Genomic DNA, 144179 nt, shown 5'->3' with positions numbered 1-144179 from the left:
GGTCTCAGTGAACCATCCTTCTTGGCTACAAAAAAGAACCCTGCTCCTAATGGCGACGATGATGGGCGAATATGCCCCTTCTCCAAGGACTCCTTCACATAACTCCACATATTAATATGTAACACACAGTACCAATGGATATCTAAAAAATCGTATAAATATATATAAATATATGTGTCTAAAGATATCAATAGAACCCAATGGTGTCTGTGAGAAAAAAGAAGTGATTGAACACAAAGAGGTAGAAAACTAAACCACAACAAAAACCTGGATAGCCAGAAATTAGTATCCACACAGAGAGCTATTAAATATAAGCCTTTATTTAAATTGGCAAATAGGCACAAAATTTAATTCCTTTCTTTTAGAATTGCATAGTACGCGAATATAACAGGACAAAAAAATAAAAAAATATATATAAAAAAACAATTTTTAGGATATAAGCGGGCGACCTTGGTAAAAATATCAAATATAATAAGTATATATATTTCATATGATGATAGCTAAAAAAATTATTAAAAACATTACATAGAAAAAATAAAAATATATAATATATATGGTGAGTGCACTAAAAAAAGTTGTAATGAATAATAAATCCCTCAATGTATACCAAAATTTGGGAATGTGCTGCCACAAAAAAATAAATAAAAATAAACTTAATGGAGTGAGAATATAAAATACAAAAGTACCAACAGGGCACAATCCACACCACTAAAAAGTGCAAAGTGCAATGTAAAATACCAGATAACAAAATGTGCTACAATTAAGTCAATCAGCAATATCACAAAAAAGTGCAATGTGCTATGTGCAAAACGCAATCTCAATGCACAAAATGTATCTTATGTTCCACAAATAAGTAGATAAACCACGCAGCCAAAGTGCAATGTGTACTGTGCAAAGTAATGCTTCCAACCAATTTTACAAGGGGTAAAATAATTCAATCATATACCTTATACCAAGGGTCCCAGTGTCCCGAGATCGCGCACCCCGACGCGCGTTTCGGAACTCGTCCTTCGTCAGGGGGTGACGCTAAATGTGTTACTGGGGCTTTTTATATCCTAACGGCATCCATTGCGGTGACCCCGGCAAGTACGGCGCATGCATGCAGTGTGTGGACATTTGGATCATATTATACAACTTTATAATATTTTTTCACTATATTTTGTTATTATTTATTATTATTTTTGCATGTTATGGTATTATTATTATTTGGTAAATTAATATTATTATTTTTATAATTTTTTTGATATATTTTGTCATGTTGGTTGTTTCTTTATTTATTTTTATTTATATTTTGGTTATATTTTTGTGGTCTTATTTTTTGTTATACTATTACTTCATTTATATTTTCTATGGTGACCTATTTGTGATTATGTGCACTTTTACACATTGTACTTATTGCTGCCAGAGATTAGTATGTGTGTACATTTATAGCAGCACTGGTGTATTCAGCACTGCTCAATACTAGTTATATGTATACATTTTCTGGGGGTTCAATTTATTTAATTAGGGATTTATTTACGTGCTGAGATCCCATTATTATTATAGCACTACGTGTTACAATTTATTCCCCCGTTTTTTGCCTCCTGGTAGCATTAGTGCCCAAACACCATCATAGCCACTTTTTAGTTACCGTCTACCATATTGTTGTTTCTCTGCCACACATTAGTTTTTGTCCCTTTTATACATTTCTTGTCTATTTTATCTCACATTTTTTCCGTTCCCTTGCGATGCCCTGTGCGGTGCGCATGCGTTGTCCGATGTCCGGAGCCCTGGCGTCCGCGTCACGGTGTCCTAGCAACGCCGGGTACTCCGTTCCCGTGCGTGCGGTCACGTGGCGACGGCGCTTGGACTTCCGGGCCGCTCGGGCGGCGCATGCGCCGTACTTGCCGGGGTCACCGCAATGGATGCCGTTAGGATATAAAAAGCCCCAGTAACACATTTAGCGTCACCCCCTGACGAAGGACGAGTTCCGAAACGCGCATCGGGGTGCGCGATCTCGGGACACTGGGACCCTTGGTATAAGGTATATGATTGAATTATTTTACCCCTTGTAAAATTGGTTGGAAGCATTACTTTGCACAGTACACATTGCACTTTGGCTGCGTGGTTTATCTACTTATTTGTGGAACATAAGATACATTTTGTGCATTGAGATTGCGTTTTGCACATAGCACATTGCACTTTTTTGTGATATTGCTGATTGACTTAATTGTAGCACATTTTGTTATCTGGTATTTTACATTGCACTTTGCACTTTTTAGTGGTGTGGATTGTGCCCTGTTGGTACTTTTGTATTTTATATTCTCACTCCATTAAGTTTATTTTTATTTATTTTTTTGTGGCAGCACATTCCCAAATTTTGGTATACATTGAGGGATTTATTATTCATTACAACTTTTTTTAGTGCACTCACCATATATATTATATATTTTTATTTTTTCTATGTAATGTTTTTAATAATTTTTTTAGCTATCATCATATGAAATATATATACTTATTATATTTGATATTTTTACCAAGGTCGCCCGCTTATATCCTAAAAATTGTTTTTTTTATATATATTTTTTTATTTTTTTGTCCTGTTATATTCGCGTACTATGCAATTCTAAAAGAAAGGAATTAAATTTTGTGCCTATTTGCCAATTTAAATAAAGGCTTATATTTAATAGCTCTCTGTGTGGATACTAATTTCTGGCTATCCAGGTTTTTGTTGTGGTTTAGTTTTCTACCTCTTTGTGTTCAATCACTTCTTTTTTCTCACAGACACCATTGGGTTCTATTGATATCTTTAGACACATATATTTATATATATTTATACGATTTTTTAGATATCCATTGGTACTGTGTGTTACATATTAATATTATTACTGTGTTCTGCACAGGCATCCATTTCCACAACCGAACATGGATTTTAAGTCCAGAGAGGTGTCCTGGCAGGGACAAATTAATGCCGTATTTTCTAATGGTGATGTGGCGACTACTACTAACGGTGGTATTCAATTTGAGGATATGTATAAGACCATAAAGAATCTTACTTATAAAAGAACCCGTTCCTGGTGGAATAGAGCCTTCCTCGAGAACTATATTCAGCGACAACTGATCCCCAGGGGTTTAAGAATACAACTGGCTCCGTCATTTCCCATCAATGATGAGGAATTTATTAGGGACTGGGAAAAAGTGTGTAATATAGCTTCAGGACAACTCATGGAACTTTTGGTCAAATATAACTCTAAGACACTAATAGAAATTGATAAATCCTTGGATGAACTATTTGTGAAGGCTAAAGCATGTCTAACCCCCGAATTACTTGGATCCATTGATAGTCAGTTGGAGAAACAAATTGAACAATGGATTAAAGACATTAGGGCTAACCAGACTAAGAAACTCGTGAGAGACCAGAGGGATCTTGCTAGTGGTAGGGTATACAGATGGCGCAAATATAATCCTACTGAGAACACCAGGGATAGGACTGATTCTATTTCATCCAATGTTGGTACGGGAGATGTGTCTGGTGCCTCCTCCTCCGCCTCTGCCTCAATTTCCATTGCATCTACACCCAAGCGGAAACGTGAACCACGTTATGCACCAGTTAAACGCAATTTTGGGAACTTTTCTGGAGAATCCAGCTATAACTTGAAGGTGATTAATTTAAGTACACATGTTTTATCAGATATTGAGATTGACGTTTTGAGAAGAGGTCTTATGTTTTGTCCGACAGCTCAATTTGATAAATTTGAAGCTATAAAGGACTTACACCTTTTTGCAAGGAAATTATTATTTAAACGTCACTTTCATAATGAAGATATGTTGCAATTGTTTCCCACAGAGGCGGAGCAGGAGGCACTAGGTATATTGGATGAATTGGCCCAGGAACATAATGAACTGGAGGGAGGTAAGATCCCTGCCTGTATCCGACCTAAATCCTGTAAATTTCCCCCCCTGTCAATCTGTGCGACCATTGATGTGTTTGTGAAAACGGTGAGTAAGGAATTTGATAGGATCCCCCGTTTTCCTGATAATGAAAATTTAAATGTGCAAGAAAAATTGGCTCTAAATAAACTCAAAAATATGACTGACGTGGTATTCAAACCGGCTGACAAGGGGGGAAACGTGGTCGTTTGGCCCAAACATCTTTATGAGAGCGAGGTGTTCCGCCAACTTAAGAATGAGGTCTATTATAGAAAAATGACGTTCAACCCTCTGGACAAATATAGAATAGAATTACTGAGTATCCTTAGGGAAGCCCTAGATGCAGGTATCATTAATAAAGAAATGTTTACAGCCCTTCAGGTACCTGAACCAACAGTTTCTACTTTATATTTATTACCTAAAGTCCATAAAAATCAGACTATCCCACCAGGGAGACCAATCATCTCTGGGTGTGGAAACCTTTTAGAAAATGTCAATAAATTCGTGGATTCTAAATTAAAATCATTGGTTGAGGAGCTCCCCTCGTATATAAAAGATACAAATGAGTTTCTTAGAAAGATTGATGGGCTATACATTGGTGAAGACACCTATTTAGTAACATGCGATGTAGAGAGCCTATATACGAATATTCGACACAGTGATGGGGTTCAGGCAACGACATATTTTTTGGGGTCTTCTATTATGTCCAGTAATATGAGGCAATTTGTTTTACGTCTCCTTGAATTTTCATTGACACACAATTTTTTTCTATTCAAGGGGTCCCTCTACCTACAGCTCCAGGGCACTGCTATGGGTGCTTCTTTTGCGCCGGCGTACGCAAATCTATTCCTGGGGCTGTGGGAGAGGGACCTTCTGATGTCGGAGACATGGATGGAGTGTATCCCGATATGGGTACGATTCATAGACGACATATTTTTTATTTGGCAGGGGTCAGAAGAATCCTTGGTATCTTTCATGACGTCTCTTAATTGTAATTCTCTAAATATACATCTGACATATAGATTTGACTCCAACTCACTTGATTTCTTAGATGTGAATGTGTATAGAGGTGAGGATAATTGCCTAGGTACGAACATTTTTAGGAAATCCACAGCAGTAAATTCCCTCTTGCACGCCACCTCAGCACATCCCCCTGCTATGGTACATTCTATCCCAATTGGACAATTTTTATGTCTCAGAAGGATTTGCTCTGCAGATATTGATTTCGAGACACAAGCGAAAGATCTTAGGGAGAGATTTCTCGAACGGGGATACAGTAAACGTTCAATTAAAAAGGGATACAATCGTGCCAAAAATATTACGAGACATCAAGCTTTGTATGGTCAACAAACACCCAAACCTAACCAGATAGTCAGATATATCACTAGATATCACGGACAGAATGAACTTATGAGATCATGTCTAGCTAAATCCTGGGGAATCCTCAAAGCTGACCCAATTTTGGCCAGATATATTAGCGACAAACCAACCATCACGTATAGGAGATCCCAAAATTTAAAAGACCATTTGGTAAAGAGTCATTATAACCATAGTTCAGTTATGCCCTCTTTTCTAATGAATTCCAAACAAGTAGTAGGCTGTAGACCTTGCGGTAAATGTGTAGCGTGTCCCAATATTGACAGAGCACAGATCTTTCGTAATTCTAAGGGGACTATGACATATAATATTAAACAAGCCATCACTTGTACTACTAAGGCCGTCATTTATTATGCTACGTGCCCATGTTCATTGGTTTACGTGGGCATGACGACCCGTCAATTTAAAGTTAGGGTTCGTGAACATGTGTTGGGGATTATAGCTGCGAAGGAAATCGATGATATATCCCTACTTAAAACGATCCCTAAGCACTTTAAAATCAAACACAACTGTGATGCCTCGCTGTTACGAGTGATAGGTATTGATGGCATCAAAACAAATGAGAGAGGAGGTAAAATAAATAGTAGACTGGCACAAATGGAGACCAAATGGATCTGGACATTAAATACTGTGTCTCCTGAGGGGCTGAATGAAAATCTGAGCTTTGCCCCTTTTTTATAATATCACCGTTTTTAGTCCTTTTAGCTGATTTTATTTTTTAATTATTTTATATACTGTGGCTTGTGTACTAACATTTCGTATTTTCTTTTAGCACATTTTACTTACATTCAACTTACTGGATTACGTGAGGATGTTTCGTCGGTCATTCGGAGTGTGCGGCTGCATATTCTGGTCCGGACGTTTGGAGCGTGATTGGTCGCGTTGTCTTTGGGAGTCTGGACTGCTGCACACCTATAAAGAAAATCAATTAGTGTGTGGACATTTGGATCATATTATACAACTTTATAATATTTTTTCACTATATTTTGTTATTATTTATTATTATTTTTGCATGTTATGGTATTATTATTATTTGGTAAATTAATATTATTATTTTTATAATTTTTTTGATATATTTTGTCATGTTGGTTGTTTCTTTATTTATTTTTATTTATATTTTGGTTATATTTTTGTGGTCTTATTTTTTGTTATACTATTACTTCATTTATATTTTCTATGGTGACCTATTTGTGATTATGTGCACTTTTACACATTGTACTTATTGCTGCCAGAGATTAGTATGTGTGTACATTTATAGCAGCACTGGTGTATTCAGCACTGCTCAATACTAGTTATATGTATACATTTTCTGGGGGTTCAATTTATTTAATTAGGGATTTATTTACGTGCTGAGATCCCATTATTATTATAGCACTACGTGTTACAATTTATTCCCCCGTTTTTTGCCTCCTGGTAGCATTAGTGCCCAAACACCATCATAGCCACTTTTTAGTTACCGTCTACCATATTGTTGTTTCTCTGCCACACATTAGTTTTTGTCCCTTTTATACATTTCTTGTCTATTTTATCTCACATTTTTTCCGTTCCCTTGCGATGCCCTGTGCGGTGCGCATGCGTTGTCCGATGTCCGGAGCCCTGGCGTCCGCGTCACGGTGTCCTAGCAACGCCGGGTACTCCGTTCCCGTGCGTGCGGTCACGTGGCGACGGCGCTTGGACTTCCGGGCCGCTCGGGCGGCGCATGCGCCGTACTTGCCGGGGTCACCGCAATGGATGCCGTTAGGATATAAAAAGCCCCAGTAACACATTTAGCGTCACCCCCTGACGAAGGACGAGTTCCGAAACGCGCGTCGGGGTGCGCGATCTCGGGACACTGGGACCCTTGGTATAAGGTATATGATTGAATTATTTTACCCCTTGTAAAATTGGTTGGAAGCATTACTTTGCACAGTACACATTGCACTTTGGCTGCGTGGTTTATCTACTTATTTGTGGAACATAAGATACATTTTGTGCATTGAGATTGCGTTTTGCACATAGCACATTGCACTTTTTTGTGATATTGCTGATTGACTTAATTGTAGCACATTTTGTTATCTGGTATTTTACATTGCACTTTGCACTTTTTAGTGGTGTGGATTGTGCCCTGTTGGTACTTTTGTATTTTATATTCTCACTCCATTAAGTTTATTTTTATTTATTTTTTTGTGGCAGCACATTCCCAAATTTTGGTATACATTGAGGGATTTATTATTCATTACAACTTTTTTTAGTGCACTCACCATATATATTATATATTTTTATTTTTTCTATGTAATGTTTTTAATAATTTTTTTAGCTATCATCATATGAAATATATATACTTATTATATTTGATATTTTTACCAAGGTCGCCCGCTTATATCCTAAAAATTGTTTTTTTATATATATTTTTTTATTTTTTTGTCCTGTTATATTCGCGTACTATGCAATTCTAAAAGAAAGGAATTAAATTTTGTGCCTATTTGCCAATTTAAATAAAGGCTTATATTTAATAGCTCTCTGTGTGGATACTAATTTCTGGCTATCCAGGTTTTTGTTGTGGTTTAGTTTTATAACTCCACATAGCGGCGTGCTCAGGCACAGATAAATTAAACAGTCGACCTTTTGGGAATTTACTACCAGGAATCAAATCGATAGCACAATCACAATCCCTATGCGGAGGTAGGGTATCGGACTTGGGCTCATCAAATAAATCCCGGTAATCAGACAAGAACTCAGGAACCTCAGAAGGGGTGGATGACGAAATAGTCAGAAATGGGACATCACCATGTACCCCCTGACAACCCCAGCTGGACACAGACATGGCTTTCCAATCTAATACTGGATTATGGACTTGTAGCCATGGCAACCCCAACACGACCACATCATGCAGATTATGCAACACCAGAAAGCGAATAACCTCCTGATGTGCAGGAGCCATGCACATGGTCAGCTGGGTCCAGTACTGAGGCTTATTCTTGGCCAAAGGCGTAGCATCAATTCCTCTCAATGGAATAGGACACTGCAAGGGCTCCAAGAAAAACCCACAATGCCTAGCATACTCCAAGTCCATCAAATTCAGAGCAGCACCTGAGTCCACAAATGCCATGACAGAATACGATGACAAAGAGCAGATCAAGGTAACAGACAAAAGAAATTTTGACTGTACCGTACCAATGGTGGCAGACCTAGCGAACCGCTTAGTGCGCTTAGGACAATCAGAGATAGCATGAGTGGAATCACCACAGTAGAAACACAGCCCATTGAGACGTCTGTGTTCTTGCCGTTCAACTCTGGTCAAAGTCCTATCGCACTGCATAGGCTCAGGTTTAAGCTCAGGTAATACCGCCAAATGATGCACAGATTTACGCTCGCGCAAGCGTCGACCGATCTGAATGGCCAAAGACATAGACTCATTCAGACCAGCAGGCATAGGAAATCCCACCATGACATCCTTAAGGGCTTCAGAGAGACCTTTTCTGAAAATAGCTGCGAGCGCACCTTCATTCCACTGAGTGAGTACGGACCACTTTCTAAATTTCTGACAATATACCTCTATTTCATCCTGACCCTGACACAGAGCCAGCAAATTCTTCTCTGCCTGATCCACAGAATTAGGCTCATCGTACAGCAATCTGAGCGCCAGGAAAAATGCATCGATATTACTTAATGCAGGATCTCCTGACGCAAGAGAAAATGCCCAGTCCTGAGGGTCGCCACGCAAAAAAGAAATAACGATCCTAACTTGTTGAACTGGGTCACCAGAGGAGCGAGGTTTCAAAGCCAGAAATAGTTTACAATTATTTTTGAAACTCAGAAATTTAGTTCTATCTCCAAAAAACAAATCAGGAATAGGAATTCTCAGTTCCAACATAAAATTCTGAACCACAAAGTCTTGAATACTTTGTACTCTTGCCGTGAGCTGATCCACACATGAAGACAGACCTTTAATGTCCATTGCTACACCTGTGTCCTGAACCACCCAAATGTCTAGGGGAAAAAAAAGGCAAAACACAGTGCAAAGAAAAAAAAATGGTCTCAGAACTTCTTTTTTCCCTCTATTGGGAATCATTAGTACTTTAGGCCTCCAGTACTGTTGTGAAAGGTAATTCAGTACCACAATGGACATAGAGGTCAGCGCACATACAGTGACCTGGCAATAACCCAAAAAACAAGAACGAGCTCTGAGACGTGGGAACTCTGTTGACCGCAATCCCTAATCCTCTAAAACCACACTAAAGGCAGCCGTGGATTGCGCCTAACGCTCCCTATGCAACTCGGCACGGCCTGAGAAACTAGCTAGCCTGAAGATAGAAAATAAGCCTACCTTGCCTCAGAGAAATACCCCAAAGGAAAAGGCAGCCCCCACATATAATGACTGTGAGTTAAGATGAAAAGACAAACGTAGAGATGAAATAGATTTAGCAAAGTGAGGCCCAACTTTCTGAACAGAGCGAGGATAGGAAAGGTAACTTTGCGGTCAAAACAAAACCCTACAAACACCACGCAAAGGGGGCAAAAAGACCCTCCGTACCGAACTAACGGCACGGAGGTACACCCTCTGCGTCCCAGAGCTTCCAGCAAGCAGTAAAAAACAAATTGACAAGCTGGACAGAAAAAAACAGCAAACAAATAGCAAAGAGGAACTTAGCTATGCAGAGCAGCAGGCCACAGGAACGATCCAGGAGGAAACAGGTCCAATACTAGAACATTGACTGGAGGCCAGGATCAAAGCACTAGGTGGAGTTAAATAGAGCAGCACCCAACGACTTCACCACATCACCTGAGGAAGGAAACTCAGAAGCCGCAGTACCACTTTCCTCCACCAACGGAAGCTCACAGAGAGAACCAGCCGAAGTACCACTTGTGACCACAGGAGGGAGCTCTGCCACAGAATTCACAACAGGTGATATGCGGCTTGTGATGTATAGGTGTTAAATACTCCCTCATAGGAGTGACTTATTCCCCTATAGAGACTGACATAGTTGTGTGGTCCAGAAAGTCTTAGGGATTTGATTATTGGGTTCATTTCCCTTGTATGGGAATTTTTTCTTGTGAGTCTTTCATGTTCTTATATAATTGGTTATACCAATTTTTTAGCTAAAATCTATTAAAGGTTAATCTTTATTCTTATTGGTCACACCCTGCTTTAAACATTGTTTCGGACTGGTGGATATCACGTTTGTATGTTTACCCTCCCAATATCTCTCCTCAAGACCAAACCCCTTCCAATCCACAAGAGAAAAGTTATTACCTCTTACCCTCTTAGTGGGCAGAATGTTCTCTACCTCAGAAACATCTTCAGTGCTGACTGGAGCAGGAGTGATACAAGGATCTTTAAAAATGTTCTAGGGACAACAGCCTTGGGGAGAGATATTAAACATTTTACCTATTTTCACCCTTTAGCCTCATCACCCAGTTATATATAGTTTAATCAAGGCTGCTGTGTGATGGTGCCACATCTTATCATTTGGGGCTTTTAATTTTGCCCATGACTCCACTTTGTCTAAAATCAACTCTCCTTGTAATGCCACATCTTGAACTTAGGATCCAGTTTTTAAAAAGGATACAGGAAGCTTAAAGACAACACAAAGGTAGAAACTAGGTTATTATATGTGATGGGAGCCTTTTCTGTAATAAAAAAATTAGAACATTTAGACTTGTTTATCTTTGAAAAAGACACATCAGAGGCAAGCTCACTTACTGTACTTGTAAATATACATGTGTGGCCAATAAAAAGTTTGGGCATATGATTCATTCATTACTTGTTGAGGACAAGTGTGACCCCCAAGGTCCTGGGTGTCACACTGGCATTGCTTTCCTCATGGGGAGAGTGATGTCACGCTTGGAAGCGATGGAAGCTCTCTATTATCATGTAATCACAAACACACAACATGTTCACACTCCAGTCAAGAAGGGGGAGCTCTAAACCTGGTTTAGGGAGAACTCCACTATAAATACATTCTGGTCTGGAGGGAAAGAGAGTTTTCAGATTGTTAGTGCTGGACAGCAGACTGGAGCAGTCTGAGGCAGAGAGACGTGTTTGTGGCCGTGCAGCCAGAGTTGCTGCAGCTCCAGGATTGAGATCAGTGTTAGTGAGCATGCAGGAGAGTGGAGCACAGGAGATAGACACCAGGGGAACAGAGCAGCGTTTTGGGCTACCTCCCTGGCCGAGCGCAGATTCCGGTAGCCAGAAGACTGAGGTTGTTTCGGACTATAGGAGGCACAGCAGAAACAGGCAGGACAGCTGGATTATATATCACCTGTCTGCCCTAACACCCAGGAGGCACAGTGGCACATAGAGCCCGGGTCGTGATAGAGATAGAGATAGAGGTGGCTCAAGCCACCTGTCATATGTAGTGATGAGCGAACGTGCTACTCGTTACTCGCTGAGTATCACTATGCTTCGTGTATGCGGTGAGCACCAAGCATTTCTGGGAGTATTCGGTGGTAACTGGTGTCTCCAACCAGCGTTTTTGGCGGACTTTAGAGACCCAATCACGGTGCAGGGATTGTCTGCCAGGCCATGAAAAGCTACAGCCATCTTTGTTGTGGTTGTGCAGTGATTGACTTGGCCACACAGCATCATCCGGAGTATAAGAGACCTGGCGCCGCCCTGCTCGCCGCTTTCATCTCCGGATTCAGCGAGAGTAGGGAGAGCTGCTACAGAGATAGGATCAGAATCGTGGTTTTTAGAGTTAGTGTAGGTCTGCAACTCTTAAATCCACAACTCTTCAGTCATTTTTAGGGCTAATTTGTGGGTCCCGATATTGCAGCACTAGGTAGACAGGGCACAGCATATCCACACCAGTGCATGGCCTGCAGGCACTGTATGTGCGTCCATTGCTCCCACTGCATCCCTCCCAAAGCTCCATAACTGTCTGCTGCTGCTGCAGCTTCTTTACTATATACCTAGTTGTATTTTTTTTTCCAAAAAATTCACCCCAAAAAAACAAAAATATACAGTCTGTTCTGTCAGACTGAGGCATGTTGAAAAATCATAGTTTGTCAGGCATACGTAACATAGTTGTGTGTGCTAGCCTTGTGCCACTTTTTTTGTGTGTTTTAAATTCACCGAAAAAGGCCTCATATATCTGCATGAACCAACTTTGGGCATTGTAGGTCAGCAGACCACTTTTTTTTGCTGTCTGATACTCTAATTCTATACAGCACTATTTTGCATTTTAAAAAGAAACAGGCCACATTTTTGCCAGTGTGGTATTTCCGTGACAGCCTTCATATATCTGCATGCTTCAAGTTTGGGCATTGTAGGCCCGTGGACCCCTTTTTTTACTGTCTAATTCTCTAATTTAATACAGCACTATTTAGCTTCCAAAATTATACAAAGGCCACATATTTGCCAGTGTGGTATTTCCATGACAGCCCTCGTATGTCTGCGTGCTCCAAGTTTGGTCATTGTAGGCCGGTGGACCACTTTTTTTTTGCTGTCTGTTACTCTATTTATATACAGCACTATTTAGCTTAAAAAAATAAAGGCCACATATTTGCCAGCGTGGTATTTCCGTGACAGCCCTCATATATCTGCGTGCTCCAAGTTTGGTCATTGCAGTGCGGTGGACCACTTTTTTTGCTGTCTGATACTCTAATTCTATACAGCACTATTTAGCTTCCAAAATTATAAAAAGGCCACATATTTGCCAGTGTGGCATTTCTGTGACAGCCCTCATATATGTGCGTGGTCCAAGTTTAGTCATTGTCGGTTGGTGTACCACTTTTTTTGCTGTCTGTTACTCAAATTATATACAGCACTATTTAGCATAAAAAAATATAAAAAGGCCACATATTTGCCAGTGTGGTATTTCCGTGACAGCTCTCATATATCTGCATGCTCCAAGTTGGGGCATTGTAGGCCATTTTGCCAGTTTTTTCTGTCTATTACTGTAATTATACTTAGCACTATTTGGCATTTCTGAAAAAAAGGCCACATATTTGCCAGTGTGGTATTTCTGTGGGAGACCTCATACACCTGCGTGCTTCAAGTTTGTTCATTGTAGGCCAGAGTACCACTTTTTTGCTGTCTGTTACTCTAATTATATACAGAACTATTTAGTATTTAAAAATATAAAAAGGCACATATTTGCCAGTGTGGTATTTCCGTGAGAGCCCTCATATACCTGCGTGCTCCAAGTTGGGGCATTGTAGGCCATTTTGCCAGTTTTTTCTGTCTATTACTGTAATTATACTTAGCACTATTTGGCATTTCTGAAAAAAAGGCCACATATTTGCCAGTGTGGTATTTCTGTGGGAGACCTCATACACCTGCGTGCTTCAAGTTTGGTCATTGTAGGCCGAAGGACCATTTTTTTGTTGTCTGTTACTCTGCTTATATACAGCACTATTTTGCATAAATTAACTTCATAAAAAAGCCCCCAAAATTTAATACAGTCTGTAATGTCAGGCTGAGGCTTGCCTGGTGTTTGGGTTTGAAAAATCATAGATTTGCAGGCATACTGATAAGATATTATTTCGCTACTAATAAATATATTTGTGTTGAGCATTTGAAATAGTGCAGTAGTCCATTTAAAATGGGCAAGGCAAGGGGTAAGGGACAGGGAAGTGGATGTGATGATGATGGTGCATGCAGAGGACGAGGCCGTGGCCAAGGTGAAAGTGGGCAACAACAAAGACCCACATCTTCTCGCTCGAACTTCCTGTCCCAGTTTCTAGGGGACTGTAGCACACCACTATTGAAGCCAGAGCAGTGTGAAATGGTTGTTGATTGGATAGCAGATAATGATTCCAGTCACTTAGCCACCACCACCACCACGTCTTCCATACTGTCAAGTCTGAGTAGCCGTGAGTGTGACCTGGATATTTCTCACCCTGATCCTCCTTCCTCCCACCATGCAGAGTTCCCTGAGACAACTGCTCCCACACTTGGACACTCTGAAGAGCTGTTCAATTTTCCAATTAAGATTCAGAACTATCGGCTGGTCAACTTGAAGTGGGGACAGATGAGATCGCATGTAGAGATGCCCAATGCTTTGACCAGCCCCGGTCACGTGAAGTCAATAGTGGGAAAGTGTCAGAAGAGGTGGACGATGATGAGACACAATTGACAGAAAATCAGGAGGAGGAGCAGGGTGTGGATGTGGAAGACAAGGTGGTGGATGACTATGTGACTGACCCAACCTGGCAGGAAGACATGCAGAGTGAGGGCAGCAGCACACATTGGGAAGGAGGCATATCACCACAACAGGCAGGAAGAAGCAGTGTGGTGGCCACAGACAAAAGGCGTGCATCTGTTCCCCATAACACCAACATGAGGGAAGTTGCCATTCCAACTGTTAGATCTACCCGAGTCTGATTATTTTTTAAAGACTCTACCGATAACCCCAAAAAGACCATTTGCAGCACCTGCGATGCCCACATCAGCAGGGGTAGCAAAACAACCAGCCTAACCACCACCAGCATGATCAGGCACATGGCAGCAAAGCACCAGACTTTGTGGGCCGAACCCCAGGCTACTGAACCACACCCTGCAGGTGACACCACTGCTTCTTCCACTGTTTTGCATAGAAGCCAATCCTCAGTACACCATGCATGTGAAGATGCCTCTAGCCCTGCACATGTTGTGGCCCACAGTCAAGCAGCACCATCATCAAGCCCGTCCACATCCTTGTCCCATCACAGCCTTCAGTTGTCTATAACCCAGTCTTTGGAATGCAAGCGGAAATAACCAGCCACCGCCCAACAGGCCACAGTCCTAAATTCTAATATTTCTCTTCTGCTTGCACTAGAAATGCTGCCTTTTAGGCTTGTAGAGATGGAAGCTTTCGGCAACCTGATGGTGGTGGCCGTCCCAAGGTATTCGGGACGGCCACTACTTCTCCCGGTGTGCCATACCGACATTATACCAGCATGTATCCCACAATATTACCTATGCCCTCAACAATGCTGTTACAGGGAATGTCCACCTAACCACGGATGCATGGACAAGTGCTTGTGGGCAGGGATGGTACATCTCACTGATGGCACACTGGGTTAACATAGTGGAAGCCGGAACCCAGTCGGAGCTTGGGATGGAACACATCCACCCCACGCCGATGATTGCTGGCCTTACGTCAATCAGGGTTGCCCCAGAGCCTACAGCTCCTGAACCTCCTCCTCCTCTTCATCCTCCATCTCTGAAATCAACACATCAGTCTGAAGCTGGAAGCACTGCAGCACTGCCTCAGCCAAGCAGCAACAGGCTGTGCTGAAGCTAATCTGCATAGGTGACAAACCGCACAATGCAGACGAGTTGTGGACAGCCCTGAAAGAGCAGTCAGATGGTTGGATGACACCGCTGAACCTACAACCAGGCATGGTCATGTGTGACAATGGCTGTAACCTAGTGGCGGCTCTGAGGCAAGGTGAGCTCACACACATTCCTTGCTTGGCCCATATGCTTAACCTCGTGGTTCAACATTTTCTGAAAAGCTACCCGAAGCTGCTGGATCTGCTAGTGAAAGTGCGTCATCTGTCTGTTCCCATTTTAGGAAGTCAGCTACAGCTTCAGCCACCCTTGCCGTTCTTCAGCAGCGTTTGTAGCTTTCAGCTCACCAGCTGATGTGTGATGTCCCCACGCCCTGGAACTCTACACTGCATATGTTGGAAAGGATTTGTGAGCAGGAGAGGGCAGTTGTTGACTACCAAGATCAACAAGGCCATCGGTATTCACTTCAGACTCCACTCATAAGACCTCAGGCGTGGACATGGATGTCTGACATATTTAACATCCTACAAAACTTTGAGGACTGCACCAAGATGGTGAGCGGCGATGACGCCATATTTAGCATCACCATCCCTCTTGTCAGCATTCTGAAAACCTCTCTGCTCACAATTAAAGAGGATGCATTGCAGGCAGAGCCCAAGGACATGAAGCAAGGACCACACAGGGGGATTACACTCAGCCCAGCCTCATGTCTTCTCAACATGGATTGGTAGTCAATGAGGAGGAGGAAGAGCGGGAGCTACTTTCATGTGCTATAGACGGTACTACAAACACATCTGTCATACCATCTGTTCATCGGGGATGGCCTGAGGACAGGGAGGAGGAGGATGAGGAGGAGGAGGAGGACAGTGTGGTCAGTCATCCTGTTGGTGAGGACAAACCACCTCCGTGATTCCTCTGTGCCTTTTAATTATTGAGTATCCAAGCTGGACACGTGGCATGAACTGGCTCTCTATGCCTTGGAGGTCCTGGCCTGCCCTTCTGCTAGCATTCTGTCAGAGTGGGTTTTTAGTGCCGCTGGTGGAATTATAACAGATAAGCGCATCCGCCTGTCAACTGAAAATGCTGACAGCCTGACTCTTATTAAAACGAACAAGGGCTAGATTGGGAAAGACTTCTGTACACCACCAAGTGAAAACAGCGAAACATATCCTCAAATACATTCTCTCTTTTGGGGAGGTGTATTCTCAGGCACTTCTTCATAACCACACATGGGTATACGCTTCCAAATTTGGTCTCTTTGCTGTTATCCTCCTCCTCATCCTCATCATCCAGAACCACTAGATGACCAGGGTGAACGTGCTCTGTACTATTATAGGCCGGTGCATTTTGGGCAAGGGGGCTGTTATAGCACTATTTTAATTTGGAAAAAAGGAACCCGCATTGGGGAATTGGGCATTGTATTTCAATTTTGCCTACTTCTTAATTCTGTTTCCTGCAATGTGTCCTTTAACTGCCACTAGATCACCAGAGTGAGCGTGCTCTGTACGGTGCATTTTGGGCAAGGGGGCTGTAATGGCACTCCTGTAGTTTGTACAAAAAAGGACCCCACATTGGGGAATTGGGCATGACATTACATTGGGCCTACTTTTTAATTCTGTCTCTTGCAATGTGTCCTTTAACTGCCATTAGATCACCAGGGTGAACGTGCTCTGTACAGTGCATTTTGGGCAAGGGGGCTGTAATGGCACTCTTTAAGTTTGTACAAAAAAGGACCCCACATTGGGGAATTGGGCATGACATTACATTGGGCCTACTTTTAATTCTGTCTCCTGCAATGTGTCCTTTTACTGCCACTAGATCACCAGGGTGAACGTTCTCTCTACGGTGCATTTTGGGCAAGGGGGCTGTGATGACACTCTTATTTTGTAAAAAAAGGAACCCACATTGGCGAATTGGGCATGAATTGGGAATTGGGCACACATCACATGGCCAGCTAGGGTTGTTAAATTTTACAATGACATTTCCTAGTGAACGCATTTGTAGTGGTTGAAAGCAATGCTAAAGTTGAAAAACGCTTCAAAAACGCTGCGTCTGAACTAAGCCAAAGTGGGGGAGAAAATTTTCATTCTGGGGTTAATAATTTAGCCTTTCAGACAAGTCATTAACCTGCAAAGGATGAACCTTATCATATTTCCCAGCAAAATCCATTTTGGTTTCATTTTAGTGTTTTTGGTGGCACCAGGAAAAATGGCATGAATCTCGGAAAAAAATGGTATAAAGCTGTGAACTAGGAGTCAGGAATGCTTCCAAAGGCGATCCCCATGATGTTCCTGTGTCATGTGAGCAGTGTTTCCATCACTTTCAAACGTTTTTAGACCTTAAAAGAACCCCCGGGGGAAATCGCGGTAAAAATACTCGGGTCTCCCATAGACTTACATTGGGCTTGTTTTTCTGGCCGAGTATCCGAGTATTCCAATCTGCTCGACCCGAGCAACGAGCACCCGAGTATTTTAGTGCTCACTCATCACTAACTGTGATCACACTTCACCTCCTGCTTGTAGTTATTTGTAGCCCCATGCTACATCCTATAACAGGAAATTACATTCGAAGCTTAATTACACTGTCCCCTAAGTAAAAAATTCCCATTCTGTGAACTCTGTATTAACATTGCATATGTATCCATTAAAAATTGAATTCAAAACATGATAAGATTTAGTCTTTCATTTAAAGTAGTTTTCCATCATTTAGGAAACTCCCGGTATAAGCTAACAGTAGGTTAGTAACCTTTTACTTCCCTTGCTTATCCGATGTCAGCAGTTCCATTCCCGTCCATCAGTCTTGGTTATAATGATAAAATGTTTTACATGACACATGACATCAGCAGGCCATGAGGCCATCACCATCGCAACTAAAGATTGCCACAGTTATATCTGATGTACAGCTCATCATTTCTGTAGAGAAACAATGTGTCTTGTCAGAACATGGATCTACCAAAGAAGGAAAGTGGTGACCAGTTAAAATATTAAGATGCGTTGTTAGGTATTTTTTACCCATACACAGTAAAGTTAAATTTACATTATTACAACTGGAGGAATGATTCCTTTTTTATGTCAAGAACTGCTGGGGAGCCCTAATATAGGGCATCATGAAAAGTATAGCGTAGCGGTGTCCACACTGTGCAGTGATGAGGCAGGAACTTTGGAAAATTCTAAGTAAATGAAGGTTAAATGTCTAACTCACAAACAAAAGAAACAATGTCCTCTGTTTCGCAGCCGGGAAAACAGAAGATAGACCACGGCTGTTGCCGTGGGCCACTACACCACCGTGTATAGTGAGGGTGCCAGGTCTTTTGACTTTGCTTGCCCGTGTTGCCTTCTCCACTACGCTATAGTTTTTCTTGGCTGGGGTGAGTTTCCTACCTAGGTAGGTGACCGGATGCTTCTCTTCTTCCACCTCCAGCGACAGGACCACTACTAGGCCCATGTTAGAGGCTTCTGTCTGCACAATGAAGCGTTTCTGAAAGTTGGGGCTAATGAGGACTGGCTGTCTGCACAGTGCCATCTTCATGGATTGGTACGTTTCCTCTGCCTGGGGGTTCCACCGAACCATGACCGACTTCTGTCCCTTGAGGAGGTTGGTAAGAGGGGTTGTTATCCCAGAAAAATTGGGTATAAACCTCTGGTAAGACCCGACGATTCCAAGAAATGTTCCCACCTGTTTGGTGGTGACAGGTCGGGGCCAGTCCTGAATGGCCTCTATTTTATTTATCTGGGGTTTGTGTTGTGAATTCCGCTCTTGGGCTCCCTCCGGTGGTTGTAAGTGGCACTTTTGTGAGTTCTGCTCTTGGGCTCCCTCCGGTGGTTTTAAGTGGAATGGCTGCTCCTTGGATTTAGCTGTCAGCAGCTGCTTCCACTGATTGTCTATTCTGCTCGGCTATTTAGCCTGGCTCTTTCCTTCAGCTTGTGCCACTTTGTCAATGGTTCCTGGTTGGATTCACATCTCTTTGGATTTCCCTGTTATCCTGACCAGTTCAGCAAAGCTAAGTCCTTGCTTGCTCTCTTCTGTCCACAGGTTGTGGACTTATCCATTCTGTGCTTTCTATGTTTGTCCAGCTTGTCAGTATGAATTAATTCAGTTAAGCTGGAAGCTCTGGGAAGCAGATTTACCCTCCACACCTTTAGTCAGGTGTGGAGATTTTTGTAAACTCTGTGTGGATATTTTGTAGTGTTTTATACTGACCACACAGTATTCCATCCTGTCCTATCTATCTAGCTAGACTGGCTTCCTGTGCTCATTCTGGTTTCATTCTGTGTATGTCTTTTCCCTCTCCACTCACAGTCATTACTTGTGGGGGGCTATCTATCCTTTGGGGATTTTCTCTGAGGCAAGATAATTTTCCTGTTTCTATCTTTAGGGGTAGTTAGTTCTCAGGCTGTGACGAGGTGCCTAGGGAGTGTCAGGAGCATCCCACGGCTACTTCTAGTGTTGTGTTGAGCTTAGGGACTGCGGTCAGTATAGATACCACTTCCTTCAGAGCTCATCCCATGTTGCTCCTAAACCACCAGATCATAACAGTACAAGTGGCCAAAAATGAATTAAATGCATCTCAAAAGAAGGAAAAAATTCTGAGCCATTTTTTTTTCTGTTCTCTGTTTTGTCTTTTTTTTCCTCTTGATCTCTGGGTGGTTCAGGAATTATGCTCTGGCATGGATGTTCAGGGTTTGTTTTCTCGTGTGGATCAACTTGCTGCAAGAGTACAGAGTATCCAAGATTATGTTGTCCAGACTCCGGCTTTGGAGCCTAGAATTCCTACTCCTGATTTGTTTTTTGGGGACAGATCCAAGTTTTTGAACTTTAAAAATAACTGCATTTAATACGCTTGAAGGCCATTTTGAATACCTTGTGATGCCATTCGGGCTCTCTAATGCTCCATCTGTGTTCCAATTTTTTATGCATGATATTTTCCGCAATTATCTTGATAAATTCATGGTTGTATATTTGGATGATATTTTGATTTTTTTCCGATGATTGGGAGTCTCATGTGAAGCAGGTCAGGATGGTATTCCAGATCCTTCGTGATAATGCTTTATTTGTGAAGGGGTCTAAGTGCCTATTCGGAGTTCAGAAGATCTCTTTTTAAGGTTTTATTTTTTCTCCCTCGTCTATGGAAATGGATCCTGTTAAGGTCCAAGCTATTCATGACTGGATTCAACCCACATCTGTGAAGAGCCTTCAAAAATTTTTGGGTTTTGCTAATTTCTATCGCCGTTTCATTGCCAACTTTTCCAGTGTGGTTAAGCCCCTTACTGATTTGACGAAGAAAGGCGCTGATGTGACAAATTGGTCCTCTGCGGCTGTTGAGGCCTTTCGGGAGCTTAAGCGCTGATTTACTTCTGCCCCTGTATTGCGTCAGCCGGATGTTTCTCTTCCTTTTCAGTTTGAGGTTGACGCTTCTGAGATTGGGGCAGGGGGCGTTTTGTCTCAGAGAGATTCTGATGGTTCTTTGATGAAACCGTGTGCTTTTTTTTCCAGAAAGTTTTCGCCTGCGGAACGCAATTATGATGTCGGCAATCGGGAGTTGTTGGCTATGAAGTGGGCGTTTGAGGAGTGGCGACATTGGCTTGAGGGAGCTAAGCACCGCGTTGTGGTCTTGACTGATCATAAGAATCTGATTTACCTCGAGTCGGCCAAGCGGCTGAATCCTAGACAGGCTCGATGGTCCCTGTTTTTCTCCCGTTTTGATTTTGTGGTCTCGTATCTTCCGGGATCTAAGAATGTTAAGGCTGATGCTCTCTCTAGGAGTTTTTCGCCTGATTCTCCTGGAGTCCTTGAGCCGGTTGGCATTCTTAAGGAAGGGGTGATTCTTTCTGCCATCTCCCCTGATTTGTGGTGGGTGCTTCGGGAATTTCAGGCTCATAGGCCTGACCGCTGTCCAGTGGGGAAGCTGTTTGTTCCTGATGGATGGACAAGTAAGGTGATTTCTGAGGTTCATTGTTCAGTGTTGGCTGGTCCTCCAGGGATTTTTGGTACCAGAGATTTGGTTGCTAGGTCCTTTTGGTGGCCTGTTGTGAATTCTGTTGTCGAGCTCCCTCCTGTGGTCGTGAATGGTACTTCGGTGAGTTCTGTCCGTGGGCTCTCTCTGGTGGCTGTGAGTGGAGCTGCTGCTTCTGAGGTTCCTTACACAGGTGACGGGGTTTATCCTTTGGTTTTATTTAACTCCACTTAGATCGTTACTCCATGCCAGCTGTCAATGTTTCTGCATTGCTTCAGTTCGCTCTTGGATCTTTCTGGTGACCTGTTTACTCCAGCAGAAGCTAAGTTCCTGATATTATCTAATTCGTTCATTGTTTTCTTGTCCAGCTGGATATCATGATTTTGTCTTGCTAGCTGGAAGCTCTGGAATGCAGAGTGGAATCTCCGCACCGTTAGTCGGTGCGGAGGTCTTTTTTGCACACTCTGCGTGGTCTTTTGTAGTTTTTTGTGCTGATCGCAAAGCTACCTTTCCTATCCTCTGTCTATTTAGTAAGTCTGGCCTCCCTTTGCTGAAACCTGTTTCATTTCTGCGTTTGTGACTTTCATCTTTACTCACAGTCAATATATGTGGGGGGCTGCCTTTTCCTTTGGGGAATTTCTCTGAGGCAAGGTAGGCTTTATTTTCTATCTCTAGGGCTAGATAGTCCTTAGGCTGTGACGAGGCACCTAGGGAGCGTCAGGAGCGCTCCACGGCTATTTCTAGTGTGTGTGATAGGATTAGGGATTGCGGTCAGCAGAGGTCCCACATCCCAGAGCTTGTCCTGTTTGAGGTTTAACTATCAGGTCATTCCTGGTGCTCCTAACCACCAGGTCATAACAGTGGCCTTCCTTGTCGCGCGATGTGCGTGCTTTTGTGCAGTCCTTTGGGACTTGTGCCCGGGCAAAGCCTTGCTGTTCCCACGCTAGTGGGTTGCTTTTGCCTTTGCCGGTCCCTGAGAGGCCCTGGACGCATATTTCCATGGATTTTATTTCGGATCTTCCTGTTTCCCAGAAGATGTCTGTTATCTGGGTTGTTTGTGACAGGTTCTCTAAAATGGTCCATCTGGTACCTTTGCCTAAGTTGCCTTCCTCCTCAGATTAGGTTCCATTGTTTTTTCAGCATGTGGTTCGTTTGCATGGCATTCCGGAGAATATTGTGTTAGGTCTCGAGTTCCCGCTTCTGCACAGGGGGAATCTCGAGCCATCTCCGCTGCGGTCTCCCATTCTTATCCAGCCGCAGTGGAGTCTGCTCAGCAGGGAGGTCGGTCCCAGCGTCTTGCTCAGTCTCACTCTGTACAGAGAGTTACTGCTGCTTCTTCAGCTTCTGCCATTAAAGCCAGTGCTGGTCAGCAGCGAGCGGACTTCTCTGGGACTAAGTCCTTGTCTGCACACACTGAGCATGCCCAGGGCAAGATCTCCCGTTGGAGATCGAGGGTCATGTGCTCAGGCTCTGCAGCACATTCCATTGGTCCTCTTGGCAGGTCTTGGAAGGGCAAAGTTTCTGTGGCCACTTCCTGTGCTGCAACTATATAAACTGCGCATGACCGTACGGCCATGCGCTAGTGTAGAATTGTTAATGTGTGTATGTTGTGAGTGCAAGTCGTCCTTGGATACCCCTACCCTATTGAATGTCTGTTCGCGGAAGGTGTATGGTTGCTATCTAGCGCCCGACTTATCATACAGCACGAATCACACATTACAGCGTCCAGTTGCTGTGACCGCCAGTACGGCGCCGTGCACTTCCTCTGTGCTTTCCTTACCCAAGCCTGGGTGGTTAGTGGCGTTCGTCAGTGCGGCACCGCATGCACTCTTGTGCCTTAATATTGTTATTAGTTTCCTTACACACCCAGTTGCGATGTTGTGCCAGCAAGGGTCTAATCGGAGTTCAATCCTAGTTGGGGTTGAGTTCGCTGACTACTTGCTCGCGCTCTATGTGCGGTACCGCGGTCCTGTGACGCAACAGGATCGCTTCCTTCACGCTGGGTGAAGTTTAACCCACGTGTGTATACTTATGAGTACCGCCATATAGTCCGTCATTACTTGGCAGCAGGTTCCATCTCTGCACGGTGGACCCCGGGCTGCGAACGCACCATACTCTATCTGTCTTATTATTTGGTGCGTTCCGCTAGCCCTAACATATTGTGTCTGACAGAGGTTCTCAGTTTGTCTCTAGGTTTTGGCGGGCCTTTTGTGCTAGGACGGGCTTTGATTTGTCTTTTTCTTCGGCGTTTCATCCTCAGACTAATGGCCAAACTGAGCGAACTAATCAGACCTTGGAGACCTATTTGAGATGCTTTGTGTCTGCTGATCAGGATGATTGGGTGGCTTTCTTGCCGTTGGCCGAGTTTGCCCTTAATAATCGGGCTAGTTCGGCTACTTTGGTTTCACCTTTCTTTTGTAATTTTGGTTTTCATCCTCGTTTTTCTTCTGGGCAGGTTGAGCCTTCTGATTGTCCTGGTGTGGATTCTGTGGTGGACAGGCTGCAGCAGATTTGGACTCATGTTGTGGACAATTTGACGTTGTCTCAGGAAAGGGCTCAACGTTTTGCTGACCGTCGTCAGTGTGTTGGTCCCCGGCTTCGTGTGGGGGATTTGGTTTGGTTGTCTTCTCGTCATGTTCCATGTTATGATAAGGTAATTCAGTACCACAATGGACATAGAGGTCAGAGTACATACAGTGACCTGACAATAACCCAAAAACATAGAACGAGCTCTGAGACGTGGGAACTCTGCTGACCGCAATCCCTAATCCTCTCCAACCACACTAGAGGCAGCCGTGGATTGCGCCTAACGCTCCCTATGCAACTCGGCACAGCCTGAGAAACTAGCTAGCCTGAAGATAGAAAATAAGCCTACCTTGCCTCAGAGAAATACCCCAAAGGAAAAGGCCGCCCCCACATATAATGACTGTGAGTTAAGATGAAAAGACAAACGTAGAGATGAAATAGATTTAGCAAAGTGAGGCCGACTTTCTGAACAGAGCGAGGATAGGAAAGGTAACTTTGCGGTCAACACAAAACCCTACAAAAACCATGCAAAGGGGCAAAAAGACCCTCCGTACCGAACTAATGGCACGGAGGTACACCCTCTGCGTCCCAGAGCTTCCAGCAAGCAGGAAAAAACAAATAGACAAGCTGGACAGAAAAAAACAGCAAACAAAATAGCAAAGCGGAACAGCTATGCAGAGCAGCAGGCCACAGGAACGATCCAGGAGGAAACAGGTCCAATACTAGAACATTGACTGGAGGCCAGGATCAAAGCACTAGGTGGAGTTAAATAGAGCAGCACCTAACGACTTCACCACATCACCTGAGGAAGGAAACTCAGAAGCCGCAGTACCACTTTCCTCCACCAACGGAAGCTCACAGAGAGAATCAGCCGAAGTACCACTTCTGACCACAGGAGGGAGCTCTGCCACAGAATTCACAACAGTACCCGTCCTTGAGGAGGGGTCACCGAACCCTCACCAGAGCCCCCAGGACGACCAGGATGAGCCATATGAAAGGCACGAACAAGATCGGGAGCATGGACATCAGAGGCAAAGACCCAGGAATTATCTTCCTGAGCATAACCCTTCCACTTAACCAGATACTGGAGTTTCCGTCTTGAAACACGAGAATCCAAAATCTTCTCCACAATATACTCCAACTCCCCCTCCACCAAAACCGGGGCAGGAGGATCAACAGATGGAACCATAGGTGCCACGTATCTCCGCAACAATGACCTATGGAATACGTTATGTATGGAAAAAGAATCTGGAAGGGTCAGACGAAAAGACACAGGATTAAGAACCTCAGAAATCCTATACGGACCAATGAAACGAGGTTTAAACTTAGGAGAGGAAACCTTCATAGGAATATGACGAGAAGATAACCAAACCAAATCCCCAACACGAAGTCGGGGACCCACACAGCGTCTGCGATTAGCAAAACGTTGAGCCTTCTCCTGGGACAAGGTCAAATTGTCCACTACATGAGTCCAAATCTGCTGCAACCTGTTCACCACAGTATCCACACCAGGACAGTCCGAAGACTCAACCTGCCCTGAAGAGAAACGAGGATGGAACCCAGAGTTGCAGAAAAACGGCGAAACCAAGGTAGCCGAGCTGGCCCGATTATTATGGGCGAACTCAGCCAAAGGCAAAAAGGACACCCAGTCATCCTGATCAGCAGAAACAAAGCATCTCAGATATGTTTCCAAGTTCTGATTGGTTCGTTCGGTCTGGCCATTAGTCTGAGGATGGAAAGCCGAGGAAAAAGACAAGTCAATGCCCATCCTACCACAAAAGGCTCGCCAAAACCTCGAAACAAACTGGGAACCTCTGTCAGAAACGATATTCTCTGGAATGCCATGTAAACGAACCACATGCTGGAAGAACAATGGCACCAAATCAGAGGAGGAAGGTAATTTAGACAAGGGTACCAAATGGACCATCTTAGAGAAGCGATCACAGACCACCCAAATGACTGACATCTTTTGAGAGACGGGAAGATCTGAAATAAAATCCATAGAGATATGTGTCCAAGGCCTCTTCGGGACCGGCAAGGGCAAAAGCAACCCACTGGCACGAGAACAGCAGGGCTTAGCCCGAGCACAAATCCCACAGGACTGCACAAAAGAACGCACATCCCGTGACAGAGATGGCCACCAAAAGGATCTAGCCACTAACTCTCTGGTACCAAAGATTCCAGGATGACCAGCCAACACCGAACAATGAACCTCAGAGATAACTTTATTCGTCCACCTATCAGGGACAAACAGTTTCTCCGCTGGGCAACGATCAGGTTTATTAGCCTGAAATTTTTGCAGCACCCGCCGCAAATCAGGGGAGATGGCAGACACAATTATTCCCTCTTTGAGGATACCCGCCGGCTCAGATAAACCCGGAGAGTCGGGCACAAAACTCCTAGACAGAGCATCCGCCTTCACATTTTTAGAGCCTGGAAGGTACGAAATCACAAAGTCAAAACGGGCAAAAAACAGCGACCAACGAGCCTGTCTAGGATTCAACCGCTTGGCAGACTCGAGATAAGTCAAGTTCTTATGATCAGTCAAGACCACCACGCGATGCTTAGCTCCTTCAAGCCAATGACGCCACTCCTCGAATGCCCACTTCATGGCCAACAACTCTCGATTGCCCACATCATAATTTCGCTCAGCAGGCGAAAACTTCCTGGAAAAGAAGGCACATGGTTTCATCACCGAGCAATCAGAACTTCTCTGCGACAAAACAGCCCCTGCTCCAATCTCAGAAGCATCAACCTCGACCTGGAATGGAAGCGAAACATCTGGTTGACACAACACAGGGGCAGAAGAAAAACGACGCTTCAACTCTTGAAAAGCTTCCACAGCAGCAGAAGACCAATTGACCACATCAGCACCTTTCTTGGTCAAATCGGTCAATGGTTTAGCAATACTAGAAAAATTGCAGATGAAGCGACGATAAAAATTAGCAAAGCCCAGGAACTTTTGCAGACTTTTCAGAGATGTCGGCTGAGTCCAATCATGGATGGCTTGGACCTTAACAGGGTCCATCTCGATAGTAGAAGGGGAAAAGATGAACCCCAAAAATGAAACCTTCTGAACACCAAAGAGACACTTTGATCCCTTCACAAACAAAGAATTAGCACGCAGGACCTGAAACACCGTTCTGACCTGCTTCACATGAGACTCCCAATCATCCGAGAAGATCAAAATGTCATCCAAGTACACAATCAGGAATTTATCCAGGTACTCTCGGAAGATGTCATGCATAAAGGACTGAAACACTGATGGAGCATTGGCAAGTCCGAATGGCATTACTAGATACTCAAAATGGCCCTCGGGCGTATTAAATGCAGTTTTCCATTCATAGCCTCGCTTAATACGCACAAGATTATACGCACCACGAAGATCTATCTTGGTGAACCAACTAGCCCCCTTAATCCGAGCAAACAAATCAGATAACAATGGCAAGGGGTACTGAAATTTAACCGTGATCTTATTTAGAAGGCGGTAATCTATACAAGGTCTCAGCGAACCATCCTTCTTGGCTACAAAAAAGAACCCTGCTCCTAATGGCGACGATGACGGGCGAATATGCCCCTTCTCCAAGGACTCCTTCACATAACTCCGCATAGCGGCGTGCTCAGGCACAGATAAATTAAACAGTCGACCTTTAGGGAATTTACTACCAGGAATCAAATCGATAGCACAATCACAATCCCTATGCGGAGGTAGGGTATCGGACTTGGGCTCATCAAATACATCCCGGTAATCAGACAAGAACTCTGGAACCTCAGAAGGGGTGGATGACGAAATAGTCAGAAATAGGACATCACCATGTACCCCCTGACAACCCCAGCTGGACACAGACATGGATTTCCAATCTATTACTGGATTATGGACTTGTAGCCATGGCAACCCCAACACGACCACATCATGCAGATTATGCAACACCAGAAAGCAAATAACCTCCTGATGTGCAGGAGCCATGCACATGGTCAGCTGGGTCCAGTACTGAGGCTTATTCTTGGCCAAAGGCGTAGCATCAATTCCTCTCAATGGAATAGGACACTGCAAGGGCTCCAAGAAAAACCCACAACGCCTAGCATACTCCAAGTCCATCAAATTCAGGGCAGCGCCTGAATCCACAAATGCCATGACAGAATACGATGACAAAGAGCAGATCAAGGTAACGGACAGAAGAAATTTTGACTGTACCGTACCAATGGTGGCAGACCTAGCGAACCGCTTAGTGCGCCTAGGACAATCAGAGATAGCATGAGTGGAATCACCACAGTAGAAACACAGCCCATTCAGACGTCTGTGCTCTTGCCGTTCAACTCTGGTCAAAGTCCTATCGCACTGCATAGGCTCAGGTTTAAGCTCAGGTAATACCGCCAAATGGTGCACAGATTTACGCTCACGCAAGCGTCGACCGATCTGAATGGCCAAAGACATAGACTCATTCAGACCAGCAGGCATAGGAAATCCCACCATGACATCCTTAAGGGCTTCAGAGAGACCCTTTCTGAAAATAGCTGCGAGCGCACCTTCATTCCATTGAGTGAGTACGGACCACTTTCTAAATTTCTGACAATATACCTCTATCTCATCCTGACCCTGACACAGAGCCAGCAAATTTTTCTCTGCCTGATCCACTGAATTAGGTTCATCGTACAGCAATCCGAGAGCCAGGAAAAACGCATCGATATTACTTAATGCAGGATCTTCTGACGCAAGAGAAAATGCCCAGTCCTGAGGGTCGCCACGTAAAAAAGAAATAATGATCCTAACTTGTTGAACTGGGTCACCAGAGGAGCGAGGTTTCAAAGCCAGAAATAGTTTACAATTATTCTTGAAACTCAGAAATTTAGTTCTATCTCCAAAAAACAAATCAGGAATAGGAATTCTCGGTTCTAACATAGAATTCTGAACCACAAAGTCTTGAATATTTTGTACTCTTGCCGTGAGCTGATCCACACATGAAGACAGACCTTTAATGTCCATCGCTACACCTGTGTCCTGAACCACCCAAATGTCTAGGGGAAAAAAAGGCAAAACACAGTGCAGAGAAAAAAAAATAGTCTCAGAACTTCTTTTTTCCCTCTAATGAGAATCATTAGTACTTTGGGCCTCCAGTACTGTTACGATAAGGTAATTCAGTACCACAATGGACATAGAGGTCAGAGTACATACAGTGACCTGACAATAACCCAAAAACATAGAACGAGCTCTGAGACGTGGGAACTCTGCTGACCGCAGTCCCTAATCCTCTCCAACCACACTAGAGGCAGCCGTGGATTGCGCCTAACGCTCCCTATGCAACTCGGCACAGCCTGAGAAACTAGCTAGCCTGAAGATAGAAAATAAGCCTACCTTGCCTCAGAGAAATACCCCAAAGGAAAAGGCCGCCCCCACATATAATGACTGTGAGTTAAGATGAAAAGACAAACGTAGAGATGAAATAGATTTAGCAAAGTGAGGCCCGACTTTCTGAACAGAGCGATGATAGGAAAGGTAACTTTGCGGTCAACACAAAACCCTACAAAAACCATGCAAAGGGGCAAAAAGACCCTCCGTACCGAACTAACGGCACAGAGGTACACCCTCTGCGTCCCAGAGCTTCCAGCAAGCAGGAAAAAACAAATAGACAAGCTGGACAGAAAAAAACAGCAAACAAAATAGCAAAGCGGAACAGCTATGCAGAGCAGCAGGCCACAGGAACGATCCAGGAGGAAACAGGTCCAATACTAGAACATTGACTGGAGGCCAGGATCAAAGCACTAGGTGGAGTTAAATAGAGCAGCACCTAACGACTTCACCACATCACCTGAGGAAGGAAACTCAGAAGCCGCAGTACCACTTTCCTCCACCAACGGAAGCTCACAGAGAGAACCAGCCGAAGTACCACTTGTGACCACAGGAGGGAGCTCTGCCACAGAATTCACAACAGTTCCATTGAAGGTTTCTTAACCTAATTTTAAGCCTCGGTTTATTGGTCTTTATAAGGTTTCTGAAATTATCAATCCGGTGTCTTTTCGTTTGGCTCTTCCAGCCTCTTTTGCCATTCATAATGTTTTCCATAGATCTTTGTTGCGGAGATATGTGGTGCCCGTTGTTCCCTCGGTTGATCCTCCTGCCCCAGTGTTGGTTGAGGGAGAGTTGGAATATGAGGTTAAGAAAATTTTGGATTCTCGTTTTTCGAGGCGGAGGCTTCAGTATCTTGTCAAGTGGAAGGGTTATGGCCAGGAGGATAATTCTTGGGTTCTTGCCTCCGATGTCCATGCCACCGATTTGGTTCGTGCTTTTCACTTGGCTCGTCCTGATCGGCCTGGGGGCTCTGGTGAGGGTTCGGTGACCCCTCCTCAAGGGGGGGGTACTGTTGTGAATTCCGCTCTTGGGCTCCCTCCGGTGGTTGTAAGTGGCACTTTTGGGAGTTCTGCTCTTGGGCTCCCTCCGGTGGTTTTAAGTGGAATGGCTGCTTCTTGGATTTAGCTGTCAGCAGCTGCTTCTACTGATTGTCTATTCTGCTCGGCTATTTAGCCTGGCTCTTTCCTTCAGCTTGTGCCACTTGTCAATGGTTCCTGGTTGGATTCACATCTCTTTGGATTTCCCTGTTATCCTGACCAGTTCAGCAAAGCTGTCCTTGCTTGCTCTTTTCTGTCCACAGGTTGTGGACTTATCCGTTCTGTGCTTTCTATGTTTGTCCAGCTTGTCAGTATGAATTAATTCAGTTAAGCTGGAAGCTCTGGGAAGCAGATTTACCCTCCACACCTTTAGTCAGGTGTGGAGATTTTTGTAAACTCTGTGTGGATATTTTGTAGTGTTTTATTCTGACCGCACAGTATTCCATCCTGTCCTATCTATCTAGCTAGACTGGCTTCCTGTGCTCATCCTGGTTTCATTCTGTGTATGTCTTTTCCCTCTCCACTCACAGTCATTACTTGTGGGGGGCTACCTATCCTTTGGGGATTTTCTCTGAGGCAAGATAATTTTCCTGTTTCTATCTTTAGGGGTAGTTAGTTCTCAGGCTGTGACGAGGTGCCTAGGGAGTGTCAGGAGCATCCCACGGCTACTTCTAGTGTTGTGTTGAGCTTAGGGACTGAGGTCAGTACAGGTACCACTTCCTTCAGAGCTCGTCCCATGTTGCTCCTAAACCACCAGATCATAACAGGTTTGATAACCCCACAGCCAATCACATCACCCAAGTACCGGGCTTTCTCAAGTCCTATCGCGCATTTCCAGGGATTTGCCGTCAAGCCCACAGTTCCAAGTGGTTTTGCCAATGAGTACTAAAGATGATGATATCATCTAAGTATGCTGACGCATATGTCAGATGGGGTTCTAGCACTATATCCATCAGCTGGAGCCCCATGTAGACCAAGAGGGCAAGACTACATAGTGGTATAGTCAAATAAATAAGGCAGCACACTGCGGCGCTAAAATAGAGATTATAGTCTAAGAAGAGGATTCACAGCACAGTAGGTTCCCATTCAGATGAAGACATTTATTCTCAGTGAAGAAAGGATTGTCTAGGTCATGGTATATGAGAGATGCCTTAATGTGGCTACCAGGTACTCATGAATTGGCCAATTCATGCGCTAAACACTGTCATTTTTTCATATTTCAAATGCAGTAATGCAGTTCAATTTTCATGTTTCAGGTTTGCATGTTTTAGCACCACAGTGTGCTGCCTTATTTATTTGACTGTATACGAGTTGGTGACTCTAGGTTCAGCACCTGTTCACACTTATTCTATGGTTGGATGTGACGGTCAGTTCTTTGAAATTTACATAGTGGTATAGACCTCTGGTGTTATGAAGGAGGTTTTCTCCTTGGCCGACTCTGTAAGATGCACCTGCCAATAACCGTTAGGTGAAGTAGTGGGCCTGGCCCAGGCACTCGATAAACTCGGCCACATGGAGCATCGGAAAGCGCTGTGGAATATGTTGGCACTATATAAATAAAGATTATGATTATTATTATTAAAGATTGAACTTCGACACCTTATTCAACTCGCGGAAATCATTTCAAAATGATAATGATCCATCCAGCTTCAGGATTAGCACAATGGGGCTAGCCCAGTCACTTTGGGATTCCTCACTTACTCCTAGTTGGAGCATTTGTTTCACCTCACTTGCAATGGCCTGTCTCCGGGCCTAGGGCACCCGGTAAGGTTTCATTCGTACCCTTACATGAGGCTCGGTGACAATGTCATGCTGGAGGATGGAGTTATGCCCGGGTATTTCCGAGAATACATCTGCATTCTCTTTGAATAGTTTCCGAGCCCATATGCTGCTGTTTCGTGAGAGTGTCCAGTATTTTTACCTCTCTCTGTTTCATCCTTGACCGGGGCAGGGGGTTCCCTGTGGGTGCAACCCGGGTTGCTTCCGCAACCAAACATTCCCAGTCCTTCCACGCTTTCATCAGCTTAACGTGGTAAAGCTGTGCAGGTTTTCTTCTCCCGGGCTGATAAACTCTATAATGTACCTCCATCACCTTCCCCGTATCTCATATAGCCCTTGCCACTTGGCCATGATCTTGCTCTCTGCGGTGGGCACTAGTACTAGCACCTGATTCCATTCTTTAACCCCTTTCTGCTATCGGACAGAATAGTACATCCAATGGCAGAACCCCCGTTTTGATGTGGGCTCTGGCGGTCAGCCCACATCAAAGCCACGACATGTCAGCTGTTTTGATACCAGATGTGGAAGCTGCTGAGCCAATTTGGTTTTTTTAGGACTTTATGATACCATTTGATCCTCAAGCGCACATTTTCAGGCCAGGTGATTTGAAATCGACTAGGATATACCCGAAGATAGTAAGGGGAAGATTGCGAAGGAAGTTGAGCTAGGTCATATAGCAGGTCCATTTCAAGACACTCCGTGGCCTAATTTGAGGGTATTACCATTAGGGGTGGTTCTGAAGAGGAACCTTATAAGTTCAGGCTTATTCACCAACTTGTCTTACCTGGCGGGTGAGTCGGTGAAGACTGCATTGATCTGGGACTGTCTTCTGTTTCATATGTATCATTCAATAAGACAGTGGAATTAGTTATGTTAAATGGGATTGGGGCTTTGATGGCTTTGACTGCCATCAAGGCAGCATTTTGTTTGCTTCCAGTGCATAACGACAGTTTTCACTTGACGTGAGTTTTATGTTGATTGCTGTTTACCAATGGGTTGTTCAATGTCTTGTTCTTATTTTGAGGCATTTAGTTCTTTTGTTGGATGGGTAGTAAAGGATGTTGCGGGATTTTCCTCCAAAATTCTTTATTTAGATGATTTTTTCTGTGTTGACCAGATGGGATCAGCTGTTACATTAGGGAAGGTAGTGGTAGCTTTTGGTATTCCTTTGTCACTGGAAAAGACTGAGAATCCTTATATGTTGATGCATTTTTTGGAGATTAAGATTGATTGGGTCTCAATGGAATGTTGTCTTCCTGAGGACAAGCTGGTGGATCTGAGGTTAGCGGTTGTAGAACTGAAGTAGGCTAAAAAAGTGCGTTTGAGAAAGGTTCAGTTGTTATTGGAGAAACTCAATTTTGCTTGTCCGATTATGCCCACAGGGCAAATTTTTTCTAGGCATTTGGCGGCTGCAACAGTGAGGATAAAGTCCACAGGGTATTTTGTTAGAGTCAGTAGGGAAATAAAAGCTGACATGGCAGTGAGGGAGTGCTTTTTATCAAGGTACAATGGAAGCTCTCCGTGGATGGAGAAAGTGGTGTCAAATGCGGCCTTACAACTGTATACTGATGCAGCGGGAGCAGTTAGTTTGGGGGCATTTTTTCAGGGTCATTGGTGCGCTGGCTGTTGGCCAGTGACTTGGTGAGAGTTGGTATTGGTAAAAAAATTTGTCATTGTTGGAAATCTTTCCAATAATAGTGGTGGTGGATAGTGTTGAGCATTCCGATACTGCAAGTATCGGGTATCGGCCGATATTTGCTGTATCGGAATTCCGATACCGAGTTCCGATATTTTTGCGATATCGGAAATAGGAATCGGCGTGTGCGGTGCGTATGGTTCCAAGGGTCTGGAGGAGAGGAGACTCTCCTTCAGACCCTGGGATCCATATCCATGTAAAAAATAAAGAATAAAAATAAAAAATATGGATATACTCACCCCTCCGGCGAACCCTGGCTGTCACCGCTGCTAGCATTTGCCTCCGTTCCTAAGAATGCAGTGAGTGAAGGACCTTCGATGACGTCACAGTCACGTGAGCGGTCAGGTGACCGGTCACCTGACCGCCACGTCATCGAAGGTCCTTCACTCACTGCATTCTTAGGGACGGAGGCAGACGCTCGCAGCGGTGACAGCCAGGGTCCTTTGGAGGGGTGAGTATATCCAAATTTTTTATTTTTATTCTTTGCATGAATATGGATCCCAGAGCCTGAAGGAGAGTTTCCCCTCCTTCAGACCCTGGGAACCATCCAGGATACCTTCCGATATTTGTGTCCCATTGACTTGCATTGGTATCGGTATCGGTGATATCCGATATTTTTTGGATATCGGCCGATACCATCCGATACCGATACCTTTGAATATCGGAAGGTATCGCTCAACACTAGTGGTGGAACTTTGGGTGTCACAATTTAAGAACAAGAAAGTGTGTTTTCATTGTGATAACCTGTTGGTGGTTCAAGCAATCAGTTCTCTCTTGGAAAAATATTCACCTGTGGTAGCATACTTGCGCCATTTGGTATTGCACTGTTTGAAGTTGAGTGTGTGTGTGGTGGCAAAATATGTGCCTGGGGTGAATAACAAAGTAGCTGCCGCATTATCCTGTTTTCAGCAGGTTTCGGGATTTGATTCCATGGGCAGACATTGTGGACTGGATTGTCCCAACTGATTGAGGACTCTGGTAACAGCATACTTTTGGAATTGATTAAACATTTAGTGATAGTGGTGACATGGGCCCTGTATCAGAGTATGGCAAGAGTGGGAGTGTTCCCATGTTAATTCAGAGTTTGGTCTGTCACTTGAAAATGTTTTTGGTTTTGCTCATGATTGGTCAGAATTCTGTTCAAGGAAAATAGTCATTGGCAGTAACGCTGAAGATGGCGGCACTTGCGTTCTTGTTCAAAGGGTGTAAGGGATGTGACAAAAGATTTTTTGGTGAGACATGCTTTGAGGGGTTTCCGGAAGGGTGCTTGTAAATGCGACTGGAGGAGGCCAGTCTCATTTAAGCTAATGGAGGGGATTTTATCCTGTTCAAGTAGTGTATGCTTAACTGATTATGAGATACTGGATGGTGGCCCGATTATAACGCATCGGGTATTCTAGAATATGCATGTCCACGTAGTATATTGCACAGCACACGTAGTATATTGCCCAGTCACGTAGTATATTGCCCAGCTACGTAGTATATTGCCCAGCCACGTAGTATTTTGCCCAGCCACATAGTATATTGCCCAGATATGTAGTATATTGCCCAGTCACGCAGTACATTGCCCAGCTACGTAGTATATTGCCCAGTCACGTAGTATATTGGCCAGCTATGTAGTATATTGCCCAGCCACGTAGTATATTGCCCAGTCACATAGTATATTGCCCAGTCACGTAGTATATTGCCTAGCCACATAGTATATTGCCCAGTCACATAGTATATTGCCCAGCTTCGTAGTATATTGCACAGCAACGTAGTATATTGCCCAGTCACGTAGTATATTGCCCAGCTACGTAGTATACAGCACAGAGCCACGTAGTATACAGCACAGAGCCACGTAGTATATTGCCCAGCCACGTAGTATATTGCCCAGCTACATAGTATATTGCCCAGCTACATAGTATATTGCCCAGTCATGTAGTATATTGCCCAGTCACGTAGTATAATGCCCAGCGATGTAGTATACAGCACAAAGCCACGTAGTATACAGCACAGAGCCAAGTAGTATATTGCCCAGCCACGTAGTATAATGCCCAGCGACGTAGTATACAGCACAGAGCCACGTAGTATATTTCCCAGCGACATAGTATGCAGCACAGAGCCACCTAGTATACAGCACAGAGCCACATAGTATGTTGCCCAGCAACGTAGTATACAGCACAGAGGCACGTAGTATACAGCACAGAGCCACGTAGTATATTACCCAGTCACGTAGTATATTGTCCAGTCACGTAGTATATAACACTGCCCACACAGTATATAACAGTGGCCACGTAATATCTAGCACAGCCCACGGAGTATATCACACAGCCCACATAGTATATAACACTGCCTATGTAGTATACAGCACAGAGCCACGCGGTATCTAACACAGCCCACATAGTATTTAGCAGTGTGGGCACCATATCCCTGTTAAAAAAAATAATTAAAATAAAAGATAGTTATATACTCACCCGCCGGGATCGAATCCAGCGAGGCTCTGGCGCAGGCGATGAGTGCGCGGCTGCCGCCATCTTCCGTTCCCAGGATGCATTGCGAAATTACCCAGATGACTTAGTGGTCTCGCGAAACCGCTAAGTCTTCTGGGTAATTTCACAATGCATTGCTGGAAACAGAAGATGGCGGCAGGCGCGAGCGGCTCTGCGGACTACGGAGGGTGAGTATAGCAGTTTTTTTGTTTTTTTATTATTTTTAACATTACATTTTTTTACTATTGATGCCGCATAGGCAGCATCAATAGTAAAAAGTTGGGGACACACAGGGTTAATAGCGGCGATAACAGAGTGCGTTACCCGCGGCATAACGCGGTCCGTTACCGCTGGCATTAACCCTGTGTGAGCAGTGACCGGAGGGGAGTATGCGGGTGCCGGGCACTGGGCACTGACTGCGGGGAGTAAGGAGCGGCCATTTTCTTCCAGACTGTGCCCGTCGCTGATTGGTTTTGGCTGTTTTGCCGCGACCAATCAGCGACTTGGATTTCCATGACAGACAGAGGCCGCGACCAATGAATATCCGTGACAGACAGACAGACGGAAGTGAAGCTTAGACAATTATATAGTAGATCATTGTTCTCAGCTGCTTTCGCTTTAGCCTTTTATGGCGCATTTATGATAAGCGAGTTGGTAAGTTCCTCTAGAAAAGCCCAGGGGGGTTGCAAATCAGTGAAGTGAGTTTACTGGAGGACATTATGATAAGCGAGTTGGTAAGTTCCTCTAGAAAAGCCCAGGAGGGTTGCAAATCAGTGAAGTGAGTTTACTGGAGGACAGAGTGGAGTGCTTTTTGAAGTGTTATAACTGTACTTAGTAGCAAAGCCACAAAAAAAGGACTAAAAATCCTCCAAAAATTCAAAAATACAGCTGATGTTGGGTCTTGTATACCGAGGTGTTCACATGGGATGCATTGAGAGATTGCTGGACAGCCCACCTAATTGAATAGTATGGACGTGACTAATAGGCTGAGAACCAGACACTATGTATTGCCTACATGTGAACAGTGCCCTAAACAGGCCTCTATTGTGCAAATGTATACTAAGCAGTCACCCCCTCCATGAACTGGTAGGCTGTGAGTGGCTGTCTATTTGGTATTTTGCACCTGTGCTGCCAACATCTTTGCTGTATGGGCTGGCTGCATCCTGTAGTATATTTGTTCAGAGACCTGGGCAGGTAAGCGGTGCTGCCCTTTTTTCAGCTGTATTTTTGAATGTTTGGAGGATTTTTAGTCCTCTTTTATGGCTTTGCTACTAAGTTTAGTGATAGGACTTGCAAGCGTGGGGACCCTTCACGTTGAGTTGTGAGCTTGCATATATTGGCCAATATATCAACCAATATCTCACATATTTATATGTATTTTGTGCACTTTATTTTTCAGGTTGCAGCCAGCCCATCACGTTGGGTCTTGTATACAGGGGTGTTCACATGGGATGCGTTAAGAGAAGGCTGGCCAGCCAGTCTAATCGAATAGTATTGGTGTGACTAATAGACTGAGAACCAGACACTATGCATTACCTACATGTGAACAGCGCCCAATACGGGCCTCTATTGTGCAAATGTATACTAATCAATCACCCCCTTCATGAACTGGTATCCTGAGAGTGGCTGTCTATTTAGTATTTTGCACCTGTGTTGCCGACATCTTTGCTATATGGGCTGGCTGCATCCTGTAGTGCATTTGTTCAGAGACCTGGGCAGGTAAGCGGTGCTGCCCTTTTTTCAGCTGTGTTTTTGGTGTTCTAAGACTGATCAATTTGCGCGGCGTAAGCTGATAGTGTTATATGGTATAACGGATTATAGGTATTATTATGTAAAGCTGGTGGATAATTTTTGCTCATAAGAGGGGGTTACCCGGGTTTTTTGCTATGGCATTTAGATGGTTCAGCTTTATCCAGATTTCAGTTTATTGCAATATTTTGGGAGTGTTTGGCACATTTGGGAGAAAGGTATGACAAATATGGGTTGCACTCTTTTCGACAGAGGCGTCACACTGGGGGTTGAGTGATTAGTTGGTGTGGAGCATTGGGCACTGGGAGTCGTCTAGGTTTAGAACTTATGTTCGTCCTTTAATTACATGGTGAGGTATAGGAGTGTGTTGTCTGTTTTATGTGGCTTCTGATGGAATTGGTTGTTCTACTGTAGGTCCGTGCCTGGTTTGGATTCTCTGTGACTCGTTAGTTTTCTGGCGGGTGTTGCGGGCTGATGTTTCCTCTGATGCTATTGCAGACAAATGTACCCTCCAAAAATCAAATATCGCTTTTTCCTTTCGGAAACAGTAGGTTTTGATCACATATCAGATATCATAACATTCAGTAGAAACAACTTATTGGATTTATTTTCTCCTATAACCCATTGTTAAAATTACAAATTTGGGGTTAAAACAACAATTTTGTATAAAAAAATAATTTTCTTTTTAACCTTCACATTTAAAAAAAAGTTTTGCGATGCACCTCTTTCAGAATGCTTAACACACCCCTAGATGATTGCTTAATGGGTCTAGTTTGCAAAATGGGGCCAATTTTGGTTTTTGGTACATCGAGGGTTCTTGCCAATAAGACAAGGGGATCTGCTACCTTGGATCTAATCCTTATAAACAAGGAGGAAATGGTTGAGGAGGTAAGAGTGGCTGGGACCCTAGGAGGTAGCGACCATGCTATTTTAGAATTTTGGATAACTAGAGAATCAAGACCTGTGAAGACTCAGACTTCAAGGTTAGATTTCAGAAAGGCAGAATTTAAGGGACTCAGAAAGAGAATCGGAGGGATCCAATGGCTGGATATCCTTAAGGACAAAAATGTCCAGGAAGGTTGGGAAATCTTGAAGAATGACATTCTCAAAGCACAATCGTTAACAATTCTAAAAAGAGAGAAGAATACAAAGCATTTAAGGAAACCAGGATGGATGAACACAGAACTTAAGCACATGCTAAAAAGGAAGAGAGAAATGTTTATCAAATTGAAAGAGGGAGGCATATCTAAAGAAGAATATAATGCTGTCTGCAGAACCTGCAGGGCACGAATCAGATTATCTAAAGCTGACAATGAATTAAGGCTTGCAAGAGACGTCAAAAGCAATAAAAAAAGATTTTGGGGATATGTCAAAAGTAAAAGAAAAGTCAAAGATGCTACAGGATTTTTACAGGATGAAAATGATGAAATGGTAAGAAAGGATGTTGAGAAGGCCAGACTTTTAAATTTCTATTTTGCATCTGCTTTCTCTCTGAAAGGAAATGTAATATCTACTGATCTTCACTGTCCTATTAAAGGAGTAGAAGATTCCAGGATATCTATAAACACAAAGATAGTGAGGAATCATTTAGCTAACATAAATGAATTCAAGTCTCCAGGTCCAGATGAATTACACCACAGAGTACTGAAGGAGATAGCAGAAGAAATTTTAGAACCACTCTCCAAAATCTTTGAAAATTCTTGGAGAACAGGCGAAGTCCCGGAAGACTGGAGAAGAGCAAATGTTGTTCCTATCTTCAAAAAGGGGAAGAACTATAGGCCTGTGAGTCTGACTTCCATACCAGGAGAGATCTTTGAAGAAATTATTTTACAACATGTATGTAAGTACCCGGATAAGAATATAGTGATTAACTAGAGTCAGCATGGGTTTGTAACTAATAAGTCATGTCAGATTAACTTAATTTCTTTCTATGACAGAATCACTGTCTGGGTGGATCAGGGAAATGCTGTAGATATAGTATATCTTTTCTTCAGCAAAGCATTTGACAAAGTATCTCACACCATCCACAGGGTTCTGTCCTGGGCCCTGTATTGTTCAACATCTTTATCAATGATTTATTTGAAGAAACTGAGGGTACACTAATTAAATTTGCTGATGACACAATGCTAGTGAAAATAGCTAATACTAGAGAAGAGAGAGAGGATTCAAAAAGATATAAATAAACTGGAACAGAGGGCAGCAACTATCAGAATGGTTTTTAACAGGGAAAAATGCAACGTACTACATCTGGGCAATAAAAATGAATAAAGCATATACAGAATGGGAGGAATAGGGCTCAGCAACAGCATATGTGAAAAAGATTTGGGTATGCATGCAGACTAGTATGGTTTATCTTTTTGTGCACTAAAATACCAAACAGCCAACACTTGATTGAAAGTGGTTGTTTCACCGGTATTGTTGCATCTGTGTTTTAGCCATCATTAATCGGGTCTGCTGCACCCTGCCAGTGCATTTGTTTTGAAGGTCTGAGCAGGTAGTCATCTCTGCTTTTTTCTCTGTGAATTTTTGGAAGATCTTTTAAGTCCTCTTTTTGTGTTTGTGAGCTCTGTCTCCAAATATCTCAAGGGCTGTCACATTGTAGAAGGATTATCTTTATTCTCATTTGCACAAGGAAAGACGAGAAGCAATGTGATGAAATGGGAGGAGACACAAATTAGATATGAGAAAAAAAATTGACAGTTAGGGTGATCAATGAGTGGAACAGGCTACAATGAGAGGTGGTGAGTTCTCCTTCCATGGAAGTTTTCAAACAGAGGCTGGACAGACATATGTCTGGGATGATTTAGTGAATCCTGCTTTGAGCATGGGGTTGGACCAGATGACCCAGGAGGTCCCTTCCAACTTTATGATTCTATGATTCTATGATATGAGGGAGCACTAAAATGATTGGCTGCTTGTTACTAGGGTTGAGCGAAATGGATCGGTCATTTTCATAAGTCGCCAACTTTTGACAAAGTCGGGTTTCAAAAAACCCGACCCGATCCCAGCGTGGGATCGGCCACGCGGTCGGCGATCTTCGCGCCAAAGTCGCGTTTCATATGACGCGTTCAGTGCCATTTCTCAGCCAATGAAGGTGGACGCAGAGTGTGTGCAGCCTGATGACATAGGTCCTGGTCCCCGCCATCTTAGAGAAGGGCATGGCAGTGATTGGCTTGCTTTCTGCAGCATCACAGGGGTTATAAAGGGGCGTGCACGCCGACCGCCATCTTATTGCTGCTGATCTGAGCATAGGGAGAGGTTGCTGCAGCTTCGTCAGAAGCAGGGATAGCGTTAGGCAGGGTACATTAACCCCCAAACCGCTTGTGCTGTAGCGATTTCCACTGTCCAACACCACCTTTTGTTTGCAGGGACAGTGGAGGCTACATTTTTTTTCCTCAGTGCTGTAGCTCATTGGGCTGCCCTAGAAGGCTCCCTGATAGCTGCATTGCTGTTTGTACGCCGCTGTGCAAACCAACAGCTTTTTTCAAAGCACAAATCCTATTGCTCCTTCCTTTCTGCACAGCTATCTTGTTTGTTTTTCCACACTTTTGTGTGCAGCAGTCATTTTTATTGCTGCCTGCCATACTTTTCTGAGATAATTGTAGGGAGATAGTAATTGTAGTACAGTCCCAATTTTTTTATATATATATATCTTCAAGCCACTTTCTGCCCCTGAAACTGTGCCAGTCCAGTCTGTGGTATCTGTCAGTCATTTACTGCCACAGAAACTATACTGTAATACAGTGGGCCTGATTTATTCACTAGTCTCTCCCATATAAAAAAGGGGAGATTAATATTGCCTAATCTGTGCATCTGCGCCAGTCCAGTCTGTGGTATCTGTCAGTCATTTTCTGCCACAGAAACCATACTGTAATACAGTGGGCCTGATTTATTCACTAGTCTCCCATATAAAAAAAGAGGGGAGATTAATATTGCCTAATCTGTGCATCTGTGCCAGTCCAGTCTGTGGTATCTGTCAGTCATTTTCTGCCACAGAAACTATACTGTAATACAGTGGGCCTGATTTATGCACTTGTCTCCCATATAAAAAAAAGGGGGAGATTAATATTGGCAACTCTGTGCATCTGTGCCAGTCCAGTCTGTGGTATCTGTCAGTCATTTTCTGCCACAGAAACTATACTGTAATACAGTGGGCCTGCTTTTTCTGCTGTCTCCCACACCTAAAAAAGGGAGATTTATATTGCCACTGAGTGCATCTGCGTCAGTCCTGTTTGTGACCTATCTGTCATCCACTTTCTGCCACTCAAACTGTGTAGAGTAATACAGTGGGCCTGATTTTTTCCTGCATTCTCCCACACATAAAAAGGGAGATTTATATTGCCACTAAGTGCATCTACGTGAGTCCTGTTTGTGGCATATCTGTCAGCCACTTTCTGACACACAAACTGTGTAGTGTAATACAGTGGGCCTGATTTTCCTAGCAGTCTCACACACACCTATGAAGGGAGATTTAAACTCACAACAAGTTTATGTACACCTTCTAACTGGTTTTACAGTACCATATAACGTTTGTTAGTTTGGTTACATTTTTCCAAGAATGAGGAAGTCTGGTGGAAGAGGTCGTGGCCGTGGGCGGTCATTGCCAACTGGTAAATATGGTAGTGGTGGTAGAGCATCAGGTGGTCGTGGGAAAAGCAATATAGCACCTAAGTCTCGAGTTGTTGACCCAGCGTCATCGTCTGGTTACACAAGTCCTCGAACGCTCCCTTTTCTGGGAGTAAGAAAACCTCTTTTAAAGCCAGAGCAGCAGGAACAAGTTGTTGCTTTCCTTGCTGACTCTGCCTCTAGCTCTTTCGCTTCCTCTTCGGAAAGTGCAAAATTTAAAAGCAGTGCATCGTTAGTGGATGCTCTCTGTCAGGAACAAGTCGCTTCCTTGTGTTCTTCACCCAGAACAACAGAAAAGGATGCGTCAGGCGACACAACAGGTTACTCCATGGAGCTCTTTACATATAACGTGCCTGGGTTAGAAAGGGAAATTGTTAACAGGCCATGCCCATTACAAGATGAATCGGACATAGAGTGCACAGATGCACAGCCACAGCTAGATTATTATGCTGTTCCATTGACTCAGATCACAACATTGCCCTCGCAGTGTACTGAGCCAGAATCTGACCCTGATGAGACTATGGTGCCCCGTCACGAACGCTATAGCACCAGCTTACACGGTGACACAGAGGAACGTGCACAGGAAATAGAAGAGGAGGTCATAGATGAACCAGTTGTTGACCCCGATTGGCAGCCATTGGGGGAACAGGGTGCAGCCGGCAGTAGCTCTGAAGCGGAGGAGGAGGAGCCGCAGCAGGCATCAACATCGCAACAGCTTCCATCTGGCAGGCCCGTATCTGGCCAATAACGTGTGTCAAAACCTAAAACAGTTGTAGGACAGCGTGGCCATCCGGTTAAAGTAGCTCAGTGTGCAATGCCTGAAAAGGTATCCGATAGTAGGAAGAGTGCAGTCTGGCACTTTTTTAAACAAGATCCAAATGATCAGTGCAAAGTCATCTGTAAGAAATGCTCCAGGACCTTCAGCAGAGGTCAGAATGTTAAACATCTAAATACAAGTTGCATGCGTAGACATTTAACTACCATGCACTTGCAAGCCTGGACTAACTACCAAACGTCCCTTAACGTTGTTGCACCCTCTCACAATGAAGCTAGTCAGCAACGCTACATTCCTTCCCTCGCTGTAAGCCAACCGTTTACCACACCTCCTGCAGCAAAAGTGGAGGTTTCGTCGCAAGGCCAAAGCTGTCAGGGAATCACCAGGTTTGTGTTAGGAAACACTGTATGTAGGCCAACTGCAAGAAAAACATCATCAACCCTCTCTCAGTCTGCCATGTCCACCGGCACCCCCGCTAGTTCCACCATATGCAGCTCTCCAGTCCAGCTCACCCTACAAGAGACTCTCATTAGGAAAACGAAGTACTCATCCTCTCATCCACGTACACTAGGTTTGAACGCCCACATTGCTAGACTAATCTCATTAGAGATGATGCCCTACCGGTTAGTTGAAAGCGAAGCTTTCAAAGCCCTGATGGACTACGCTGTACCACGCTACGAGCTACCCAGTCGACAATTCTTTTCGAGAAAAGCCATCCCAGCCCTCCACCAGCATGTAAAAGACTGCATTGTCCATGCACTCAGGCAGTCAGTAGTAAGGTGCACCTCACAACAGATGCATGGACCAGTAGGCATGGCCAGGGGTGTTACGTGTCCATCACGGCACACTGGGTTAATGTGGTGGATGCAGGGTCCACAGGGGATAGCCCTATTGGGACAGTTCTGCCTAGCCCACGGTCTAGGAAACAGTTTGCTGTAGGCGTTCTCCCCCCTCCTCCTCGTCCTCCAGCAGAAGCGAGAGCTCATCCACAGACCACAGTCGCACGACCACTCCATCCGCAGCTGCCACTGTTGCACACGAGGTGTCCCATTATGGAACAGCTAGTGGCAAGCGTCAGCAGGCTGTGTTGGCAATGAAGTGTTTGAGCGACAACAGACACACCGCGGAAGTTCTGTCTGAGTTATTGCAGCAAGAAACTCTGTCATGGCTGGGCAGTGTACATCTTGAGGCAGGCAAGGTAGTGAGTCATAACGGACTCGCACATCCGCCGTTCACCCGTACACTCCAGCCGTATGCAGAACCATCAGCGATCTTTGAAGCTTCCCTAGCATCGCCTAATCATCGATGTTGCAACAAGGTGGAACTCCACATTGCACATGCTTCAGAGGCTGTGCGAACAGAGGCGTACTGTTATGTGTTTGTGGGAGGATACACATACACGGGCAGGCAGTTGGATGGCAGACATGGAGTTGTCAGGTGTGCAGTGGTCGAAGCTACAAGACCTGTGTCAAGTCCTTCAGTGTTTTGAGGAATGCACATGGCTGGTTAGTGCAGACAACACCATAATAAGCATGAGCATCCCCCTAATGTGTCTGCTGATGCAAAGTTTGACGCACATAAAGGAGCAGGTGTCTGCAGCCGAGGACAAGGGAAGCCTTGATGACAGTCAGCCATTGTCTGGTTAGGGAAGTCTACTGGACGAAGTGGTGGGTGAAGAGGAGGAGGACGAGGAGGATGATGGGGATGAATATTTTTTGGATGAGGAAGCTTCAAAAGGGGCAATACAAACTGGTGGCGTTGCAAGGCCAGGTTCAGTTTTTTTGAGGGAGACAAGTGACGTTGATTTGCCCGAAAGTGCTCCTCAACCCAGCACAAGCAGTGAATTGACAACTGGAACATTGGCCCACATGACGGATTATGCCTTGCGTATCCTAAGAAGGGACCCCCGCATTATCAAAATGATGACCGATGACGATTACTGGATGGCCTGCCTCCTGGATCCACGCTATAAAGGGAAATTGCAAAATATCATGCCACATGAGAACCTTGAACAAATATTGGCAACCAAACAAGCAACTCTTGTAGACCGTTTGATTCAGGCATTCCCAGCACACAGCTCCGGTGATGGTTCTCACACGAGCTGCAGGGGACAACAGGGCAGAGGTGTTAGAGGTGCACAAATCAGAAGTGGCGTTGGACAGAGGGGTTTTCTGACCAGGTTGTGGAGTGATTTCGCAATGACCGCAGACAGGACAGGTACTGCAGCATCAATTCAAAGTAACAGGAGACATTTGTCCAGTATGGTAACTAACTATTTTCCTCCCTTATCGATGTTCTCCCTCACCCGTCATTCCCATTTGATTACTGGGCATCCAAAATAGACACCTGGTCTGAATTATCTGAATATGCATTGCAGGAGCTTGCTTGCCCAGCAGCTAGTGTGCTATCAGAAAGAGTATTCAGTGCTGCTGGGTCAATACTGACCGAAAAAAGGAGTCGTCTGGCTACCCAAAATGTTGATGATCTAACCTTCATTAAAATGAACCAATCATGGATTTCTAATTATTTTGCCCCACCTTTCCCGACTGACACCTAGCTTTCCAGTAAAAAGGTCTTGCTTTTGGACTGGTCTTACTGGCTGTTCCAATTTCTCAATTATGACACCTATCCATTATTAATCCAATAGTATGAAATGGTTAAAAAACACACACATTATTACAAAGTATTTTACTGTAATAAATACATAGGTTGTTGTAATATTTTATTATACTGGTAATCCACCTGAAGACCCTTGTCACCTGTAACAAATGTAAAAAATAAAACAAACAACAATATTCCAAACCTTCTGATGATGACCGAGTTGCGGTGATGCGCCCTCTGCTGGATGTCCTCATATGAACTCGAGCCTGGGAAAATATTCTGAAAAGTTCCCAGGCTCGAGTTCATATGAGGACATCCAACAGAGGGCGCATCACCTCAACTCGAGGTAACTACAGGTCATTCACCTACATTCCATTCATTCGCCTGGTTTTTACAGACAGGGGCGGCTGCATTAGCAGGCTTCTGCTTGTAAAATTAGTCAACCCCTTCAGATGGATTTACAGCGTGGGACGAGACTGATCATCGGAAGGTATGGAATATTGTTGTTTGTTTTTTTTACATTTGTTACAGGTGACAAGGGTCTTCAGGTGGATTACCAGTATAATAAAATATTACAACAACCTGTGTATTTATTTCATTAAAATACTTTGTAATAATGTGTGTGTTTTTTTAACCATTTCATACTATTGGATTAATAATGGAGAGGTGTCATAATTGACACCTCTCCATTATTAATCTGGCTTAATGTCACCTTACAATTGCAAGATGACATTAACCCTTCATTACCTCATATCCCACTGCTACACGGGAATGGGAAGAGAGTGGCCAAGTGCAAGAATAGGCGCGTCTTCCAGATGTGCCTTATCTGGGGTGGCTGGGGGCAGATGTTTTTAGCCAGGGGGGGCAATATGCATGGTCCCTCTCTAGGCTATTAATATCTGCCCTCAGTCACTGGCTTTACCATTCTGGCGGAGAAAATTGCGCGGGTGCCCACGCCAATTTTTTCCACGATTTAACCCTTTAATTTCATAGCTACAGCACCCAAATTTTGCACATACACACTACTAACATTAGTAGTGCGGAATGTGCAAAAAAAAAGGGATATGAGATGGTTTACTGTATGTAAACCATGTCTCATATCATGTCGGGTTTGGGAAGGAGATAGGAAAAGCCGGCAATTGTATTACCAGCTTTTAAGCTATCTAGCGCTGTATGAAATATTAATATATATATATATGTGTCTCTCACTGACATATATATATATATATATAGAGACAGTATATATGTTTTTACAATTATTTGAGCCCATGGATCCATTGTATGTCCGTATGTCGGTTTTGCAAGCCTGCGAGAAAATCTCACAGTACGGATGCCATACGGATTACATACAGAGGATGCCATGCGCAAAATACGCTGACACACCCTGCCTACGGATGACATACGGATCACTATTTTGGGGACTTTTCTGCGTATTACGGCCGTAAATAACGGACCGTATTTTTATACGCTGAGTGTGAGGCCGGCCTTACAAGTAGGGTCATCCATACAACCTTGAAGGCACAAACTGTAGTACTTCATTCAAATATTGTGAGCAAAGTATAGGTGTGGCACTCTGACAATCCTGAAAGGTATGCAGAGTGGAATGCCTGCGAAAAATTACAAACAGGTTCATCTATACAGCCTTGAAAGCAGCAACTGGGTGGCCTCATTAAAATATTAGAAAAGTGTACACTTGAAGCAAGCCAATTTTGTTTTTAATTTCAAACCAACAAAATTTCACACAAAGCAGGTTCTACAGTATATTTGACAATAGTCAATTTTTGAACCAAATTTTTCTAAGTGCAGTATTTTAGAGGTAAATATACCAGCGAAATGTAACAACAAATACGGTATATACTCGAGTATAAGCTGACCCGAGTATAAGCCGACCCCCCTAATTTTGCCACAAAAAACTGGGAAAATGTATTGACTCGAGTATAAGCCTAGGGTAGGAAATGCAGCAGCTACCGGTGAATTTCAAAAATAAAAATAGATGCTCCATACCGTTCATTATTGCCCCATAGATGCTCCATATAAAGCTGTGCCACATATAATGCTGCATACCGTTCATTATGGCCCCATAGATGCTCCATATAAAGCTGTGCCCCATATAATGCTCTGCACCGTTCATTATGGCCCCATAGATGTTCCATAGAAAGCTGTGCCATATAGAATGCTCTGCACCGTTCATTATTGACCCCTAGGAGGCTCCACATAAAGCTGTGCCACATATAATGCTCTGCACCGTTCATTATGGCCCCATATAAAGCTGTGCCATATATAATGCTCTGCACCGTTCATTATGGCCCCATAGATGCTCTATATAAAGCTGTGCCACATATAATGCTCAGCACCGTTCATTATGGCCCCATAGATGCTCCATATAAAAATGTGCCATATAGAATGCTCTGCACCGTTTATATGGAGCATCTATGGGGCCATAATAAAACTGTGCCATATAGAATGCTCTGCAACGTTCATTATTGCCCCATAGATGCTCCATATAAAGCTGTGCCATATAGAATGCTCTGCACCGTTCATTATGGCCCCATAGATGCTCCACATAAAGCTGTGCCATATAGAATGCTCTGCACCGTTCATTATGGTCCCATAGATGCTCCACATAAAGCTGTGCCCCATATATAATGCTCTGCACTGTTCATTATGGCCCCATAGATACTCCATAGAAAGCTGTGCCATATATAATGCTCTGCACCGTTGATTATTGCCCCATTGATGCTCCATATAAAGCTGTCTAATATATAATGCTGCTGCTGCAATAAAAAAAAAAAAATCACATACTCACCTCTCTTGCTCAGGACGCCGGCGCTTTCAATATTTACCTGCTCCTCATGCGGCTCCGTCTCCAGCACTGACGCTCAGCAGAGGGCGCGCACTGACTACGTCACCGCGCCCTCTAACCTGAGCGTCACTGCCAGAGGACGCTGGAGACGGAGCCGCATCGGAGCGAGGAGCAGGTAAATATCGCGCAGCGCTCCCCTCCCCATATACTTACCTGCTCCCGGCGTGGTCCCTGGACGTCCCGGCTTCTCCCGGCACTGCATCTTCTTCCTGTATTGAGCGGTCACAGTTACCGCTCGTTTTCAGTCATGAATATGCGGCTCCACCTCTATGGGAGGTGGAACCGCATATTCATGACTGTAATGAGCGGTACCTTGTGACCGCTCAATACAGGAAGAAGATGCAGCGCTGGAAGAAGCAGGGACTGCAGGGACTGCGCCGGGAGCAGGTAAGTATAACTAAACAGCCCCCGTTCCCCCTTACCCTGCCGACCCCTGGGTATGACTCGAGTATAAGCCGAGAGGGGGACTTTCAGCCCCCAAAAATGCGCTGAAAATCTCGGCTTATACTCGAGTATATACAGTAAATTATGTAGTGCATGGATGATGAATCATTGCATCCATATCAATTTTTGGAAAGTTTTTTGCTTATTTAACCTTTTCACAACCTTGGATGTATTCAGTCATGTATGTATGTCATAATTGGCTAGTACTTACCAACCTTGGACATACTGTGCATGATCAGATGATAGCCGGCGGATGTCAGCTGATCCACACGGCTCTCAGTGCCAGAAGCGGTGACTGCCCCACTTCGAGCACTTAGACCCCCTAAATGCTGCAATTGCAGTATTTAGCTAGCCGACAGAGGGAAGAAAGCCCTTCTGCCCTTTGATTGGTGCCCCGCAACATCGTAGCTGGGACACGATTGTTGCCATGATGATCCGATGTGTCATGACTAGTGTTGACCGATACCCTCCGATATTAAGGAGTATCGGTATCGGATTGGAATCGTCCGATACCCAAAAAATATTGGATATCGCCGATACCGATACCCGATACCAATGCAAGTCAATGGGACACAAATATTGGAATGTAAATAAACCCTTTCTGTCCTTCTACATACTGTTCCGGAGGAGGGAAGAGTGTGGGCGGTGCGTGGGCGGACACTGTGCGTGTCTGTGTGTGCGGGCAGGGTCTGTGCGGGCCTGCCGGGGATCTGTATGGGCGTCTCAGGGCTCTGTGCGGCCTGCCTGGGCTCTGTGCAGGCTTGCCGGTGCTCTATGCGGGCTTTCTGGGGTTCTGTGCGGCTTGCGGGGGATCTGTGTGGGCTTGCCGGGGCTCTGTGCAGCTTGTGGAGCTCTGTGCAGGCTTGCCGGGGCTCTGCGTGGCTTACAGGGGCTCTGTGCGGGCTTGCCGGGGCTCTGTGCGGGTTGTTGGGGCTCTGTGCGGCTTGCGGGGGCTCTGTGTGGGCTGCCGGGGGTCTGTGCAGGCATCGTCCGATGGGACTACAAGTCCCATCGTACGATGCCTGCAACAGTGACAGTGATTGACACATTAGCCAATGATGGGAGAGTAGTGGTCCCATCATCCGGCTAATGTGTTGAATGTAAAAAAAAAAATACTTCATACATACTACATACATACTACATACAATACATTCATACATTACATACAATATACAGACATACAGTACATTAAACATAGAGTTCACACTCACCATTACTTGTCACTTTGATCCCCGAAGCCAGTGTCATCTGTAAAAAAGATTAAAATAACAAACAACCAATATAATCCTTGTCCGCAGAAATCGACGAGTGTCCCACGATGATCTCCCGTAGAGAACGGCAGCATCAGCTGATGCAACCGCTCTCTAGGGACTCCAGGAACATAATGACGGGAGGAAGGTATCCTTCCGCACTGTATTCCTCCGCCGCTGGGAGATCGTCGTGGGACAATCATTATTAATTGGTCTACGGCGGAAAGGTAGCATACGGTTTATTATTTTACGTTTTTTGCAGGCGCTGAAGTATGGTAAGTATGGCTAAATGAAAAAAAAAACGGATCCGGTGGAAAAAACGGATCCAGCGGAAAAAAAACAGATCCGGCGGAAAAAAAAAATGGATCTGGTGGAAAAAACAGATCCGGCGGAAAAAAAACAGATCCGGTGGGAAAAAAATGGATCCTGCGGAAAAAAGCGGATCTGGTGCAAAAACCTGATGTGTGAAAGCAGCCAGATATATGGATAGATACATCTATGTATCTATAGATATATCTATCTATAAATATATCTATAGATAGATATATCCATAGATATATAATAGAAAGGCCGAAGTTTCTAAGGCTACTTTCACACTTGCGTTTTTAGCAATCCGTCGTTTTGGAAAAAAAAACGGATCCTGCAAATGTGCTCGCAGGATGCGTTTTTTACCCATAGACTTGTATTAGCGACGGATCGCGACGGATGGCCACACGTCGCGTACGTCGTGCAACGGATCCATCATGTTTTGGCAAACGGTCGGCACGAAAAAACGTTCAAGTGAGTGTTTTTTTTGTCCGTCGTGTCCGACATTTTTTACCGCGCATGCGCCGCTGAAACTCCGCCCCCTTCTCCCCGGACTTCTGAATGGGCAGTGGATGCGTTGAAAAACTGCATCCGCTGCCCACGTCGTGCACAAATTTCACAACGTGTGTCAGTACGTTGGCCCGACGCATAGCGACGGACCCGTACTGATGCAAGTGTGAAAGAGGCCTTAATGAGCGTTGAATTAAAAAAAAAATGGAAAAAAACGGCGTGGGCTCCCACGCAATTTTCTGTGCCAGAGGGGGAAAGCCGATGGCTGGGGGCCAATATTTGTAGCCTGATATGAATATCAGTCCGCAGCTGTCTGCGTAGCCTTTACTTTCTATTAAAATAGGGGGACCCCCCAAAAAATGACGTGGGGTCCCCCTGTAATTCCAGCACTTAGCCCCTCTCTTCCCACTCCCGTATAGTGGTGGGATATGGGGTATTAAGGGGTTAATGTCACCTTGCTATTGTAAGGTGACATTAAGCCGGGTTAATAACGGAGAGGCGTCAATAAGATGTCCATTATTATTCCAATAGTAATAAAGGGTCAATAAAACACACACATTAGGGAAAAAGTATTTTAACCCCTCTCTGACCTTAGACGTACTATCCCGTCCAGGTGCCCTGGGCCTATCTGACCCTCGACGGGATAGTACGTCATAGCGATCGGCCGCGCTCACAGGGGGAGCGCGGCCGATCGCGGCCGGGTGTCAGCTGCCTATCGCAGCTGACATCCGATACAATGTGCCAGGAGCGGTCACGGACCGCCCCCGGCACATTAACCCCCGGCACACCGCGATCAAACATGATCGCCGTGTGCCGGCGGTATAGGGAAGCATCACGCAGGGAGGGGGCTCCCTGCTGGCTTCCCAGAGCCCCCCGCAGCAACGCGATGTAATCCAGGCCCGGATCCAAGATGGCCACGGCATCCGGGTCCTGCAGGGAGGGAGGTGGCTTACCAAGTGCCTGCTCAGAGCAGGTGCTTGGTAAGCCTGCAGCACTGTAAGTCAGATCGGTGATCTGACAGAGTGCTGTGCAAACTGTCAGATCACCGATCTCTGATGTCCCCCCTGGGACAAAGTAAAAAAGTTAAAAAAAAAAAAATTCCAAATGTGTAAAAAAAAATTTAAAAAAAATCCTAAATAATGAAGAAAAATAAAAAATATTATCCCCATAAATACATTTCTTTATCTATATATATAAAAAAAACAATAAAAGTACACACATTTAGTATCGCCGCGTCCGTAACGACCCCACCTATAAAACTGTATCACTAGTTAACCCCTTCAGTGAACACCGTAAAAAAAAAAAAACCGAGGCAAAAAACGCTTTATTATCATACTGCCGAACAAAAAGTGGAATAACACGCGATCAAAAAGATGAATTTAAATAACCATGGCACCACTGAAAACGTCATCTTGTCCCGCAAAAAAAAAACCACCACACAGCATCATCAGCGAAAAAATAAGAAAGTTATAGTCCTCAGAATAAAGCGATGCAAAAATAATAATTTTTTCTGTAAAATAGTTTTTATCGTATAAAAGCGCCAAAACATAAAAAAATGATATAAATGAGGTATCGCTGTAATCGTACTGACCCGAAGAATAAAACTGCTTTATCCATTTTACCAAAAGCGGAACGGTATAAACGCCTCCCCCAAAAGAAGTTCATGAATAGCTGGTTTTCGGTCATTCTGCCTCACAAAAATCGGAATGAAAAGCGATCAAAAAAGTCACGTGCCCGAAAATGTTACCAATAAAAACGTCAACTCGTCCCGCAAAAAACAAGACCTCACATGACTCTGTGGACTCAAATATGGAAAAATTATAGCTCTCAAAATGTGGTAATGCAAAAAATATTTTTTGCAATAAAAAGCGTCTTTCAGTGTGTGACGGCTGCCAATCATAAAAATCCGCTAAAAAAACGCTAAAAAAGTAAATCAAACCCCCTTCATCACCCCCTTAGTTAGGGAAAAATAAAAAAATTAAAAAAATGTATTTATTTCCATTTTCCCATTAGGGTTAGGGCTAGGGTTAGGGCTATGGTTAGGGCTAGGGTTAGGGCTAGGGTTAGGGTTGGGGCTAAAGTTAAGGTTAGGGTTGGGGCTAAAGTTAGGGTTAGGATTACATTTACAGTTGGGAATAGGGTTGGGATTAGGGTTAGGGGTGTGTCTGGGTTAGAGGTGTGGTTAGGGTTACTGTTGGGATTAGGGTTAGGGGTGTGTTTGAATTAGGGTTTCAGTTATAATTGGGGGTTTCCACTGTTTAGGCACATCAGGGGCTCTCCAAACGCGACATGGCGTCCGATCTCAATTCCAGCCAATTCTGCGTTGAAAAAGTAAAAAAGTGCTCTTTCCCTTCCGAGCTCTCCCGTGTGCCCAAACAGGGGTTTACCCCAACATATGGGGTATTAGCGTACTCAGGACAAATTGGACAACAACTTTTGGGGTCCAATTTCTCCTGTTACCCTTAGGAAAATACAAAACTGGGGGCTAAAAAATAATTTTTGTGGGAAAAAAAAGGATTTTTTATTTTCTCGGCTCTGCGTTATAAACTGTAGTGAAATAATTGGGGGTTCAAAGTTCTCACAACACATCTAGATAAGTTCCTTGGGGTGTCTAGTTTCCAATATGGGGTCATATATGGGGGGTTTCTACTGTTTAGGTACATTAGGGGCTCTGCAAATGCAATGTGACGCCTGCAGACCAATCCATCTAAGTCTGCATTCCAAATGATGCTCCTTCCCTTCCAAGCTCTGCCATGTGCTCAAACGGTGGTTCCCCCCAGATATGGGGTATCAGCGTACTCAGAACAAATTGGACAACAACTTTTGGGGTCCAATTTCACCTGTTACCCTCGGGAAAATACAAAACTGGGGGCTAAAAAATAATTTTTGTGGGAAAAAATTTTTGTTTTATTTTTAGGGCTCTGCATTATGAACTTCTGTGAAGCCCTTGGTGGGTCAAAGTGCTCACCACACATTCAGATAAGTTCCTTAGGGGGTCTACTTTCCAAAATGGTGTCACTTGTGGGGGGTTTCTACTGTTTAGGTACATTATGGGCTCTGCAAACGCAATGTGATACCTGCAGACCATTCCATCTAAGTCTGCATTCCAAATGGCGCTCCTTCCCTTCCGAGCCCTCCCATGCGCCCAAACGGTGGTTCCCCCCACATATGGGGTATCAGCGTACTCAGGACAAATTGTACAACAACTTTTGGGGTCCAATTTCTTCACTTACCCTTGGGAAAATAAAAAATTGGAGGCAAAAAAATGATTTTTGTGAAAAAATATGATTGATTTGTTTTACGGTTCTGCATTATAAACTTCTGTGAAGCACTTGGTGGGTCAAAGTGCTCACCACACTTCTAGGTAAGTTCCTTAGGGGGTCTACTTTCCAAAATGGTGTCACTTGTGGGGGGTTTCAATGTTTAGGCACATCAGTGGTTATCCAAACGCAACATGGCGTTCCGTCTCAATTCCTGTCAATTTTGCATTGAAAAGTCAAATGGCGCTCCTTCCCTTCCGAGCTCTCCCATGTGCCCAAACAGTGGTTTGCCACCACATATGGGGTATCAGCATACTCAAAGACAGATTGTACAACAAGTTCAATCAATATCACCATTACACACTGAATGGGAAACCACTGGGTAAATCTGACAGGGAGAAGGACTTGGGGATCCTAGTTAATGATAAACTTACCTGGAGCAGCCAGTGCCAGGCAGCAGCTGCCAAGGCAAACAGGATCATGGGGTGCATTAAAAGAGGTCTGGATACACATGATGAGAGCATTATACTGCCTCTGTACAAATCCCTAGTTAGACCGCACATGGAGTACTGTGTCCAGTTTTGGGCACCGGTGCTCAGGAAGGATATAATGGAACTAGAGAGAGTACAAAGGAGGGCAACAAAATTAATAAAGGGGATGGGAAAACTACAATACCCAGATAGATTAGCGAAATTAGGATTATTTAGTCTAGAAAAAAGACGACTGAGGGGCGATCTAATAACCATGTGTAAGTATATAAGGGGACAATACAAATATCTCGCTGAGGATCTGTTTATACCAAGGAAGGTGACGGGCACAAGGGGGCATTCTTTGCGTCTGGAGGAAAGAAGGTTTTTCCACCAACATAGAAGAGGATTCTTTACTGTTAGGGCAGTGAGAATCTGGAATTGCTTGCCTGAGGAGGTGGTGATGGCGAACTCAGTCGAGGGGTTCAAGAGAGGCCTGGATGTCTTCCTGGAGCAGAACAATATTGTATAATACAATTAGGTTCTGTAGAAGGACGTAGATCTGGGGATTTATTATGATGGAATATAGGCTGAACTGGATGGACAAATGTCTTTTTTCGGCCTTACTAACTATGTTACTATGTTACTATGTTACTATGTTAAGTTTTGGGGTCCAATTTCTTCTCTTACCCTTGTGAAAATAAAAAATTGGGGGCAAAAATATGATTTTTGTGAAAAAATATGATTTTTTATTTTTACGGTTCTGCATTATAAACTTCTGTGAAGCACTTGGTGGGTCAAAGTGCTCACCACACCTCTAGATATGTTCCTTAGGGGGTCTACTTTCCAAAATGGTGTCACTTGTGGGGGTTTCCACTGTTTAGGCAGATCAGGGGCTCTCATTCCAAAAATTCCCGTGAAACACCTGAAGGGTTAATAAGCTTCTTGAATGTGGTTTTGAGCACCTTAAGGGGTGCAGTTTTTAGAATGCTGTCACACTTGGGTATTTTCTATCATATAGACCCCTCAAAATGACTTCAAATGAGATGTGGTCCCTAAAAAAAATGGTGTTGTAAAAATGAGAAATTGCTGGTCAACTTTTAACCCTTATAACTCCCTAAAAAAAAAAAATTTTGGTTACAAAATTGTGCTGATGTAAAGTAGACATGTGGTTATGTTACTTATTAAGTATTTTGTGTGACATATCTCTGTGATTTAATTACATAAAAATTCAAATTTGGAAAATTGTGAAATTTTTCAAATTTTCGCCAAATTTCCGTTTTTTTCACAAATATACGCAGGTAGTATCAAATAAATTTTACCACTATCATGAAGTACAATATATCACGAGAAAATATTGTCAGAATCACCAGAATCCGTTGAAGCGTTCCAGAGTTATAACCTCATAAAGGGACAGTGGTCAGAATTGTAAAAATTGGCCTGGTCATTGACGTGCAAACCACCCTTGGGGGTAAAGGGGTTAATATTATTCATTTAACCATACTTACCATACTTCAGCGCCTGCAAAAAGCATAAAATAATAAACCGTATACTACCTGTCCGCCATAGTCCAATTAATAAAGAGTGTCCCACGACGATCTCCCCTATAGAACAGTGACATCAGGTGATGTCACTGCTCTATAGGACCCTCAGTGACACACTGACAGGAGACAATGGCTCCTGCAGTGCATCACTGAGAGGTTACCTTAGGGCTAGTGTTTAGCCACCTCCCTAGTGTTCGTGTTCGGTTGGGTTCGTCAAACAGGGACGTGTTCGACGAAATGTCCGTCGAACGTTCGACGAACACCGTCGAACCCCATTGAAACCAATGGCAGGCAAACACATACAAACACATGGAAAACACAAAGAAAACACCTTAAAAGGTGTCCAAAAGCTGACAAACTGCTCAGAAGACACAACAACCACATGGAAAAGTCACAACTACGTATAATCATGCGAAAAGAAAAGAGGTGGAGGAGTAAAAGGAGGAGGAGACACAGATATAGGCATGTCATGCCCTTCTAAAATCAAGAAAGGCTGGAGTAAAAATGTAAACTCACTCTACCAACACCCAGACGTCTTGACAAAAAAAATAAAAAAATAAATACCATTAGGTAGAATGGCGGCGGGTCCATTCAGAACACTTTCCTTAGAAGACGTAGTGGTACCCCCGTTGGGAGTTGTGCCAAAAAATGAACCCAATACATTCAGACTAATCCACCATTTGTCATATCCAAGGGGCAGGTCAGTAAACGACAACATCGATGCAGAACCAAGTACAGTACTATGTACTGTACCTTCTTTGATGAGGCAATCAGCCGGGTCAAGAAGTTGGTAAGGGGCACCCTAATGGCCAAAACAGACATTGAGGGGGCATTCCAGTTACTACCTGTGCCTCCAAATAGTGTACTCCCATTGGGCTGTTTCTGTGAAGGAGCATACTACATAGATCGCTGTTTGCCCATGGGGTGCTCCATATCCTGCTCACTATTTGAGGCGCTTAGTTGCTTCCTCGAATGTGCCGTCATGGACGTTTGTAAGGCCAGTCTCACACGTCCAGATAATTCCAGTACCGGAGAAAACGGTACCGGAGTTATCCGTGTCTGTGTGCTCACGTAGGCCATCAATGTGGGATCCGTGTGATGTCCGTGACTACGTTTTTAGGGTCCAAGCCCTGTATGTGTGTCTGTGTCCGTGTATTGCAACAATTTTTAAAATTTTAACCCTATGACAGGAAAAATGCACACGGACAGCACACGGATGGCACACGGACAGCATCCGTGTGTGGTACGTGTTTACACGGACCCATTGACTTTAATGGGTCCTTGTGATCCGTGCGCTCCCACGAACACTGACATGTCTCCGTGTTTTGCAAACGGACACACGGTCCGTGAAAACATGCTGATATGTGCAGAGACACATTTATTTTAATGTGTCTACGTGTGTCAGTGTCTCCGGTACGTGAGGAAACTGTCACCACACGTACCGGAGCCACTGACGTGTGAAACCGGCCTAAGGCGGCACATATTATCCATTACCTCGACGACTTCTTATGCCTGGGCCTAAAAGATTTGCCGCAGTGAGAAAACACGCGGTAGTCCACCTGTGAGAAGGAGAGAACTGGAGGGAGAGTGGACACCCCAGAGCCGAGGGGTTAGATTGAGAAAGATAGAAGGCGGTGTAGCTTGCTTCATGGGTGGGGTACGCTGCTGAGTAGCATCAAATTCTACTAGGCCCAAAAGGATTTCCTGGGCTAGATGCCATTACAAAATAGTACTTAGGTAAACAGGCGGTGCAGCATGTTTCATGCGTGGGGTACGCTGCTGAGTTGCACCAATTTCTTCTAGGCCCAAAAGGATTTCCTGGGCTAGATGTCGTTAAGAAATAGTACTTAGGTAAACAGGCGGTGTAGCTTGCTTCATGGGTGAAGTACGCTGCTGAGAAGCACCAAATTCTACTAGGCCCAAAAGGATTTCTTGGGCCAGATGCCTTAAAAAATAGTACTTAGGTAAACAGGCGGTGGGTGGCTGGGCTACTCTGCTGACTAGCAGACACTGAAGCTTTGGAGCAGACCTCTGAATCCCAGGCCATAGTATAAGGAAATAACTCTGCAGACGACCACACCCACCTGGAATTGACAATGGCAACATCTTGTAAAACTCAGCAAGGGGACAAAATAAAAGAGTCTCCATTTTTTTCAAAAATTCGGCCACAGACACCACTTAAGTGGCATCAATTTCACCAGAGGTTTTTTAAAACGGTTGGTGAGGTGATTTTCAAAAATCATCAAGCTTTTAGTCTCCTCAAGATGACACAGGGGTAAAAAAGTCCTTGCGGATCCAGGATTTGTTCACCTTGATTAACATTAGTCTGTCTACATTGTCACTGGACAGCTGCGTGCGCTTATCTGTTAGCACACCACCAGCAGCGCTGAACACACAATCAGAGAGAACACTGGCTGTGGGGCACGACAAGATCTCCAAGGCGTGAGTGGCGAGCTCAGGCCATTTTTCAAGATTGGAAGCCCAAAATGAGCAAGGGTCCAGTTCCACAGTTATGGCATCGATGTTAACTTGGAGATACTCTTGTACCATCCTCTCTAGGCGTTGGCTGTGCGTCAGACTTCTTGTCTCCTGTGGCCTTGCAAAGAATGGTCTAAAAAAAATCTTGAAACGATTGGAAAAAATTGCTGTTACCACCAGATACGATGTTACTGTTATGGTTTGAGTGATGACTCGATAGTCCCACGGTTGGCAAGTTAGAACTCAGAGATTCACTACGTGCACCACTGGTGTTTTGTGGAAAAGCAGATGTTAGATTCTGTAACAGTCTCTGCTGATACTCCTGCATGTGTGAATCCCTTTCTATGGCAGGAGTTATTTTGCCAAATTTGCATTTGTACCGGGGATCTAAGAATGTGGCAACCCAGTAGTCGGCATTACTTCGGATTCTGACAATCCGAGGGTCATGTTGCAGGTAGTGCAGCAAAAAGGCACTCATGTGTCTTGCGCATCCAGGAGGACCAAGTTCTTGTTGTCTTGGTGATGGTGAGGTGAGAATCATGCTTCCTTCGTCAGCCCTCTCCCCCCAACCTCGCACAACAGAAATTTAATCAAGGTATCCCTCATCTGATGAGTCTTCCATGCCCAGTGCCAGTTCGTCCTCCACTTCTTCCTCGCCTCCTGCACCTTCCTCAACAGTTTGGCTGCTATCATGTGCCCTCGGTAATCCCTCTCCACCAGCCTCCAATGCCAGCCACCTTGGTGCTGCCAACCTTCTTGACCTTGGAGATATGATCCCTTTTGCATACGACTTCTCCTGTTCCTCCTCCTCCTCCTCCTCCTCTTGTTCCACCACCTGACTCCGAACACTGTGTAAGGTGTGCTCCAGCATGTAAATCACCGGAATGGTCATGCTGATAATGGCATCGTCAGCACTAAACATCTTCGTCGCTATTTCAAAACTGTGCAGAAGGGTGCATAGGTCTCTGATCTGAGACCACTCCTGCAGCGTGATTTGCCCCACCTCTAGATCTCGTTGGCCCAGGCTATACGTCATAACTAGGGTTGAGCAATACCTTCCGATATTTGCAAGTATCGGTATCGGATGGTATCGGCCGATACCGGCAAAATATCGGATCTCGCCGATACCGGGTTCCGATACCAATACAAGTCAATGTATGGTTCCCAAGGTCTGGAGGAGAGGAAATGTATGTAACATAGTAACATAGTAACATAGTTAGTAAGGCCGAAAAAAGACATTTGTCCATCCAGTTCAGCCTATATTCCATCATAATAAATCCCCAGATCTACGTCCTTCTACAGAACCTAATTGTATGATACAATATTGTTCTGCTCCAGGAAGACATCCAGGCCTCTCTTGAACCCCTCGACTGAGTTCGCCATCACCACCTCCTCAGGCAAGCAATTCCAGATTCTCACTGCCCTAACAGTAAAGAATCCTCTTCTATGTTGGTGGAAAAACCTTCTCTCCTCCAGACGCAAAGAATGCCCCCTTGTGCCCGTCACCTTCCTTGGTATAAACAGATCCTCAGCGAGATATTTGTATTGTCCCCTTATATACTTATACATGGTTATTAGATCGCCCCTCAGTTGTCTTTTTTCTAGACTAAATAATCCTAATTTCGCTAATCTATCTGGGTATTGTAGTTCTCCCATCCCCTTTATTAATTTTGTTGCCCTCCTTTGTACTCTCTCTAGTTCCATTATATCCTTCCTGAGCACCGGTGCCCAAAACTGGACACAGTACTCCATGTGCGGTCTAACTAGGGATTTGTACAGAGGCATTATAATGCTCTCATCATGTGTATCCAGACCTCTTTTAATGCACCCCATGATCCTGTTTGCCTTGGCAGCTGCTGCCTGGCACTGGCTGCTCCAGGTAAGTTTATCATTAACTAGGATCCCCAAGTCCTTCTCCCTGTCAGATTTACCCAGTGGTTTCCCATTCAGTGTGTAATGGTGACATTGATTCCTTCTTCCCATGTGTATAACCTTACATTTATCATTGTTAAACCTCATCTGCCACCTTTCAGCCCAAGTTTCCAACTTATCCAGATCCATCTGTAGCAGAATACTATCTTCTCTTGTATTAACTGCTTTACATAGTTTTGTATCATCTGCAAATATCGATATTTTACTGTGTAAACCTTCTACCAGATGGCTATACTCACCCCTCCGAAGGACCCTGGCTGTCACCGCTGCGAGCGTCCGCCTCCGTGCTTAAGAATGCTGTGAGTAAAGGACCTTCGATGACGTCACGATCAGGTGATCGGTCACCTGAACGCTCACATGACCGCTCACCTGACCGCGACGTCATCGAAGGTCCTTCACTCACTACATTCTCAGGAACGGAGGCAGACGCTTGCAGCGGTGACAGCCAGGGTTCGCCGGAGGGGTGAGTATAGCCATATTTTTTATTTTTATTATTTATTTTTTACATTAATATGGATCCCAGGGCCTGAAGGAGAGTTTCCTCTCCTCCAGACCCTTGGAACCATACGCACCGCACACTCCGATACCGATTTCCGATATCACAAAAATATCGGAACTCGGTATCGGAATTCCGATACAGCAAATATCGGTCGATACCCGATACTTGCAGTATCGGAATGCTCAACACTAGTCATAACGTATTGCATCAGGGCTCGTCGGTGATGCCACAGTCGCTGCAACATGTGCAGAGTTGAATTCCACCGTGTGGGCACATCGCATTTCAGCCAGTGAACTGGCAGGCCCAACGACTTCTGGAGAGATGCAAACCATCAAGCTGTGGGATGCGAACGGCGGAAGTGAGCACACAGCGACCGTGCCCTCTGCAGAAGCCCATCTAGTCCGGGATAGTGGGATAAAAATTGCTGGACAACCAGGTTCAAAACGTGAGCCATACAAGGCACGTGTGTGACATTGCCCTGGTGAAGGGCTGCACCCAGGTTTGCAGCATTGTCGCACACAGCCTTCCCTGGCTGCAGGTTGAGTGGAGACAACCATTGATGGAACTTGGTCTCCAGAGCTGACCACAACTCCTCAGCTGTGTGACTCACATTTCCCAGACATTTCAATGTAAACACTGCCTGATGCCGTTGAGCCCTGGTGACAGCATAGTGAGGAGGTGGGCAGGATTCCTTCTGCGCAGTTACAACGCGGGTGTCATTGCCAGACAGGCTTTGGGTGCAGGTGGAGGACCAAGAGGAGGTTGAGAAGGCAGAAGCAGTGGAGGAAATTCTAGATACAGAGGATTGACGAGCAACTCGTGGCGACGGCAAGACTTGGACAGCAGCCCCTTTTCCTGATGTCGCCGTAGTTACCCAGTGCCCAGTTACCGACATGTAACGACCCTGTCCATGTCTACTCGTCCAAATGTCTGTGGTGAAATGCATCCTGTCACACACAGTTTCTCAAGGAAGCGGTGATGTTGTGTGCGACATGCTGAAATAGCACAGGCACAGCTTTCTTTGAGAAGTAATGGTGACTGGGCATCTGGTTCTGGGGCACTGCGACAGACATAAGGTCTCGAAAATCCTCTGTGTCCACCAGGCAGAAAGGCAACATTTCTGTAGCCAACAGCTTGCAGATGGAGAAATTCAACCTCTTGGCTTTGTCATGGCTGGGAGGAAATGGTCTTTTACTTGTCCACATCTGAGGGACTGAGGGCTGGCTGCCATGCTTACATGGAGTTGAGTAGGGTGTCCCCGGCAAACTGCTGGTCTGTGAGGAAGGTGCAGGCGGAGATGTTATGTTGCCTTGATCAAAATGTGGTATCGGAGAGCGCTCAACACCAGCAGGTTTTTCCACTTGCAAATGTCCTGGCGACCTGCCAATCACACTGGCTGTTGTGGGTAAAGAGGTGGAAGGTCTGCATCCAAAACCATGTGCGACTGCTGTCCCCACAGTCACAGAGGATGAGGAGGACACAGAGGCACTTGATGGGGCAGACGGTGGTTGACCCAGCCTACTAGGCCGCATTGTTGCACAGTGAGCTTCCAACTGCAACCTATGCCTCATATCCATGTGACGGTTCATGCATGAAGTACTCAAGCTAGTGATTTTTTGGCCTCTACTGAGATTTTGTTGATAAATCTTACAGACATCATGAGTTGGGTCATCCTTTGCGATGTAAAAAAATGCCCAGGCTATGCAAGGCTTAGAGCCCGTGCGACCTGAAGAGCCACCACGACTTCTGGTCTGAGGCACAGTTGGGGTTGAGGATGCAGTTGTTGATGTGCTTCCAGTACTCCATCTCAGTCCAGGAAGGCGCACCGTTACCTCGTCATCAGACTCGTCACTAGCATCCTCCTCCACCTTCTCTGCTGACCTCATGGACTGGCGGACTGGGGGTTGAGAGTAACTGGGGTCTACAACCTCGTCATCATCATCCTGTGTGTTCTCACACCCGTCGTCCTCAGAGCCAACCTCTTCCTGCCCCAACCGAAAAGTCAAGTTTTCGTTCCAATCAGGTATCTCAGTCTCATCATCATCTTCCTCATTGTCTCCACCAATAGGAGTTAGTTTGGGAACTAGGGTCTACATTATACTCAGAACCTTCTTCATCTGGGCCTGGATACGACTCACAAAGATTCTGGGCATCAGTGCAGATCATTTCCTCATCTGGATTCACAGAAGCTCTGGAGCAGACCTCTGATTCCCAGGCTATAGTATACGTAAACAGCTCTACAGACTCAACCATGTGTGTTAACCCATGCTCAGATGGGCAGCTGGAGACTTGGGAGCTGTGAGGAAGCAAGTGCGATTGGAGTGACAACTCTGAGGACTGGAGTAGTTGTGATGTTGAAGTTGACATGGAGGAGAGCCCACTTGAACGAGCACTTGATATCCGTTCAAGCACCTGCTGTTTTTGTGCCTCATCTGGAATTTTTGGCGATGCTTGTAGCGATGGTCGTAAGAAAGGGATCATATCAGATTGTCCACGAAAAGAAGTAGATATCTTACTTTGGCTGGAAGATGGTCTTTCTTCTGCAGATGTTACTGTTGCTTTACCACCTACCCCACGGACACACCTTTTTTTCCCTTTCCAACACGCCTATTCCCCTTTCCACCAGCAGCAGGCCTTTTGCCACTCATTTTAGTGCTTAACTAATTGGCAACTCTGTATCTGTAGTTGTTGGCACAACAACTGATCGATGAAAACCGAGCAGAACTGAGTGGCCAAACTGTGGCACTAGGCCCAAAACTAATATCTGGATTAGATGCAGTGAAAATTGAGATACACAGGCGGTATAGTTTGTTTCACAGGCGGGCTACTCTGCTGACGTGCAGACACTGCTCCTAGGCCCAAACCTATTAACTGGATTAGATGCAGTTAAAATAGAGATACAAAGGCGATGTAGTTAGTTATACAGGCGGGCTACTTTGCTGATGTGCAGACACTGCACCTAGGCCCTAAACTATTAACTGGATTAGATTCAGTGAAAATAGAGATACACAGGCGGTGTAGTTAGTTTCACAGGCGGGCTACTCTGCTGACGTGCAGACACTGCTCCTAGGCCCAAAACTATCAACTAGATTAGATGCAGCGAAAATTGAGATACACAGGCGGTGTAGTTAGTTTCACAGGTGGGCTACTCTGCTGACGTGCAGACACTGCTCCTAGGCCCAAAACTATCAACTGGATTAGATGCAGTAAAAATAGAGATACACAGGTGGTATAGTTAGTTTCAAAGGTGGGCTACTCTGCTGACGTGCAGACACTGCTCCTAGGCCCAAAACTATCAACTAGATTAGATGCAGTGAAAATTGAGATACACAGGCAGTGTAGTTAGTTTCACAGGCGGGCTGTTATGATCTGGTGGTTTAGGAGCAACATGGAACGAGCTCAGAAGGAAGTGGTATCTGTACTGACTGCAGTCCCTAAGCTCAACACAACACTAGAAGTAGCCGTGGTATGCTCCTAACTCTCCCTAGGCACCTCGACACACCCTAAGAGCTAACTACCCCTAAAGATAGAAACAGAAAAGCTATCGTGCCTCAGAGAAAATCCCCAAAGGATAGATTAGCCCCCCACAAATAATGACTGTGAGAGGAGAGGGAAAAAGACATACACAGAATGAAACCAGGATGAGCACAGGAGGCCAGTCTAGCTTGATAGAAAGGACAGGATGGAATACTGTGCGGTCAGTATAAAACACTACAAAAAGTCCACACAGAGTATACAAAAATCTCCACTCCTGACTAAAGGTGTGGAGGGTAAATCTGTTTCCCAGAGCTTCCAGCAACACAGAATTAATCCATACTGATAAGCTGGACAAACATTGAATGCACAGAACGGATAAGTCCACAATCTGTGGACAGAAAAGAGCAAGCAAGGACTTAGCTTTGCTGAACTGGTCAGGATAACAGGGAAATCCAAAGAGATGTGAATCCAACCAGGAACCATTTACAAGTGGCACTGGCTGAAGGAAAAAGCCAGGCATGAATAGCCGAGCAGAAAAGACAATCAGTGGAAGCAGCTGCTGACAGCTAAATCCAAGGAGCAGCCATACCACTTGAAACCACAAGAGGGAGCCCAAGAGCAGAACTCACAAAAGTGCCATTTACAACCACTGGAGGGAGCCCAAGAGCGGAATTCACAACAGCGGGCTACTCTGCTGACGTGCAGACACTGCTCCTAGGCCCAAAACTATCAACTGGATTAGATGCAGTGAAAATTGAGATACACAGGCGGTATAGTTAGTTTCACAGGCGGGCTACTCTGCTGACGTGCAGACACTGCTCCTAGGCCCTAAACTATCAACTAGATTAGATGCAGTGAAAATTGAGATACACAGGCGGTGTAGTTAGTTTCACAGGCGGGCTGTTATGATCTGGTGGTTTAGGAGCAACATGGAACGAGCTCAGAAGGAAGTGATGCAGTGAAAATAGAGATACACAGGCGGTGTAGTCAGTTTTTCTTTGTGCAGACAGCACTTCCGAGCACCAACTGGCTGTGTTGGAGCCCAGGGTCAATCAGGGTGTAGGCCGAGGCCAAATTGGAGCCAGTAAAATATCTGTTGTAGTGTCAGCGTGGCGGTCGCAGGACACATTGCTGGATACACAGCAGGGGAAAAGTTGACATTACTGAACCCTACTAACACAGGAGCGAGTGTTTTTCTCTGTGCAGACCGCAATTCCGAGCACCAACTGGAGGCGTTGGAGCCCAGGGTCAATCAGGGTGTAGGCCGAGGCCTGAATTGGAGCCTGTTTAATATCTGTTGTAGTGTCAGCGTGGCGGTCGCAGGACACATTGCCGGATACACAGCAGGGGAACAGCTGACGTTACTGAACCCCACTAACACAGGAGCGAGTGTTTTTCTATGTGCAGACAGCACTTCCAAGCACCCACTGGCGGTGTTGGAGCCCAGGGTCAATCAGGGTGTAGGCTGAGGCCAAATTGGAGCCAGTTTAATATCTGTTGTAGTGTCAGCATGGCGGTCTTAGGACACATTGCCGGATACCCAGCAGGGGAACAGCTGACGTTACTGAACCCCACTAACACAGGAGCGAGTGTTTTTCTCTGTGCAGTGTAGCGTTTCACCCGCTACGGGTCTAGGGGACACTCGCTTAGGTGCGGCGGGTGACACTCAGGAGACACGTTTCTTTAAAAGTTCTCAGGTTTATTGCTCCATAAACCAGCAAGACAGGAACAACAGGTAAACAGTCTTACTTCAGATCGATGTTTCCTCAATGTCCATAATAGAGCTCCGCTCTCTCTCACGTCTGTGGGCACACAGACCGTGCTATGTCCAGCACGTAGGCTCTCCAGCCTAAAGATGGTCTCTGTGTGTTGTTCAGGACGTCTGTCCCCACTTGGAACCGTCCAACACACAGGCCACTATGCAGTGTCCAGCCAGGACACATGGAAGTGTGTCCACCCTGGCAGACTTCCAAACACACTCTCTCACCATGTGCTACACATCTCCATTAAGTAGCCTGAAACCACACCCATTGGTGAAGTAACGTCACATGATTAGACATGTGGCTATGACATCACCACAGGTCCTGAAACAAACATAAATAGGCATGGTTATGCCCCTTACCCAGGGGTGAGGTATATGGGTAGCCAGACCCTCCCATCTCTCATAGCTACCCGTAACCCGGACCCAAACATCCTAAACAATTCCTTATTGCCTTATGTGTATTAAACAAAACACTCCGGGTTACATCACAGCGGCAAGCCTTCTCTGTGATACATACCTCCCATCGACTATACAAGCTTTAGCCATGCTACATACCTCCCCCCTCTGCCTAAAGCCGTGGGGCTTGGCACTTGTCCTAAACCGACTAGAGACCCCTCTCAGTCGTCCCTGACAGTCAAACCGTCCGTTTAAGTCAGGGCCTGTCATTGAACCCTTTCGTCGGCATTCGTCATCCCTTTCGGTCAGATCCCTTAATAACGATGACCCCTTGTCATCTCGTCTTCTACAGGATCTCCTGCTTAGGTCACTTAACCCTGAGCTAACTGAGGCATCACTGCTTCCACCCGTTTCATCAGGCCACCTTCTCCCACGGTTTTTATTGCCTGGAGAGCAATCCATCCACTTTTCTCTATGTCCCCTGCTAGCTTCCGCTTGAGGACTTCTGGTCTTATGCAAACTTCTTCGCATCTCTGGCAGCTGTCTATTAACTTGCCATCTCTCAAGTCTCAGCTGCTCTACCTCCCTTAGGTATGCCATGCGATATTCCAGGAGCATGCGGATATTCCTGAGACTCTCTCTGGATCCGACAACCAGGAACGGAACCATCCCATCTTCACCCAAGACCTGGACCTCTTCATCAGCGGGTATCCTCAGTCTCTTCAGACCGGATTTATCCACCATCTCCTGCATCACTCTCCCAAGTTTCCCAATGACTTTCGCCACCAGACCTTTAGGTACTTGGACTGTGTCTTCCACTAAGCCCAGCCGACTAAGAGCTTTCCTTTCACGCTCCAAACGTCGAATGGCTTCATCATTCTTCAAAATGATCTTCTGCTTTGTACGGAGGCAGTGTAGGTGCATATCCCTCAGGACAGCCACCCGCTTCACTGTGACTTCCATAGTCGACAGTATCACCAACTGTTTAGTCTCTGGTGCCCAGTGCACACTACATGCTTCCACCGCTTTTCTAAAGGCCTCATGCACACCTTCACCGGTACAGGCTTCTTGCACATCCTCGGGTACATCTATCACACTCTTGAAGAGCGGGGTCTCACTCTCTTCATGGACGGACGGCTCCGGTTCTTCTATGGACCTTTCCATTAAGACATCTGCCATGACCGGGTGACTGTCTTGTTCTGCCTTTACCGCGAGCTCTTCCTCAGTTTTACCCTTCTCAACAACCTTTGCCAAGATGGGTATCGGCAGCTCCGCCTTGTTATCACTCGGGGATGACTGCTGTACGTCTCGGACCCGTAACTTCTCCTTTGACAGAAGACTTCTTACTGCTTCTCGGAGCACTACCACATTTTCGCCTAAGGCCTTATTCTCACTGTGCCACACTGTCAGGTGACCTCTGAGCTCAGAGACCTCCTTCTCCATCTCATCCAACCTGTGCTCCGCCATTTGTCTCAGGGCCTTTTCTTGTTCGAGAGACTCTTTGAGCAGCTCTATCTCGCTTCTCCCATCCTCCGGATTGGTGGAGCATGCATCACTTGAGGAGGTATCTAATTCAGGCACCACTTCTTTGGTGGCCACCTCCACTTCTGCACCCTCAGACTTTGCACTGTCAGCGTCAACCCTCTCTGGTGTCTTAGCGGTGACATCCTTAGGTTCGTCCCATTCCCCTGGGACTTTAAAGTACTCCAGACAATTCAAGTCCTCAGCACCAGATTTTCTGGAGCCTTCACCCTCTTCCGTCACATCTTCACAAGGTGCAACTGGTTCAGCCCCTTTGCCTTTTCTACGTCTCCGGCGACGGGAGGAAGACTTGCCAGCGGAACCTGAGTCAGCCTTACTGCACTCTTTTCCACTGGTGTCATCATCTGAATGGAAGTCACCACCACCCAATTGGTCTTCCTGGAACTGACAGTCCCCACTTAAACAGGTCACAATTTCTGGCATGGCTGTCACTGCCATCCTGTCTTCACCCTGTGGAGCCCTGTCGTTCCCCTGTGTCAGTATTTCTGATACCGGTACATCATACTCAGTTGTAGTACTTGTTACTGGCCTTGTCATGTCACAGTCACCCTTGGAGTCTGTGTCACACCCCACAATAAGGCGACCCCCCAAGTCACACTCTAACTGGGTGTCAGCTCCACTCTGTTTAACCACCACATCCTTATCTACCAGTTCATTATCAGTCACACTGTCGCACACTTCAGGTGACGTCAGGTCAGTAAGTTCGGCAGACGCACGGTTTCCTCTGGTCGCCCTTATACCTGACCCATCAGTATTGGGAGGTGTTTCTGCCAATGTTGTCTCACCAAGTTGGGCCCGTTCACCATTTTCTTTGGGCATGTCCAGCTTAGGTCTGTCCACACTAGGGGGCGCATTCACAACATTACTACCTCCCATACACATAATTTCCACAAACACTTCACCTTTTTCCCACCAGTCCCACAGTGCTTCCAAATCTTGTCCTATTACCATAGGACACGGCAAGTTCGGGACTACAGCCACCTCATGGTATGTGGAAACATCAGCTGCGACAATGTAGAGAGTGGCTACCTGAAGACCTTTAGCGTCCCCACTTATGCCACTTATTTTCACCTTTGTCCCAGGTGACACAGAACTTCCTGGAAGGGTCCTCAGCAAAGACGCTTCCCTCCCCGGGTCTAACAACCCCCGCACACGCTCTCCATCCAGCCAAAAAAGACACAGTCGTGACTCGTCACTGATCGGCTCCCCTTTTTTTGGTTCCGCCCCCTTTTGGGCAAGTGCTCTGTTTTTTGACACCACCCCTGTTCGGGTTACAGCCCCCTTTTGGGATTCCACCCCTTTTTGGGCTACTACCCCTATCTGGGTTACCGCCCCTTTTTGGGACTCCACCCCCTTTTGGGCAACCATCCCCGTTTGGGTCCCCGCCCACTTTTAGGGACACTCCCTTCCCTGGGGTACACTCTGTGGACTTCCCCACGGCACTCAGGCCCCAGTTCGCACAGTACACCACTCAGTCTCTGGGCCTGTACTGGCCCTTTAAGAGTCTGCAAAGAGAAAAAAAAAAAATGTTTTTTTTTTTTTTTCAACACTTCACCAGCTCCTGCTGGCAATCACAAGCCGCTTCTGCTGAACCTCTTGCTGCAACTGCAGCCGCACTCCACAATGCTCTGTACAGCTCCACCGCAGACTTCGTGGACCCGCCGATCCACCGCAAGCCCCCTGTCACCTTCGTAACCCCGCCGAGTTACAACACAAACTTCGTGACCTCACCGAGCCACAGCAAGCTGACTTTCAGAAAAAAACTTCACAGTCTTTCACTGACGCTGGTCAGAACAACACAGACACTGGTCTGTTTCACACCCGGCTTTACAGCCCAAACACAATTTTCACTGACTCCAGTCAGTATCACACGGTTTTTAGACCGTTACCCGTTGGCAACTTCACGGGCTCCTGAACACCCCTCAGCCTCAGAGATGCCCAGACGCACTGTCTCTGTTTTCTTCCAGTCTGACCCCGGTCAGTACACACGGACACCTGTCCGTTACCTGTTGGTGCCGGCCACACAGTTTCCCGGATCCCTCTTCTCCTCAGAGGTATCCCAAAACAACAGTTCTCACTGATCCCGATCAGTATTTACTCACGGTTTTCAAGACCGTCCACTCCTCTGGCTCAGACCAGCCAGCGCTGCAACACGTGCTCCTTGGATCGTTGCCCGCATTCTCCACCAATTGTAGCGTTTCACCCGCTACGGGTCTAGGGGACACTCGCTTAGGTGCGGCGGGTGACACTCAGGAGACACGTTTCTTTAAAAGTTCTCAGGTTTATTGCTCCATAAACCAGCAAGACAGGAACAACAGGTAAACAGTCTTACTTCAGATCGATGTTTCCTCAATGTCCATAATAGAGCTCCGCTCTCTCTCACGTCTGTGGGCACACAGACCGTGCTATGTCCAGCACGTAGGCTCTCCAGCCTAAAGATGGTCTCTGTGTGTTGTTCAGGACGTCTGTCCCCACTTGGAACCGTCCAACACACAGGCCACTATGCAGTGTCCAGCCAGCACACATGGAAGTGTGTCCACCCTGGCAGACTTCCAAACACACTCTCTCACCATGTGCTACACATCTCCATTAAGTAGCCTGAAACCACACCCATTGGTGAAGTAACGTCACATGATTAGACATGTGGCTATGACATCACCACAGGTCCTGAAACAAACATAAATAGGCATGGTTATGCCCCTTACCCAGGGGTGAGGTATATGGGTAGCCAGACCCTCCCATCTCTCATAGCTACCCGTAACCCGGACCCAAACATCCTAAACAATTCCTTATTGCCTTATGTGTATTAAACAAAACACTCCGGGTTACATCACAGCGGCAAGCCTTCTCTGTGATACATACCTCCCATCGACTATACAAGCTTTAGCCATGCTACAGCAGACAGCACTTCCGAGCATCATCTGGCAGTGTTGGAGCCCAGTGTCAATCAGGGTGTAGGCCGAGGCCTCAATTGGAGCCTGTTTAATATAGCTGTTGGAGTGTCAGCGTGATGGTCGCAGGACACATTGCCGGATACACAGCAGGGGAACAGCTGACATTGCTGAACACCACTAACACAGGAGCGAGTGTTTTTCTCTGTGCAAACAGCATTTCCAAGCACCCACTGGCGGTGTTGGAGCCCAGGGTCAATCAGGGTGTAGGCCGAGGCCTGATTTGGAGCCTGCTTAATATCTGTTGTAGTGTCAGCGTGGCGGTCGCAGGACACATTGCTGGATACACAGAAGAGGAACAGCTGACGTTACTGAACCCCACTAACACAGGAGCGTGTGTTTTTTTTCTGTGCAGACAGCACTTCTGAGCACAAACTGGTAGTGTTGGAGCCCAGGGTCAATCAGGGTGTAGGCCGAGGCCTGACTTGGAGCCTGTTTAATATCTGTTATAGTGCCAGCGTGGCGGTCACAGGACACATTGCCGGATACACAGCAGGGGAGCAGCTGACGTTACTGAACCCCACTAACACAGGAGCGAGTGTTTTTCTCTGTGCAGACAGCACTTCCGAGCACCAACTGGCGGTGTTGGAGTCCAGGGTCAATCAGGGTGTAGGCCGAGGCCAAATTGGAGCCAGTTTAATATCTGCTGTAGTGTCAGCGTGGCGGTCGCAGGACACATTGCCGGATACACAGCAGGGGAACAGCTGACATTCCTGAACCCCACTAACACAGGAGCGAGTGTTTTTCTCTGTGCAGACAGCACTTCCGAGCACAAACTGGTGGTGTTAGAGCCCAGGGTCAATCAGGGTGTAGGCCGAGGCCAAATTGGAGCCAGATGAATTTCTGTTGTAGTGTCAGCGTGGCAATCGCAGGACACATTGCCGGATACACAGCAGGGGAACAGCTGACGTTACTGAACCCCACTAACACAGGAGCGAGTGTTTTTCTCTGTGCAGACAGCACTTCCGAGCACCAACTGGTGGTGTTAGAGCCCAGGGTCAATCAGGGTGTAGGCCGAGGCCAAATTGGAGCCAGATTAATATCTGTTGTAGTGTCAGTGTGGCGGTCGCAGGACACATTGCCGGATACACAGCAGGGGAACAGCTGACGTTACTGAACCCCACTAACACAGGAACGAATGTTTTTCTTTGTGCAGACAGCACTTCCGAGCACCAACTGGTGGTGTTGGAGCCCAGGAAATCCAGGAGAAGTAGAGTGTTGGCCGAGGCCTATTTGGAGTAAATTGAAAGGGAACCTTTACCCCCCTAGGCATTAGTAACTGAAAGAGCCACCTTGTGCAGCAATAATGCTGCGCAAGGAAAAGGTGGCTTTTTTAGTTCTGCTCCTTGCACATGCTGAACTTAGCACTTATAAAATGTGTCCCCTCATACCGTGAAACCGTCCCGGAGGTGGAACTTTCCTTCGGAATGAGCCCGCATTCATACCCCCTTGGCGTCGGGCGCCGCCTCCTCAGCGTTGTTTGAATCTGTCCCTGAGCCATCCCTATTATGTTAAACCTTGGGCATGCGCAGTTAGCGCTGCCCATCTTCTGACATCATTTGGTGTCAGGCTGACTGTGCCTGTGCGGATGCGCTGCCCGAGATCACGACCCGCAGTGTCTTCTGATTTATTCATACTGTGGAGCTGGGATTCATGGGCATGCACAGGGTATATCTTCACCTCTCACTCATCTCCTTCCGCCTTCTTCAGACTGGCCATGGCATGTGATTAGGAATCAGCTGACGGCGCACAGTGTGAAGAAGGCTGAAGGAGATGAGTGACAGCCAAAGATATGCACAGTGCATTGTCTGAATCCCAGTCCCACAGTATGAATAAATCAGAAGACACTGCGGGGCGGGATCTCAGGCAGCGCGACCACACAGGAGCAGTCAGCCTGACATCAAATGATGTCAGAAGACGGGCAGCGCTAACTGCGCATGCCCAAGGTTTAACATAACAGCGCAGGCTCCGAGACAGATTCAACCAATGCTGAGGGGGTGGCACCAAGCGCCAAGGGGGTATGAATGGCGGCTGTGCTGCATCTCATTACAAAAGAAAGTCCCAACTCCGGGACGGTTTCACGTTATGAGGGGACACATATTTTATAAGTATTAAGTTCAGCATGTGCAAGGAGCAAAAGTAAAAGAGCCACCTTTTCCTGGTGCAGCATTTGCACTGCACAAGGTGGCTCTTTCAGTTACAAACGCCTGGGGGGGACAGATTCCTTTTAATTTCTGTAGTAGTGTGAGTGTGGAGGGCGCAGGAGCAATTTCCAGATACACAGCAGGGGATCAGCTGAAACCCAATAACACTGGGGCATGTGTTGACTGTGCAGACGGCACTTCTGAGCAGCAACTGGCGGTGTTGGAGCCCAGGGATTACAGTTCAGGTGGTAGAAACATGAACACAACAGGAGACCTGGATACTGTTGCCAACCAATTATTTAATCTGGAAGAGGACTGGCAAATTCCTGCAAGATCCAGGCCTTGTTCATTTTCAGAAAAGTAAACCGGTCAACATTATCAGAGGATAGTCGCATGCGACGGTCTGTTAGTACACTACCTGCGGCACTAAAGACGCGTTCCGATAATACACTAGCAGCAGGGCAAGCCAGCACCTCCAATGCATACCTGCTATGGTCTTGCCATGTATGCAGCTTAGAGACCCAAAACATTAAGGGGGAAGAGCCGTGTGGGAGTACACTGAGAGGGCAAGACATGTAGTCGGTCACCATCTGATGGAAACTTTGCCTCCTGCTGACTGGAGCCGTCTGTGATGGTGTAGACATTTGTGGCAAGCACACAAAAGTTTGCCACAGTTGGGCCAAACTGGTCTTGTCTTGTGCTGAGGCACTGCTTCTGCTCCCTGTTTGTGCTGAGCTTCTTCCACTGCCTCAACGCACTGAGTTGCTTTGTAAAGCACTAGCAGCACTGCTCTCAGTTGGACTGGAGAAGATGATGGAATGCACCAGTGTGTCTTGGTACTCCCGCATTTTATGCTCCCGGTTCAACGGTGTTATGAGGCTTTGTAAGTTGTCCCGGTAGCATGGATCTAGCAGGGTGTACACCCAATAATCAGCCGTGTTGAGAATGTGGGCAATGCGTCGGTCGTTTCTCAGGCACTGCAGCATGAAATCAACCATGTGCCGCAGACTGCCAACTGGCCAAGAAAAGCTGTCCCCTGCTTGAGGCCTCATCTCTGCCTGCTCTGCATCACCCCACCCTCACTCTACATACTGTCTACTGGAGCACTGTGTAACTCCATCCTCTGTAAAAGATGTCTTCCTCTTCCATTGACTCCTCCTCATCCTCCTCACAAAGTGTCCCCTGCCTAGGCCTTTGTGAGTAACCATGTCGCGCAGACTGTCCAGAAGCAGATGGCATTTTTGACTCCTCATCCTTCACCTCTTCCACAACCTCATCCCTTAGCGCTTGCAGTGTTTTTTCAAGCAGACAGATAAGGGGGACAGTCATGCTGACTAGTGCATCATCTGCACTCGCCCATCCGCGTGGAATCATGGAAGGCATGCAAAACCTGGCAGATGTCCTTCATAGTAGCCCACAGAGTGGTTGTGAAGTGTGAACGGAGCGCAGTGCGACTTGTTTGTGCCTGATGCAGCTGGTACTCCATTACTGCTGGCTGCTGTTCACACAACCGCTCCAACATATGTAACGTTGAATTCCACCTGGTGGGTAAATCACATATGATGCAATGTTCCGGAAGGCGGAATCGGCACTGCAGAGCTGCAGGGCGCGATCTTGCCATGCTGGAACACCGCAAGTGAGCGCACTCTATGCGGACCTTGTGCAGCAGTGCATCAAGATCCGGATAGTCCTTCAAAAAACTCTGCACAACCAAGCTGAGCACATGTGCCAGACATGGAATGTGAGTGAGGTTGCCTAGGGCCAGAGCTGCCATCAGATTTCGGCCATTGTCACACACTACCATGCCTGGCTGGAGATTCGCTGGCACAAAACACACGTTGCTCTCCTGCTTGATGGCATTCCAGAGCTCCTGCGCTGTGTGGCTTTGATTCTCCAAAGAAATTAATTTCAGTATGGCCTGTTGGCGTTTGGCCACGGCTGCGCTCAGATCGGTCGTAACAGGTAAGCATTCACGAGTCAAGGTGGGGGTAGACCGTGACGGCTCCTGCAGCGATGATTCAGAGGAACTGGAGTATGAGGAGGAGGCAATGTGTACAGACTGGATTCCTGCAATCCTTGGAGTTGGCAGAACACGTACAGCGCCACTCGCAAGATCTGTACCCGGCTCCACAACATTTACCCAATGGGCAGTGAGGGAAAGGTATCGTCCCTGTCAATGGTGACTGGTCCACGCATCGATGGTGAGGTGGACCTTGCTACTGATGGCGTTTAGTAGTGCATGTTTAATGTTTCCCTCCACAAGCTTTTGCAGGGCAGGGATGGCTTGCATGCTGAAATAAAAGCGGCTGGGCACGTTGTATTGTTGGACTGCCAATGCCATTAAGTTATATAAGGTGTCAGTCTCCACCAGCCTGAATGAGAGCATTTCAAGTGACAGTAGTTTTTCAATGCCAGCATTCAGAGCCTGTGCTCAGGGGTGGTTTGCCGAGAATGGCCGCCTTTTCTCCCATGCCTTTGCTACCAATGGCTGTAGACTGGGCTGGGAGTGTGAGGATGACTGGGAACGTGGTGCTGTGGGTGGAATTACACTGGGTCTCTGGACAACAGTGCCAGACGTTCTTCCATGGCAATCCTGTGAGGAAGCCGAACCAGCTGTGTGTGAGCTGGAGGAAGAGGCTACAACACGAGCTGAAGAGGTGGTAGGTGCCGCTGTTGGTTAGCCTAGGTCTTCAGTGTGTTTTTGTAACTCCACCATGTGCTTGGCCCACACATGTTTCCACATATTTGTGGTATTGAGGTTGCTGACACTTTTCCCTCATTTGACTTTCTGATGACACAGCTTGCATTTGTCAAAGCAAATGTCACCTGTAACTGTGTCAAAAAAGGACCAGGCACTGCAAATCTTGGGAGCACCCATTTTGGGTTTTGGAAGAGGCATGCTCCTAATGGATGCCAAAGTGGAGGCTACAGACAACACCGTCTTCCCCCTCCCTCTCCCTCTTTGGGCCGTTCGGGGAATCTTTTCCTCAGAGCTGCTCCCACCACCTTCCTGTACCTGACGCCATGATGGGTCATGGACCTCATCATCTAAACTACCCTCTTCCACCAACTGCTTCTCCCGGGTAGTCTCGGCAGCACAGTATGCACCAGAAAGTGGCACCTGAGTCTCATCATCAGATGCGTGCTGAGGTGTGCTGACCGGAGGCACTGGCCCACCCGCCTCTTCTAATTCAGAGACAAAGCTGTTGGGCATCACTGCATACAGCCTCTTCTTCTGATTCTCCAATGCTGCTTGGCTGGCCCCCTCTTTCCAAGCCAAGAGATCAGAGAAAAGAAGTAGAGATGGCTCCTGTCCTGGGCTTTCTGACTGCCTGGGCAATTTGGCAGGTGGTGAAGAGACAGATGGGTGCTCACCAGTGCTCTGTGCCTGAGAGGATGTGGCACAAATTGAAGTCGATGCATTAGCTGCCATCCATCTGACAACGGCTTAAATTTTTACCTCCCGCAGCAGCAGGATACGGTGATCTCCTACAAAGCTGAAGGACTGTTCCCTGCTGAAACTGGGGGATGATGAGTCACCATTGCCTGCAGCAGGCACAGAGTCCCCATGTCCCCTCCCTGCTCCACGCCCACGACCACGTACCTTACTCCCTGCCTTCTTCATCTTGGTAGACTGATAAAGATAGGCAGAAAAGTACTAAGGGCTTAGTGTGCTTATTCCTGAACAGCTCCTAACAGGTATAAGAAACACTAATTTTCTAAAGTGTGGACTAGACTTTAATATGATGTAATGTGACCTACACAACTGTAAAGTGGAGTGTTTGGTGGTGAACTTTATTAACTTTGTGGTTTTTTTCGCACAACAGACTACAAGGTGTGCTACACTCACACACAGACCGTGCAGACAGCCGTGAACAGTGCTGCAAGGCCAAAAAAAGCTCCTCTATGTAATCCTATATAGTGTTTTACCACAATCTAGCAGGATACGGATGGAAAGCCACTAATAGGATACATTTGAAAAAATGTGCAACAGGCAGCACTAATTGAAAAAAAAGGACAATGGAACAATATGAGGCAGTGACGCACCCAGAGCTGACTACCACCGGCTGTGGCGGCAGAATAGACTACAGGGTGAGCTGCACTCACACACAGGCCTCTGCCCCCTGGACCTCTATTAGGATGGGTATTTTTGGTCATGTTCTATTGGCACAGCTGCTTTAAGCCTGGCACATTCTGCCCCATGTAGTGGACCTTGTACTTTTATATGCCGTATACACTGTGCAGTGTGGCTGTCTTGATATATAGTGGGGCTTGGGATATCTCTACCAGGTCCAGAGAGTCATTAGGAACAGAACCAGTCTGCTTTCCTCAGGCTTACATGTTTAGGCTGAGGATTATTACAACATTTAGATTTGGTTTCCCTGCATATGGGACAAATGCCAACCCACCTTAAATGAATTTCAGCATGAGAGGCTGATCACCTCCTGGCTGTTAATTTAATTTACCGGATATATATGTGGGGGCGTTTCAAGTAATATCTCACTAGTCCTAGATACTGTGTACTTGTTCTACCTATCCCTTGGTCATTACCTGTCCATTAGAGATACATTCGCCGTCTATACATTTACATATTGGTCACTATTTGCCTACATGGGCATTTTTTTCTGTATATGGTATTAGGGTCTGCTGGTTTCATAGCAGGATAGTCTCCTTAGGACTATATTGGTTTTTTTCATTATCTATAGTAAATATATCTGGGAAATTTGTTAGATTTATTTCTATAGCTACCACCTGGTCTAATTACAGGACCATATATTCTTGTACTAGCACTTATTACTGTGTGCTGCGAGCTGGGCCAGGCATATATGTTTGTGCTTATTTTCATTCTGTATTGATATACTATGTATAGTTTTTCATCTGTCCATATGTGTATCTAGAGCAGCTGTACTTCTGATCCAATTTTTATTCTGTCATTTGTACTCCTATTATATCATATATTACGTGTCCAGGGGGAGGTTCCTTATAGGAATCTATGATGTCATACTTGTCTTTTTTTAAATGTTTTTAACATTGTAGTGTGTTGTTTTGTGTCTTTTTTGGTCGACATAATAAAGTATTTGAAGTTATCTTTATACACTTTTGTTATTGTTTGGTGGTCCCCTTTATAAAGCATTTTAATAGTACTTTTTCAGATGACAGTAATTTTACCAATAATTGGAATAATATTTTAAATGATTGTTCTTATAGTCTTATGAGTTTGTTAGTGGAAAAGCGTTCTGAGCTAGCCAGTAAAGCCACAATGATTTGTGAAAAGAAATTACTTGAACTTGAAAAGTTTAAAAGTTTACATTTTTTTAATTTGGTGAATGATGACATTACCAGGAAACTCAAAGTATTTGAAAATGATCTAGTAGATGTAAAAATAAAAAAATTTCGTAGGGATACTGTTAAAACTAAACCAATGTCAAAGGAACCAATCAGGAATAAAAAGCTGTTAGGTATCAATGAACCAACAAAGAAAAAACCTAGTAATTTAAGAACAGAAGTCCTGGTCCCACAGGAATTAGGTTTAAAACAAACAAGGACTATAATCAATTCAAATATAAAAAATATACATGATATTGAAACAACTATATCTCAAATTAAATTACCTCTAAATACGTCTACCCCCGAGAACATTCACACCATATTGAATAAAAATGCAAAAAAGAAAAAACCTCCACCCATTGAAAAAAACATTCCATTAGAGCCCAGGATCATTATAATGAAAAATGCTCCAACATTACCTCTCCCTAATCCTGGACTTCCCCCATTGGAAATTCCTACTGCTTCCCACAGGTTGGAAATTTCCAATGTTGAATTTGATATAAATGAACTAACTATCCATGATCATACAGAATCCCCATCTACATTCACCACAGTATTACAAGCGCCCACTCCATCACCATCTTCAGTAGTATCCAACATCTCTTTTTTAGAGATAGGTCCCACACGTCCAAGTGTTTCAGAAATAATTTTACCACCACTAATCAGTTCTTCACAAACAGCTCAAATTTTCAGTCCAATACAAAAGAATCATATTACAAATTACTTCGCACCAACTGTAATATCAAGATCCAAAAAAAGAAAAGTAGAGCAAGAGGAAAAAGAGGAAAGGGATCTAATAGATATCTGAGAATATGTAAAAAAACAAGGAACCCTGAAACTTATAAACAACTAAATCCGCCTCTGGTTAAAATATTTAATTTATCGTCCCATATTTTATCCTCCTCAGAAATGGAAATTTTAAGTAGGGGACTAAATTTCTGCCCTGCTCAAGATATGAATGCATTCGATCTTTTTCTCGATTTAAATGCGTACACTCGTAAACTCACTCTTAAAAGGCATTTCTTGTTGAACGAAAAAAATGGGGACATTGGGGATCCCCCAAAAATACTGATCCCAATAGAGACAAATAAAGAAAGGGAATATATCCATAAGGAGGTACACCCAAAATCTCTATTTAATCCTCATCAACACCGAGGACCAAATATAGATACCTTTTTTTCATTAGTATCTGAAGAATTTAGGAAATGGGAAAATAATAATAATAAACATAAAATCCAAAAGCATGGAACTGGAAAAAACAAGATAAAAAAGGAGAACAATATCTCTAAAAGGGAGAAAATGGCATTGGAGGATTTGAGACAAAATACAGATATAGTAATAAGGCAAGCTGATAAAGGAGGGGGAGTAGTTGTGCAAAACAGATCTGACTATATTGAGGAAGCTTTGAACATATTGTCTGATATGAGATATTACAAAATTCTGAAAGAAGATCCTACACAATCCTTTGTTCGGGACTATCACCATATGATTAAGGAAGCCTACGAGAGGAACATTCTCAATAAAACAGAAAAAAGGTTTTTATCAAATCCTGCACCAACCATGGCGTTATTTTATCATCTACCAAAAGTGCATAAGAACTGTGAAAAACCACCTGGTAGACCAATTATATCAGGAATAGGGTCTTTAACTTGTCATCTTTCTCATTATATTGACCTGTTTCTACAAGATCTAGTAAAGTCTCTTCCTTCATATTTGAGAGATTCCACACAATTAATCTAGGAGCTGAGGGATATTGAATGGGAAGATAATTATTCCTTTATCTCATTGGATGTTAATTCATTATATTCCAACATAGATCATGAAATGGGGGTAAATGCAGTGGGTTTTTATTTAGCAAAGACAGAGATGCTCCCCGAACAAAGAGATTTTCTGTTAAAGGGTCTGAAATTCATTCTTGAACACAATGTGTTCATTTTTGAAGGCGTACTGTACTTACAGTTGCTCGGCACCGCGATGGGGACTCGGGTCGCGCCAAGTTTCGCAAACTTATTCATGGGGCGATTCGAGTCCTCATCGTCACTTTCTAAGCCTGTTTTCTATGACAAAATAAGGCTTTATAAGCGCTTCATAGATGATCTGATTATCATATGGAAGGGGACAGAGGAGGAAGCAGCACAATTCATAAAGGAGCTCAATAATAACACCTGGGGGATTACCTTTACATCACAAATTAATAAAGAAAAAATGGTATTTCTTGATTTAGAGATCAGCCATAGTGGTAAAAAAATCATCACGAAATTCCACTTCAAAAAAGTGGATTCAAATGGCTTTTTAGATTTCAATAGTGCACATTAGAGTTGAGCGACCTTGACCTTTTTAGAGTCGAGCCGGGTTTTGCGAAACCCGACTATGTCCAAAGTCGGGTCGAGTGAAATCGGCCGATTATGACGTAAAGTCGGGATCGACCGAAACACGAAACCCAATGCAAGTCAATGGGGCAGCATAGTCGGCAGTGAGTGGGGGCCAGGAAAACACCTAGAGTGGCCATTTTAATGTCAAAACCATCCATTCTTCTTAATGAAGCTTGTCAAGCGTAATTTACCTTATAATAATTGGAAGGCATTTGAAATTGGGGGTCATTTGGCTAAAGTTGTGGGGGGTAGGGCTGGTTCAAGTAATTAGTGGGCCCAGGAAATCTGGACCACGTCACGGCAGTGGAGCAGGGAGAGGTAAGTATTTCAACTTTGCAAGTGCTGTGAACCTGAGCAAGCAGGGGGGGCCCACTCGTTGGCATTGGCACTGGCACAGGGCCCCTCAAAGTACAGCGGTGTGTTTGCACGGCGGGGGCGCCTCCCACCGGCAGCAACACTTTTGCGTACTATGAGAGGCCCTGTGCCAGTGACGTCGCCAACTAGTATTCCTCCCCCCACCTGATGAAGGAACCTGCACTTTCATCTGCACCTTCCTCTTTGTCCCCGTGTAAGGTGGTATGGTATGCGGGAAGAGCAACCTGACTTTCAGCAGGGTCACAATGTTGTTGTGTAGCGTGCACGGGGAATGTTGCGTTATGGGTCAATGTACCAGCAGACTCATCTATCACTGGCTGGGCAATGGGCACGATGAAGTGGAAACACAGATATAGGCCCAAAGAAGAAAGTGGGCTAAATGCAGTTCAAAATTGGTAACACAGGAATAACCAGGGGGCATTGCAGTGGAGGACAACTGGAATGAGAGGCTGACACAGAGAGTAGGGCCAAATCAGTAAGTAGTCGAAATGCAGTTCAAAATTGGCAACCGTAGTAAACAGGCGGCACAGCTTTGTTCAGTGGAGGAGAACAGCAAGGAGTGGCAGACACCGATAGTAGGCCCCAAACCAACTAGTACGCCAAATGCAGTTGTTCCATTTAACCACAATTTAATGAGAGCCTGAAGATAGAAGCTCAGGAAAGGCAACCTGGGGAACACCTTGGAGTGTAACACACCATCTCTCTCCACCCCATACCCATTTTGTATGGCCTAATGCAGTGTACTTTTCTACAACTACTAAACGAGAGTCGGAAGACCGAAGCAATGGCAAGGAAACCTGGGGAACACCTTAGAGTGTAACACACCCTCTCTCTACACCCCATACCCAATTTGAAGGTCTAATGCAGTGTAGTTTCCAAGAACTACTAAACGAGAGCCGGAAGATCGAAGCTCAGGAAAGGCAACCTGGGGAACACCTTGGAGTGTAACACACCCTCTCGCTACACCCCATACCCAATTTGAAGGCCTAATGCAGCGTAGTTTCCAACAACTACTAAACGAGAGCCGGAAGATCGAAGCTCAGGAAAGGCAACCTGGGGAACACCTTGGAGTGTAACAAACCCTCTCTCTACACCCCATACCCAATTTGTAGGCCTAATGCAGCGTAGTTTCCGACAACTACTAAACGAGAGCATGAAGATCGAAGCTCAGGAAAGGCAACCTGGGGAACACCTTGGAGTGTAACACACCCTCTCTCTACACCCCATACCCAATTTGTAGGCCTAATGCAGCGTAGTTTCCGACAACTACTAAACGAGAGCCGGAATATCGAAGCTCAGGAAAGGCAACCTGGGGAACACCTTGGAGTGTAACACACCCTCTCTCTACACCCCATACCCAATTTGTAGGCCTAATGCAGCGTAGTTTCCGACAACTACTAAACGAGAGCCGGAATATCGAAGCTCAGGAAAGGCAACCTGGGGAACACCTTGGAGTGTAACACACCCTCTCTCTACACCCCATACCCAATTTGAAGGCCTAATGCAGTGTAGTTTCCAAGAACTACTAAACGAGAGCCGGAAGATCGAAGCTCAGGAAAGGCAACCTGGGGAACACCTTGGAGTGTAACACACCCTCTCGCTACACCCCATACCCAATTTGAAGGCCTAATGCAGCGTAGTTTCCAACAACTACTAAACGAGAGCCGGAAGATCGAAGCTCAGGAAAGGCAACCTGGGGAACACCTTGGAGTGTAACAAACCCTCTCTCTACACCCCATACCCAATTTGTAGGCCTAATGCAGCGTAGTTTCCGACAACTACTAAACGAGAGCATGAAGATCGAAGCTCAGGAAAGGCAACCTGGGGAACACCTTGGAGTGTAACACACCCTCTCTCTACACCCCATACCCAATTTGTAGGCCTAATGCAGCGTAGTTTCCGACAACTACTAAACGAGAGCCGGAATATCGAAGCTCAGGAAAGGCAACCTGGGGAACACCTTGGAGTGTAACACACCCTCTCGCTACACCCCATACCCAATTTGAAGGCCTAATGCAGCGTAGTTTCCAACAACTACTAAACGAGAGCCGGAAGATCGAAGCTCAGGAAAGGCAACCTGGGGAACACCTTGGAGTGGAACACACCATCTCTCTACACCCCATACCCAATTTGAAGGCCTAATGCAGAGTAGTTTCCAAGAACTACTAAACGAGAGCCGGAAGATCGAAGCTCAGGAAAGGCAACCTGGGGAACACCTTGGAGTGTAACACAACGTCTCTCTACACGACGGAAGGGCTGATTCTTAGGAAGGAAGGCTGTTGGAAATAAGCATTGCGCGTCCGAGGGTGATTATATTCTTATTAGGTATATACTCACCCTCGGACGCGCCCTGCTTCTTTATTTGGAATGAATGTTTATTTGCAATGTGGTGTTGACTTTCTCTATTATTTTGGTAATTAATGATTTTATTATTTTCATTATTTTGCATCTTCTCGGCAATAATATAAAGAAGACGCGACAGGACAACACTCGGTGGATGCCATATGTGTGTTTTCAATTTAAAAAAACTTTCAGTTAACTACTTGCAGGAGAAAGTAATTGTAGCTGGTGGCCATTTTTAGTACTGTACCAGATTTTAGTTGTGTGTTTGTTTTTAATGTTAAAATGTCTGCATTTGATATCTCACCAGTATTTTCTTTTTTATAAGCAAAATACTTATTTTTATATTTTCTGATGTTGGTTCCAGGGGTACACGGCCAGCAGTGCCCTGGTCAGTGTAGTAGAAGTTGAAAGAATGGACCGCAGACAGGCATCGAAGGCCTAAAATAATAACACATGGCTGTAGGCAATTTTAAATTGGTTCCAGGGGTACACGGACAGCAGTGGTGTGGTCAGTGGAGGCCTAGTGGAAGGAGTGACCGCAGACAGGCATCGAAGGCCTAAAATAATAACACATGGCTGTAGGCAATTTTAAATTGGTTCCAGGGGTACACGGGCAGCAGTGACCTGGTCAGTGTAGTAGTAGTTGAAAGAATGGACCGCAGACAGGCATCGAAGGCCTAAAATAAAAAAATTGGGCTGGCTGTAGGCAATTTTAAATTGGTTCCAGGGGTACACGGGCAGCAGTGGTGTGGTCAGTGGAAGTCTAGTGGAAGGAGTGACCGCAGACAGGCATCGAAGGCCTAAAATAATAACACATGGCTGTAGGCAATTTTAAATTGGTTCCAGGGGTACACGGACAGCAGTGGTGTGGTCAGTGGAGGCCTAGTGGAAGGAGTGACCGCAGACAGGCATCGAAGGCCTAAAATAATAACACATGGCTGTAGGCAATTTTAAATTGGTTCCAGGGGTACACGGACAGCAGTGGTGTGGTCAGTGGAGGCCTAGTGGAAGGAGTGACCGCAGACAGGCATCGAAGGCCTAAAATAATAACACATGGCTGTAGGCAATTTTAAATTGGTTCCAGGGGTACACGGGCAGCAGTGGTGTGGTCAGTGGAGGCCTAGTGGAAGGAGTGACCGCAGACAGGCATCGAAGGCCTAAAATAATAACACATGGCTGTAGGCAATTTTAAATTGGTTCCAGGGGTACACGGACAGCAGTGGTGTGGTCAGTGGAGGCCTAGTGGAAGGAGTGACCGCAGACAGGCATCGAAGGCCTAAAATAATAACACATGGCTGTAGGCAATTTTAAATTGGTTCCCGGGGTACACGGGCAGCAGTGACCTGGTCAGTGTAGTAGTAGTTGAAAAAATGGACCGCAGACAGGCATCGAATGCCTAAAATAATAACACATGGCTGTAGGCAATTTTAAATTGGTTCCAGGGGTACACGGGCAGCAGTGACCTGGTCAGTGTAGTAGTAGTTGAAAGAATGGACCGCAGACAGGCATCGAAGGCCTAAAATAAAAAAATTGGGCTGGCTGTAGGCAATTTTAAATTGGTTCCAGGGGTACACGGACAGCAGTGGTGTGGTCAGTGGAGGCCTAGTGGAAGGAGTGACCGCAGACAGGCATCGAAGGCCTAAAATAATAACACATGGCTGTAGGCAATTTTAAATTGGTTCCAGGGGTACACGGGCAGCAGTGACCTGGTCAGTGTAGTAGTAGTTGAAAAAATGGACCGCAGACAGGCATCGAATGCCTAAAATAATAACACATGGCTGTAGGCAATTTTAAATTGGTTTCAGGGGTACACGGGCAGCAGTGACCTGGTCAGTGTAGTAGTAGTTGAAAGAATGGACCGCAGACAGGCATCGAAGGCCTAAAATAAAAAAATTGGGCTGGCTGTAGGCAATTTTAAATTGGTTCCAGGGGTACACGGACAGCAGTGGTGTGGTCAGTGGAGGCCTAGTGGAAGGAGTGACCGCAGACAGGCATCGAAGGCCTAAAATAATAACACATGGCTGTAGGCAATTTTAAATTGGTTCCAGGGGTACACGGGCAGCAGTGACCTGGTCAGTGTAGTAGTAGTTGAAAAAATGGACCGCAGACAGGCATCGAATGCCTAAAATAATAACACATGGCTGTAGGCAATTTTAAATTGGTTCCAGGGGTACACGGGCAGCAGTGACCTGGTCAGTGTAGTAGTAGTTGAAAAAATGGACCGCAGACAGGCATCGAATGCCTAAAATAATAACACATGGCTGTAGGCAATTTTAAATTGGTTCCAGGGGTACACGGACAGCAGTGGTGTGGTCAGTGGAGGCCTAGTGGAAGGAGTGACCGCAGACAGGCATCGAAGGCCTAAAATAATAACACATGGCTGTAGGCAATTTTAAATTGGTTCCAGGGGTACACGGGCAGCAGTGACCTGGTCAGTGTAGTAGTAGTTGAAAGAATGGACCGCAGACAGGCATCGAAGGCCTAAAATAAAAAAATTGGGCTGGCTGTAGGCAATTTTAAATTGGTTCCAGGGGTACACGGACAGCAGTGGTGTGGTCAGTGGAGGCCTAGTGGAAGGAGTGACCGCAGACAGGCATCGAAGGCCTAAAATAATAACACATGGCTGTAGGCAATTTTAAATTGGTTCCAGGGGTACACGGACAGCAGTGACCTGGTCAGTGTAGTAGTAGTTGAAAGAATGGACCGCAGACAGGCATCGAAGGCCTAAAATAAAAAAATTGGGCTGGCTGTAGGCAATTTTAAATTGGTTCCAGGGGTACACGGGCAGCAGTGACCTGGTCAGTGTAGTAGTAGTTGAAAGAATGGACCGCAGACAGGCTTAGAAGGCCTAACATAACAAACTTGGGCTGGCTGTAGGCACTTTTAAATTGGTTCCAGGGGTACACGGGCAGCAGTGGTCTGGTCAGTGGAAGTCTAGTGGAAGGAGTGACCGCAGACAGGCTTCCAAGGCCTAACATAACAAACTTGGGCTGGCTGTAGGCACTTTTAAATTGGTTCCAGGGGTACACGGGCAGCAGTGGTCTGGTCAGTGGAAGTCTAGTGGAAGGAGTGACCGCAGACAGGCTTCGAAGGCCTAACATAACAAAATTGGGCTGGCTGTAGGCACTTTAAATTGGTTCCAGGGGTACATGGGCAGCAGTGTATGGTCAGTGGAAGTCTAGTGGAAGGAGTGACGGCAGACAGTCTTCGAAGGCCTAACATAACAAAATTGGGCTGACTGTAGGCACTTTTAAATTGGTTCCAGGGTAACACGGCCAGCAGTGGCCTGGTCAGTGTAGTAGTTGTAGAAAGAAGGGACCGCAGACAGGCTTCGAAGGCCTAACATAACAAAAATGTCAAAACAATGGTATTGTCAGTGCCAGGCATTGAAGGATGTCAGCGGCTAGACTACACATTGGTGAAGCTGTGAGAGATAATTTTGCTAGTGGTAGAGCACTGTTTGAGCTGGGGGGGGGAACTGTCTTGTGGCCGGCGGTACAGGCACAGGGCCCCTCATATTACAACGGTGTGTCTGACGTTGGGTGCGCACCACCACCGCCAGAGACACTTTATTGTACTATGAGGGACCCAGTGGCAGTGCCGTCGACCAAAAGCGGCCACACCCACCTCTTCAGACAAACAGCACTCTCAAGGGTCCAAGCGCAAAGTGGCGATAGCACGGCCCCGTGTGGGGAGTTTGGCCATTTCGTGAGGTGGAAACATGTCGTATGCTGGACAATCAGGTGAAGAAAATTACGAGATTGGAAAAGTCATTCAGAATAGTCCACAGGCAAGACCTTTTCATAGGAAAGCTAGGTGTCAGCCGGGCAGGGTGGGGCAAAAGATTTTGAAATCCAGTTGTGGTTCATTTTAATGAAGGTTAGATCATCTACATTTTGGGTAGCCAGACGAGTCCTTTTTTCTGTTAGTATTGAACCTGCAGCACTGAATACTCTTTCTGATAGGACACTAGCTGCCGGGCAAGCAAGCTCCTGCAATGCATATTCTGCCAATTCTGGCCAGGTGTCTAATTTGGATGCCCAGTAATCAAATGGGAATGACGGTTGAGGGAGAACGTCGATAAGGGATGAAAAATAGTTTGTAACCATACTGGACAAATGTTGTCTCCTGTCACTTTGAATTGATGCTGCAGTACCTGTCCTGTCTGCGGTCATAGAAAAATCACTCCACAACCTGGTCAGAAAACCCCTCTGTCCAACGCCACTTCTGATTTCTGCCCCTCTAACACCTCTGGTCTGCTGGCCCCTGGAGCTCGTGTGAGAACGATCACGGGCGCTGTGTGCAGGGAATGCCAGAAGCAAACGGTCAACAAGAGTTGATTGTTTTGTTGCTAATATTAGTTCCAAGTTCTCATGTGGCATAATATTTTGCAATTTGCCTTTATAGCGAGGATCAAGGAGGCAGGCCAACCAGTAATCGTCATCGTTCATCATTTTTGTAATGCGTGTGTCCCTTTTGAGGATACGCAAGGCATAATCCGCCATGTGGGCCAAAGTTCCCGTTGTCAAATCTGCGGTTGTGCTTGGTTGAGGGGCAGTTGCAGGCAAATCTACGTCACTTGTGTCCCTCAAAAAACCAGAACCCGGCCTTGCCACGCCACCAATTTCCCGTGCCCCCGGGAAAGCTTCCTCATTAAAAATATACTCATCCCCATCATCCTCCTCATCCTCCACCTCCTCTTCGCCCGGTACCTCGTCATGTACACTGCCCTGACCAGACAATCGCTGACTGTCATCAAGGCTTTCCTCTTCCTCTGGTGCAGACGCCTGATCCTTTATGTGCGTCAAACTTTGCATCAGCAGACGCATTAGGGGGATGCTCATGCTTATTATGGCGTTGTCTGCACTAACCAGCCGTGTGCATTCCTCAAAACACTGAAGGACTTGACACATGTCTTGAATCTTCGACCACTGCACACCTGACAACTCCATGTCTGCCATCCTACTGCCTGCCCGTGTATGTGTATCCTCCCACAAAAACATAACAGCCCGCCTCTGTTCGCACAGTCTCTGAAGCATGTGCAGTGTTGAGTTCCACCTTGTTGCAACGTCTATGATTAGGCGATGCTGGGGAAGGTTCAAAGAACGCTGATAGGTCTGCATACGGCTGGAGTGTACAGGCGAACGGCGGATATGTGCGCAAAGTCCACGCACTTTGAGGAGCAGGTCGGATAACCCCGGATAACTTTTCAGGAAGCACTGCACCACCAGGTTTAAGGTGTGAGCCAGGCAAGGAATGTGTTTCAGTTGGGAAAGGGAGATGGCAGCCATGAAATTCCTTCCGTTATCACTCACTACCTTGCCTGCCTCAAGATCTACAGTGCCCAGCCACGACTGCGTTTCTTGCTGCAAGAACTCGGACAGAACTTCCGCGGTGTGTCTATTGTCGCCCAAACACTTCATAGCCAATACAGCCTGCTGACGTATGCCAGTAGCTGCCCCATAATGGGAGACCTGGTGTGCAACAGTGGCAGGTGCGGATGGAGTGTTTGTGCGACTGCGGTCTGTGGACGAGCTCTTGCTTCTGCAGGAGGACGAGGAGGAGGAGGAGGAGGGGGTGCGAACGGCTACAGACAACTGTTTACTAGACCGTGGGCTAGGCAGAACTGTCCCAAACTTGCTGTCCCCTGTGGACCCTGAATCCACCACATTTACCCAGTGTGCCGTGATGGACACGTAACGTCCCTGGCCATGCCTACTGGTCCATGCATCTGTTGTCAGGTGCACCTTTGTGCTCACAGATTGCCTGAGTGCATGGACGACGCGCTCTTTAACATGCTGGTGGAGGGCTGGGATGGCTTTTCTGGAAAAAAAGTGTCGACTGGGTAGCTCGTAGCGTGGTACAGCGTAGTCCATCAGGTCTTTGAAAGCTTCGCTTTCAACTAACCGGTAGGGCATCATCTCTAACGAGATTAGTCTAGCTATGTGGGCGTTCAAACCCTGTGTACGCGGATGCGAGGCTAAGTATTTCCTTTTTCTAACCATAGTCTCATGTAGGGTGAGCTGGACTGGAGAGCTGGAGATCGTGGAACTAGCGGGGGTGCCGGTGGACATGGCAGACTGAGAGACGGTGGGAGATGGTATTGTTGCCGCCGGTGCCCTAGATGCAGTGTTTCCTACTACGAAACTGGTGATTCCCTGACCCTGACTGCTTTGGCCTGGCAAAGATACCTGCACAGATACAGCAGGTGGTGCGCTAAATGGTGGTCCTACACTGCCGGAAGGGATGTTGCGTTGATGACTAGCTTCATTGGCCGAGGGTGCAACAACCTTAAGGGACGTTTGGTAGTTAGTCCAAGCTTTCAAATGCATGGTGGTTAAATGTCTATGCATGCAACTAGTATTGAGACTTTTCAGATTCTGACCTCTGCTTAAGGAAGTAGAACATTTTTGACAGATGACTTTGCGCTGATCAATTGGATGTTGTTTAAAAAAATGCCAGACTGCACTCTTTCTAGCATCGGATACCTTTTCAGGCATTGCAGACTGAGCTTTAACCGGATGGCCACGCTGTCCTCCACCAGGTTTTGGCTTTGCCACGCGTTTTGGGCAAGATACGGGCCCGGCAGATGGAACCTGTGGCGATGTTGATGCCTGCTGCGGCCCCTCCTCCTCCTCTGCTTCAGAACTGCTGCCGCCTGCACCCTGTTCCCCCAATGGCTGCCAATCGGGGTCAAGAACTGGGTCATCTAATAACTCTTCTTGTACCTCCTGCGCAACTTCGTCTGTGTCACCGTGTCGTTCGGTGGTATAGCGTTCGTGATGGGGCAACATAGTCTCATCAGGGTCTGATTCTTGATCAGCACCCTGCGAGGGCAATGTTGTGGTCTGAGTCAAAGGACCAGCATAGTAGTCTGGCTGTGGCTGTGCGTCAGTGCACTCCATGTCAGATTCAATTTGTAATGGGCATGGACTGTTAACTGCTTCACTTTCTAAGCCAGGGACGGTATGTGTAAAGAGCTCCATGGAGTAACCCGTTGTGTCGCCTGCTGCATTCTTCTCTGTTGTTGTTTTTGCTGAAGAGGACAAGGAAGTGACTTGTCCCTGACCGTGAACATCCACTAACGACGCGCTGCTTTTACTTTTACCAGTTTCACGAGATGAGGCAAAAGAGCTAGAGGCTGAGTCAGCAAGATAAGCCAAAACTTGCTCTTGCTGCTCCGGCTTTAAAAGCGGTTTTCCTAATCCCAGAAAAGGGAGCGTTCGAGGCCTTGTGTAGCCGGACGACGAACCTGGCTCCACAGCTCCAGACTTAGGTGCAATATTTTTTCCCCCACGACCACCTGATGCTCCACCACTACCACTACCCTCATTACCAGCTGACAATGAACGCCCCCGGCCACGACCTCTTCCACTAGACTTCCTCATTGTTTTAAAAACGTAACCAAACTAACGTTATTTGTTGCAGTCACACAACTTACACGGTGAGCTATAACTTCAGTATGATTTAGCTACCCCTTTACAGGTTGGTGAGACCACAGCGAAAATCAGGCCCAATGTTACACACTCTTTTTTTGGTGGCTGCAAATTAGAGAGATGCCCCACACGCAGGACTGTCACTGAAGCACAAATGTTAATATTAATGTCACACTATTATTTTTTTTTTATTTTTATTTTTTTCAGGAACACTTTAGAAACCCCCCAAAAAAAAAAAAATAGATTTTTGCAGGGAGAATTTAGAAAACAAATGTAACAAACTATATGCTTTCTATGGGCCACTGAGTGAGAGATGACGCACACAGGAATCAGGAGTGGCACACAAGCCCAGAGGCCAATATTTTTCTACCAATGATTGATGGAGTTATTTTCTCTGGTAGATTTTGGAACCCAAATCAAGGAAAAAAAATGTAGGCTTTCTATGGACCACAATTGGAGAGAGAGAGAGAGAGAGAGATGGCACACCCAGGAGTCAAGACTGGCACACAAGCAGAAAGGCCAATATTAATCTCCCACTGTTTTTTTTTTTTTTTTTTTTTTTTTTTTTTCAGGGAGACTTTAGAAAAAAAAATAATAAAAAAAATATGATTTTATCAGGAAGAATTTAGAAACCAAATAAAATAAAATGATTTTTTCAGGGAGAATTTATAAAACAAATAAAAACAAAAATAGGCGTTCTATGGCCCACTGACTGAGAGATGACGCACACAGGAGTCAGGAGTGGCACACAAACCCAGAGGCCAATATTTTTCTACCAATGATTGATGTAGTTATTTTCTCTGGTAGATTTTAGAACCCAAATCAAGGAAAAAAAATATAGGCTTTCTATGGACCACAATTGGAGAGAGAGAGAGAGAGAGAGAGAGAGAGAGAGAGAGAGAGATGGCACACCCAGGAGTCAAGACTGGCACACAAGCAGAAAGGCCAATATTAATCTCCCACTGTTTTTTTTGGTTGTTTTTTTTTTTTTTTTTTCAGGGAGACTTTAGAAAAAAAAATAATAAAAAAAATATGATTTTATCAGGAAGAATTTAGAAACCAAATAAAATAAAATGATTTTTTCAGGGAGAATTTATAAAACAAATAAAACCAAAAATAGGCGTTCTATGGCCCACTGACTGAGAGATGACGCACCCAGGAGTCAAGACTGGCACACAAGCAGAAAGGCCAATATTAATCTCCCACTGTTTTTTTTTTTTTTTTTAAGGGAGACTTTAGAAAAAAAAATAATAAAAAAAATATGATTTTATCAGGAAGAATTTAGAAACCAAATAAAATAAAATGATTTTTTCAGGGAGAATTTAGAAAACAAATAAAACCAAAAATAGGCGTTCTATGGCCCACTGACTGAGAGATGACGCACACAGGAGTCAGGAGTGGCACACAAACCCAGAGGCCAATATTTTTCTACCAATGATTGATGTAGTTATTTTCTCTGGTAGATTTTAGAACCCAAATCAAGGAAAAAAAATATAGGCTTTCTATGGACCACAATTGGAGAGAGAGAGAGAGAGAGAGAGAGAGAGAGAGAGATGGCACACCCAGGAGTCAAGACTGGCACACAAGCAGAAAGGCCAATATTAATCTCCCACTGTTTTTTTGGTTGTTTTTTTTTTTTTTTTTTCAGGGAGACTTTAGAAATAAAAATAATAAAAAAAATATGATTTTATCAGGAAGAATTTAGAAACCAAATAAAATAAAATGATTTTTTCAGGGAGAATTTAGAAAACAAATAAAACCAAAAATAGGCGTTCTATGGCCCACTGACTGAGAGAGAGAGAGAGATGGAACGCTTAGTACTGGCACACAAGCCCAAAGGGCAATATTAATCTCCCTTTTTTTTTCCAGGGAGAATTTCTAAAACCCAAAAAAAAAATAAAATAGGCTTTCTATGGCCCACTATTTGTGAGAGAGATGGGACGCTCAGGACTGGCACAGATGGCACGCTCAGGACTGGCACAGAAGCCCAGAGGCCAATATTAATCTCCCTTTCTTTCTGGGAGAATTTATAAAACCAAAAAAATATTTAAATAGGCTTTCTATGGCCCACTATTTGTGAGAGAGATGGCACGCTCAGGACTGGCACAGATGGCACGCTCACAACTGGCACACAAGCCCAGAGGCCAATATTAATCTCCCTTTTTTCAGGGAGAATTTCTAAAACCCAAAAAAAAAATAAAATAGGCTTTCTATGGCCCACTATTTGTGAGAGAGATGGGACGCTCAGGACTGGCACAGATGGCACGCTCAGGACTGGCACACAAGCCCAGAGGCCAATATTAATCTCCCTTTTTTTCTGGGAGAATTTATAAAACCAAAAAAATATTTAAATAGGCTTTCTATGGCCCACTATTTGTGAGAGAGATGGCACGCTCAGGACTGGCACAGATGGCACGCTCACAACTGGCACACAAGCCCAGAGGCCAATATTAATCTCCCTTTTTTCAGGGAAAATTGATAAAACAAAAAAAAAAATTAAATAGGCTTTCTATGGCCCACTATTTGTGAGAGAGATGGCACGCTCAGGGCTGGCACAGATGGCACGCTCAGGACTGGCACACAAGCCCAGAGGCCAATATTAATCTCCCTTTTTTTCTGGGAGAATTTATAAAACCAAAAAAATATTTAAATAGGCTTTCTATGGCCCACTATTTGTGAGAGAGATGGCACGCTCAGGACTGGCACAGATGGCACGCTCACAACTGGCACACAAGCCCAGAGGCCAATATTAATCTCCCTTTTTTCAGGGAGAATTTCTAAAACCCAAAAAAAAAATAAAATAGGCTTTCTATGGCCCACTATTTGTGAGAGAGATGGGACGCTCAGGACTGGCACAGATGGCACGCTCAGGACTGGCACAGAAGCCCAGAGGCCAATATTAATCTCCCTTTTTTTCTGGGAGAATTTATAAAACCAAAAAAATATTTAAATAGGCTTTCTATGGCCCACTATTTGTGAGAGAGATGGCACGCTCAGGACTGGCACAGATGGCACGCTCACAACTGGCACACAAGCCCAGAGGCCAATATTAATCTCCCTTTTTTCAGGGAGAATTTCTAAAACCCAAAAAAAAAATAAAATAGGCTTTCTATGGCCCACTATTTGTGAGAGAGATGGGACGCTCAGGACTGGCACAGATGGCACGCTCAGGACTGGCACACAAGCCCAGAGGCCAATATTAATCTCCCTTTTTTTCTGGGAGAATTTATAAAACCAAAAAAATATTTAAATAGGCTTTCTATGGCCCACTATTTGTGAGAGAGATGGCACGCTCAGGACTGGCACAGATGGCACGCTCACAACTGGCACACAAGCCCAGAGGCCAATATTAATCTCCCTTTTTTCAGGGAAAATTGATAAAACAAAAAAAAAAATTAAATAGGCTTTCTATGGCCCACTATTTGTGAGAGAGATGGCACGCTCAGGGCTGGCACAGATGGCACGCTCAGGACTGGCACACAAGCCCAGAGGCCAATATTAATCTCCCTTTTTTTCAGGGAGAATTTATAAAACCAAAAAAAAAAATAAATAGGCTTTCTATGGCCCACTATTTGTGAGAGAGATGGCACGCCTAGGGCTGGCACAGATGGCACGCTCAGGACTGGCACACAAGCCCAGAGGCCAATATTAATCTCCCTTTTTTTCAGGGAGAATTTATAAAACCCCAAAAAAAATAAAATAGGCTTTCTATGGCCCACTATTTGTGAGAGAGATGGCACACTCAGGACTGGCACACAAGCCCAAAGGCCAATATTAATCTCCCACTGTATTTTTATCAGGGAGAATTTATACACCCCACAAAAAAAAATACAGAAAAATGAAAAGGCTTTCTATGGCCCACTATGTGAGAGAGATGGCACACACAGGGATGGCACTCTAGCAGAAATGCCAAATTGCCAATCTTAATCTCCCACCAAAAAAAAAAAAAAAAAAAAAACAGGGAATGTCCTACAATTACTATCTCCCTGCCTGCAGTAATCTCAGCCAGGTATGGCAGGCAGCTACTATCTCCCTGCCTGCAGTAATCTCAGCCAGGTATGGCAGGCAGCAATAAGGAGTGGACTGATGCACAAATGAAATAAAAAGTGTGGACAAACAAAAAAGATAGCTGTGCAGAAAGGAAGGAACAAGAGGATTTGTGCTTTGAAAAAAGCAGTTGGTTTGCACAGCGGCGTACACACAGCAATGCAGCTATCAGGGAGCCTTCTAGGGCAGCCCAATGAGCTACAGCGCTGAGGGGAAAAAAAAAAAAAAAAAAACTTCCACTGTCCCTGCACACCGAGGGTGGTGTTGGACAGTGCAAATCGCTGCAGCACAAGCGGTTTTGTGGTTAATGGACCCTGCCTAACGCTATCCCTGCTTCTGACAAAGCGGCAGCAACCTCTCCCTAAGCTCAGATCAGCAGCAGTAAGATGGCGGTCGGCGGGAACGCCTCTTTATAGCCCCTGTGACGTCGCAGACAGCAAGCCAATCACTGCAATGCCCTTCTCTAAGATGGTGGGGACCAGGACCTATGTCATCACGCTGCCCACACTCTGCGTTTACCTTCATTGGCTGAGAAATGGCGCTTTTCGCGTCATTGAAACGCGACTTTGGCGCGAAAGTCGCGTACCGCATGGCCGACCCCGCACAGGGGTCGGATCGGGTTTCATGAAACCCCGACTTAGCCAAAAGTCGGCGACTTTTGAAAATGTTCGACCCGTTTCGCTCAACCCTAGTGCACATTACAAGAAGTGGAAGGTTAATATACCCCACAGCCAATTTTATCGCATCAGAAAGAATTGTACGAGAGAATCTGATTATGTAGCTCAGTCTAAAATTTTAAAAAGAAAATTTAAAGAAAAAAGATACCCGAAAAATTTGATAAATGGTGCATATAGGGACAACAAAATAAAAACACAGGAAGAATGTTTAAAAGGAAAAACCAGGAAGGGGGACACTTTGACTACTGGTAAGGAAAAAAGTGATGATCGCTGGAAATTGAATTTTGTGACAACATTCAATAGGGGCAATAAAATCATAAGAACTGTGCTTTCTAAATATTGGTACATCTTGAAGCGTGACCCTGTCTTGGGAAAACATCTCCCTGATAAACCAGGGATTACATATAGAAGGGGTAAAACTTTGAAAAATTTGGTGGCCCCCAGTAAATTAAAAAAACAGTTGGATCCAAAAAGAAAAAACATTTATAAAAATAAGGATCAAACTTTATGTGGAGTTCTTCAAGGCACCGGAGTTTTTAAATGTAACTCCAAAAAATGTTGCACCTGTGGGATCCTAGATCATGGGGCTAAAACTATTAAATGCAATAATACTGGTGATGTCTTTGAAATCTCACAAAGACTCACCTGTAGTAGTGATCATGTTGTATATGTCATCACATGCAGTTGTGGTTTGCAGTATGTGGGACGCACTGTACAGACACTGCGGTCCCGCATTAATGGCCACAGAAATAGAGCAAAAAATGGCTTTTTAAAACATAGTCTCTCAAGGCATCTACTACTTAAACATAATAAAATTTTTAACATAAAAGTAACTCCAGTGGAGCAGATACCCTCTGGAGTTGCAAACAGGAATGCTCTTTTAAACAGGAAAGAAACGTTTTGGATATATCGTTTGGGAACATTATTTCCAAATGGATTGAATGATATCATAGAGAGAGTTTAGAGGATTTTTTTTTTTTTTTTTCTTGTGATTTTTTTTTTTTCTTCTTGTGTTTTTTTTTTTTTTTCCTTTGATATATATTTTTTTATTTTTTTATTTATTTTTATTATTTTTTTTTCTCTCTCTTTCTTGCATCAATGTTAACAAGGCTGTATCAATCAGTGGGTGTTTTCCTGAACTTGGTCCACACCCCAAATCAAGTTTCTGAGACTGGGATAAAAGGTGTGATACTATATATAAGTGTAATTGAATTTTATACTAGTAGGATTTGTACTGTGTTTTTATGATACCTGAAGAAGGATATATACTGTATCCGAAACGCGTTGTATCTCTTCTATTTTAACCCTCCGTCACATACAACTGATCTGACAGGCGCTTCTCTTTTACTTTCATTTCTCCTTCCTCACCAGATTGTGAGGAAACCCCCTCCCTCCAGGTAGTCTCCTGTCTCTTGAAGGTCTGTGAAACCTGATATCACAGTTGGATTTCAGAGCTTCAGGGGAGAGGATATAGCTGCACAGATCTCTCAGGCTCATTGAATGTGAATACGTCACATTCAGTAAGGTTGGTATTTTATGTTTTTATTCATCACAATAGTTTATTTAGCTTGTTTTATGAATGTATAGCACAAAATGTGAGGATATTTCATAGAAATAAGGGAGATTTTATAAAAGAAAGTGTGCTGCTCAGGCATATACAGTAGTTCCCTAACATATTCCTTCTCTTGCTTCAGATTATCTGCTGAAATGGAGAGGAAAATGTACAATTTATCCAAACAACTTGATGTTGAGGAAGTAACAAACATGCTGTTAGATGATAGAGACCTCACACTGAATGAGGATTTAGGAGAGGAAAGTGGTTTACAAGTTGTGATCTGATTGATTATCTGAAAATTCAGAAGCTATCATATGTGGGAACTGTAAGAAAAAACAAAAGGGAATTGCCGCCACAGTTTGTAAGTGTGAAAGAGAGACAACAGTACAGCAGTATGTTTGCATTCCATAATGGAAAGGCTTTAGTTTCCTATGTACCACATGCCAAAAAAATCGTACTTCTTCTATCAACACTTCATGATGATGCTGCCATCGATCCTGGGACTGGGGCAGAAAAAAAACCTGAGATAATTACATTTTACAATGCCACTAAAGGGGGTGTGGATACAGCAGATCAGATGTGCTCCACTTTCAACGTCAGCAGAAACATCAAACGCTGGCCAATGGTCATATTTTTTGCTATGTTGAATTTGGGTGGTATAAATTCACAAGTAATTTATCTTGAAAACAAGCTTGAACCACTCCGTAGACGATTGTATCTGAAAAAATTGGCCCATGAACTAGTACTTGGAGAGCTACGCAGGAGAAGCGTGAAAACAATCGGTATTCCCTCTCGCCTTCAAGTTCAGCTCAAAAAGTTCCGCCCAGAAGATGATGGTGAAAAGTCACCATCTGCACCACCTCACAAAAGGAGATGCACCACCTGCCAAACGGAAAGCGGAACCAGAAGGCTTTCAAATTATGAATGTCTCAAATGTCATAAAGCAATTTGCCTGACACATGCAAAAATGGTGTGTAATTCTTGCTATTTGCTCTGCAAGTGTGACTTTTCTGGGGAAACCTCAGCATCTACTTCTGATTGAATATGTTTTTAATAGTACTTAAGGTACCTTAAAATTAAGTTTGTGTTCAAAAATTTTCTTTGTACATTTTTTTGAGAGAGTCGAACTGGGGACTATTTGGCGGGAGTTTTGAAAAGTTTGTATTTCATAGTTATTAGTTTTATGTTAAGTAAATGTTTTTTTTTGCAACTGATTATGTGTAGTCTCTTTTATTACATCCCTATGAAGGTCACTGATCACTTTTAGAGCACTGAAATTGCAAACATTAGATATTATAGGTATTTTTCCAGCAGGCGCCTGACAGGCACATTGTATGTGAACTCGTTAGTCCGAATATTGTATGTGACGGAGGGTTAAGTTATGAAATGAAAAAATATGAAATATCATCTTTGAATGTGAGTCCTGGGAAGCGCTGCCATTCATGGGCTGGATGTGCTTTTCTTGAACTACTCATCCTGTGTGAGCCTTACTCTGGCTCTCTCACTTGGATCCACCCGAGGCAAGCTGCAAGCCCTGTATATTGAAAAGTATCTCAGAGGGAATTTGGAGGATACACGATCTAAAGCCATTTTAGTCTTTTATCAGGTGAGTGCATAAAATTGTGCACCCTTTAAAGACTATAATATTGTGTTTACGCACTTAGGGCGCCGCGATTTGTCTGTTCTTCTCTCCCAAACAGGGTTTTTTTGTATACCTTTATAAAGCATGACATCTTTTTCTTGGTGTCTATGTATCTTACTGTAGGTCATGCTTAGGGTTGAACCCCTGTCTTTTGCTATTATTTTGGATGGTGCCCTCCACCTCTGTTTTGTACACACAGACCGTGCAGACAGCCGTGAACGGCACTGCAAGGCCTAAAAAAGCTCCTCTATGTAATCCTATATAGTGTTTTTCCACAATCTAGCAGGATACGGATGGAAACCCAATAATAGGATAAATTTGAAAAAATGTGCAACAGGCAGCACTAATTGAAAAAAGGACAATGGAACAGTATGAGGCAGTGACGCACCCTGAGCTGACTACCACCGTCTGTGGCGGCAGAACAGACTGTAGGGTGAGCTGCACTCACACACAGACCGTGCAGACAGCCGTGAACAGCACTGCAAGGCCAAAAAAAGCTCCTCTATGTAATCCTATATAGTGTTTTTGCACAATCTAGCAGGATACGGATGGAAACCCACTAATAGGAGAAAAACAGGCAAAATGTGCTGTAGGCAGCACTAATGCAAAAAAGGACATTTGAACAGTATGAGGCAGTGACGCATGCTGAGCTGACTACAACCAGCGGTGGCTGTAGAACAAATAACAGCGTGAGCTGCACACACACAGAGACCTTGCAGACAGCTGTGAACAGCACTGCAAGGCAAAAACAAGAATCTCACACAGCGGTTGCTAAATTAGCCTGGGTAAAGCACAATGAAGCAAATCGCTATCTCTAAACTGGCCCCCAGTCAGAACACAGCATCCTGTCCCTAACTGAATTCACAGCAGAGTGAACCCAAAATGGCAGTGGCGACTTTTATAGTGCATCATGACATCTGTTGTGAATTCTGTGGCAAAGCTCCCTCCTGTGGTCACAAGTGGTACTTCGGCTGATTCTCTCTGTGAGCTTCCGTTGGTGGAGGAAAGTGGTACTTCGGCTTCTGAGTTTCCTTCCTCAGGTGATGTGGTGAAGTCGTTAGGTGCTGCTCTATTTAACTCCACCTAGTGCTTTGATCCTGGCAATGTTCTAGTATTGGACCTGTTTCCTCCTGGATCGTTCCTGTGGCCTGCTGCTCTGCATAGCTAAGTTCCGCTTTGCTATTTTGTTTGCTGTTTTTTTCTGTCCAGCTTGTTTATTTGTTTTTTCCTGCTTGCTGGAAGCTCTGGGACGCAGAGGGTGTACCTTCGTGCCGTTAGTTCGGTACGGAGGGTATTTTTGCCCCCTTTGCGTGGTTTTTGTAGGGTTTTGTGTTGACCGCAAAGTTGCCTTTCCTATCCTCGCTCTGTTCAGAAAGTCGGGCCTCACTTTGCTAAATCTATTTCATCTCTACGTTTGTCTATTCATCTTAACTCACAGTCATTATATGTGGGGGCTGCCTTTTCCTTTGGGGTATTTCTCTGAGGCAAGGTAGGCTTATTTTCTATCTTCAGGCTAGCTAGTTTCTCAGGCTGTGCCGAGTTGCATAGGGAGCGTTAGGCGCAATCCACGGCTGCCTCTAGTGTGGTTGGAGAGGATTAGGGATTGCGGTCAGCAAAGTTCCCACGTCTCAGAGCTCGTTCAATGTTTTTGGGTTATTGTCAGGTCACTGTATGTGCTCTGACCTCTATGTCCATTGTGGTACTGAATTACCTTGTATCGGAACTCGGCATCGGAACTCCGATACTGCAAATATCGGCCGATACCCGATACTTGTGGTATCGGAATGCTCAACACTAGTTACGACCGATATGAGCACAGCCATGGCCAAATGTCAACAGGCCGTATTGAAATTAATTTCTTTGGGGAATCGAAGCCACACAGTGCAGGAGCTCTGGAATGCCATCAAGCAGGAGATCAACGTGTGGTTTGTGCCAGAGAATTTCCAGCCAGGCATGGTAGTGTGATCTCCTACAAAGCTGCGCATGAAGGACTGTTCCCTACTGAAACTGGGGGATGATGAGTCACCATTGCCTGCAGCAGGCACAGAATCCCCATATCCCCTCCCTCCTCCACGCCCACGACCACGTACCTTACTCCCTGCCTTCTTCATCTTGGTAGACTGATAAAGATAGGCAGAAAAGTACTAAGGGCTTAGTGTGCTTATTCCTGAACAGCTCCTAACAGGTTTAAGAAACACTAATTTTCTAAAGTGTGGACTAGACTTTAATATGAGGTAATGTGGCCTACACAACTGTAAAGTGGAGTGTTTGGTGGTGAACTTTATTAACTTTGTGTTTTTTTCGCACAACAGACTACAAGGTGTGCTGCACTCACACACAGACTGTGCAGACAGCCGTGAACAGTGCTGCAAGGCCAAAAAAAGCTCCTCTATGTAATCCTATATAGTGTTTTACCACAATCTAGCAGGATACGGATGGAAAGCCACTAATAGGATAAATATGAAAAAATGTGCAACAGGCAGCACTAATTGAAAAAAAGGACAATGGAACAATATGAGGCAGTGACGCACTCTGAGCTGACTACCACCGGCTGTGGCGGCAGAACAGACTACAGGGTGAGCTGCACTCACACACAGACCGTGCAGACAGCCGTGAACGGCACTGCAAGGCCTAAAAAAGCTCCTCTATGTAATCCTATATAGTGTTTTTGCACAATCTAGCAGGATACGGATGGAAACCCACTAATAGGAGAAAAACAGGCAAAATGTGCTGTAGGCAGCACTAATGCAAAAAAAGGACATTTGAACAGTATGAGGCAGTGACGCATGCTGAGCTGACTACAACCAGCGGTGGCTGTAGAACAAATAACAGCATGAGCTGCACACACACAGAGACCTTGCAGACAGCTGTGAACAGCACTGCAAGGCAAAAACAAGGATCTCACACAGCGGTTGCTAAATTAGCCTGGGTAAAGCACAATGAAGCAAATCGCTATCTCTAAACTGGCCCTCAGTCAGAACACAGCATCCTGTCCCTGACTGAATTTACAGCAGAGTGAACCCAAAATGGCAGTGGCGACTTTTATAGTGCATCATGACATCATTCCAGCATCCAATCACAACCATGCCAGTAGATGCATGCCTACCATGCAGAACAGGATGTGCCCACACTTCTAATCATTCCTCGTTGGATGATTTAAATGAAACTAGCTCTTTGGATTATGGGAACTTCCGATTCCGGTATCCGATATACTGAAAGTATCAGAACTCGGTATCGGAACTCCGATACTGCAAATATCGGCCGATACCCGATACTTGTGGTATCGGAATGCTCAACACTAGTTACGACCGATATGAGCACAGCCATGGCCAAATGTCAGCAGGCCGTATTGAAATTAATTTCTTTGGGGAATCGAAGCCACACAGTGCAGGAGCTCTGGAATGCCATCAAGCAGGAGAGCGACGTGTGGTTTGTGCCAGAGAATTTCCAGCCAGGCATGGTAGTGTGTGACAATGGCCGAAATGTGGTGGCAGCTCTGGGCCTAGGCAACCTCACTCACATCCCATGTATGGCACATGTGCTCAACTTGGTCGTGCAGAGTTTTTTGAGGGACTATCCGGATCTTGATGCACTGCTGCACAAGCTCCCCCTAGAGTGTGCTCACTTGCGGCGTTCCAGCATGGCAAGATCGCGCATTGCAGCTCTGCAGCGCTGATTCCGCCTTCCGGGACATCACATCATATGTGACCTACCCACCAGGTGGAATTCAACTTAACATATGTTGGAGTGGTTGTGTGAGCAGCAGGCAGCAGTAATGGAGTACCAGCTGAATCAGGCGCAAACAAGTCGCACTGCGCGCCCTTCAAACTTCACCACCACTGAGTGGGCCTCTATGAAGGACATCTGCCACGTTTTGCGTGCCTTCGATGATTCCATGCGGATGGCGAGTGCAGATGATGCACTAGTTTGCATGACTATCCCCCTTAACTGCCTGCTTGAAAAAGCACTGCAAGCACTAATGGAGAAGGTTGTGGAGGAGGTGGAGGATGAGGAGTCACAAATGCCATCTGCTTCTGGACAGTCTGCGCAATGTGGTTCCTCGCCTAGGCAAGGAACACTTTGTGAGGAGGATGAGGAGGAGTCAATGGAGGAGTAAGACATCTGTCCAGAGGAGGGAGTTACACAATGCTCTAGTAGTCAGTATGTAGAGCGAGGGTGGGGTGATGCAGAGCAGGCAGAAATGACGGCTCAAGCAGGGGACAGCGTTTCTTGGCCAGTTGGCAGTCTGTAGCACATGGTTGATTTCATGCTGCAGTGCCTGAGAAACAACCGCCGCATCGCCCACATTCTCAACACGGCTGATTATTGGGTGTACACACTCCTAGATCCTCGCTACCGGGACAACTTACAAAGCCTCATAACACCGTTGAACCAGGAGCATAAAATGCGGGATTACCAAGACACTCTGGTGCATTCCATCATGTTCAGTACAAACAGGGAGCAGAAGCAGTGCCTCAGCACAAGGCAATACCAGTATGGCCCAAATGTGGTAAAGTTTTGTGTCACCGCCACAAATGTCTACACCAACACAGACGGCTCCAGTCTGCAGGAGGCAACGTTTCCGTCAGATGGTGACAGACTACATGTCTTGTCCTGTCAGTGTTCTCCAACACGGCTCTTCCCCCTTCAAGTTTTGGGTCTCTAAGCTGGATACATGGCCAGAGCTTAGCCAGTATGCATTGGCGGTGCTGGCTTGCCCTGCTGCTAGTGTCTTATTGGAACGCGTCTTTAGTGCCGCAGGTGGTGTACTAACAGACCGTGGCATGCGACTATCTTCCGATGATTTTGTCCGGCTTTCGTTTCTGAAAATCAACAACGCCTGGATCTCGCAGGATTTTGCCAGTCCTCTTCCAGATTAAATAATTGGTTGGCAACAGTATCCAGGTCTCCTGTTGTGTTCATGTTTCTACCACCTGAACTGTAATCCCTGGGCTCCAACACCGCCAGTTGCTTCTCAGATGTGCCATCTGCACAGTCAACACTTGCTCCTGTGTTATTGGGATTCAGTAACGTCAGCTGACCCCCTGCTGTGTGTCCGGCAATTTCTCCTGCTCTGTCCACATTCACACTACTACTGATTTTAACCCTAGAACGCATGACGTGAAAAATATACATATTAACGTATTGGGGCACATAATGTAGAAAAACACACTTAAATAACTTTCACAAGTTTATTTCAAAATTGCTCAATAAAATATGAATAGTGGACAAAATTTTAATAATAATTTTTCACAGAAAACACCAAAAAATCTTTTTTTTCCCAAATTTCACACAAAGACATGAAAACAAAAAAACGCATAGAAATCTATAGCAAACTAGCTGCAGCTACATTTTTATTCTAACTTTCTTTTCTATTATATTAGTCTTCCAAACAATTCTGACATGTTATTTTTTCAGAAGTTTTGTGCAATTTTTGATAAATATGTTCCAGATATAACTGATAGGGGCTAATTTGTCTGTTTCAAACCTCGCTGCACGAGTTCGCTTATCATCAAAGCGAATGATTCTTCTAATTTCCTCATATCTGCCCACTGACATTGTCGCCTTATAGTGTGGATCAGAAAGTGGGTCCAGAAATAATTTTCGTATTGGGACATCATACGATTTTTGACTCCCTGCCAGCAGTAAAAGTCCAATATATACATAAAGTTCCTCTTTTGAGATATTTTTCCAGGACTTATTTTTTGCAGAAGTGATACGTCTTCATTCTGGGTTTGAACAAAATAGGACCTCTTCTGCAATATTGTCAGAAAAATAAGTACAGAATACATCTTTAGGGGAAAATCCTTGCTTACCAAAATCCCGCACTGTCTGTCTGCCATTTCAGCCTTCTTTTCTGCTCGCTTTCTACAACTGAACATGGACAAAACAGAATTCATCATCTTTCCCCCATCTCACTCTACCCCATCCTTGCTTACCAAAATCCCGCACTGTCTGTCTGCCATTTCAGCCTTCTTTTCTGCTCGCTTTCTACAACTGAACATGGACAAAACAGAATTCATCATCTTTCCCCCATCTCACTCTACCCCTCCACCAGACCTATCCATCAATGTCAATGGCTGCTCACTATCCCCAGTCCCACACGCCCGGTGCCTCGGGGTGATCCTCGACTCTGCCCTCTCTTTCAAGCCACATATCCAAGCCCTTGCCTCCTCCTGTCGTCTCAAACTCAAAAATATTTCCCGAATCCGTGCTTTCCTTGACCGCAACACTGCAAAAACGCTAGTGCATGCCCTTATCATCTCCCGCCTCGACTACTGCAACCTCCTACTCTCTGGACTCCCCTCTAACACTCTGGCACCACTCCAATCCATCCTACACTCTGCTGCCCGACTAATCCACCTGTCCCCCCGCTATTCCCCAGCCTCTCCCCTATGTCAAGCCCTTCACTGGCTTCCTATCGCCCAGAGACTCCAGTTCAAAACCCTCACACTGACATACAAAGCCATCCACAACCTGTCTCCTCCATACATCTGTGACATGGTCTCCCGGTACCTACCTACACGCGACCTCCGATCCTCCCAAGACCTCCTTCTCTACTCCCCTCTCATCTCTTCTTCCCATAACCGCATCCAAGACTTCTCCCGTGCTTCCCCCATACTCTGGAACTCTCTACCCCAACACATCAGACTTGCGCCTACCATAGAAACCTTCAAAAAGAACCTGAAGACTCATCTCTTCCGACAAGCCTACAGCCTGCAGTGATCCTCAACCTACTGAACAGCCGCACAGCCAGCTCTTCCCTCTCCTAGTGTATCCTCACCCACCCCCTGCAGACTGTGAGCCCTCGCGGGCAGGGTCCTCCCTCCTTATGTACTCGTGTGCCTTGTTATCTGCTCATGTTTAATGTATTTGTCTATATTTGCCCCGTATTCACATGTAAAGCGCCATGGAATAAATGGCGCTATAAAAATGTATAATAATAATAATAATAATAATAAAAAGTAACTTGGACTTCCCACAGCTCCTTGAGCCTGTCTCACAATATTGTGTGTTGGAGTACGTCCGACTAATGTAGGATTACTGTCCCAAACAACATTAGTTTTGGATGTTCTGCTTATCACTTCTTGAGGATCCACTAGATTCACTTCTTCATCATCAGAAGAATCACTGGATGAGGATGTTTGATTAGCTGGTGGCAGATATTCTTCATCAGACAACGATAGTTCACTCTCATCATCGCTTTGAAACATAATCGCTTCAATCTCTTGGTCAGTCAGACACTTGGAGGAAGAGTGTGCCATTGCTGACTAGATGTTAGCAAACTAAAAGAAAAAACAATGAACAGAATCAGGGTTGTCCACTCTTTGCTTGTGTGTGACACACTGTAAGTGTTATGTCCCCCCTTCTTCCTCTCACCCTCAGCAGCTCTTACCTTTTATACTTTTAGGTGGTGTACAATTCTCTGGATTTTTGTGGCTCACAAGCTCTAGCCTTCGCAAGCTTCTTAGAAACAGAAACTGAAAATGAATCAGATTTCCTCTCAACAGCTTATCTTATCACAGGTCCTTCAGCAATTAGCTCACAGTGTATACTGTCCTCAGTACTCTATACACAGCTCATTACTGTGTTCCGAAGGACCTGAGGTGATGTCATGGCCTTATCACTCCCTCCAAAAATCACATGACATCCTCACATGTTATTATCCACACCCTAGCCCCAACATTAGCATTACTGAGTACAAACAAAGTAACCTGAGACACAAACACTACTGAGAACATGATAAAAATAGCGGGGGCGGGCCTAAAAGGCCCCCAATTCGTACAGATGTAGTTTTCACCAAACAAGCATTGTTACACCATAATGCCTATGAAAAAAATTATTTGAACAACTGGATATTATCAACAACGTCATACTTGAGGAATACCTGGAGTTTCAAAATTATAACTAAAGTAATTTTGCAGATAATAGCAGAAATGTAAGCATGGGGGCTTAAAAGGCCCCCAGTATGCGTTCTAGGTTTAAACTTGCTCCAATTAGACCTCTGACTCCACTCTGTTTCTAGCATTGATCCTGGGCTCCAACACTGCCAGTTGCTGGTCAGAAATGCTGTTTGCACAGTCAACACTTGCTGCCGTGTTATTGGGGTTGAGAAACGTCAGCTGATCCCCTGCTGTGTATCCAGCAATTTCTCCTGCTCTGTCCACACTCACACTACTACAGATATTAAACTTGCTCGAATTAGGCCTCTGGCTACACTCTGTTTCTAGCATTGACCCTGGGCTCCAACATTGTCAGTTGCTGCTCAGAAGTGCCGTCTGCACAGTCAACACATGCTCCAGTGTTATTGGGGTTCAGTAACGTCAGCTGATCCCCTGCTGTGTGTGCGGCAATTTCTCCTGCTCCATCCACATTCACACTACAACAGATATTAAACTTGCTCTAATTTGGCCTCTGCCTACACTCTGTTTCTCCTGTAATCCCTGTGCTCCAACACCGCCAGTTTCTGCTCAGAAGTGCCGTCTGCACAGTCAACACATGCTGCAGTGTTATTGGGTTTCAGTAACGTCAGCAGATCCCCTGCTGTGTGTCCGGCAATTTTGCCTGCTCTGTCCACATTCACACTACTACAGATTTTGAACTTGCTCCAATTACTCCTCTGCCTCCACTCTGTTTCTAGCATTGACTCTGGGCTCTAACACCGCCAGTTGCTGCTCAGAAGTGTCTTTGGCATGGGTACTCCCTCCTGCCCATCCTGGTTCCAGCACGCCAGCTGTTTCCGGGGAGTTTCAACGTCACTTTGCCTCCAATACATTGTCCTGTCGGGTTGCAGTCGGGTTAGACGACTCTATGGTGCCTGCAGTTTAGGTGCTTCCTATGTGGGCTGTGGGATCTGGCAATCAAGGCTGGTTCCGTAGTGCCAAAAGGACAAGCTCCCCCTGTAGGACTGTGGGTTTCAGTAACTGCTGCCGGCTCGCGGCCTTGCTAGTTTTTTTTCATGTGGACCTTCTGCTGCCTATCTGAGTTACAGCACCATTAGCTGGTTCTTTGGAAGTCAATCTTGAATAGGCCCCCCTGGGTTCCAGTACCGTCAGCTGGTTCCAGGCAGAGCCTTTGGCTTAGGTGCCTCCCTTCAGCTGTGCCTGATCTCTCTGTCATCTTTCATCAGCGAATGCTTGTGTCTGGTGTTAACCTTTTCACAGCCAACCACAGCTGCTTGCTCTCTGTGTTATCTGCCTACTTGGGAACCACAGCTGTGTGACTGGCGATAATGATCTTACCACTGATCAGAGCCTGTGTTTACTGCGCTGGCATGCAGATGACAGCATGGCAAACAACAAATGTTAAGGTCCCGTATTCATCTGAATAGGTTCAGGGTTTGGGTTCGGGTATAGTTCTGGTAACTGAACATCCACGGGTTCGCCCATCACTACTTTTTAATCATGCTGGAGGTTAGACCAGTAGATCAGACTAACAGTATATCATTGCATCCCATACACTAAAAAATCAGGTCTATGCTATTGTGGTTGCGAATTCTCCTTTCTCCAGTTTGGTGCTATCTGCCTATGATTGGTCAACTTATGAAATGAGTAAAAGTGCATGCCCCCAGTGAAAACTATCTGATAACACTCATTTGGACTTAACAAAAGTTAACTCATTAGGTTCCATGTACCTTTATTCTACTAATATCTCTGCAAAGGAGAGGCGAAATTAGAAAAAGAAAAAAAAAAGTCAATTATTATTCTTTTTCGCAGCCATTATTACATTGTGTGCCCAGTTTAACATGAAAAATTAAACCTTCCAGGCTTACTCCTCATATATTTATCATATCTTTGACCATAACCAGTGTATAGTCTTACAAAGAGTTCAAATCTTTGACATGTTTCTTGTGTGCCTAATCCAGCCTCGCTTGTTAGAACAGAAGCAACATTGTGGCATGTAAAATATCATCACTTCTTATACAGTTCCAGAGTATTTTCAAAGCTTATTATCATCTACACAATTTAAGTAAATAAGGAAACAAGTTGTTACCATTATTTATTTGGTATCCTAGATAAATACTTGTCTTGCATCCTTTTGCCTTTATTTGGTCACGACACATTTCATTTCCTAAGAAAGTTCATTCACATTGTCCCATAGATGACAACTATTTCCCTCACAATCAATATGATTCATAAATACTTACAAATATTAGGCAGGAAATACATTTGAACACAACCTAAATATATTGCTCCTTGTTTTTACAACAGATTACCAACTATTTCCTTTTGTTGAAAACATTTATATCTTCATACATAAACAGGATCTTGGGATATTTTTATATCTGATGGATTTTTCAGATGTTCAGTATTAAGTATCTTTTAAAAAGGATGTTTTAGTTTAGTGTTGTAGAAAGATATCCTTTATGTAACAAATTCCCCTTTCCTTCTAAATAATGTTGTGAAATGGAAATAAATAAATCAATGAATGGTTATCTCATAGACATTTACATATGGAAGAAGCTATCCAATGCACAAAGAAATGATCAAACACGTAAGACTGTAGCATGTGAATTGCAATGAGAAATCTAAGTTGATGAAAGCCCCATGTCCAGGGAAAAGTAAGTTTCCAGAAAATCATTTTGGGTTCAACTCATCTAAATTGGCTGAAAAATCAATTTAGTCTGAATCGATTTGTCATAACTTGAAAATGTTTCAAAGCCACCAACTACCCTGCTTAGATATGTTTGACACTGTGAGGTCTCCTAGTACAGTATCTACCCTACGTCAAAGTCTTTATTTCAGACCAGACAGCTTTAATAATGTCAAATTGACATCAACATGTATTTGGGCAAAATGTTTGTAACCAGTGATAAGATGCTGCACTGTCGGACTTTTTATGCTCCCACATTCTTACTAGCAGATGACTTGGCACAGGACATTTGTAAGGGTATGTTCACACGTTCAGGATTTCCATCCTTTTTTTTTCTGGACAGTTTTTTTAAAAACTGCAGCTCTTGGCAGAAAACGCAGGTCCTTTTTTTGTTCCTTTTTTGATGCGTTTTTGATGCGTTTTTGATGCGTTTTTTGATGCGTTTTTTGAGGCGTTTTTTGATCCTTTTTTTATGCAGTTTTCTATGCAGAGACTGTGTGTTTCCTGGGAAGCTTTTTAGGGCTAAAATGGCTGAAAATACCCTAACCCTACCCCTAACCCTACCCCTAACCCTAACCCTACCCCTAACCCTACCCCTACCCCTAACCCTACCCCTAACCCTACACCTACCCCTAACCCTAACCCTAACCCTACCCCTAACCCTACCCCTAACCCTACCCCTAACCCTAACCCTAACCCTACCCCTAACCCTAACCCTACCCCTAACCCTACCCCTATTCTAACCTTAGTGAAAAAAAAAAAAAAATTCTTAATTTTTTTATTGTCCCTACCAATGGGGGTGACAAAGTGTGGGGGGGGTGTCATTTACTATTTTTTTTATTTTGATCACTGAGATAGGTTATATCTCAGTGATCAAAATGCACTTTGGAGCGAATCTGCCGGCCGGCAGATTCGGCGGGCGCACTGCGCATGCGCCCGCCATTTTGCAAGATGGCGGCGCCCAGGGAGAAGACGGCCGGACGGACACCGGGACGCCGGGTAAGTATAAGGGGGGGAGATTAGGGCACGGGGGGGGCATCGGAGCACTGGGGGGGGGCATCGGAGCACTGGGGGGGGGCATCGGAGCACGGGGGGGCGGGATCGGAGCACGGGGGGGCAGCCACACTCCGCCCACGCACTTCCGCCCGCTCCCCCGCACTTCCTGCTGCAGCGGTTCTGCACATCAAATCGCAGTAAAACCCGCAGATATATTTTTGATCTGCGGGTTTTACTGCGATTTTGACCTCACAATGGAGGTCTATGGGTGCAGAACCGCTGCGGTTCAGGAAAAAGAATTGACATGCTCCTTCTTTTTTCCCGCAGCTATTCTGCGCGGCTTTTTACACGAAATTCCGGATCATGTGCACAGCAGTGACTGTTTTCCATAGGGTTACATTGTTATGTACCCTGCATGGAAAACAGCTGCGGAACCGCAGCGGCAATACCGCTGCGGTTCCGCAGTAAAAAACGCACTGTGTGAACATGGCCTAAATCAGGTTCCATTGTATCTGCTCTAGTAATTGAGTATCGTGACTCACCAAATTGACACAGACTGATCTTCAATAATGGTGTGGTGTTTGAATGCTAGTAGTTTTCCACAGAAACTACAGCAATATTGGCTGTGGCAGAAACACACTGGATAGGGGCAAAAATGAATGATGCACCTCAATAAATTGTTATTGGTTATTGAGAACCATGCCTCACCAAATTGTCACAGACTGAACTAGAATAAATGGTGGTGTGGTGCTTTAATGCAAGAAATTTAATGCAGCAAATACAGCAATACTGAGAATCGCAAAAGCACACTTGACAAGTACAAATGAATGTTGTGGAAGAGCACACTGACTACATTTCAACACTGATACTAAAATCTTCCTAACACAGTGTCTCTCTCTCCCTCTATCAAATTATTTTAATCAAATCTATCAAGTCTTTTCTAATCACACATTAATCACAATTTGTCTCACTGACTGAGCTCTGAGGTTCTCTCTTCACAAAGTCAGTAGAATATCATGTTTGGATTTTTATAGTAGCTATGACTCATTAATAATATAATAATATAGTCCTTCATGATTGACTGTGCTATATGGTGTGGTATAAGCCCATGTGAAACCTTAATTTCTGTCTTAGCAATTTGTAATACAACAAAGTTAATTTTAGGGAATTTGTTGAGACTGAGAATTATTAATAAGTGCAAACTTGAAATCATTTCGATGTGATTTGCATACATGCAGTCACATGTGGTCTAGAAAAGCTTGGCCTCACTCAATTCACTTGTATTAAACAAATCTGAGCACATCTTGTTGAAATATGTCAAGAAGTATGCAAATTGTTTACTTGCAGTCACGTTAATGTCCATTCTCCCCACTGGCCCTGAAGAATTTTGGTAGTGTGCAGTGCACATGATGTGAGGATTCAAAAGTCAGCAGTCACATAGAGCAGAGGTCCCCAACTCCAGTCCTCAAGGCCCACCAACAGGTCATGTTTTCAGGATTTCCTTTGCATTGCACAGGTGATGCAATTATTACCTGGGCAAGACTAAGGAAATCCTGAAAACCTGACCTGTTGGTGGGCCTTGAGGACTGGAGTTGGGGACCTCTGACATAGAGTGATTGCAGACTTTAATTGCAAACCTGAACAACCCCTGTAAATATAGTTCTCAATAAGTAAAAATCATATAATGCAAATGAAGAATATTGAATTTAATGCTGCTAATACAAAGACGGTGCAAATGAAAGAAGCTGTTGCATTTTCATCCAGTTAAAATCAAAACTTATCCATTAGTGATGACAGAGCATGCTCGTCACTACTCGTTACTCACTCATGGACCAGTGTGCTCGGGACGGTCTTTACTTGGCGAGTATTCTTTAAATGTTCTATCGGGAGCTGGAATCTCTGCCCCTCATTACAGCCAATGAACATGTGGGGTTTGCCTGACAGTCACTGTGATGCCGTAGCCATCTTGGTTCTGGCATTACTGTGATTGACGTGCGGCATAACTTCATCATGTCTATGTAAGATTCTGATGCCATGTTTGACACGCTGTACCCCGTAAACAGGCAGCATAGGGAGAGGTGCTGATGAAAGAGGGACAGAATTGTTGCTGCGTATTAGCCAGTTATTCAACCACATTGATATTTCTGTGAAGAAAAGCAACAATCCTTCTTAGGGTTAATGATAATCAATATTAAATATCGCATTGCTATATTTATAGTCCAGTCTCATATGTGAATCTGAGGTGTGTAAATTTGCCAGGCATTGTAATACAGCCCTTTTTTAGCTATGAAATTTGATATGGCATTTAGCATGCTACAGTTGGACCTCAAAACCCCCCAAAAATTAAATTGTTCATCAAAAAACAAACGGATTGCTATATTTATACTGCAGTCTGATATGTCAGTCTGAGGTGTACAAAATTGGTTAGCATTGTAATGCAACCTTTTTTTGAGCTGTCAAATTGAATTTGTTACAGTTGGGCCTCAAAACCCCCAAAAATTGTTACAAAAATCACATTGCTATATTTATTTTGCAGTCTCATACGTCCTTCTCAGGTGTGCACATTTTGCTGGAATTTTAATACAGCCTTTATTTGAGCTGTGAAATTTGATTCAGCATTTAGCGTGCTACAGTTGGGGCTCAAAACACCCCCAAAAATTATTTGGTTGCAAATAGAATTGCTGTATTGATATATTGTCTTATTCGTCCATCTGAAGTGGGCACATTTTGCTGGCATTGTAATTAGAGATGAGGAAACCTTTTAAGATTCGTTTCGGCCATGTTCGATAAACTTCCAGATTTTTGCCAAACAGTTTCTCTGAACAGTTCACCAAACGTAGGCAAACATCATTGAAAAAAAAAAGGCAAAACCAAATGCATAGACAACACCTTATGAGCCATAACATCTCAAATTTGGGGCAGACACCATAAAAAGTTGCATCAATTGACTAGTGATGAGCGAGACTAAAATGCTTGGGTGCTCATTGCTTGGGTCAAGCAATTAGTAATACTCGGGTACTCGGGTAGAACAACGAGCCCAATGTAAGTTTATGGGAAACCCAAGCATTTTTACACCTCAGGGATCCTTCTAAAAATGTCTGACAATGATGGAAACAATGCTCAAATGACATGGGAACATCATGGAGAAAGCCCCAGGAAGCATTTCTGACTCCCAGGTCACAGCTTTGAGGAATGTTGTCAGAGTTTCACGCCATCTTTACAGGCGCACCCAAAAATATACAAAAACTAAACCAAAAAGGATTTTCCTTGGAAATATGTTAACGAACATCCTTCCCAGGGTAATGAATTATATATTAGGTAAAATTATTAACCCAAAACAAAAATGTTCCTCTATCACTTGGGCTATGTTCACAAGTAGCGTTTTTGATGTGTTTTTCAACTTTAGCATTGCTTTCAACCAATACAAATGCATTCACTGGGAAATGTCATCGTAACATTTAACAACCCAAGTGGCATGGTGTGTGACACATCATTCATCAGACACATCTTGTTTCATTTATGAACGAGGGACTCTTAAAGTCACAAAGCCTATTTTTATAGTGGCATCAGACGGCATTAATATTCTTTAAGCGCCATTATTATACAGTGGGTCTCCTATACTGTTATTGCCTATGCAGTGAATGGCTGGGCTGCCAAAACTTAGGACGCACCCCAATACCTCTTTCACAAGACGTACAGGAGGGCCTCCTGAAAAAATGTTCCCATTATAAGAAAGTTGGTCTCCCATAGTGTTTGCCTATGCATTGAATGCAAGGCCTGCCCTGCACCAAAGTAACACACACCCACCCCAATAAGCCTTTGAGCCCATGTCCTGGATGGACACATGAAACCAGAGTTCCCATTTTTATTATTTGGTACTACCATAATGTTAGCCTATGCATTGCATGCAAGGCCTGCCTTGCACCAAAGTTACACGCACTCCAACAACCCATTGAGCAGATGTTCTGGATGGCCACATGAAACCAAAGTTCCCATTATTAGGAATTTGTAATGGTCATACTGTTAGCGTATGCATTGAATGCAAGGCCTGCACCGCAGATGCATTCCATCTTACACACACAAACTTTGCGCTGTGATGGCTGTTCACGTGACCAGGCTCCACTCTGCATGCTCACATCTGCCTCCTTTGGATGACACCTGATTGCAATTAAGCATATGCTTAAACAGGTGTTTATACCTCTTCTGGCCATGAGCAAGGCACATCCCCTTGTGAAACCGTACAAGTTACGGCAATACACTTGGTGCCGCTAATCAGACTGATCCACACCAGTCTTGGTTGCTGTTGATTTCATGATACCTTACTGGGTTATGAGGGTTACATTGGGGAGCTGTTCCTTTTTATCTATTGTTTTCTCATTTGGTATATGTTATATGACATTGCTTACCCCTGAATGTACCAAATATTATATGATAGTAAGCATATATGACACTTTACATATTGCATTATATTGGGTCACATACCTTGCAATGTGCTGTTTTCCCTCTATTTATATTCTCAGGACTATGCAGTATTTGTACCCACATCTGTTTTTAATTTTATTTCACTTGCTATTTTGTGTGCTAAATAGTGCTGAGCGATACCTTCCGATATCCAATGGTATCGGTACCGGATTGGATCGGCCGATATCCAAAAAATATCGGATATCGCCGATACCCAATACCAATGCAAGTCAATGGGACACAAATATCGGAATGTAAATAAGCCCTTTCTGTCCTTCTACATTATGTTCCAAAGGGGGGAAGAGTGTGGGTGGTGCGTGGGTGGACACTGTGCGTGTCTGTGTGTGCGGACGGGGTCTGTGCGGGCCTGCCGGGGATCTGTACGGGCTTCTCGGGGGTCTGTGTGTACCTGCCGGGGGTCTGTGCGGGCCTGCCGGGGGTCTGTGCGGGCCTCTCGGGGGTCTGTGTGTGCCTGCCGGGGGTCTGTGCAGGCCTGCCAGAGGTCTGTGCAGGCCTGCCGGGGGTCTGTGCGTGTGTGCCGGGGCTCTGTGTGGCATACTGGGGCTCTGTGCATGTGTGTCTGGGCTCTGTGCAGCGTGGCAGTGCTCTGTGCGGCGTGCGGGGCTCTGTGCGGCGTCCTGGCGCACTGTGCGGTGCGTTGGGGCTCTGTGTGGAGTACGGGCTCTGTGCGGCGTGCAGGGCTCTGTGCGTGTGTGCCGGGGCTCTGTGCGGCATGCCGGGGCTCTGTGCGGCGTGCCGGGGGTCTGTGCGGCGTGCGGGGTGCTGGGGCTCTGTGCATGTGTGCCGGGGCTCTGTGTGTGTGTGCTGAGGCTCTGTGCGTGTGTGCCGGGGCTCTGTGTGTGTGTGCCGGGGCTCTGTGCGGCGTGCGGGGCTCTGTGCGGGCCTACCGGGACTCTGTGCGGCTTGCGGGGGTCTGTGCGGCATGCAGGGCTCTGTGCGGCGTGTGGGGCTCTGTGCGTGTGTGCAGGCATCGTCCGATGGGACTAAAAGTCCCATCAGATGATGCCTACTACAGTGACAGTGATTGACACATTAGCCAATGATGGGACAGTAGTAGTCCCATCATCAGGCTAATGTGTTGAATGAAAAAAAACACATGCTACATACATGCTGCATACATGCTACATACATGCTACATACAATACATTCATACATTACATACAATACATGCATACAGACATACAGTACATCAAACATAGAGTTCATACTCACCATTACTTGTCGCTTTGTTCCCTGAAGCCAGTGTCATCTGTAAAAAACTATTAAAATAACAAATAACCTATATACCCCTTGTCCGCAGAAATCCACGAGTGTCCCACGACGATCTCCCATGGAGAACGGCAGCATCAAAGGTTGCAACTGCTCTCCAGGGGTTCCAGGAACACAATGATGGGAGGAAGGTATCCTTCTGCACTGTATTCCTCCGCCGCTATAAAAACAAATAGTCCCTAGTCTCACTTTTGGCATTGCTGTGTGAGAAATTTTCCCACGCACCAATTGCCCTAAAGTGAGACTTTGTCCTAAGGCAACCTCAGTGATGCACTGCAGGAGCAGAGTCTCCTGTCAGTGTGCCACTGAGGGTCCTATAGAGCAGTGACATCACCCGATGTCACTGTTCTATAGGGGAGATCGTCGTGGGACACTCGTTATTAATTGAACTACGGCGGACAGTTAGTATGCAGTTTATTATTTTACGTTTTTTGCAGGCGCTGAAGTATGGTAAGTATGGTTAAATGAAAAATATTAAAATACTTTTTTCCTAATGTGTGTGTGTTTTATTAACCCTTTATTACTATTGGATTAATAATGGACAAGCGTCTTATTGACGCCTCTCCGTTATTAACCCGGCCTAATGTCACCTTACAATAGCAAGGTGACATTAACCCCTTATTACCCCTTATCTCACCGCTACACGGGAGTGGGAGGAGAGGGGCTAAGTGCCGGAATTAGCGCATCTTACAGATGCGCCATTTCTGGGGCGGGTGCGGACTGGTATTTGTAGCCGGGGGGGCAATATCCATGGCCCCTCTCTAGGCTATGAATATCAGCCAGCAGCTGTCTGAGTAGCCATTCTGGATATAAAATATAGGGGGACCCCACGTCATTTTTTGGGGGGTCCCCCTACTTTAATAGCCAGTAAAGGCTACGCAGACAGCTGCGGGCTGCTATTCATAGCAGGCTACAGATATTTTTCCCCGGCCGTCGGCTTTCCCCCTCTGGCGCAGAAAATTGCCTACGCAGTTGTTTTTCCGCTTTTTTTTTTAATTCAACGCTCATTAAGGCCTCTTTCACACGTTTATTTTTTGGATATCGGCCGGTCAATCCGATACCGATACTTCTGGATATCGGAAGGTATCGCTCAACACTAGTCATTAAGTTTTCCCATTTTTTTGTGGCAAAATTAGGGGGGTTGGCTTATACTCGGGTCGGCTTATACTCGGGTCGGCTTATACTCGAGTATATACGGTAGCTGCTTTTTTCTTGCAATAATACAAATTCTAACAGTCTATTCAGTAGGACTATCAGCTGTATATCTACCAGACTTCTGCTCAACACAACTGATGGTCCCAACCCCATTTATAAGGCAAGAAATCCCACTTATTAATCCTGACAGGGCACACCTGTGAAATGAAAACTATTCCTGGTGACTACCACTAGAAGCTCATCAAGAGAATGCCAAGAGTGTGCAAAGCAGTCATCAAAGCACATGGTGGCTACTCTGAAGAACCTAGAATATAAGACATAATTTCAGTTGTTTCACACGTTTTTGTTAAGTATATAATTCCACATGTGTTAATTCATAGTTTTGATGCCTTCAGTGTGAATTTACATTTTTCATAGTCATGAAAATAAAGAAAAATCTTAAAATGAGGTGTGTCCAAACTTTTGGTCTGTACTGTACATGTGCAGTGAGCCTTATGTTCCTTCTGACATATGACAATGCTAGGCCTCATGTGGCTGAAGTGTATCAGCAGTTCCTGAATGATGAAGGCATTGATGCTATAGACTGGCCTGTCTGCTCCCCAGAATTGAATCCGAGCGAGCACATCTGGGACATCATGTCTCGTTCCATCCACAATTGCCACATTGCACCACAGACTGTCCAGGAGTTCACTGATGCTTTAATCCCGGTCTGGGAGAAGATCTCTCAGGAGAACATTCGCCGCCTCATCAGGAGTATGCCCAGATGTTGTAGAAAGGTTATACAGGCAAGTGGAGGCCACACACACTACTGAACATCATTTTCCTTGTCTTGAAGCATTTCCACTGATGTTGGATCAGCCGACAATTTGATTGTCCACTTTGATTACGTGTATTTTTCCAAATCAAATCCAAACCTCCATGAAATATTAACTTTGATTTACACTGATCATTTTTATGTTTTATTGTTCTTAAAGCATTCCACTATGTAATGAATCAAGATTTGCAACTGGAATATTTCATTTAGTGATATCTAGGATGTGTTTTTTAATGTTCCCTTTATTTTTTTGAGCACTGTATATTTTGAGCAGCTAAATCGTTTTTGGGCAGCTAAATATTTTTGGAGCTGCTAAATATTTTTTTGGCAGATAAATATTTTTTGGTTAGTAAAATGGTGTCTAAATTTTTTTATAAGACCCTCCAAAAAATACTACAGTACCACAAAGAATGCCAGAATTTTCAGCGCACTCAGATGTTAAAATTGCTGGATTTTCATGCTGTAGTATTAAAATTAGTGAGTAAGCCAAAGGCTCTGCCTGGAACCAGCTGACGGTACTGGAACCAGGATGGGGAGCAGAAGGTACAAGAGCCAAAGACACTGCCGAGAACCAGCTGATGGTACTGGAACATGGTTGGCTAGCCGAAAGTACAAGAGCCAATGGAACTACCGAGGACCAGCTGACGGTACTGGATCTCGGTTACTAAGCAGGAGGTATCCGTGCTACAAAGCACTACCAAGGACCACCTGATGTTGATGGAACTTGGATACCCAGAAGGAGGCACCTAAGCCAAAGGCTTTGCCCGTAACCAGCTGATGGTGCTGGAACCAGGGGGACCTAGTCAAGATTGTGTTCCCAAGAACCAGCTAGCGGTGCTGGAACTCAGGCAGCAGAAGGTCCACATGAAAAAAAAATTAGGTAGTCCACGAACCGGCCGCAGTTACCGAAAACCAACAGTCCTACACGGGGAGCTTGCCCTATTGGCACTACTGAACCAGCCTTGAATGCCACTTCCCGCAGCCCACATAGGAAGCACCTAAACTGCAGGCACCATGGAGTCGGCTGTTAGGAGTCGAGTTTCCTCTGCTGCACAGGGGGAATCTCGATCCGTCTCCGCTGTGGTCTCCCATTCTTCTCCAGCCGCAGTGGAGTCTGCTCAGCAGGGACGTCAATCCCAGCGTCTCGCTCAGTCTGACTCTGTGTGAAGAGTTACTGCTGCTTTTCCTGCTTCTGCCATTGAAGCCAGTGCTGGGCAGCGGCGAGTGGACGTTTCTGGATCTAAGTCCTGCTTTTCTCTGTCTGAGAATGCCCAGGGCAGGATCTCCCGTTGGAGATCGAGGGTCACATGCTCAGGTATTGCAGCACATCCCATTGGTCCTACTGGAAGGTCCTGAAAGGGCAAAACTTCGGTAGCAGCTTCCTGTGCTGCAACTATATAAGCTGCGCATGACCGCACGGCCATGCGCTAGTATTGTCTTGTAAATATGTGTGTGTGTTGTGAGTGAAGTCGCTCTTTAAATAACCCTCCCTATTGAATGACTGTTCGCGGAAGGTGTATGTTTGCTATCTAGCGCCTGACTTATCCAACAGCACGTAACACACATTACAGCTACCAGTTGCTGTGTCCGCCTGTACGGCGAAGTGCGCTTGCTCTGCGCTTTCCTGACCCAAGCCTGGGTGGTTAGTGGCATCCGTCAGTGCGGCACCGCACGCACTCTTGTGCCTTTATATTATTATTTAGTTTCCTCTGACACCCCAGTTGCGGTGTCGAGCGCATGGGGTCTTCTGAACTCAAATCCTCAGTCTCGGGTTTGAGATTAGTGACTCCTTGCTTGCGCTCTATGTGCGGTACCGCGGTCCTGTGACACAACAGGGTCGCTTCCTTCACACAGGGTGAAGTTAACCCATGTCTGTATTCTTATATTACCGCCATATAGTCCATCTTTACTAGCAGCAGGGTTTTTACCTGCACGGTGGACCTCGGACTGCGAACGCATCTAGTTCCATTTCATCTTGTACTTGGTGCGTTCCGCCAGTCCTTAACATAATACTAGCGCCAAGGTCTGGCTAGTAAATGATGGACGATCAGCGTTCACAGCGGTACATCCAGCAGCTGGAGGGAAGGTTGGCGGCTCTTGAGCGTTCAACCTCAGCTGTGGATGTCACTGCTGTCGCTGTTCAGGCTGCTAGTGTTGCTGCAGCCACCTTGTCCACTGCCGCTCCTGTCCCGACTCTAACTCGCCTCCCTCTTCCAGAGAAATTCTCTGGTGACAGTAAGTCTTGTAGGGGTTTCGTGAGTCAGTGCTCTATCCATCTCGAGCTTCTGGCCTCTCGTTTCCCTACAGAGCGGGCTAAGGTGGGATTTATAGTGTCTCTTCTATCGGACAGGGCTTTGCAGTGGGCTACGCCGCTATGGGAGCGTAGCGATCATGTGGTGCAGAGTGCTCCGTTGTTTCTGAGCACTCTGAAACAGGTCTTTTTAGGACCTCGTGTCACCCATGATACGGCGCTCCAATTGTTGGCATTGATTCAGGGCTCGTCCTTGGTCAGTCATTTTGCCGTCCACTTCCGCACCTTAGCATCTGAGCTGGAGTGGTCGGATAAAGCCCTCATTCCAATATTTTGGAGGGGGCTGGCTGACCACGTTAAGGACGCCCTGGCCACTAGGGAGATTCCCGCCACACTGGAGGAATTAATAACTCTATCCACTCGTATTGATCTCCGTTTTCACAAGCGGAGGTTAGAGCGAGCCCAGTGTAGGCAGAGGTTTCGGCTGGCTCCCACCTTCGCCAAACCTTTGGAGTCTCCAGACCAGGCTCCTGAGCCCCATGAGCCTGTGGTAGAGTCACGAGCGGGATCTAAGTCCCAGACCGCTCGTGCACTCCAGATTTGTCATCTTTGCCAACAGTCAGGACATCTTGCCTCCAGATGTCTCCAGCGGTCGAGGAAACGTCAGCGTCTAGTGGTAGTTGGTGGAGGTGCACTAGACACGGCGACGTTTGCCTCCAAATTGTCCTTTAAGGGGACAATAACATTAGGCTCATCCTCTCACTCGGTAGAACTCTGCGTGGATTCTGGGGCGGAGGGCAATTTTATGTCTTCAGCCTTCGCCCAACGTCACGCAATTCCTCTGGTCATGCTATCTCAACCAGTAACGGTACGAGTGGTGAATGGGTCGACACTGCCCGCACAGATTACACATCAAACTATCCCTTTTACTCTGTCCATGTCACCATCTCATCAGGAGATTATATCTCTACTCGTCATTCCTGAGGGAATTGATGAGGTTCTCTTGGGGATACCTTGGTTACGGTACCACTCTCCTCACATCGCGTGGTCCTCAGGCAGAATTCTGGGATGGGGTGAATCTTGTGGGAACAGGTGTCATCGAGAGTGCGTTCAGGTTGCTACTACAGAGGTACCCGCAGATCTTTCCTCTCTCCCCAAGCAATATTGGTCTTATGCAAACGTGTTCTCCAAAAAGGCAGCGGAGACCCTTCCACCCCATCGCCCCTATGACTGTCCTATTGATCTCTTGCCTGGTGCTGAGCCTCCCCGGGGTCGAGTCTATCCATTATCTCTCCCGGAAACGGAGGCAATGTCTCAGTACATTCAAGAGAATCTGGCAAGAGGGTTCATCAGGAAGTCAGTGTCACCTGCTGGGGCAGGGTTCTTTTTCGTCCAGAAGAAGAATGGAGAACTACGTCCATGCATAGACTACAGGGGTCTTAATGCTATCACAGTTAAGAACAAGTACCCTTTGCCTTTGCTATCTGAGCTTTTCGATAGGCTTCGGGGAGCTAGAGTGTTTACTAAACTAGATCTGCGAGGTGCTTATAACCTGATTCGCATCCGTGAGGGGGACGAATGGAAAATGGCGTTTAACACCAGAGATGGGCACTATGAGTATCTGGTGATGCCCTTCGGGCTCTGTAATGCACCTGCCGTTTTCCAAGACTTTTTCAACGACATCTTCCGGGATATGCTTTCCACCTCGGTTGTAGTCTATCTGGATGATATTCTCATCTTTTCTCCAGATATTGACTCCCACCGGAGAGATGTTGGCAGAGTCTTCGACCTCCTACGGGCAAACTCTCTTTATGCGAAGTTGGAGAAGTGTGTGTTTGAGCAGGAGTCCTTACCTTTCCTGGGCTATATCATCTCCGCCCAGGGATTGGCTATGGATCCTGCCAAACTACAGGCTGTGATGGACTGGCAAGAGCCCCATTCTCTTAAAGCGGTGCAGCGCTTTATGGGGTTCATAAACTATTACCGCCAGTTCATTCCCCACTTCTCAACTCTGGTAGCTCCCTTGGTGGCCCTCACCAAGAAGGGAGCGAATTCCAAATTGTGGTCGGAAGAGGTCTCCAAGGCCTTCACTTCTATTAAGTCCCACTTTGCTAGCGCTCCCATCTTACATCGTCCCGATGTGGATAAGCCATTCCTAATGGAGGTGGATGCCTCGTCCGTTGGTGCTGGAGCAGTCCTCTATCAAAAGGATGCTCAAGGTCGGAAGCATCCATGCTTCTTCTTCTCTAAGACCTTCACGCCAGCGGATAGAAACTACTCCATCGGGGACAGGGAGTTGCTAGCAATGAACTTGGCCTTTTCGGAGTGGAGACACCTTCTGGAAGGTGCGCGTTTTCCCTTCCAAGTTTACACGGACCACAAAAATTTGGTCTATTTGCAAACAGCCCAGCGGCTAAATTCTCGCCAGGCCAGATGGTCCCTGTTCTTCTCCCAGTTCTACTTTTCCCTTCATTATCTCGCCGGGGAGAAGAATATCCGTGCTGACGCTCTCTCTCGCTCCCGTATGTCAAATGAGGAGGAGGAAGAGGAGCCTCGGCTTATTGTCCCTTCCGAGAGCCTGAGAACCGTAGCGCCGGTTTCGCTAGAGTCTGTGCCTCCGGGCAAGACATTTGTGCCCATTAATTTGCGACCGGAGGTTCTCTCTTGGGCTCATTCGTCCAGGGTGGGTGGACACTTTGGGACAAAGAGGACATCTGAGCTACTGGCGAGGACGTACTGGTGGCCGCATATGGTCTGGGATGTCAGGGATTATATTCTGGCGTGTGTCTCCTGCGCCAAAAATAAATCTCCACGTCAAAGGCCAGCTGGGTTGCTCTATCCCTTGCCGGTGGCAGATAGGCCCTGGGAGATGGTCGGGATGGACTTTGTTGTGGGTTTACCCAAGTCTTGCGGCTGTACCATCATTTGGGTCATCACCGATCATTTCTCAAAAATGGTGCATTTGGTGCCGCTACCACGGTTACCTTCTGCACGGGCCTTGGCAGCGTTGTTCATTAAACACATCTTCCGCCTACATGGTATGCCTGACAAAATTGTCAGTGACCGGGGTCCCCAGTTTGCGTCTCGGTTCTGGAGAGAGCTTTGTCGTCTTCTCCGTATTGAGTTGAATCTCTCTTCCGCTTATCATCCCGAGACGAATGGGTTGGTAGAGAGGGCCAACCAGACCTTGGTCACATACCTGCGACATTTTGTTTCAGCCAGGCAGGATGACTGGGCATCCTTGCTATCATGGGCAGAGTTTGCACTGAACAACGCCGTAGCCGACTCCACTGGACAAACCCCATTCCTCCTCAACTATGGTCAGCATCCACGGGTACCTGTGCCTATGCCCGTGTCTTCCGCCAACTCCAGGGTGGCAGACTGGGCTGTGGAGGCTCGGGATATTTGGGACCGCACTCAGGATGCCATTCGGGCCTCTAAGGAGAGAATGAGGTCCTCCGCCGATGCTCATCGGCGCCCCGCTCCGACCTTTGCTCCTGGCGACTTGGTGTGGCTCTCCGCCCGTAACATCAGGCTGCGAGTTTAGTCCACTAAATTTGCTCCTCGCTACTTGGGTCCATTCAAGGTCCTCAAGCAGGTTAATCCTGTGGTCTATCGTTTGGCCCTTCCGCCACGCCTGGGTATCACCGACACCTTTCATGTGTCCCTCTGAAAACCCGTGTATATGTCCCGGTTTTCCGAGTCATCTGCTGGGACATCGGGTTCGTCTACGGACGATTATGAGGTGAACGCTATTTTGGGGTGCAAGGTGGTACGTGGCAAAAAATTTTATTTGGTGGACTGGAAGGGTTATGGCCCTGAGGACAGGTCCTGGGAGCCTGTTGAGCACATTCGGGCCCCGCAGCTCATTGCTGCCTTCGAACGTAGCGAGGCCCAAGGAGGGGGGGGCCCTAGGAGGGGGGGTAATGTTAGGAGTCGAGTTTCCTCTGCTGCACAGGGGAAATCTCGATCTGTCTCCGCTGCGGTCTCCCATTCTTCTCCAGCCGCAGTGGAGTCTGCTCAGCAGGGACGTCGATCCCAGCGTCTCGCTCAGTCTGACTCTGTGCGAAGAGTTACTGCTGCTTTTCCTGCTTCTGCCATTGAAGCCAGTGCTGGGCAGCGGCGAGTGGACGTTTCTGGATCTAAGTGCTGCTTTTCTCTGTCTGAGCATGCCCAGGGCAGGATCTCCCGTTGGAGATCGAGGGTCACATGCTCAGGTATTGCAGCACATCCCATTGGTCCTCCTGGAAGGTCCTGAAAGGGCAAAATTTCGGTAGCAGCTTCCTGTGCTGCAACTATATAAGCTGCGCATGACCGCACGGCCATGCGCTAGTATTGTCTTGTAAATATGTGTGTGTGTTGTGAGTGAAAGTCGCTCTTTAAATAACCCTCCCTATTGAATGACTGTTCGCGGAAGGTGTATGTTTGCTATCTAGCGCCCGACTTATCCAACAGCACGTAACACATTACAGCTACCAGTTGCTGTGTCCGCCTGTACGGCGCCGTGCGCTTGCTCTGCGCTTTCCTGACCCAAGCCTGGGTGGTTAGTGGCATCCGTCAGTGCGGCACCGCACGCACTCTTGTGCCTTTATATTATTATTTAGTTTCCTCTGACACCCCAGTTGCGGTGTCGAGCGCATGGGGTCTTCTGAACTCAAATCCTCAGTCTCGGGTTTGAGATTAGTGACTCCTTGCTTGCGCTCTATGTGCGGTACCGCGGTCCTGTGACGCAACAGGGTCGCTTCCTTCACACAGGGTGAAGTTAACCCATGTGTGTATTCTTATAGTACCGCCATATAGTCCATCTTTACTAGCAGCAGGGTTTTTACCTGCACGGTGGACCTCGGACTGCGAACGCATCTAGTTCCATTTCATCTTGTACTTGGTGCGTTCCGCCAGTCCTTAACATCGGCTAACCTGACCGCAACACGACAGGACAACGTTTTCTAGACTAAGTGACCTCTGTTCCTCTCTTATTGGGGTTCAGTAAAGTCAGCTCTTCTCCTGCTGTGTGTGCGGCAATACCTCAAATCTGCTCCTCCTGCTGTCCCTGGGCTCTAACACCGCCAGTTGGTGCCTGGAAGTGCTGTCCGCACAGTCAACAGTCGTTCCTCTGTGCGGACAGCACTTCCGGGCACCAACTGGCGGTGTTAGAGCCCAGGGACAGCAGGAGCAGACAGTTTAATATCTGTTGTTGTGTCAGTGTGACGGTCGCTGGACACATTGCCGGATACACAGCTGGGAATCAGCTGACATTACTGAAACCCAATAACACGGCAGCAAGTGTTGACTGTGCAGTCACCAATTCCGGGCACCAACTGGTGGTGTTAGAGCCCAGGGACAGCAGGAGGAGCAGACTAAAGTTATTGCCGTACACACAACAGGGGAGCAGCTGGCGTTACTGAACCCCAATAACAGAGGAGCAACTGTTAACTGAGCGGACAGCACTTCCGAGCAACAACTGGTGGTGTTGGAGCCCAGGGACAGCAGGAGGAGCAGATTTGAGTTATTGCTGCACACACAGCAGGGGAGAAGCTGGCATTACTGAACCCCACTAACACATGAGCGAGTATTTGTTTCTGTGTGGACAGCACTTCCAGACACCAACTGGCGGTGTTAGAGCCCAGGGAATAAAGGAGAAGCAGAGTGTTGGCTGAGGTCTAATTGGAGCAAGTTGAAAGGGAACCTTTAGCCCCCCCAGGCATTAGCAACTGAAAGAGCCAACTTCTGCAGCCGACATTCATACCCCCTTGGCGCCGGGTGCCGCCTCCTCAGCGTTGTTTGAATCTGTCACAGAGCCCGCGCTGCTATGTTAAACCTTGGCCATGCACAGTTAGCGCTGCCCGTCTTCTAACATCATTTGGTGTCATGCTGACTGTGCCTGTGCGGCCGCGCTGCCCGAGAGCCCGCCTCACAGTGTCTTCTGATTTAGTCGCCCTGCGGGGCTGGGATTCCTGGGCATGCGCAGTGCATATCTTCGCCTCTCACTCCTCTCCATCCGCCTTCTTCAGAGTGTGCGGCATCACGGCCGTGGCATGTGATTTGGGATCAGCTGACGCCACACATTCTGTGGAAGGCAGAGGGAGAAGAGTGAGAGGTGAATATATGCACTGTGCATGCCCATGAATCCCAGCCCCAAAGTGTGACTAAATCAGAAGACACTGCGGGGCGTGATCTCTGGCAGCGCGGCCGCACAGGCACAGTCAGCATGACATCAAATGATGTCAGAAGATGGGCAGTGCTAACTGCGCATGCCCAAGGTTAAACTTAACAGTGCAGGCTCTGGGACAGATGCAAACAATGCTGAGGAGGCGGCCCTTGGTGCCATGGGGATATGAATGCCGGCTGTGCTGCGTCTCATTGTGAAGAAAAGTCCAACCTCCGGGACGGTTTCACGGTATGAGGGGACACATATTTTATAAGTGTTAAGTGCAGCGTCTGCAAAGAGCATAGCTAAAAGAGCCACCTGTTCCTTGTGCAGCATTAGTGCTACACAAGGTGGCTCTTTCAGTTACATACACCAGGGGGGACAGGATCCCTTTAATTGCTGTTGTAGTGCCAGCGTGGCGGTCGCTGGACACGTTGCCAAATACACGGCAGGGATCAGCTGATGTTACTGAAACCCAATAACACTGGGTCATGTGTTGACTGTGCAACCGGCACTTCTGGGCAGCAACTGGCGGTGTTGGAGCCCAGGGACTAAAGTTCAGGTGGTTGAAACATGAACACAACAGGAGACCTGGATACTGTTGGCAACCAATTATTTAATCGGTAAGAAGAGTGGCAAATTCCTGTGAGATTCAGGCCTTCATTTTCGAGAAAGTAAGCCGGTCAACGTATCGGAGGATAGTCGCATGCGACGGTCTGTTAGTACACCACCTGCGGCACTAAAGACACGTTCCGATAACACACTAGCAGCAGGGCAAGCCAGCACCTCCAATGCATACTGGCTAAGCTCTGTCCATGTATCCAACTTAGAGACCCAAAACTTGAAGGGGGAAGAGCCATCTGGGAGTACGCTGAGAGGGCAATACATGTAGTCTGTCACCATCTGACAGAAATGTAGCCTCCTGCTGACTGGATCCATCTGTGATGGTGTACAAATTTGTGTCAGGCACACAAATCTTTGCCACTGTTGGGCCAGACTGGTCTTGCCTTGTGCTGAGGCACTGCTTCTCCTCCCTCTTTGTGCAGAGATTCCTCCACTGCCTTGACGCACACAGCTGCTTTGTAAAGCACTGGCAGTAGCAGGCGCAGCACTTCTTTCGATTGGACTGGAGAAGATGATGGACTGCACCAGTGTGTCTTGGTACAGCCGCAATTTACGCTCCCGCTGCAATGGTGGTATGAGGGTTTGTAAATTGTCCCTGTAGCGCGGATCGAGGAGGGTGTACACCCAATAATCAGCCGTGGTAACAATGTGGGCAATGCAGCGGTCGTTTCTCAGGCACTGCAGCATGAAATCAACCATGTGCTGCAGACTGCCAACTGACCAAGAAACGCTGCCCCCTGCTTGAGGCGTGATGTCTGCCTGCTCTGCATCACCCCACCCTCGCTCTACATACTGACTACTGGAGATTTGTGTAACTCCATCCTCTGGAAAGATGTCTTCCTCCTCCATTGAATCCTCCTCATCCTCCTCACAAAATGTCCCCTGCCTAGGCCTTTGTGAGGAACCACGTTGCGCAGACTGTCCAGAAGCAGACGGCATTTCTGACTCCTCATCCTCAACATCTTCCACCACCTCATCCCTTAGCGCTTGCAGTGTTCTTTCAAGCAGACAGATAAGGGGGGCAGTCATGCTGACTAGTGCATCATCTGCACTCGCCATCCGCGTGGAATCATCCAAGGCACACAAAAACAGGCAGATGTCCTTCATAGTGGCCCACTCAGTGGTTGTGAAGTCTGAACGGCACGCAGTGCGACTTTTTTGCACCTGATGCAGCTGGTACTCCATTACTGCTGGCTGCTGCTCACACAACCACTCCAACATATGTAACGTTGAATTCCACCTTGTGGGGAAGTCACATATGATGCGATATTCCGGAAGGCGGAATCGGCGCTGCAGAGTTGCAATGCACGATCTTGCCATGCTGGAACGCTGCAAGTGAGCACACTCTAGGTGGAGCTTGTGCAGCAGTGCATAAAGATCCGGATAGTCCCTCAGAAAACTCTGCACGTCCAAGTTGAGCACATGTGCCAGACATGGGATGTGAGTGAGGTTTCCAAGGCCCAGAGCTGCCACCAGATTTCAGCCATTGTCACACACTACCATGCCTGGCTGGAGATTCGCTGGCACAAACCACACTTTGCTCTGCTGCTTGATGGCATTCCAGAGCTCCTGCGCTGTGTGGCTTCGATTCCCCAAAGAAATTAATTTCAGTACGGCCTGTTGACGTTTGGCCACAGCTATGCATATATCGGTCGTAACAGGTAAGCGTTCACGGGTCAAGGTGGAGGTAAACCGTGACGGCTCCTGCAGCGATGATTCTGAGGAACTGGAGTATGAGGAGTCAATGTGCACAGACTGGATTCCTGCAATCCTTGGAGTTGGCAGAACACGTACAGTGCCACTCGCCAGATTTGTACCCAGCTTCACAACATTGACCCAATGGGCAGTGAGGGAAAGGTGTCGTCCCTGTCCATGGTGACTGGTACACACATTGGTGGTGAGGTGGACCTTGCTACTAAAGGCGTTTAATAAAATAACACAGTATACCCACAGTAGGTTTAAAATGATTTCCTATCCCTCTAATTAGGAGATATATAGATTAATAGAATAAAATTATATATAGTAAACCACCAGGGTGCGCTGTGCCCAATTGTAGAGGAAACCACTACATAAATGAGGCTAAAAACAAAGCAATACTACAGGGACCCAAAACCAGAAAATATATACAAGGCACGGGAATATTAAAATAGGGCTTTATTAAAGGAAATGCCAAATGTTACATAATCAAAAATATATTTAAAAACAAACACTTCCGCATGACAACAGGATTATATTGCTATATATATTCACCAGCGCTCTAACCTCCAATTTGCCAGGATTCAAATACTTAGGCCGTACAAGAACTATATATTGCACAAAAGACGGAGGGGGAGGGGAAGGAGGGTTTTTTTTAAAAAATATGAGAAAAAAATGGGGAAAAAAAATATATAATAAATTAAATAATGTGCAAAATCTGCTTCATATAAAGTGAAAAAGTGCTGTGCAAAATCAATACTATTCAGCACATATGCAGAGTGTACGGAAAGTGTATAAAAAACCTTATAAAAATATATTATTGCACATAAAACAATCTACAAACCAGAGTCAAATTGTGTAAAAAAAAATAGGAGAGGGGGTTTAATATCCCCGTTATATACTCAAAATAGTTTACTTAAAGTGCAAAATACAAGGTGCAGTGGAGAAAGTGATAATGTGCCAAAATCCTGCTTCAAGTAAATAGAATCCACCCTTGCAAGTAACTACCATAGGGACAAGGTAATAGCGTCCGCCTAGATTAGCATAATCTATTGTGCAGCTGTACGGCCAGAAATCTAAATATTACATATACCTGGGGAGGGAAGGGCTCAGCTTCTGTGTCAGCGCGTACCCGACGCGCGTTTCGGAACAATCCTTCGTCTGGGGTCCTAAAGGCGTTTAGTAGCACATGTTTAATGTTTCCATCCACATGCTATTGCAGGGCAGGGACAGCTTGCCTGCTGAAATAAAAGCGGCTGGGCACATTGTATTGTGGGACTGCCAATGCCATCAAGTTACGGAAGCTGTCAGTCTCCACCAGCCTGAATGAGAGTATTTCAAGGGACAGAAGTTTTGCAATGCCTGCATTCAGAGCCTGTGCTCGTGGGTGGTTTACCGAGAATGGCTGCCTTTTCTCCCATACCTGTGCTACTGATGGCTGTAGACTGGGCTGGGAGTGTGAGGATGACTGGGAACGTGGTGCTGTGGGTGGAATTACAGTAGGTCTCTGGACAACAGTGCCAGAGGTTCTTCCATGGCAATCCTGTGAGGAAGCCGAACCAGCAGTGTGTGAGCTGGATGAAGAGGCTCCAAGACGAGCTGGAGAGGTGGTAGGTGCCGCTGTAGGGTGGCCTAGGTCTTCAGTGTGTTTTTGTAACTCCACCGCGTGCTTGGTCCGCACATGTTTCCACATATTTGAGGTATGGAGGTTGCTGACATTTCTCCCTCGTTTGATTTTCTGACGACACACCTTGCATTTGACAAAGAAAATGTCATCTGCAACTGTGTCAAAAAAGGACCAGGCACTGCAAGTCTTGGGAGCATCCGCTTTGGCTTTTGGAAGAGGCATGCTCCTAATGGGTGCTGAAGTGGAGGCTACAGGCACCGCACTCTTCCCCCTCCCTCTCCCGGCCGTTTGGGGAATCTCTTCCTCATAGCTGCTCCCACCAGCTTCCTGTTCCTCACGCCATGATGGGTCGAGGACCTCATCATCTACGCTACCCTCTTCCACCAACTGCTTCTCCTGGGTAGTCTCGGCAGCACAGTACGCACCAGAATGTGGCACCTGAGTCTCATCATCAGATGCGTATTGAGATGTGGTAACCGGAGGCACTGTCCCACCCGCCTCTTCTGTTTCATAGAGACAAAGCTGTTGGGCATCACTGCACACTGCCTCTTCTTATTCTTGAATGCTGCTTGGCTGGCCCCCTGTTTCCAAGCCAAGAGATTCAGAGAACAGAAGTAGAGATGGCTCCTGTCCTGGGCTCTCTGACTGCCTGGGCAATTTGGCAAGTGGTGAAGAGACACATGTTTGCTCTTCCATGCTCTGTGCCTGAAAGGATATGGCACAAATTGAAGTCGATGCGTTAGCTGCCATTCATCTGACAACGGCTTCAATTTGTTCGTCCCGCTGCAGCGGGGTACGGCGAGCTCCTACAAAGCTGCGCATGAAGGTCTGTTCTCTGCTAAAACTGGAGGATGATGAGTCACCGGTAGTGTTGAGCATTCCGATACCGCAAGTATCGGCCGATATTTGCGGTATCGGAATTCCGATACCGAATTCCGATACTTCCCGCGTATCGGATACCGGAATCGGAAGTTCCTAGAATTCAAACTGAACGCAGCAGCCAATGAGGAATGAATGGAAGTGTGGGCACATCCTGTCTAGCATGGTGGGCATGTAAGTACTGGCAAGGCTGTGATTGGCTGCTGAAATGATGTCACTCTGCACTATAAAAAACGCTGCCGCCATTTTGCGCTCACTCTGCTGTGATTTCAGTTAGGGACAGGACGCTGTGTTCTAACTGAGGGCCAGTTGAGCTAGCTAATTGCTTTATTTTCCTTTCCAAAGGCTAATTTAGCAAACCGCTGTGTGTTCTTCACTGTTCACCTTGCTCTTGCCTTGCAGCGCTGTTTTAACAGCGTTCTGCAAGGTCTCTGTGTGTGTGTGTGTGTGCAGCTCACTCTGTAGTCTGTGTGCAGCCATATACCCGGTTGTATTCAGCTCAGGGGGGGTTCACACTGCCTCACACAGTTGTCCTTTTTTGCTCATAGTGCAGCCTGCTGCACATTTTTTCTCAAATTCCCTATTAGTGTTTTTCCACCCGTCTCCAGCTAAATTGTGGAAAAACACTACATAGGATAACCTAGAGGGGGGTTTTTGGGCCTTGCAGCGCCGTTTACGGCTGTCTACACGGTCTCCGTGTGAGCCCAGCTCGCCCTGTAGTCTGTGTGCAGCCATAGCCGGTTGGATTCAGCTCAGGGTTCGTTACTGGCTCATACCTTGAGAAAAATTTTCCTTTTTTTCAAATAGTGCAGCCTGTTTAAAAATTTAAAAAAAAATTCCCTATTAGTGTTTTTCCACTCGTCTCCAGCTAAATTGTGGAAAAACACTACATAGGATAACCTAGAGGGGGTTTTTTGGGCCTTGCAGCGCCATTTACGGCTGTCTGCACGGTCTCCGTGTGAGCCCAGCTCGCCCTGTAGTCTGTGTGCAGCCATAGCCGGTTGGATTCAGCTCAGGGTTCGTTACTGGCTCATACCTTGAGAAAAATTTTCCTTTTTTTCAAATAGTGCAGCCTGTTTAAAATTAAAAAAAAAAAATCCTATTAGTGTCTTTCCACCCGTCTCCAGCTAAATAGTGGAAAAGCACTACATAGGATAACCTAGAGGAGGGTTTTTTGGCCTTGCAGCGCCGTTTACGGCTGTCTGCAAGGTCTCCGTGTGATTTAAACTAGCTCTGTAGCCCGATCTGCACAAAAAAAAAAGTAAAGTTCACCAAACACAACTTAACACTTGTGTAGGCCACATTTGAAAAATAATAAAGTTTAGTCCACACTTTACAACATTAGTGTTTCTTACACCTGTTAGGAGGAGCATTTCAGGAATAAGCACACTAAGGCCTTAGTACTTTTCTGCTTATCTTTATCTGTCAACCAAGATGAAGAGGGCAGGGAGTAAGGCACGTGGGCGTGGGCGTGGAGCAGGGAGAGGAGCAGGGAGAGGACGTGGTGATTCTGTGCCTGCTGCGGGCGCCGGTGACTCGTCGTCACTCAGTTTCAGCAGGGAACAGTCCTTCATGCGCAGCTTTGTCGGAGAGCGCCGTGCACCGCTGCTGCGTGAAGACCAAATTGAAGCCGTTGTCGGGTGGATGGCAGCTAACGCCTCGGCATCGACTTCAGTTAGTGCCACATCCTCTCAGGCACAGAGCACTGGAGAGCAGCCGTCTGTCTCTTCACCACCTGCCAAATTGGCCAGGCAGTCAGAGAGCCCAGGAGCCGTCTCTACTTCTGTTCTCTGAATCTCTTGGCTTGGAAACAGGGGGCCAGCCAAGCAGCATTGGAGAAATGGAAGAAGAGGCAGTGTGCAGTGATGCCCAACAGCTTTTTCTCTCTGACTCTGAAGAGGCAGGTGGGCCAGTGCCTCCGGTGACCACAGCGCAGTACGCATCTGATGATGAAACTCAGGTGCCGCTTTCTGGTGCGTACTGTGCTGCCGAGACTACCCAGGAGGAGCAGTTGGTGGCAGAGGGTAGTGGAGATGATGAGGTCCTTGACCCATCGTGGCGTGAGGAACAGGAAGGTGGTGGGAGCAGCTCTGAGGAAGAGCTTCCCCTTACGGGCCAAAGAGGGAGAGGGAGGGGGAAGACTGCGGAGCCTGTAGCCTCCACTTTGGCACCCGTTAGGAGCCTGTCTCTTTCCAAAGCCAAAAAGGGCGCTCCCAAGACTTGCAGTGCCTGGTCCTTTTTTGACACAGTTGCAGATGACATTTGTTTTGTCAAATGCAAGCTGTGTCATCAGAAAGTAAAAAGAGGGAAAAATGTCAGCAACCTCAATACCACAAATATGTGGAAACATGTGCGGACCAGGCACGCGGTGGAGTTACAGAAACAGACTGAAGATGTAGGCCAACCAACAGCGGCAGCTACCACCTCTTCAGCTCGTGTTGCCTCTTCCTCCAGCTCACGCACAGCTGGTTTGGCTTCCTCCCAGGATCGCCATGGAAGAACCTCTGGCACTGTTGTCCAGAGACTTTGTGTAATTCCACCCACAGCACCACCTTCCCAGTCATCCTCACACTCCCAGTCTACTCTACAGCCATCGGTAGTACAGGCATGGGAGAAAAGGCGGGCATTCTCGGCCAACCACCCCCGAGCACAGGCTCTGAATGCAGGCATTGCCAAACTGTTGTCCCTGGAAATGCTCTCGTTCAGGCTGGTGGAGACTGACAGCTTCCGTGACTTGATGGCATTGGCAGTCCCACAGTACAAGGTGCCCAGCCGCTTTTACTTCAGCAGGCAGGCTGTCCCTGCCCTGCACAGGCATGTTGAGGCAAACATAAAACATGCGCTACTGAACGCCGTCAGTAGCAAGGTCCACCTCACCACCGATGCGTGGACCAGTCAGCATGGACAGGGGCGATATGTTTCCCTCACTGCCCATTGGGTTAATGTTGTTGAGCCAGGTACAGATCGTGTGAGTGGCGCAGGACGTGTCCTGCCCACTCCAAGGATTGCAGGAATCCAGTCTGTACGCATCGACTCCTCCTCTTACACCAGTTCCTCAGATTCCTCTCTGCAGGATCCGTCACAGTCCACCTCCACATGGACCCGTGAACGTTTACCTATGACCGACATGAGCACAGCCGTGGCCAAACGTCAGCAGGCCGTCTTGAAACTAGTTTCATTGGGGCATCGAAGCCACACAGCGCAGGAGCTCTGGAATGCCATCAAGCAGGAGAGCGATGTGTGGTTACTGCCAGCGAATCTCCAGCCAGGCATGGTAGTGTGTGACAATGGCCGAAATCTGGTGGCAGCTTTGGCCCTTGGCAACCTCACTCACATCCCATGTCTGGCACATGTGCTCAATTTGGTTGTGCAGAGTTTTCTGAGGGACTATCCGGATCTTGATGCCCTGCTGCACAAGGTCCGCCTAGAGTGTGCTCACTTGCGGCGTTGGCCAGATCCCGCATTGCTGCTCTGCAGCGCCGATTCCGCCTTCCGGAACACCGCATCATATGTGACCTACCTACCCGGTGGAATTCCACGTTACATATGTTGGAGCGGTTGTGTGAGCAGCAGCAAGCAGTTATGGAGTACCAGCTGCATCAGGCGCAAAGAAGTCGCAGTCAGCGCCGATCAGACTTCACAACCACAGAGTGGGCCACTATGAAGGACGTCTGCCAGGTTTTGCGTCCTTTTGATTATTCCACGCGGATGGCAAGCGCAGATGATGCACTAGTCAGCATGACTGTCCCCCTTATCTGCCTGCTTCAGCAAACTTTGCAAGGGTTAAGGGATGATGTTGTGGAAGAGGTGGAGGATGAGGAGTCACCTTTTCCATCAGCTTCTGGAGAGTCAGCGCCACGTGGTTCCTCACAAAGGGGTACGCAGGGGCCAATTTGTGAGGAGGATGAGGAGGAGTCAATGGAGGAGGAAGAGCTCCGTCCAGAGGAGGGAGTGACACAATTGTCCAGTGGTCAGTGTGTACAGCGAGGGTGGGGTGATGATGAGAGATCATGTCTCAAGCAGGGGACAGCGTTTCTGGGCCAGTTGGCACTCTGCAGCACATGGTGGATTTCATGCTGCAGTGCCTGAGAAACGACCGCCACATCGACCACATTCTCAACATGCCTGATTATTGGGTGTTCACCCTCCTCGATCCTCGCTACCGGGACAACGTCCAAAACCTCATCCCTGCGTTGACCCGGGAGCGTAAATTGCGGGAGTACCACGACACACTGGTGAATTCCATCATCTTCTCCTGTCCAACTGAGAGGAGTGCTGATAGTGCTTTACAAAGCAGCTCAGTGCGTCGAGTCAGTGGGGGAGGCTCTGCCCAAAGAGGGAACAGAAGCAGTGCCTCTGCCCAAGGCAAGCCCAGTATGGCACAACTCTGGCACACTTTTGTGTGCCCGCCCCAAATGTCTACACCATCACCGGCGGCTCCAGTCAGCAGGAGGCAACGGTTCCGTCAGATGGTGACAGACTACATGGCTTGCCCTCTTACTGTACTCCCAGACGGCTCTTCCCCGTTCAAGTTTTGGGTCTCTAAGCTGGATACATGGCCAGAGCTAAGCCAGTATGCATTGGAGGTGCTGGCTTGCCCTGCGGCTAGTGTCTTATCGGAACGTGTCTTTAGTGCCGCAGGTGGTGTACTAACAGACCGTCGCATGCGACTATCCTCCGATAACGTTGACCGGCTTACTTTCCTGAAAATGAACCAGGCCTGGATCTCACAGGAATTTGCCACTCCTCTGCCTGATTAAGTAATTGGGTGTCATCCAGGTCTCCTGCTGTGTTCATCTTTCTACCACCTGAACTGCTATTCCTGGGCTCCAACACCGCCAGTTGCGGCTCAGAAGTGCAGGCTGCACAGTAAAAACATACGACCCAGTGTTATTGGGTTTCAGTAACGTCAGCTGATCCCCAGCTGTGTAGCCGGCAATGTGTCCTGCGACCGCCACGCTGGCACAACAACCTAAATGTAAGGGAACCTGTCCCCCCCCCCCCCGTCGTTTGTTACTGAAAGAGCCATCTTGTGCAGCAGTAATGCTGCACAAGGAAAAGGTAGCTCTTTTTTTTTAGCTCCTTGCACACGCAGAACTTAACACTTATAAAATGTGTTCACTGATACCGTTATACTGTCCCGGAGCTGGGACTTTCCTTCGTAATGTGACGCAGCACAGCCGTCATTCCTACCCCCTTGGTGCCATGCGCTGCCTCCTCAGCGTTGTTTTAAGCTGTCACGGAGCCTGCGCTGTTCTGTTATCCCTTGGGCATGCCCTATTTGCGCTGCCTGTCTTCTGACATAATTTGGTGTCAGGCTGGCTGCGCTTGTGCGGCCGCGCTGCCCGAGATCCCGCCTCGCAGTGTCTTCTGATTGAGTCACACTGAGGGCCTGGGATCCATGGGCATGCGCAGTGCATATCTTCCCCTCGGGCTCTCGCTCATTTCCCTCCACCTTCTTTAGACTGTGCGCCGTCAGCTGATCCCTAATAGCATGCCACGGCCGTGACACCGCACAGTCTGAAGAAGAGGGAAGGAGGGGAGTGAGAGTCGAGGATATGCACTGTGCATGCCCATGGTTCCAAGGCCCGCAGTGGGATTACGTTAGACGAGACTGCGAGGTGGGATCTGGAGCAGCGTGGACGCACAGGCACTGACAGCCTGACACCAAATTATGTCAGAAGACAGGCAGCGCTAATTGGGCATGGCCAAGGGCTAACAGAACAGCGCAGGCTCCGTGACAGCTTAAAACAACGCTGAGGAGGCAGCGCACGGTACCAAGGGGATAGGAATGACAGCTGTGCTGTGTCCCATTACGAAGGAAATTCGCACCTCCGGGACGGTTTAACGGTATAAGGGGACACATTTTTAGTGTTTACTTCGGTGTTTGCAAGGAGCATAATTAAAAGAGCAACCTTTTCCTTTTGCATCCTTAGTGCTGCACAAGATGGCTCTTTCAGCTACAAACGTCTTGGGGGGGGGGGTTAAAGGTAACCTTTGAAATTGGTTCAACTAGGCTTCGGCCTACACTCTGCTCCTCTCCTCCTCCTGCTGTCCCTGGGCTCTAACACCGCCAGTTGGTGCCTGGAAGTGCTGTGTGCACAGTCAACAGTCGCTCCTCTGTTATTGGGGTTCAGTAACGTCAGCTGATCCCCAGCTGTGTGTGCGGCAATACCTCCAATCTGCTCCTCCTGCTGTCCCTGGGCTCTAACACCGCCAGTTGGTGCCTGGAAGTGCTGTCTGCACAGTCAACAGTCGCTCCTCTGTTATTGGGGTTCAGTAACGTCAGCTGATCCCCAGCTGTGTATCCGGCAACGTGTCATGCGACCGCCACGCTGGCACAACTAAAATGTAAGGGGACCTGTCCCCCCCCCTAGGCGTTTGTTACTGAAAGAGCCACCATGTGCAGCACTAATACTGCACAAGGGAAAGGTCGCTCTTGAAATTATGCTCCTTGCAAACGCTGAACTACACACTCATGTAATGTGTCCCCTCACACCGTCCAACCGTCCCGGAGGTGGGACTTTCCTTTATAATGTGACGCAGCACAGCCGTCATTGCTACCCCCTTGGCACCGTGCGCTGCCTCCTTAGCGTTGTTTGATTCCGTCATGGACCCTGCGCTGTTATGTTATCCCTTGGCCATGCACAGTTTGCGCTGCCCGTCCTCTGACATAATTTGTTGTCGTCCTGGCTGCGCCTGTGCGTCCACGCTGCCCGAAATCACACCTCGCAGTGTCGTCTAATGTGATCCCACAGTGGGCCTGGTATCCATGGCCATGCGCAGTGCATATACTAGCCTCTCACTCCCCTTCTTCACGCTTCTTCAGACTAGGCGGCGTCAGCTGATCCCTAATAGCATGCCACGGCCGTGACGCCGCACAGTCTGAAGAAGCAGGAAGGAGGTGAGTGAGAGGCGATGATATGCACTGCGCATGCCCATGGATCCCTGGCCCGCAGTGGGACTACATTAGATGACACTGCAAGGTTGGATCTCGGGCAGCTTGGACGCACAGGCACTGCCAGCCTGACACCTACATGAAGTCAGAAGACGGGCACCGCTAACTGTGCATGGCCAAGGGATAACATTACAGCGCGGGCTCCGTGACAGATCCAAACAACGTTGAGGAGGTGGCGCCCGGCACCAAGGGGGTTGGAATGACGGCTGTGCTGTGTCACATTACAAAGGAAAGTCCCACTTCCGGAATGGTTTGACGGTGTGAGGGGACACATTATATGAGTGTGTACTTCAGCGTTTGCAAGGAGCATAATTTTCGGAGCCACCATTTTCCATGTGCAGTATTACTGCTGTACAAGATGGCTCTTTCAGCAACAAATGCCTGGGGGGGGGGGTTAAAGGTTCCCTTTCAACTTGCTCCACTGCAGGCTTCGGCCTACACTCTGCTCCTCTTTGATTCCCTGGGTTTCAACACTGTCAGTTGCCACCTGGAAGTGTTGTCTACACAGAAAAAACACTAGGTGATGTGTCAGTGGGGCTCAGCACCGCCAGCTGTTCCCCTGCTGTGTAGTCGGCAACGTGTCCAGCACAAGCCACGCTGGCACAACAGAACAAAAGCTGCCACCAGTGCAGGCTTCGGCCTACACTCTGCTCCTCTCCTCCTCCTGCTGACCCTGGGCTCAAACACCGCTAGTTTTTGCCCGGAAGTGCTAGCTGCACAGAGAAAAACACCAGCCAATGTGTTAGTGGGGTTCAGCAACGCCAGCTGTTCCCCTGCTGTGTAGCCGGCAACGTGACCTGCAAACGCCACGCAGGCACATGAACTGAAATTAAAGGGAACCTGGCCCCACCCCCCAGGTGTTTCTATGTTTAACAGCCACCTAGTACAGCAGTACTGCTGCATTTGTACAAGGTGGCTGATGTTTTCTCCTTGCCCACGTGGAACTCAACACGTACAAAATGTGTCTCATTGAGACCATTCCACTGTCCCTGAGGTGTGACTTTCCTTTCTAATGATACGCAGCACCCCCCTTGGTAGCGTTTCCCGTCTTTTGACATCATGGTTAGCTGGCTGCGCCTGTGCATCCGCCCTGCTAGAAACAACGCCCCTCGTTGTCATATTTATTTTGTCAGCGAGGGTGTGGTTGATGGGCACGAGCAGTGCATATGTTGTCACTCATCTCCTTCCGCCTTCTTCAGACTGTGCGGCCTCCTGGCCGTGGTAGGCGATAAGGGATCAGCTGAGGCCGCCCAGTCTGAAGCAGGTGTAAGGACATGTGTGAGCGGCAAACCTATTTACTGCAAAAAGCCACGAATCCCAGCCCCGCAGTGTCTTTTTTGGAAAACACGCTGCGGGCCTGGGCTTCATATTCATTGCTAACCGCAACGGCCAACATGAAATGAGGTGAGAAGACAGGCAGCGCTCACAGCGCATGGCCAAGGGATCACAATAGCGCAGACTCCTGTACAGCTAATAACAACGCTCATGAATCTGCGCCCAGTACCTAGGTGCAAATTTTGACACCTGTGCTGCGTCTCCTTAAAAAGACAAGTCACGCCTCCACAACTGTTTGACAGTATAATGGGCTAAATAGTGTACGTGTTTTATTCAGCGTGTGCAAGGAGCAAACTAAATACAGCAACCTTTTACTTGTGCAGCATTAATGCTGCACAAGGTGTGGCTCTTGTACCTTGTAACACTTGAGGGGGGGTTAAAGGTAACCTTTGAAATTGGTTCAACTAGGCTTCGGCCTACACTCTGCTCCTCTCCTCCTCCTGCTGACCCTGGGCTCTAACACCGCCAGTTTCTGCCCGGACATGCGAGCTGCACAGAGAAAAACACCAGTCAATGTGTCAGTGGGGTTCAGCAACGCCAGCTGTTCCCCTGCTGTGTAGCTTGCATCGTGTCCAGCACAAGCCACGCTGGCACAACCGACCAAAAGCTGCCACCAGTGCAGGCTTCGGCCTACACTCTGCTCCTCTCCTCCTCCTGCTGACCCTGGGCTCTAACACCGCCAGTTTTTGCCTGGACATGCGATCTGCACAGAGAAAAACACCAGTCAATGTGTCTGTGGGGTTCAGCAACGCCAGCTGTTCCCCTGCTGTGTAGCTTGCAACGTGACCTGCAAACGCCACGCAGGCACATGAACTGAAATTGAAGGGAGCCTGCCCCCCACCCCCAGGTGTTTCTATGTATAACAGCCACCTTGTACAGCAGTACTGCTGCATTTGTACAAGGTGGCTGACTTTTTCTCCTTGCCCACGTGGAACTCAACACGTAAAAAATGTGTCTCATTAGAGACCAATACAATGTCTCGGAGGTGTGACTTTCCTTTTTAATGACACGCAGCACCCCCATTGTTAGCGCTGCCCGTCTTCTGACATCATTGCTTGGCTGCCTGTGCCTGTGCGTCCGCCCTGCCCGACACAACGCCCCTCGTTGTCTCATATATTTTGGCTGCGAGGGTGTTATTGATGGGCATGTGCAGTGCATATGTTCGCCTGTTTTAAGTCATCTCCTTCCGCCTTCTTCAGACTGTGCGGCCTCATGGCCGCGGCATGCGATAAGGGATCAGATGAGGCCGCCCAGTCTGAAGCAGGTGTAAGGACATGTGTGAGCGGCAAACATATTAACTGCACAAGGGCACGAATTCCAGCACCGCAGTGTGATTTTTTCAAAACACACTGTGGGTCTGGGATTCATGTCCACCGCTAACCGCAACGGCCAACATGAAATGAGGTCAGAAGACAGAAAGCGCTCACAGCGCATGGCCAAGGGATAACAAGAGCGCAGACTCCTGTACAGCAAATAACAACGCTCAGGAAGCTGCGCCCAGCACCTAGGTGTAAATTTTGACACCTGTGCTGCATCTCCTTAAAAAGACAAGTCACGCCTCCACTACTGTTTGACAGTATAATGGGCTAAATAGTGTATGTGTTTTATTCAGCGTGTGCAAGGAGCAAATTAAATAGAGCAACCTTTTACTTGTGCAGCATTAATGCTGCACAAGGTGTGGCTCTTGTACCTTGCAACACCTGAGGGGGGGTTAAAGGTAACCTTTGAAATTGGTTCAACTAGGCTTCGGCCTACACTCTGCTCCTCTCCTCCTCCTGCTGACCCTGGGCTCTAATACCGCCAGTTTTTGCCCGGACATGCGAGCTGCACAGAGAAAAACACCAGTCAATGTGTCAGTGGGTTTCAGCAACGCCAGCTGTTCCCCTGCTGTGTAGCTTGCAACGTGACCTGCAAACGCCACGCAGGCACATGAACTGAAATTGAAGGGAGACTGCCCCCCACCCCCAGGTGTTTCTATGTATAATAGCCACCTTGTACAGCAGTACTGCTGCATTTGTACAAGGTGGCTGACTTTGTCTACTTGCCCACGTTTAATTAAACACGTACAAAATGTGTCTCATTACAGACCATTACAATGTCCCTGAGGTGTGACTTTCCTTTTTAATGACACGCAGCACCCCCCTTGTTAGTGCTGCCCGTCTTCTGAAAACTTTGCTTGGCTGGCTGCGGCTGTGCGTCCGCCCTGCCTGAAACCACGCTCCTCGTTGTCTTACTTATTTTGACTGCGAGGGTGTGATTGATGGCCACGAGCAGTGGATATATTCGCCTGTCTTTACTCATCTCCTTCCGCCTTCTTCAGAATGTGCGGCCTCATGGCCGCGGCATGCGAGAAGGGATCAGATGAGGCCGCCCAGTCTGATGCAGGTGTAAGGACATGAGGGACAGGCGACAAAATTTACTGCGCAAGGTCACGAATCCCAGCTCTGCAGTGTGACTTTATTAAAAGACACTGCGGGTCTGGGTTTCATGTCTATCGCTAACCGCACCGGCCAACATGAAATGAGGTGAGAAGACAGGCATCGCTCACAGCGCATGGCCAAGGGATAACAAGAGCGCAGACTCCTGTACAGCAAATAACATCGATCAGGAAGCTGCGCACATGCACCAAGGTGTTATTTTCGACACCAGTGCTGCTTTTCTTTAAAAAGACAAGTCACGCCTACACTACTGTTTTACAGTAGAATGGGCTAAATAGTGTACGTGTTTTATTCAGCGTGTGCAAGGAGCAAAATTAAGAGAGCAACCTTTCACTTGTGCAGCATTAATGCTGCACGAGGTGTGGCTCTTGTACCTTGCAACACTTGAGGGGGGTTAAAAGTTACCTTTGAAATTGGTTCAACTAGGCTTCGGCCTACACTCTGCTCCTCTACTCCTCCTGCTGACCCTGGGCTCTAACAACGCTAGTTTTTGCCCGGACATGCGAGCTGCACAGAGAAAAACACCAGTCAATGTGTCAGTGGGGTTCAGCAACGCCAGCTGTTCCCCTGCTGTGTAGCTTGCATCGTGTCCAGCACAAGCCACGCTGGCACAACCGACCAAAAGCTGCCACCAGTGCAGGCTTCGGCCTACACTTTGCTCCTCTCCTCCTCCTGCTGACCCTGGGCTCTAACACCGCCAGTTTTTGCCCGGACATGCGATCTGCACAGAGAAAAACACCAGTCAATGTGTCAGTGGGGTTCAGCAACGCCAGCTGTTCCCCTGCTGTGTAGCTTGCAACGTGACCTGCAAACGCCACGCAGGCACATGAACTGAAATTGAAGGGAGCCTGGCCCCCACCCCCAGGTGTTTCTATGTATAATAGCCACCTTGTACAGCAGTACTGCTGCATTTGTATAAGGTGGCTGACTATTTCTACTTGCCCACGTGCAACTCAACACGTACAAAATGTGTCTCATTGAGACCATTCCACTGTCCCTGAGGTGTGACTTTCCTTTCTAATGATACGCAGCACCCCCCTTGGTAGCGTTTCCCGTCTTTTGACATCATGGTTAGCTGGCTGCGCCTGTGCATCCGCCCTGCTAGAAACAACGCCCCTCGTTGTCATATTTATTTTGTCAGCGAGGGTGTGGTTGATGGGCACGAGCAGTGCATATGTTCGCCTGTCGACACTCATCTCCTTCCGCCTTCATCAGACTGGGTGTCCTCATGGCCGCGGCAGGCGATAAGGGATCAGATGAGGCCGCCCAGT

Source organism: Ranitomeya imitator, chromosome 5 (genome assembly GCF_032444005.1).
Source record: "Ranitomeya imitator isolate aRanImi1 chromosome 5, aRanImi1.pri, whole genome shotgun sequence".
NCBI lineage: Eukaryota > Metazoa > Chordata > Amphibia > Anura > Dendrobatidae > Ranitomeya > Ranitomeya imitator.
Note: the sequence above shows the minus strand (reverse complement) of the source record.